The 144,179-nt window shown below is 38.0% G+C and overlaps 5 protein-coding genes and 2 non-coding genes across 10 annotated transcripts; 4 read left to right on the forward strand and 3 right to left on the reverse strand.

Moving 5' to 3' along the window:
* Window positions 1-9,121: 9,121 nt before the first annotated feature.
* Window positions 9,122-11,248, reverse strand: LOC149829190 (protein NUCLEAR FUSION DEFECTIVE 4-like). The gene is made up of 2 exons (XM_090017219.1): window positions 10,640-11,248; window positions 9,122-10,315 (listed from the first exon to the last, which is right to left on the reverse strand). The coding sequence occupies exons 1-2, from the start codon at window positions 11,246-11,248 to the stop codon at window positions 9,122-9,124; spliced, it is 1,803 nt and encodes a 600-aa protein (XP_089873345.1).
* Window positions 11,249-24,739: 13,491 nt separating this feature from the next.
* Window positions 24,740-43,486, reverse strand: LOC149829191 (SEC12-like protein 1). 2 transcript variants are annotated; one of them, XM_090017958.1, is made up of 11 exons: window positions 43,270-43,486; window positions 43,068-43,159; window positions 28,582-28,714; window positions 28,238-28,329; window positions 27,891-27,990; window positions 27,726-27,798; window positions 27,460-27,580; window positions 26,998-27,117; window positions 25,414-25,484; window positions 25,136-25,308; window positions 24,761-24,981 (listed from the first exon to the last, which is right to left on the reverse strand). In XM_090017958.1, the coding sequence occupies exons 1-10, from the start codon at window positions 43,429-43,431 to the stop codon at window positions 25,136-25,138; spliced, it is 1,137 nt and encodes a 378-aa protein (XP_089874084.1). In that variant the 5' UTR covers window positions 43,432-43,486; the 3' UTR covers window positions 24,761-24,981. The 2 variants fall into 2 exon arrangements, with proteins under 2 accessions (XP_089874083.1, XP_089874084.1); XM_090017957.1 differs by having other exon boundaries at window positions 24,740-25,308.
* A 2,753-nt stretch (window positions 43,487-46,239) lies between these two features.
* On the reverse strand, window positions 46,240-58,306 carry LOC149829192 (ATPase complex subunit). Its single transcript, XM_090017305.1, has 7 exons — window positions 58,162-58,306; window positions 58,023-58,063; window positions 57,701-57,764; window positions 49,379-49,549; window positions 48,740-48,811; window positions 46,762-46,940; window positions 46,240-46,665 (listed from the first exon to the last, which is right to left on the reverse strand). The coding sequence occupies exons 1-7, from the start codon at window positions 58,288-58,290 to the stop codon at window positions 46,548-46,550; spliced, it is 774 nt and encodes a 257-aa protein (XP_089873431.1). The 5' UTR covers window positions 58,291-58,306; the 3' UTR covers window positions 46,240-46,547.
* A 2,475-nt stretch (window positions 58,307-60,781) lies between these two features.
* On the forward strand, window positions 60,782-67,692 carry LOC149829193 (glycine-rich RNA-binding protein RZ1C-like). 3 transcript variants are annotated; one of them, XM_090017959.1, is made up of 3 exons: window positions 60,782-60,882; window positions 61,060-61,178; window positions 66,734-67,692. In XM_090017959.1, the coding sequence occupies exons 2-3, from the start codon at window positions 61,068-61,070 to the stop codon at window positions 67,439-67,441; spliced, it is 819 nt and encodes a 272-aa protein (XP_089874085.1). In that variant the 5' UTR covers window positions 60,782-60,882; window positions 61,060-61,067; the 3' UTR covers window positions 67,442-67,692. The 3 variants fall into 3 exon arrangements, with proteins under 3 accessions (XP_089874085.1, XP_089874087.1, XP_089874086.1); XM_090017961.1 differs by lacking the exons at window positions 60,782-60,882; window positions 61,060-61,178 and adding exons at window positions 61,186-62,745; window positions 62,835-63,556; XM_090017960.1 differs by lacking the exons at window positions 60,782-60,882; window positions 61,060-61,178 and adding an exon at window positions 61,186-63,556.
* Window positions 67,693-87,763: 20,071 nt separating this feature from the next.
* On the forward strand, window positions 87,764-98,568 carry LOC149829194 (aspartic proteinase 36-like). The gene is made up of 10 exons (XM_090017949.1): window positions 87,764-88,117; window positions 89,019-89,148; window positions 89,699-89,943; window positions 90,069-90,296; window positions 93,390-93,552; window positions 93,653-93,726; window positions 93,893-93,986; window positions 94,110-94,173; window positions 98,107-98,178; window positions 98,272-98,568. The coding sequence occupies exons 1-10, from the start codon at window positions 87,885-87,887 to the stop codon at window positions 98,454-98,456; spliced, it is 1,488 nt and encodes a 495-aa protein (XP_089874075.1). The 5' UTR covers window positions 87,764-87,884; the 3' UTR covers window positions 98,457-98,568.
* An 18,472-nt stretch (window positions 98,569-117,040) lies between these two features.
* Window positions 117,041-117,143, forward strand: LOC149829195 (U6 spliceosomal RNA). Its single transcript, XR_016434506.1, has one exon. It is a non-coding gene; the product is annotated as a U6 spliceosomal RNA (small nuclear RNA).
* A 3,443-nt stretch (window positions 117,144-120,586) lies between these two features.
* On the forward strand, window positions 120,587-120,689 carry LOC149829196 (U6 spliceosomal RNA). The gene has a single exon (XR_016434518.1). It is a non-coding gene; the product is annotated as a U6 spliceosomal RNA (small nuclear RNA).
* The last annotated feature ends 23,490 nt before the right edge of the window (window positions 120,690-144,179 follow it).

Below are 144,179 nucleotides of genomic sequence, written 5' to 3' on the forward strand. Positions count from 1 at the left end.
TAGTGTCAGATGCACTAGTTTATCCAAGTGGCATTCAAATATCCAACAAGTAACGGTTAGATCGTCGGACCCCTTCAAGATTATTGCTCACTGTGGCAGACAATGATGGTACAACCGCGAGTGACATGTATTTTATTATGAACCAAAGAGTTCAAGGGACCTTCCGTCACTCAGGAGGTTTGGAGGTTGAGGTTATTCTTAAGATCTGAGGATTAAACCCAACTACTACAGTAAAGGATGCATTTGAACCGGCCTGGTAAGGTTATTCAGGTATGAGTTCTACCGCTCTACCATAGACAAGTTCAACAGGCCTCTGGGGTATCTAAAATACATAGAATAATAAACCCTTAAAAGATTGTGTTGATGCCGAAGTTCAAGCTTCTCTCGTGTACCAGGGGGTGAACAGTTAATATCGAAATAATGCATTAGTTCTAGGTTTAGCGATGTATGAATGTATGAATCAATATGCATTATTTTGACAAGTCTTGCATAACCTTGAGAAATGTGTCAAGATCGATATATTATTAGAATGATAGGGCAAAGATCCGTATTGTATCCGTACTACTAAGTTAAGCTCGCGCTTGGCTTCGAGGGATACAAATATGCCAAGTCTTAAAAACTTGAGCTCGATGTTCCAATTGAGGCCCAAAAGAGGCTCATATGATATATACCAAGTCTTGGAGACTTAAGCGAAATGTTCAACTCGTGGCCCTGAGGAGGCTTTCACGATATATGCTAAGTCGTGGCGACTTGAGCGTCGTTGTTGCGAACTGTGACCCTTAGTAGTTTGTGCATTGTCATGAGTTTATACTTAATGTGATTGAATATTTTCTCACCAGACCAACAATGGTTCTGACCCCGTTTAATGGAGAATACAAGTGTTGAACCTGTGATGTGATATGCAGAGCAAAGCAGTGCGGTATCGAGTTACAGGGTTTCTCCAGACAGTGTTGTATTGCTTCTTTTATAAAACTAATATTGTTTTTCCAAGCAGAGATGTTTGTAATAAACAACTTGTTTTGATAAATAAAACACCTTGGTGGTCAATGAGTGCTTGACCACATATCTGTGACTTGCCCGATGTTTTCTAAAACTGATGACTCATTATCATTCATTTTTGCTGTTAAAACTTTTTCTAAGTTTCGCTACAAAGAAAAAAAAAAACAAATCTACGATTTTTTGACTTAGTAATGTTTTAAAAAAATGAGACGCTACACTTATCCTATATGCATGAACCATATTAATATTTTTTAAATTAAATTATTTTTGTATTAAATGGCATGCTAGCAAATATTTTACAGAATTAAGTGACTATCCTGATTCAATAACTCGAGGCACCACTAGCTCAGTCAAAACCACATGCATTCAAACTTTCAAGGGATGTTTATTCAAACATTTCATCTTCATATTTTACCCCTCTTTCTGTACCAAGTGTCCATAATTTCTTCATTAAGAAATCACTTCACTGGTAAATCGCAGTGCAATTATTAGGATGCATATACATGATTGGATTGTCTAGCTCTATCAAGTGAGTCTGTCCCTTAATCAGCCGTGGTTGATAGACAAAGGTCTATTTTAACCTTTAAGTGTTCAGATTATTGGGTATTGAGAATTATCCTTCACAGAGATTACTGAAAATTCTACGGGATTGATGCTGATGTCGGTTCACATTTGACTGACTCGCTTGTCCACAATCTTTCACATATGATGAGCTTCCAATCATTTGTGCAACTTTTCTTATCCTTTTGAGATCATATTCTCAATACATGTTATTTTTAAAATAAATATAGCATGCTAAAAAATTCACAATAGTTGCACTTTTGAGTAATACCCATAAAACTTTTTATGCTATTAAAAATGCATCAATATGCAATTATAATATTTACTACAATTATAATTAAACACAAATAACAAGAATTATCAATATAAGACATGCATTCAATCATGAATGAATCTCTGGACAATTCCATAATCTTAGGTTAGCACTCATGGCTCAACCATAATCTTACATATATATGCTGATTTTATCATACATATTACATACAAGTCTCATAAAATTATTTAACTAAATTAGGGCTCTAAACCCATAATCCCTGTAAATAAGAGTGTTGAATGTTTTTAATTATCTTAGAAAAAATTGTGTCAAAACCTTAGAGCTTACGATTTTATTTTGTATCTTCTATAATATGTCAAATTAAATCCTTAAATAGATGACATATAGTTAAATTTCTCTAAAAATAGTAATAGTTCCTTTTAAATCAACTTGAGACCTTCAGAATCAGAATCAAATAAGATAGAACTACTTATTATGTCTTGCATACTAGGTATTACTTACCCTATCTTAGATCATGGTATTCAAAACTTACAAAAATTCAAATAGCACCTGTCATATTTTAATATAAAAATCTAAAAGTTATTCTAAAAATTCTAACAAAACCACCCCTATATAGGAGTGTAAATGGACAAAAATTTTGACATAGTCATTGCATTTCAGTCTATAAAAGAAATCATAAGGATTTAGAAGAGAGCTAGGAGATCCTATAAATCCATATGAGGGTCCAGATGAGTTCTACGGGTATATACCTTGTTTATTTGTTTTGAGAGTAAAAATTTGGGCAGCGCTTCTGCAGTGCAATCTTAAGTCCGCCTTTGAATATGGCGATTTTAGCAGTGCTTCCATTGCACGTTCTCAAAACCTTTGATGGTAAACGATGACTTTGGCAACGCTTAAGTATTTGTGCATGTTTCAAAAGTTAACTTTATATTTTTCAGTATTTCATATTAAATATCTAAAAATTTACCATTTTACCCATGGTCAATTTTATTAATAACTTAATACCCTTGGTAAATTTATTGTTTTACCCTCTTATATTTTTTTTATTTACTAATATATACCCTTGGATCATAAAATTATCATTTTTTTACTAGGCAATTTAAATATTTATAAGTATATCCTTAAAATATGAATCTAGATAAATATCCAAGTCTGCTAAAAATATTCATTTGGATAATATCCAAATCTATTAAAGGATCTATTTTATTTTTGGATATAGATTTAGATCAGTATCCAAATTTGGTAAAAGATCCAGATCTTAATATTATTTGGATCGATCTTCGAGACTTTGGATCATGTCCAGAACGTTTCTAAAATAGAAGATGAATAGATGCAGTTGCGCCTATCCCGGTGATAATAAGCTATTTTCTAGCTACTTGTGCCAAGAATTCAGGGAAATAAAAAAAATAAAAGAGGAAGATTAAGACGTTAACTTTCCAACAACATCATATTGATCTGATGAATGGTTAAAAAGAAATACCTTCTGGAACATAGACTATTCTGTTGTAATAGTTTATAGAACAGTTTTATTCCCGTTTTGGATCTTAGAAATGAAAAACTTAGAAGGGTTTTTGGTTCTGACTCAAAATAGGAAAGTTTGAGATATGTATATCAGCTTTCCAACGACTATAAAAATATGGGTTTTAATGTCAGATGACTGAGATATAGATCTGAGAATATAGATTGTTCTACAGATTTTTGAGAATATTTACATGGGGGTTGCAAAATTCATGAGGTTCGCACATAAGAAGGGTAAAAAAATCCTAAAAAAATGAAAACCTATAGAATTGTCTATTTGACAAATTTGATAAATTGTAAAGCATTTTTTAAAATACATTTTTTTGTCATACAATACAATCATTCTCCTGTTCTTAATTATATATTGTGCATCCGTGGTAATCGATGGCACTATGAGATATTCATCCCTACTCATGAATCACAAGTTGATGTACTATTTTACTTTCATTTTTGACAAATGAAATGAACAATATAATAGATACCGAAGTCATGGGTGGACCTAGTGTTCGGCCCAACCAAGGGAGAAACGTAGTCATTGTTTCCTATAAAAAGAAGAGGCTTGGTGTATTGCCCTTCTATTAAAAGGGCGAATACTCATAAGAGTGTTTTTGGCTCTAAACACACAATGGCATCCCAAAGTTGTACTCTTGTATATAGAAAGAGTACTACGAAAGGCCCCCGTGGGTTGAGCACACATGGCTAGCAAAGGTTGTGCAAAGTCACTTAAGATGAAGGATGCCAGATCAAATCTCATTGCTTACAAGTTGTACCCCCATTGCTTTCACTAGTCAGTCCTAGTAAGACATGAATGTTGGTGGACTACCCAAGGTTCTCTTCATAGAGAGGTGGGCCCGTTAAGTGATCCATGCCCCTAAGAAGTTTCCTCATCTTAAAAAAACAAAAGTACTAAAAACGGCATTACTTTTTTTAAGATCTTATAAAAACTCCAAAATAAAATATTAATAATAAAGATAATAGAAATTATAGAATCATTAGGATCACCATCACCAGAAAAGTTGTTTAATACGAAGGATGTCCAATCAAATCCCATTGTTTTCACTAGTCAGTCCTTCGTAAGACAAGAATGATGGTAGATTGCATAGGGTTTACTTCATAGAGAGGTGGGTTCATTAAGTGACCCATGTCCCTAAGATCGTTCCTCATCATAAAAAAGCAAAAGTAGCAAAAAAGGGCATTACTTTCTTTTTTAAGATCTTAGAAAAACTTAAAAACAAAATATTAATAATAAAGATTATAGAAATCATAGAATCATTACTACCACCATCATTAATATTAGTAAAATAAATTATATAAAGTCTTTCAACTTATTAGTTTTTTTATAAAGAACTACAACCCATTACATTAACCACGTGATTTTTCATCTTTGTGTCATAAGATACGCTAGGAAGTAAATTCACTTAATTGATTCACTAAAACACCCGGTGACCAAACCCCAAAAAGTTAAGAGATGTTCAAGCTAGCAACATCCCCTCAAATGTTCACAACTACTAACCGATGCTGGCCCAGAGTTACCAAAAGCTTCTTAGGTAGGTGGGAAGCTCGTTTTTTGGAAACTCACTTACGAAACTTCATAGGAAGTTTGATTCCCTCACGCTTTTCTATGCTTCTCATACACATGATCTATGCATACTATATACTTTTCTCACATTTTTTTTATGTATTTCCTCTTCTGCTTTCACTCACTTTTCATGTATTTTCTTTAAATTGGTAACCATCATTGTTAAATTTTAACAAAAATTTAACTCTTTTATAGAAAAATCATGAAATATAAGAATGATCAATTTTATCTTAGTTTTTATTTGTTTCTTGTTTGATTCCATATTGCTTCATTTTTTATTCATATTTCACTTTTAAATTGAAACTTCGCTTCCCGCTTCATATAAATTTTTAAATGCCTCGCTTCTCGCTTCCACTTGGCGTATCGTTTCCCGCTTCCGCTTTCTAGTTTGGCAACCTTGTGCTGGCCTCCATCTCAATGTAACGCTACTTCAAGATGGTGTACAAGATCACGTTACAGTGGGCCAGATCCAAAGCCTTCTCTGCAAAATCAGAATGGTTGGTGGTTCGTGTCAAACGGCCTAAATACCCCCTTGCTGGATTGATATGGTGTAAAATACACTTCTCGAGGGCAGCCTTAACCCTCTTATTTGCATATGAAGGCAGCTTGTTGTGCCAAGATCGATTGAAAAAAACTTGGATTCTACATGGCTAGCAGCTGTTATTTTTGCAGCAAAATGGAAGAGACAATGGACCATCTGTTCATCCCATGTCCAGTTGCTCAAAAAACATGGAACCTGATTGATTGTATGTTTGGACTGTGGCACCGCTCATACGGGTCTGTTCCAAATGCTTTATAACGGTGGGGACGCTGCCATCAACCTTCCAAAATCCTGTATCAGCCCTGGGTGGTGGCCTTTCAAGTGAATATATATTTGGAAATTTTGGGGCATTCGTAACCAAATAATTTTTAAATAGCAGATTCAGCAAATGTATTTTGTAGCTGTTAGAGAGCATGTGCTAAGAATCTGCAAAGGAGTGGACCATCCAATTGTCTGGACATGGTGTAATGCAGGTAGGGTGTCAACGGGTCGGGTTTGGTTTGAACCCAGATGGAACCAGACTTAGACCAGATTTTCGGCTATGGTATCGGGTCCGGTCCAGTGTCTAATGGGGTTCACTATAAGAAAACCATACCCGAACCCAATAAGAATTACATGAACCAAACTCGGACCATACCTGGTAAAGTCATATTTTTTATTGTTTTTACATTGAAAATTTGCAGGTCTTAATAGGAACTTGGGTCGGGACTGGGTCTGGTATAAAATTTTACAAACTATACCCGTGTCCATGTATTAATCAAACCTTCGGGTCTGGACCCAGGTCTTCTTATTTATCACCATACCTGGACCCTATAGGGTTTGGTTCAGATCCGGGTAAACCAGGCCTGCTGACACCCCTAAATGCAAGTCAATGGTCCCGGTCCCCTTCCTGCGCAGTAGACCAAGATTAACATTTTCAGTATAGATCGCACTCGGTGCCAAACCCGATAAGCACAACGGAACTTAGTACAGCCAATAGAAAAAAAGAGAAGGTGATGTGAGGAAGGGAATCAAGTGCATACACTTAAGAACAATGTTTGAGGAGATAGTCATGCTATTTTGGTACGGGGCACAATATCCCAAGAGACCCCTGTTGGGAATCAAACAGCTCTCATCCAATTTGAGAATAAGGATAAGCAATATGATAAGCCCCATTTGCCGACTTCTCTATTTTTGCCATATGAACCGCCGACTTGCATGACCCTGTTGATTTAGATTCTGGACCCAAAACAAGGTCCAGATCCAATTATAAATTACCCTATTTAACAACAATATGCTTAGAGGGGGCTGCGTGAACATTTGTGTTATGTGCAGTAGGTGCGAGGAAAAATGGGGTTCATCTGTTTTGGAGTTGTGAATTTGTTCAACATATTTTTCTGTCATCATGGCTCTTCTCCCCACCAGATGTGTTGATGATCACGCGTGGGCGAAAACTTTACTAGTTGGTCCCATTCCAGTAAGAGTAGGGATGGCAGTGGGGCGGGGCGGGGCGGGGTGGGGGACAAGGTCTCCACCCCTGCCCCGCCTCAAGATTTTATCCTCCACCCCCGCCTCCATTCCCGGCGGAGATGGATTTTATCCTCCACCCCCACCTTCATCCCCGTTTCATGTCCTCCATCCCCGGTTCAAACGAGGCTGAGGCTGGGTGGGGCGGGGATATTGCGGGGAAAAGTGGTCGGGGCGGGGATCGTGGCGGGGATGGGGTGGGGCGGGGAAAAGTTTACCCGCCTCCACTCCCGGACGGGGATGGATTTTAACCTTCGTCCCCGCCTCCATCCCCGTTTCATGCCCTTCATCCTCTGTTCAAACGGGGCGAGGGCGCCCCGCTTTCCCCTGGTCCACTGCCATCCCTAAGTAAGAGAAAGCAAAAGGTGTTCTTCGACGTATGAAGATGTTGGTTGATAACGGGCGTGCATGGTGTGAGAGGAATTCTCGCATCTTTGACGGGAAGGCAGCTCTGGCTTCTTATATTTTACAGCATCTTCTTGCTGATCTTTATCACAAGGCAGCTCTTAAAAAGGGGTCACGAAAATCCGCATTGGCTACAGTCTATTTTTAAGTGTAATGAGAAGCTTGTATCTTCACTAAGGCCGATTTCCTATCGGCTTAGAGGTTGTGTGATTTGATTGTACGTAGCATCCTGTGGCATACGATGAAACGTTTTCATATATATATATATATATATATATATATATATATATATATATATATATATATATATATATATATATATATATATGTGAAAATGGGTAGGTGCTAAACCGCATGCTAAATGGGTTTTCAGTTTCTTTGGTGCTTTTTAGGTGGTTTCGGCCCTATAAATGTGTTGGGCATGCTCGATTTACTAAGAAACCGCACTGGATCATGTGTTTTAAATGAAAAAAATGATGTTTGGAGCCTCAAAAAATTTTAAAGATTTTGAATTGTTGATTTTTTAGGACTTTATAAAAACCCATCCATGTGTTGGAATCAAATGCTTCAAGAGCTGATCCCTATAAAATCAGTACATAGATCACATCTATACGGTCAGAATTTAAAAATAAAATGAAAAAGCTTTAAAAACCCATTTAACACGTGGTTTAACACCAAATGGATTTAGCATAGATCTCTCTCTCTCTCTCTCTCTCTCTCTCTCTCTATATATATATATATATATATATATATAAAGTTGGCTTGGCATCCTAAATAACTCAGTAATATCTGGCCAACCTGACCATCCAGGGTTGGAAATTACAGGAGCAAGCCGTGGCAGAGCCACATACTCGCAAAGGTGGAACCAATAAAGGCGGTTAGGATCAGGGTGGACAGTGTCCACACTGACTTGAATGTTGTTCCTCTTGGACCCCCCTCTCACCCTCTCTCTCTCCCATCTATTGTTAAATATAAGTAGTTTAATATTAGATTAACCCTCTCTCTCTCTGTATATGTACACATGCCCACCTTAACTTGAATTTCTGGCCGCGTCATTGAGATCAAGCAATATCAACCCAATCCAACCTCACTGATTTGTTCAGTATGATCCGTTTGGAATGTGCCTTTGTTTTTTTTTTCAAAGTTTAAACACAATATATCGAGCAGCGAAAATTTTGGGCATTGTGGGCTGTTGATATTTTGGACCATAAAAAAGTCACTTGCACGTCATAAACCTGAGCAAACATTAAACAATATAACTCTTATGATTTTTTTAAGACTATCATATGATTGAAGCAACTGAATACGTATATATCAGCAGTGCCAGATAAACTTTTCCAATAACTCATTATTGCATATTATCATGTGACTGAAGCAACTAATTCCATATATCTACAGTATCAGATAAGCCTTCCCCAGTGAGGTCCACCATTTAGGGCTGTCCGGTCCCACAAAAGGGAAATAAGTACTCACCATTCTAAATCATAAGTAATCTGGGTCTTGTAACAGAAGAACATCCACCGTGATGTTCAAGACTAGATGAGACAAGATGCTACTCTATGCAACTTGGTCCATGTCATTTCCAAGACACCAAAGGCATATAATAATTATTCATTGGCTCTTCAGCACCACAATTAAACTATACATTTTAAGTGTTTCTTTTCTCTTTTCTTGAGTAATAAACTATATCATAATTTGTAAAAACTAATAAAAAAATATGCAGCACTAATTTTCAAGGCTACCCCTCATGAGAGTTCGTTTTGACCTTCTGATCTTCACCTGCAGCAGGTACAGAACCACCTTGTTTCTCCCCAACCTCACTGTGAGTGGGACCCACCATCTCGGGATTATTGGTCACTCTGAACCTAGCATAAATGTCTCCTCTATAGAACTTCCTAGTCCTCGTCACCAAAATCAAAGAGATCAAGAACCCTAAGAAGGTTGCTGCTGTGATGATAATAAAGGATAGCCTATAGCATTGCACCCCAATACATGTCAACTCCCCAGTCTTGGACAACCCAGTTGCTGCCCTTTGCTTTAGGGCCTCTTTGTCATAGAGGTGCCCTGCAACCCTGACATTCAAAATGTAGGACCCTACTGGTGAGGCCGCTGCCCCAAAATTGTATAAGGTAGAGTAGTATTTCAGCCCAAAGATTTCAGAGATTATGGCAAATAACAGAGGCCATTGAGCCCCAAAACATAGGCCAATTATTATGGAGGCAACATAGAGGGACCCTGGAACTGCAAAGGCAATGAGAAGGTGGCCTAAACAAGAGAGTAGTAGGACACCACTTAGCATTAGGGGGCGTGGTACCTTGTACTTTGTTAGGAATATTTCCGACGTGAATCCGGCTATGACCCGGCCAAGGAAGTTCCAAATGCTTATCAACGAGACGAACGTACCAATACTCTGGGACGGATATCCGAGCGACTCGCCAATCTGGCCCATGTTGTCTATGGCTGTTAAGGTACCCCCTACACCACATATGGTTGCTGAGAATAGGATTAGCATGTCAATGCTCACTAGTGCTTGCAGTATGGTGTAGTCTTCCCCTCTATCAGGGGACTTGAACATGTTTTTGATGCAAGCAACTGCACCATTTGAAGTTGTTGGACTATCAGATGCTGCTGTTAGTGGAGCTACTGCTGGTACCTGTTGCTGCACTTCTTGTTGCTTTTCTGGTTCTTTGAATTCGTTTGTTGTGTAAGAGGGGATTGGGGATTGCTTGATTTTGGAGATCTCTTGGTTAATGACAACAGCCAAGGGGAGGAAGAGCAACAAGAGAACAACAGCAGCAGCACATTTGTAAGCAGGAGCCGTGAAGCCAACCCTTCGCTGGACGATGATGACTACCATGAGGTAGCCTGCGAGTGCAAGCGCGATGTAGAGGAATGAGTAGAAGATCTTCAACTCATTTTTTTCGCGTTCCACCTGTAAAAAATGGTGTTAGGTTGCCGGGTATGATTGATTGAGACTACTTTCATCCAAGCAGGCTTAATTCTTGAAGTCATTTGATTTCCTATGTGATTAGTACTGTCGTAGCCTTAGACGTCATTTGATTTGCTATGTGACTAGTGTTGTAGCCTTAGACAGGAAGGAATGGAGAAACAGGACTCATAAAGGGGAACCAAGTATATACTCATAAATTAATGATCTTTTTAGGAAAAAGAAACATTAACAGTACTCTCATCCAAGCACGCTTACGCTTAACTTTATAAATAATTGATGGGGACATATTGCAGAAATGATTATTACCTTCATAATCCTAATAGTTGGGAGGAACACCATTGAGACAACAGCAGGGAGCCACGCAATAAGAAGAATGAGACCCTCTGGATTGTGGCCATAGATGGCATAATAGAGCTGGGTGAAGATAGCTCCACTCAACCCCACAAAGCCCTTGAGCAAGCCAAGCACTACGCCCCGGCTCTCCGGGAAGTTCTTGACGCAGGTGATGAGTGATCCCGTGTTTGCGAACGACTGTGAGTTCGCACCGATGCATATGTAAAGGCACATCTGCCACAACTTGGGCTGAGAGATGCGCTTGGTGACTGCAAGCCATATCATGAGGTAGCCAACAAGGTTCATGGCAGCTCCCATGGCGAGGACAACCCACGGGGGAGTGACCTCATTGATAAGGCCGGAGAGCACGCCGACGTTCGAGCCGAGGTCCTTGAAGAAGCTCAGAGTGTTGAGTGATTGTTGGTTATAGCCAAGAGATGACTTGATGCTTGGTGAGTAGATACCAAAGATGTAGGTAGCACCTGCTGCGGACATGATAAGGAAAGAAGCAAAGACCATGAACCATCTCCCCTTGATCACCACTATGGCCAGCTTAGCCTTGCCCATGGCCGAGCTTGCCATCGCTGCAACCATCCTCTCTCTCTCTCTCTCTCTCTCTCTCTCTCTCTCTCTCTCTCTCTATCTATGTGGGTTTGTGTATCTCTTCTATTTTGGTGTTATATAGGCACAAAGAAGGATGTGAAGAAGATCAATGAAGTGTTATTGATTGATTTTGACTCAAGAGGGCGTGCAGTGTAGGACCCAAAGATGGGAGTGGATCCGTTTCGAGCATTCTGTCATATAGAAAAAGCAAAGAGTTGTGCCCACAATCCCATAGTAACAAAATATCAGCGATATTTTCAAAATATTGCAGAAAAAAGAAATTTTCTGGTCGTGGTTTTAAACAGCCAAGATATCGCAACGTTTACATTTATATCAAAATATTGATATTTGCCATTATATCGGCTATTTAACCAAAACAAAGGCAGTCTTTATATTCAATGTACTTTGTTTATAATTTCTTATTTTTAATTAACTTATATTTCAGTATTTTGCTGATGAAAGCACGAGAAAAATGAGAAAATTGCAATTTCTTTCTGTTTTAAACTTTTATCACTTCAATACTCATGTCCCATTTATTATCCCCCTTTGTGCCAATAATGTAGGTTATGGGCCTTGTTAAGGGATGACCGCTTTGTAGTTTATGTGCACTTTGTTGGGGTTTACCAATTATGGTATTCTGGATAACCATAAGCATTTGTCATGTTGTTGAGCACTATGACAAGCAAAATGGACCAGCTTCTTGGGGAGAAAATGGTGCCACGTTTTCAAATTTATTAGTGGTAGTATGACTTTGATCAAATGAAGGAGACCCAAGTTTATGGTCTGAAAGGCAACCCAGCTTTTGACCTAAACATAGAATTCCACTTGCATCAAACAGTCTAAAGGCAAATGACCCACTCCATATGGTAAACTGTATCATGATTGAACCATTTTTCTTTTCTGTTTTTTCAAAGGCAAGCTGGGGTTAGGCAGACTCCCACTGGGTTTTGAACCTGCAACTTACCACCACAAGGAGACGTACACTGACATCTCCTACCAACCACGCGGTTGGTATCATGATTGAACCCTCTTCATATGCTTCACAGCTAGTTATGATTTTGCGGGAACCATCCTCAGATATAAGTAGTTCTTAAGTAGGTGTTTGATTGTTCGAATCAGTTGTCAGTATCGGTATCGACCCTGAATCGATGAGCTGCCCAATCAGCTGTAACGGGCCGATACCGATACTCAGCTGAATCGTTCTGTATCAGCTAAAAAATAATAATAAACTATTACATGTCAATCATAATGTGACATGTGTTAAAACTATTAAAAATAAGATTAAAAAATCTGTATTTTTTACATTTATTAAAAATTAGCTGAATCGGCCCCGGAATCGTATCGAAATTATGCGGATACGAACCGATACTGATAACATTGGTTCGAACACCTCGCGTCCTCCGCTTGCAAGGAGAAGTGGATCTGGATGTACTCGTCCTGACAGACAAGTGTGTCCCGAGCTCAAACGCCCCCTAAAATCACATCAAAGCCCACTAACTGCAGCCTACAATGACATTTGTGGGGGCTCAGCAAGATGCTTGGAGTTCACTAACAAAACATGGGCTTAAATGTGGGGCCACCCATCATAACTAAGATAGCCATTCTCATTTCTGCACCGTCCATCTTTAAGATGGCTGGTACCAATAAGGTTGCAACTTGCAAGTAGGGATGCAAACCAATGTTGTAAGTATCGGTGAGAATGGGCCGATTCGTATCGTCGGCAGAAAATCAGCACTTTTAATAAATATAAAAATACTTAAAATTAAAATTTTATATTATTTTAATGGTTTTAACATGTGTCACATTCTGATTGACAGGGAATATTTTTTTAATTATTTTCGGCCGATTCAGAACGATTCATTTGAGAATCAGTATCGACCGATTCACATGAATCATTAGCCGATACGAATTTTGACATCATTGATGCAAACGGATTGGATCCGAAACAGCTAAATAAAGGAGGATTCTGTTCTAAATTGAATTCAGAACAGTAAAAAAATCGCAAAACTTTCATCTTGGATCCAACCCACTTGCATCTCTAGATGCATGTTTACCAACGGGGGCTCCGCTTGTCTGGTAAGAGCAGCTAGTGCAGGTCTCCTTGTGTTGAGACGTTGCATGTTCAAAACTCAATGGTATAGTTGACTGCTAAGGGTCTGCCTAACCCCAGTGGGGCCACCCAACCTGCTATGGCCTCCAACCAACAACAACGATCCACCGTCCATCTTTTTTTTAATGGACGGTGCAAATGTTGCCTGAAAAGTATGGAAGAAAGAGAAAGCGAAGGCGTGGGGTTTATGAATAGGAAAGATTAGAGGATTCCGAGAAGACAAGTTGAGCACGTGTGTTGAACACGAGACGTGTGAGACAAACAACGCGTTTCCATTGGCCACCGTGTCGATGCCTCACGTGCCCACTCATGATGGTGAGTTTCAGTAATCGATGTGTGGAGGGTCTTAAGGAAAAATGGGTCAAAAAAATACATTAGAGTAAAAAGCAAAAATAAGGGTATTAACTAAGGGTGTTAACGGTTCGGGTTTGGTTCGGACACAAGTGAAACCAGACTTGGCTTCGATTTTTGGGTATGGTATCAAGTCCGGACTCAGGTCTAATCGGACTCACCATAAGAGAAACCATACCTAGACCCGATAAAAACTATATGAACCAGACCCGAGCCATACCCGATAAAATAATATTTTTATCATTTTTACATTGAAAAATTGTGGGTCTTAATTGCCAGTTGGACCCTGGTATAAAATTTCACAAACTATACCCAGCTCCATGTAGTAATCGAACCTTCGAATCCAAATCAAAGTCTTAATCGGGTCTTCTTATTTATCACCATACCCGGACCCTATAGGGTTTGGTACGAGTCAGGTCAGGGTAAACCCGACCCGTTGACACCCCTAGTCTCACCCAAATGGGTAAAGACGTCGTCTTTGCATGAATGAAGTGGTGGGTTTGAATCCCACCCCCTCTACCGTTTCTTTTCAGTATCTTTTTTTTAATGAAATCGACTCAACTTGAGCTTGACTCGAGTCGAGTCTGTACAAAGATGTTCAAGATCGGCGAGCTTTTTCAGCCTCAACTCAACTCACATTGCAGCCTTATTCTAAGGGATGCATTTCATTATAAGTGGGGTTGCAAACGGTTAGGATCCATGATGAAGATTTTGTAAATTTTGACTGTTCTGGATAAACTTTTACATATCCATAAACTACTCCAAATATAATTATATAAGCATAATAAATATATATAATTAATCCAGAAAACACTAAACCGAATATATATATATATATATATATATATATAATGTGCATGATGTGATCAAATAAATAATAAAAAAAAGCATCAACGATGATACCTTTCCTGAGACTAAAAAATAGAGACGTCTCTTTTCGGCAGTGAGATTCGAACACGTGACCTTCAGCGAAGAATGCGCCAACGTAGACCCAGCATTGCTGACCCTTTTTTAGTGGACTTCCCATTGACTAGGCCAACCGGGCATGACCCGAACAGCCCGTCCGACCCATTCTGGCCAATAAATCAGGATATGGACCCGCCCAGGCGGGTCCAATGGGTTCAATTATTTGCACAAGTGGAATATGATGTCTTACTCAGACTTAGACGTGGATATGGGTTGATTGGTATTAACCTGGAACCGCCTCTGTCATGGGTCGGGTTTCAGGTCCAAATTGGTTTTGTTCAATAAATTTGCATTAGATTAATGTAGGAAAATGGTCAATTGGTTTGTTCTTTATTTTACTTAAATGACAACCAAGAGGACTAGAAATTTAATAATATGTTAATCTTTGCATGATCACAGTGCATGCAAGCTATATGACTGGTTATTTAAATTGAATTTACAGGTCCTGTTAGTTTACTGACAGCTACTGTATTAATTAAATTAATTGAAAGTATCAACCTGATTGACTAGTTAAGCCACTCATGGTGCTTTAGTAACCTCGAATCTCAAGATTTAAAAGGATTTGCTCCGATCCAAGATTCAAGGATGTAAGGTCAGAGCACCCCAAATCAGATCTCAGATCCTCCCCCTTCTCCCTTTGCCTCACAAAAGAAAGGATCTTAGATTTGAGGTAGACTCGGATCTAAGATCTAGCATTTGACAGACTTTGGATCTTGGCATGGGGCCTGCACCACATTGCATAGTGACAAAAGTTTAGAACGACCAGCAAGATATAGGAAGCCAAAAACTAACGAGAAATTGAAGATTTTTTGAAAATGTTATACTTTTTCAGCAAAGTCTTGGCAATAAAAAATAAATTTAAAATATAAAAATATAAAAATATTTTTATAAAAGAAAATGTAAATACAAATATTAAAAAATAAAAATCACATGGTTTTTTTTCACGATAAATATCGCGTTATGTTTTTTTACGAAAAACTTACGAGAAATTACCGTTTTAACTTTTGGGTAATTTCTTGCGAGATTTGTCACTATGTCACATTGTCATTTCCCACGCCACTTCAAATTGGAGCATCGAAGGTCCGACAATGTGATGCAATAGTGGAGCAACATGCAATCCGGGCCCAAGGGATCTATTGGGATCTTGTTTTAGTTTAGGTTTTTATTTAAATTTGGACATTTCTAATATAATGAATCCATCTCGGATCTAGATTATAATTGGGCTTTCTTTTGTTTCCTATAAATGCTCTGATTGACAATTTGATTACTTTTTTTTTTTGTATTTCTGAGTTAATTTACTTTCTATTTTCTGTTGTTTTCTTGCTATCCTTTGATTTTCTACGGTAAGAATAGGGCAACGTGGTTTTCTTCGATCCCAGGCTTCCGAGGTTGCATCAGAATATCAAACTCTCAAGTGACATGCTTCTTCATCACTGCCAATAGGGCTGGACAACGAGCCAGGCCGCCCATGGCTTGGCCCTAATGGGTCGGTCCTAGGCCTAGTTTTTTGAGAGACAACCTGATCTGAATAGGGCTTCAACCCAACCCAACAAAATTTTGGGTCGGGCTGGGTCAGCCCATTATATATATATATATATATATATATATATATATATATATATATATATATATATATATATATATATATATATATATATATATATATATATAGAGAGAGAGAGAGAGAGAGAGAGAGAGAGAGAGAGTAATGGGTTCGTGCTAAACCCATTTGGTGTTAAACGGCTAAATAGGTTTTTCAGCTTCTCCAATGCTTTTTATGCAGTTTGGGCCTTATAAATGTGTTGGGCATGGTCAATTTACTAAGAATTTGGATCGTTGATTTTTCAAACTTTATAAAACCTACTCATTGTTGGAATAAAACTCTTCAAGAGCTGATTAGGTGGGTCAGCATAAGACATTCAAGTTGAAGGATATTATGAGTTTGATGCTCTTGGGTATGCATCTCGTGCTACAAGGTCGTATCCAATGGAAAACTATCCTCAGTGGACAAGGGAGGAGTGCTCGTATAGAGTTTTACACCACAATACACAAAAGCAAGGTCACTTCTTTTTTTCTTCTTTTATACGCAAGCTGGGGTTAAGCATGCCCCTACAAGTTATACAACGGTACCATTGGGATTCTAACTTGCAACATCCCAACACAAGGTGACGCGCACTATCTGCTCTTACCAGACAAGTCCACAGTTAATGCAGCACCTCTGGATCCTTAATGGGATGAGTGAACCATAATGCTGGTTTCTCCTCGTTATAAAATTAAAAAAGAAAGGTTAGAGGGATGGGGCCTAGACTGTTAGCCAGGCAGTCTAGGCTCAAATCCCATGGGTGTCACCTGTAATGAAATGGTGGTCTTCAACAAATGCATGAATAACTCACAAACAAGTGTCTATTGGAGACACTACAAGCATGACCCTTGAAAGGGTATAAAAGGAAGAACACTTGAAAAATAAATAATACTTTATTCATGAACAAAATGCTTAAGAAGCATAGTAGTTTACATTAAAGGGGTTCACCCCTATATATACAAAAAAGTGGAAGAGAGAGGAGAGCTCATTTTGAGCTCTCCAAAAGAGACGTTGGAAGTCCAACGTCTCTTAATATAGCTGTTGGACTACAGTCCAACAACATTTATTATTATAGCTGTTGGACTATAGTCCAACAGCATTTATTATAGCTGTTGGACTACAGTCCAACAGCTATTTGCACAGTCAAGTTCCAACAAGAACTTGACTGGATCAAATATCTAGTTTCTATTGAACTAGATGCTAAAAAGAAAATAAAGAAAAATAGAAAAAGAAAATAATAAAAGAAAATATAATAATATTAAATAATATATATATATATATATATATATATATATATATATATATATATATATATATATATATTACAGTTTACATTTTAACACTCCCCCTCAAACTTACGGTACAATGAGCGAAAGTTTGTCTAAGAGGAAGTGAAATCTGGGAGCAGCAAGAGGCTTGGTGAAGAAGTCTGCTAATTGATATTTTGATGTAACATATGGCAGATCAATGGTTCCATGTAAGTATTCCTCTCTGACATAGTGACAGTCCATCTCAATGTGTTTAGTGCGCTCATGGAATGTCCGGTTGCTTGCAATGTAGATCACACTTTTGTTGTCACAACACATCTTTGAAGCTTGCATTGCTTTAGCTCCCATATCTGCTAGCAATCGTCTGAGCCAAACAACCTCCATAGTGGTGGTTGCCATGGCTCTGTATTCAGCTTCGGTGGAGGAAAGAGAGACTTTCTGCTGCTTCTTGCACCTCCACGAAATTAAGGTTTCACCTAAGAACACACAAAAATCAGTAGTTGAGTGTCTATTATTGGGATCACCTCCCCAGTCAGCATCAGTATATGCAATTAAATTTAATGAAGATGAAGCAGACAAGAAGAGTCCTCGTGAAAGAGAGGATTTTAAGTATCTAATAATACGCAAAATTGCTCCCATGTGCACGGAGGTGGGAGCATGCTGAAACTGACTGACTGTATGAACCGCATGAGTTATATTTGGCCTAATAATGGAAAGATAAGAAAGAGCTCCAACAAGCTGTCTATAAGGAGTAGGATCATCAAGAAGTTCTCCATCATCAATTTTCATTTTAACATTGACAACTTCTGGAGTGTCTACTTTCTTATCATCTGTAATTCCAGACCTGGAAACGATATCAAGAATAAATTTAGATTGAGATATCAAATACCTCCGAGGGGAATAAGCAACTTCAATGCGTAAAAAATATCTTAATAAACCTAAGTCAGTCATTTCAAAGTGAGTTTTAAGAAGAGATTTGATATTTGCAACTCCCTGTTTGTCACCTCCGGTGATGATCATATCGTCCACATAGAGAAGAAGAATAATGATGCCTGCATCAGATTTCTTAACAAACAAAGCAGTGTCAGTTAAACAAGGTTGAAAACCAATATCAAGCATAACATGACTAAATCGGTCATACCAGGCTTTTGGAGCCTGTTTAAGACCATAAAGAGCTTTTTCTAGATGAAGAGCTTTACCCTTAGGGATACTAATACCAGGTGGGGCTTCCATGTATACTTCTTCAATGAGATTCTCATTCAAGAAAGCATTTTTGACATCTAATTGAAAGATAGGCCATGTTCTAATGGAGGCAAAGGCTATTAAAGTTCTAACAGTGGTCATACGGGCCACAGGAGCAAATGTTTCTTCATAATCGATGCCATACTCTTGGGCATATCCTTTTGCTACTAAACGGGCCTTATATCTTTCTAGGGTCCCATCACTTTTGGTTTTGACTTTGTATACCCACCTACAACCTATAGGCTTCTTACCCGGAGGGATATCTTGTATCGTCCAAGTATTGGCCTTTTCTAGTGCATCCAATTCTATTTTCATGGCTTCTATCCATTCTATATGATTTTTGGCTTGAGAATAGGATGATGGTTCAACATATGATTGTATTAATGTAATGACGGCCCTATACGTGGGTGAAAAAGATTCATAAGACAAATTTTTTTGGAGGTTTAGAGATTCTAGACGTTCTTCTAGGTGAGACTTCAGAGTATTTTTGTAATGCACATGGAAAATTTTGCTCTCTACGTCTTGAATATTGTAGACTAACATCCCTATGGATTTGCTCTTCATTATCATCATTTTCAACAACAATAGGACTTTGATCATTGTCAAGGTCACATCCAACATCACATTCATTGGATTTTGAAGTTGGATCAATTAAAAACGAGTATTCAGTGACATCCTTGGATTTTTCAAATTCAAAGAAGCTTTCTTTTTCCAAAAAAGATACATTTCTTGACACATATAATTTGTCATTTTGAAAATCAAAACACCTGTAGCCTTTTTGATTATCAGCATATCCTAAAAAGGCACATGGGATTGCACGAGGAGAGAGTTTGTCATTTCTGTTGGTGAAAACAAAACATTTGCATCCAAAGACTCTTAATCTAGAATAATCTGGAGTTAAATTACCAAGTTTTTCTATTGGAGTTGTATTCTTTAATGAGGAAGATGGCATCCTATTAATGAGGTAGGTGGCAGTTAGGACCGCTTCAGCCCAAAAACTTTTTGGAACTTGATTTGCAATTAGCAATGTCCTAGTAGTTTCCATAATGCACCGATGTTTGCGTTAGTCTAGGCCATTCTGTTGTGGAGTGTGTGGACATGATCTTTGATGTGTAATACCATGTAAATTGAGATAGTCTTTGAATTCGTTGGACATAAATTCTCCCCCTGAATCAGTGCGAAAAACAGAAATATCATTTTGAAACTTATTTTTAACCATTTTATGAAATATTTAGAAGTTAGCAAAGACATCAGATTTATGTTTAAGAAAATAAATCCAAGTATGTCTAGAAAAGTCATCAATAAAAATGACATAATATGTATAACCACCTTTGGAAATAACTGGTGTGGGGCCCCAAACATCCGAATGTATTAACTCAAGTGGTCGTGAGGAAACAAAAGTTCTACTAAGAAATGATAACCTTTTTATTTTGCCAAGAATGCAGTCTTTACAAGAAAAATTTTCAGAATTACAAAATTTTTCCAAACTTGAAAAATATTGAATTTTAGACATATGAGGATGGCCAAGCCTTTTGTGCCATAAATCCAATTCTAATTTCTGAATATTATAACAAAATGCATTCTTGGGTAATTCCAAAAAGTCCATGTAATAAAGTCCTCCTTCTCTATGACCTTCCCCAATCAGCTTCCCTGACTGGCGATCCTGTACCCAACAACCATGAGAAGAGAAGAAGATATTACATCCATAATCAGATATTTGCGAGACAGATAAGAGATTCAAATTAAGTTTAGGGATATATCTAACTTCTGGGATAAAAAAATCTTTTGGATTTTTGAAGATTTTCAAAACATCCTATTCCTTTTACTTCAAGAGATGTGCCATCGGCTGTAAAAACCTTTGACACACTTGAGTTATTTTTAAGACATTCGGATAAACTATTAACATTTGGGGTCATATGAAAAGAAGCACCAGAATCTAAAAGCCAAGGAAAGTTACCTGGACCGAAGAAAGATGCAACTGCCGCTCCAGTTGAGGCTTCGGTTGAGGAGGATACCCCTTTGAGAAAAGGTTGAAGGATTTCCATCAGTTGAGCCATAGACACAGGTGCATCTTGATCTTTTGACTCAGATTCAACAAATGCAACTCTTTTTTCTTCTCTTCTTTTTAACTTTGGACATTGAGGTCTATAGTGCCCCGGTTTATGACAATGATGACAAATAACTTTTCTTTTATCAAAGTCGTCGTTTTGCCTTCCAAAATGAGGCGGCTTGTAAGTACGAGTATGATTCCCTGGTCTAGATACAACTAAAACGGATTCATCATCAACTTTTGGAGTACTTTTTCTAAGTCTATTTTCCTCCATAGTGAGCTCTTCTATAGTATCAACAATAGAAGGAATTTTTCCATGATGTAAAAGGGCCGATTTGGTGGATTCAAACTCCGGCCTTAGGCCATTCACAAATTGATAGAAATGTTCCATATCGAGTTGCTTTTGGCGAAGCTCAATATCTTCGGCACAATTCCATTTGGGCTCAAGAAGAGCCAACTCTTCCCAAAGTTCGGACAACTCATTATAATATTCTCGAATAGTTTTATCTTTTTGAGTCATTGTCCAAACTTTATCTTGTAAATTGCATACATGTGCAATATCTTTAAGGGAATACATGTTTTTGAGGTATTCCCAAGCCTTATCGGCATGCTCAAACTTAGTTAGACTAGAGCATTTTTTAATGTCTATGCTATTGATGAGCCATGACATAATTTTTGCATGCCCTATCCTCCATTCTTTCCATTTCTTTTCATAAGTGGCTAACGCCTTACTCTTCTCTTCTTCCGTTAGAGGAACCTCTTTATCACCCTCTTTCTTGGTAAGAGATAGTTTAGGTTCCAAATCGGAACCATCCAATATACCCCATAAACCTTTTCCCCAAATGTGGTGCTTCATAATCGAAGCCCACATTACATAGTTAGTATCATTTAGCTTCATAGGAATGATGGTGATCTTATCATTGTCATCCATCTTTTACAAGGGTAAGAGAGGAATAAATAGGAGGAGAGAGAGAGAAAAATAAAAAGAAAAGAAAAAGAGTATACAAAGGAATAAGAGAGAATACAAAACCAATTTTTTTTTGTAGCACAAGTTCGCCTTTCTTCAAACAAATCTTCTTGAGCCAAGAACAAGGTGATGAAACACCTTTTGTAAATGTGGCACGAAAATCGAGGCGGAAGCACTTCAAGATCTAAGGATTTCGTAGCTCTGATACCATGTAATGAAATGGTGGTCTTCGACAAATGCATGAATAACTCACAAACAAGTGTCTATTGGAGACACTACAAGCATGACCCTTGAAAGGGTATAAAAGGAAGAACACTTGAAAAATAAATAATACTTTATTCATGAACAAAATGCTTAAGAAGCATAGTAGTTTACATTGAAGGGGTTCACCCCTATATATACAAAAAAGTGGAAGAGAGAGGAGAGCTCATTTTGAGCTCTCCAAAAGAGACGTTGGAAGTCCAACGTCTCTTAATATAGCTGTTGGACTACAGTCCAACAACATTTATTATTATAGTTGTTGGACTATAGTCCAACAACATTTATTATAGCTGTTGGACTACATTCCAACAACTATTTGTACAGTCAAGTTCCAACAGGAACTTGACTGGATCAAATATCTAGTTTCTATTGAACTAGATGCTAAAAAGAAAATAAAGAAAAATAGAAAAAGAAAATAATAAAAGAAAATATAATAATATTAAATAATATATATATATATATATATATATTACAGTTTACATTTTAACAGTCACCCCCTGCGCAAGCCAAAACTTGGCGACTCCCTGGGGTCAAGGGGTAAGCTCTCGGAGTTTTACACCAACATGGACAGAGACTGTAGTATTGCAGGCTGAGCCAGCGCGACTAGGTCTCTGCGCCTGGGGCGGTTTCTCTGAGTAAATCACAAAACGAAAGTCATTTATCAAGTAAAAGCCCACCAATTTCAATGACTCAAGCTTCCTAGTGTTCGCCCAAAAGATATGTCTTGAACACTATTTTTAAGATTAGTTTTGAAAGAATCATTGGACCTATTGAATCATTATGTGCACGTTTTGATAAACAAGAATTTAATGCATAGTTGGTGATCCCACTTCTCTATAAAACATGGTTTGTTTTCAAATAATAGCAGATTAACTCCAAGGTGGCCAAGGGCTTTTAACCGTTTGGGGGTGGACCATACAGCAGAGCATCAATCTCTTCCGGACCCCACCACCTGAACCAGGTTTCCCCTCAAAAAAAAAAAACTTCAAAAGCACTAAGGATGGTTAGACAGTCATGCACCACCAGTCCAAAAGTTGGACAGCCTCTTTATACATAAAGTGGCCAGACTACTCTTCTACACTCATTTCCTAAATCAATGGCTGTTGAATTCTACACTTGTAGGATTGTAACTTTTCTCTGCTCTAAACTGATTTTTTTTTTTCATTTATTACACTGAGAAACTATGTTTGGGATCGGAGACCTCGTCGTGCTGGTCTTAGTCTGCCATACTCACGAGGCAACATAAAACTCCATTGGCATTCCCCTCAACTCCCAGGGAGCCTCCTGCTTTACTTTGTGGACTCGAGCTTGGGTACCCCCCTGTAGTCTTCTTTTCTAGGCAAGTAGAATATGTTCTTGTGGACAAAGACATCTCCAATTGTTGAAATGTGATTTTGTGGAGCACAAAAGCTCAAATAGGACCATGCCATTCAAGTGAAACCATAATTTACATGGTTTTCATCACCAATTCCTTTTTTATACAACCAACTGAATACATTTTAGCTACCCTGAGTTTAGCTGGTGTTTTTGTTTGTTGCATTCTGCAGCAAGGAAGCAACATGCCCTCCTTTACATCATGTTTATGAACCTTCTATGGTTTGCAAATTATAGGTGTGGATGAATGTCTATGTTGGTTTGCCAGTGAAGAGGAATGTGTTTGTTGGGACCCCATGTCATTATGTTTCTTCACTCTAGTTAGGACCCTTCAGAAGTCATAGTCACAAGTATGTTTTGTGTGATTTGAACTGGTAAATGCGTTTATCATAATTTTCTGAGCAAAAAACATGCATTACATTAGGCATTTTTCATGCCCAAAATGCGTTTCTTAAAAGAGATAAAAAATCAACAGCCGATATCACACTAAAAAATTGTGATAAAATATATTTTTTCAATAAATCAATTTGAGTATAAATCACCTTATCTTCATATTCTTAGGGTTTTTCTTTTTTCTTTTTGTAAATCAGACCTTATCGATGTGATCTACAAGGTTTCTTTAGTAGAAAATGATATTTGAATCATGTGATTGAGATATATAAACAGGCTTTTTAAAGGCTTCAAAAATCAACAGCCCATACTGCACTAAAATTTCACTCCTCAAAAATTCACATTTTTAGTTTGAAATATGAAACCAAATGAAGGAAACCTAACTAAAATAGGAAACCAGTTGAAAATAAGAAACCCATGGTTTGAGCCGGTTCTATTGGTGGTTGGGTCTCAATGGATTTGGGTTCGGGTTCAGATCAATTCAAGTAGGAAACGGGTTTGGGTATATAATCGGTTCAGGTTTGGGTCAGTTCAGGTATGAAACGGGTTTGGATATATATATATATATATGAGGTTTGGGTTTAGGTCGGTTTGGTTTTACATTATGTGCCATTTGGGTCGGGTTTGAAAAAATGCCAGGTCTAAATGGGTTTGGGTCTACATCATTATACTCAAGACCCGACCCATTTTCTCTATGAGTCTAGATTTTAGATCTGACCCGAACCCATGGGTCTATTAAAAATGGGTCGGGTCAGGTATATCCAACCCAGTTACACCCTAAATGTCAATCCAATATATTAGCAGGTATGAAAGATGTTCCACTCACTGTATGTTTAGAATTATGGTCCTTTTATGTATCAACCAAAATAAAAGCAACTAATACAAGAGATACTGAACTACAAAACTCTGTGCTAGGGTAAGACCCATATATCAATAAGCAAATTCACTTCAGAGTTAGTCAATCGAATCTCAAAGAAACAACAATACATTAAACGCCGTGGCTGTCACACGGGATCAATCTAACAACCATTGTTTTCTATCATAACCAAAAACTGATATTTTCTGAGGAAAAACTGTTACTGGTCGACCTTTCACTTCATAATCAAATGCCAGTTAACAGACTGATGTTTCACTTTCAGCCAGTTCATTACCTAGACACACTTGCACAAACAAATTTCATTAAATTTAAGAGAATTTATGGAAATGAAGACAAATCTTACGCCCATTAATGAAGTCATTCACACAAGAATGAAAGGGAAAATATTCTGCTTGCTAGCAACTACACCCGGAAAGCACACTACTTGCCTATAGATCATCTACTGATTGTGAATCCCCAATAATAGCTTCGACTGGTGGCCTAGAAGGCTGATTTCTTCCAAGAGGGAAGTTCCAAAATGAATCAGAATTCTCGAAAAACACATAAAACGCCAAAGCAGAAGCCAGGAAGAGTCCCAACAGCAGTAAATATATCTGCCATTCTGCAGAAATACACAAGTTTTGCACCAGAAATTACTCAATTAAGAACACAACTAAATCCACATGCATGTGTGCCTGCATGAGAAAGAGAGAGAGAGAGTGAGCACCTTTCCAGTCTGCTGGAACATTAAGCCTAGTGACAACTGCTTCCGATTCGTTTGACGTGGAAAGTATCACCCTGCAACCCAACAATCTCTACTTGGTTAATTACATCCCAGTGAAGACCCTTCTAAATGGATAATATCTGCATGCATATACACAAGCACGGACTGAAAATGCACATTCACCCTTTTCTAGCCTGTTTTGTCATCGGCAATGCCAGAAATCAAAGGAACTAGCATCTTTCAAGCTTCAACAAAGATAAACATGTTCCTACCATTTGACTGCACTGCCATGGCAAGAATTGGAACAACTCCTTCCCCAAGTTCCATTATAAATAGAAGGGGTTTATGCTTTGGACTAAATTTTGGTACTTCTTTGGCATCAGTGAACTGGAATTCGTCATGGATCATATCATCCAACACAGATCATGCAACCCATGACAGAAACCATCCAAAAAGCTTTAGAAATTGAGAGAGATTCATACAAACTCCAAAATATGCACATTACATATGTATAAGTCTAGATTCGGTTAGAGTTGAATGCAAGCCTCAAAAAACCTGCCCAATTGGTAATATTTTGAAGAAATTTTTATGTTGAAACAAGGGACAATTGTCACTTCATAAAAGTGACTGTCCCACATGAGTGCGCACGCACGCACACACACATATGCACACACTGACATGAAAAATAGCAAAAGCGCTAAGCACTTACCCAATCTAAAATTTTGTCCCTTCTGAATACATGCAGAATCTTTCCCTCCAAAGTAAATTTCACTTGAAATAAATTTTAAATTACGCTTTTGCAAACAAAAAAAATCTTAGGAGCAAAGGTGCTATGTTGGGCCCACTTCCTATTCAGAGCAACCAGTTTAGCAGAAAAAATAGAATACAAAACAGAAAAGAAATAAAAGGACTTATGTGTAGAATGCTTCCATCTTCTATTCCTCATGGACTTCTAAGCTTACTCTTTCCACTAGCCTATCTTCATCTCCATGCCGAATTCATTTTTCAGTTTTTGCTTACTTAGATAGGAATACCTTCGCTGTATCCAACTTATCACTTACTAGAAGGTAGATGTTATAGAAAACTTTATTTGTATGACAAACCAGGGACTATTCAGCTTGTCTAAAAAACTTTTCTTTTATAGGCAAGCAGGGGAATAACCCATGGGATTCAAAACTGAGACCGCTTGGTTATGGTGTGACCTGACCATACAGCTACCTCCTTTGATCCTTTGTCTACAAGAAACTACAAAATATCTTGTAGAATGTCCTATGAGTGGGTCCTGGTTGCTTATGGGTGTTCAAATATCATCATATGATAAGTTTTCACTGCTATAGATAGGAAGTTCCACAAGTTCTTTATATGGAAAGACAGAGATCTCAAGAAATATGCATCAGGAAGGCATCCAATCCAATAAGCAAGCAACATACTGAGAGGGAGAAGGAAACAGTGCAACTGGTGCTATGTGTCCCTTCATAATGTATTATTATCAAGAACATTACTATCAAACAAATTAAAAAATAATAGCATTAAAGAGATAAGCATGAATGTATTGTTATTCAAAAAGTTCACTGAAATTATATTTACCTTTCAGTTGGACAAAACTCTAGGGATGATACGTGCCTTCCAAGATAAACCCTTTTAACCCATTGGCAGAGCTCCATCTTCTTCACATCAATGATACCAATATCTCCGTCATGGCTTCCCCTGTAAAACAGTAGAAGTTAATAATATGGAATATGCCAAGAATAAAGAAAACTGTAGAATCAAATATCTCTTATAACAACAAATCATCTCAGCTTCAAGCGATGCCAGTCTAATCACAACAGCATTGATATTTTTTGGACTTACTAAAAGCAAATATGCACTCATCTCAATCAAAGAGCTTATGACTACAATAAGTTGCACTAGAAAGGATATGCTTAAGTTAGACCTTTTAAGATCTTTCAGTAGCTGAATTCACAAATGAGTACCAAAAATCTTCTTTGAATAATTCAAAGTGCAATATTAAATAACCAGACAACATGATTTAAAGGTTCTATTCCTCACAATGCAAGATATTTTCCATCATGACGGATAGAAAATGCAGAGATGGGCTTCCTAGATAGACTTTTCTGCCCAAGCTTATTCCATGTACTGATATCCCATACTGCAATGAACACTTTGCCACCTGCATTTTTTTAGATCAAAAGAATATAAATTCAAGATCTGCAAAATGCACACAAGGAGATGGAAGCATTGACAATGTTTATATATTTGCCAAATCATCACAGTATATTCTCAAAAGTAAGATAGGATACGAATTATTACAGTACCACGTAGCACAGTGCAAAAGAGGAATGGTTTAGTTCCATCCTTGGAAAATCGACAAAATTCAATCTTCTCACCCTTCATTAAAGACATGAAAATATGAAAATTAAATCAATGCAAATTACGAGAAAAAACCAGCTAAAATAGCTGTAAAGAAAATTGATCTTTACTGAGTCACGAGTCAAGGAATGCAACGGAATGCCATCAGTTGCCTTCCAAATTCGAGCAGAGCCATCAATGGATGTTGAAGCTAGAAACTCAGAGTCCAAACTGGAGGGCCACAAGAATAAAACAAAGAAATATCTGTGTCAATCGAAGTCAATTTTTCACACATGAATGTATCTTAATTCTTAGGACAGGGCAATGTACCAGAATATTTATTGCACTGGAGAATAATGTAATACATAAATGTGTATGCATAATCATGATTTGCATTATCATAGCATCACTATATGTATGAATTATCTAGGTACATATAGCATGTTATGTAATTCAACATGGTGTCTCATGGAATTACCTAAAATCCATATCTCTGAAGGATTTATGAGCTTGTGGTTCATCCAAAAGAATTCGAAGAGTTGGCCACTCGAATATCCTAAGATGCCCATCCTGTAGATATACACATACACCCAAAAAATTACAAGGAATCAAGTCACATAGTTTATGCTGGCCAAATGCAGAAGTCACAACCAATTGGAACCAAGATAGCCTTGTTCCACAAAGAAAGATACCCTGATTATTCACTTGAGAAATTTAACTGACATGATATACATCACATGTAATGGAGACAAGTTACAGTGGCAAGTTGTTTGAAACTATTAAAATTTTTGAGATTTAAGTCAAGTGCATCCAAAACCATACCTCCCCGCCAGTGGCAAATTTAGATCCATCAGTACTAAATGCAAGGCATTTCTGAGGGCCCACACCTTGAAGAGCTGGGAGGTCTTTTGCAACAAATTTTATACTCGGCTCCCTAGAAGACATGTCAAGCAATCTGTTTTCCAAGAAGAGGATGGCTTCAATGCAATCACATTCATATAACATTTTACCTAGTAATAATAACTCAAGATAGAATGTTGATGTTTTTATAAGAAAATCATCTCCAAGCCAGCAAGATAAAAGAAATCATCATTAACATCCACTACCAAACACACATTAGCAACACATAACCAAAAAACCCATGCTTGCTAGCATCTAATAATGCAATATTGGTGGCATTATTACTCATGATAATTCAAGAAAATTCCTAAAGACCCCTGAACTTTTCTATTTAACTCAGAAAGTTCTCTTTATTACTTTTAAGGGTTCTATCTTTTATATTTTTCACAGAATTGCCACTAACTTTTCTGAAATTACAGAAAAGTAGTCAGTTTGTGCAATTTGCCTCATAAACCTCTAATATGATTGGAATAAGCAAGAATTTAATACTCTTTCATATTTTTTGATATTTGCATGATAAAATATGTCTTATATCATATATTTCATGATTATGAACATGATATTTTGGGTATTCATGCCTAATGTTATGTTGTTTATCATTTTGTTGGATGTTAGATATATTTTTATCATATTTTGCCAATATATAATAACAAATATCAGAAAAATGACTAGTAGGGTGTGTGCTATAGAACTAGCAAAAACAGCTAAATTGAATGGCACAAATTTTCAAACTTGGAAGAGGAGGATTCCTTTTTGACCCTTGAGGGCATTGAGAATATCCTGCAAGTAAAAATGCAAGACCTTGGAGAAGCTGCTACAGAGGTAGAAAAGAATAAATATAAAAAATACAAAAAGAAAGGCAAAATGGCTAGAACTATTATGCTCACCTATATGAATGGTGACCTCATTAGGGTATTTGAGAATTTTTCCATATCTAAATCTATGTTTGAAGTCATAGCTGCTAAGTATGACACTACCTTGAAAACTCATATTCAGTTACTTTTAGAGCAATACAACTCATGCAAAATGCAAGAGAAAGATGATGTAGTTGATCACGTGAACAACATGCTTGTAATGGCTAAAGACTTAGCCATTATTGGAAATATAATCTCATATCATATGCAGATATCAACTATCCTGCACAGCCTACATCCTTCACGGAGGACAGTCGCCATTGCTCCTAGGTTGAACTCTAAGAACTTGATACTTGATGAGCTGTCCAGTCAATTAAAAATTGAGCAACACATGTTGCAAGATAAGAAGAACGCGTTACATTTTGCTCGAGATGCTCCTAACAACAGTCATGGACCCAATAGACACCTACTATTTAAAAAAACCATTTAAATTTTTTAACAAAATTCATAAGAAAAGGAGTCCAACATTCTATAAGCCGCAGGGAACTGCCTTCTAGGAGAAGTGTTTAAAGTGTGAAAAACCTAAACACTTCAAGAGAGATTATCGGAGTCGCCATAACCAAAATAATAACAACAGAGATAACAGATTTGGTGGGCAAGAGGGAAGGCGTTACATAGTGTGCATGATATTAGAGTGTTCATATGCGAACCAGGAGCTTTTTAGATGGTGGGTGGATTCTGGAGCAGAGTTACCAGTCGAGGAAGCGAGAGCGGGAAGCGATACGGGAAGCGGGAGCGGGAAGCGAAGCACTTTCAAAAATTTAGGAAGCAGGGAAGTGTGGGACCACTTAGAAGAAAATTCCGAACCGTCTCGGAAGCGACCTAGGAAGCGAACCGAAAGCGACCTAGGAAGCGAGGAGGAAGCAAAAAAAATGAAAAAAATGGGGGAAGCGTGCTTCCCATAAAAGGGAAGCGCGCTTCCCAAAAAAGGGGGACGCTTTCCCTCACACTTCGGAAACACGACGTTTCGTGCTTCGGAGAAGCGCGCTTCCCCCTTTACTTAGGCGCTTCCAGTAACTCTGTTCTGGAGCAATATGACATATAGCCAAGACCAAGGAAGGCATGGTGCACATAACTAAGTATAAACGTGGGAAGCATCAAGTGCATATGAGCAACAACACCTATTCTGATGTTATGGGTATTGTAACTTACCGCATAGAAACACCTGAAAATAATGTTTTATTGGCTGATGTTCTTTATATACCATCAATGCGACAAAATTTGGTATATGTTCCAGCCCTGAGCAATAAGGACTTTAAAGTTAGGTTTTTTGCGAGAAAGGTCACTGTAGGAAAACATGATCGAGATATGTTTGGTGGGGTCTTCGACAAAGACCATGGGTTGTTTAAAGTGAATGTTTCTTATTTAAATAAAATTGCATTTTCTTCTGCTTATATTGATAATGTCTTTAATGTGAATGTAAATGTCTGGCACCGAAGATTATGACATATTAATTTAAATAAAATGAAGAAACTTGTCAAATTAAATTTAATGCCTAATTTTGAAACGTCCTTTTATAGATGTGAATCATATATTTATAAAAAAATGATAAGAAAATCATTTCTAACTAAAGTAATTAGAGCATCTAAATTGTTAAAAATTATCCATACAGATATATGTGGTTCATTTATGACCAAAACTCACAAAGGAATGCAATATTTCATATCTTTTATTGATGATTATTCAAGATATAGTTATATATATCTTATAACATATAAATTTAAGGCATTAGAGGAATTTAAAGAATATCGTCAAGAAGTTAAAAACCAACTGAAAAGAAGGATTAAGGTCTTGAGGTCTGATCGACGAAGAGGATACACTTCAAATGAATTTTATGAATATTGTAAAGCAAGCGAAATCAAACCTCAAACAACAACACTTGTAACACTACACCAAAATGGTGTAACTGAAATATAGAATAGGACTCTTCTTGACATGGTTAGATGCATGTTGTCTCATGCTTCATTACCCAAGGTATTTTAGGGAGAAACTATTTATACGACAACATATATTTTGAATAGGATTTCATGTAAAGCCATAGACTCTACACCTTATGAGTTATGGACTGAGAGAAAATCATACTTAAGTCATCTTCGAAGATAGGGTTCAGTAGCCCATATAAAAGTTATAGATCGATCTAGAGATAAACTAGATAGCATATCCAAAAGATGTACCTTTATTAGATATCCAAAAGTATCCAAAGGTTACAAATTATTTCTGTTAAAAGCAATATTCACACATTTGAGGTGGTCATACGTAATTTAGAACAATTATGTATGCCTACGTGTAATTCTTCTCTTTACTAATCACCTATTTAAATAGGTGATTAGGGTTAATGAAAGACATGCTCTCTCTCTCTTCTTTTCTTCTTTTGTTAACTCTCTTGTTGCTCTAAAATAGAGAAACATTTGGTAACGTCAACATGGCATCAGAGCGGGTCTCCCTTCTGGGATGACGATGTTGCTGCTGTTGCTCAAGGATGCTGCTGGGCGTGAAGGGTGAAGAAGAAGTGGGTGATCGGCTCGTGGACAAAAAAAAATCTGATCGTGGATGGTGATCAGGCTGCTGGTCGTGAAGGGTGAAGAAGAAGTGGGTGATCGTGGATCGTGATCAGATTGCTGCTTAGTGGAATGGGGCCTTGGCTGCTTAACGTGATCAGGCTACTGCCAGTCGTGAAGGGTGAAGTAGAAGTGGGTGTCGTTGATCATCGTGATTTGCTCGTGGATTAAAAAATGGTATTTTTTTTCAGATTGCGTTTGATCATTGTGACGCATAATGAGAAGCATGCATATCTGAAGACTGCGATTGGATCTGAAATAAAGAGAAGATCTCGATTCAGATATGAGTGGTATCGTCTTGAAAATTTTTTAAGGAGAGACTATCAACTTCACGACTGGAATGTTCAGCAAGACTACCAACTTCAAGGCCGAGATCCTTACCATTTAATTTCCACGGTAATGATCTGATTGCTATTCAGATCTAGAAGCAAACTGCGCAGGAGTCTCTTTGTTGCGCAGATATCTGGGTTGTTGGATTTTTCTTTGTCTAGTTGTTGTTCTTAGTGAGCAAGCTTTTTTTATTATCATGGCTCAGTCACATGCTCAAGATAATGACCAAAAAGCAGAGATCGTTGGTGAATATAAAGCCTTTGCGAATCTATTTTCGTATGGATCTTCAGTTAAGCTAGATGATACTAATTATGCACGGTGGTCTCACACTTTCATGATGTCGGTTTCTGGTCATCGAAAAAAACATGTCCTGTTGGAATTGGAGCCCACTGAAAGAACTGGAGTTAAGCTAGATGATACTAATTATGCACGGTGGTCTCGCACCTTCATGATGTCAGTTTCTAGTCATTGAAAAAAACATGTCCTGTTGGAATTGGAGTCCACTGAAAGAACCGGAAAATATGTCACCTGGGATGAAGACAATGACATTGTGATGTCATGGATAATGAATAGTGTACAACCTCATATAGCTAATGGACTGATTTATTATACCTCAGCTAAACAAATGTGGGATAATCTTCGTGATATGTATTCTTATGAAACCAATGTGAGTCGTATTCTACAAGTTGAGCAGGAAATTTACCAGTTGCAGCAAGGAGAACAACCTTTGGCCCAATACTATGCCTCTATTAAATCTGTCTTTAAGAGGCTAAATGCACACAAACCCTTATGTTGCACCAAACAGAAGACCCATCAAGAGCAAACAATGGTTGCCTGGTTCCTTACAGGGTTATCATCTGTTTTTTCTGTTGCCAAAGTTCAAATGTTAACCGGTTCTGATGTTCCTACTCTTGCAGAAGCCTACAATCGTCTGAGTAGGCTTGCCATCACTCTTCCTCAGACCCAATCAGAATCACAGGCATCAGCTCTAGCTATCTCCTCAGGTCGTGAAGGAGGTACTTTCTTGAATTTTTGATGGAGAGGTCGCGGTCGCAGTATAGGAGGAAGAGGAAGGCTTCAATGTACATATTGTGGTAAACTCGATCATCTTGAAGATAGGTGCTGGGATAAGACTGGTCGACCTCCTATTCCATCGCCCAAACCAAATGTGTCCAAGGCTCAAGTTGCTAAACTCGAGGCAGAGACTCCCACTACATCCTCCAGCGATCCAGTTATCCTCAGTCGTGCAGAGTACGATGAATTGTTGTATCACCGGCTTCCTAGTTCGAGTGCTCCTATACCTGTTGCTGATGTTGCATGCTCTACAGGTGATAGCCTGAGTTATCAAGGTAGTAGAGATATTCTCCTGTTATAAGCCAAGGAAACATCTCTATATCCCCCACACTTCAATTGACTAATGTCCTTCATGCTCCCTCATTTCCTCAGAATTTACTGTCTGTCAGTCGTATTGCTAAGGAGCATAACTGTAGGGTGATATTTGATCCTGTGTGTTGTATTTTTCAGGACTTGTTGACGGAGAAGAGGATTGGTGGAGGCCATGAGGAGAGTGGTGTCTATTATCTAGATCAGTCAGTTGGATCTATGAATTATGTGTCTGAGCCATCTTCTAATACCTATCAATGGCATCTCCGTCTTAGTCATGTTCCTTTGCCAAAGCTTCGTAGATTTATTCCTCAGATTTCTCCGTCTGACTCATTCCAGTGTGACGCTTGTCAATTGGGCAAACATCACAGAAGCTCCTTTCCATCTAGTCAGAGTCCATCGAGTCAAGGATTGTTTGAGATTTTGCATGCTAGTGTATAGGGACCTAGTAGATCTCAGTGTCGTTATTACTTAGTTATTGTTGATGATTTTTCTAGATTGTCATGGGTTTTCTTAATAAAAGAAAGGTCAGAGGTTGCCTCCATTCTTATGTCTTTTGTCATTGAAATAAAGACTCAGTTTCATTCTCATGTCAAGATTATCCGTACTGATAATGCTCTTGAGTTCAAGTCAAATGAATTGTTACAATTTTATCGAAATCGTGACATCAGTCCCCAAACCACTTGTGCTCATACATCCCAGCAAAATGGAGTCGCTGAGAGGAAACATAAACATCTTCTAGATGTTGCTCGCACCCTTATATTGCAATCAAATATGCCACCTTCATACTGGGGGGATGTCATTCTCACTTCTTGCTATCTTATTAATCGTATGCCTTCTTCATCATTGGAAGAGCAAATTCCTTTTCAAATTCTCTATCCTAATGTTCCTCTTTTCCTGATTTCTCCCAAAGTGTTTGGATGTGTCTCCTTTGTTCATAAACTTGGACCTAACCGTGATAAATTATCTGCCCAAGCCATTAAGTGTGTCTTTATTGGATATCCAAAGAATAAAAAAGGATACCGGTGTTATGATCCCATCTCCCGTCGAGAGTATGTTAGTGTTGATGTATCCTTCTTTGAATTTATTCCTTACTTTTCTACTACTGCATCCAGACTACATGTTGAACAAGGTGATGCCATGCCTCTTCCAGTTCCTCCCGTTCCCTTGGAGTCATTTTCAGAGACTATTCCCCATTCTCAGACTCCCATATCTGCTCGGTATCATAATCCTCCGTTGGTGTACACTCGTAGATCAGCACCTGAATCAGATCCTACATCACTGCCTTCTTCAGAAGTAAGTTCTCCTGAAAATATTGAGATGTCTAATGTTGAGGATGACAAACCTATAGCCCTCAGAAAAGGTACAAGACAATGCACATTACATCCTATTTCCAAGTTTGTTACTGAAGCAAGGCTTGGGGTTCACATGAAGAATTTTATCTCTGCTTTATCTGCCACATCTGTTCCACTTAATCATCATCAGGCATTGTTAGACCCTAAGTGGAAGCAAGCGATGCAAGTTGAGATGGATGCCTTGCTCTCATGTGACACATGGGACTCGGTTGTTCCACCTACTGATGCAGATATCGTCGGATGTAAGTGGGTCTACACCATTAAGTATAACTCGGATGACTCCATTGAAAGATACAAAGCTCGATTGGTGGCTAAAGGGTATACACAAACATATGGAGTTGACTTTTTTGAGACTTTTTCCCCAGTCGCCCGTCCTGGGACTATTTGTTTGGTCATATCTATCGTTGTTCATTGTAGGTGGAGTTTATGCCAGTTAGATGTGAAAAACGCCTTCTTGTATGGGGATCTATCTGAAACTGTGTACATGCAGCAACCTCCCGGGTTTGAGGTTCAGGGGGAGTGTAGCAAGGTGTGCAAACTAAAGAAGGCCATATATGGCCTTAAACAGAGCCCCCTGCATGGTTTCAGAAGTTATTTGAAATTATGTCTGCATTGGCTTCAACAGGTCAACATCAGATCATTCCTTGTTTATCAAGAAAACCTCCGCTGATATTATGGTTATGGTTGTGTATGTGGATGATATTATTCATATAGGGAGTAGTGAAAATGACATCTCAGACACCAAAATTCATCTTCAGAAGCACTTTGTCACAAAAGATCTCGGTTCTCTTAGATACTTTTTGGGCATAGAGGTGGCTAGAAACAGTGAGGGGTTAGTTTTATCATAGAGAAAGTATGTACTTGACCTACTGCAGGAAACATGGATGTTAGGTGTCAAACCAACCAATATACCAATGGATCCTAAACTTCATATGTATGATGAACAAGCAGAACCAATTGAAAGTAGTAGTTTTAGATCCCTGGTTGGTAAACTTTTATATGTTACTGTAACAAGGCCATATACTATGTCACATGGACTCGGCTCCAAGGTCGCCGGACCCGCGTCGACACGCACCGACACGGGTGCGGACACGGGTGCGGCTCGGACTCGGTCAACCCGACCCTGGGTGTGGTCAACGCACCCAGGGTCATTTTGGTCCATTTTTTGGAATTTTTTTTTTGAAATTTTTTTTTTGAAATTTTCTGGGCTACAGCTGTAAGGAAAAAAACCCATCACAACTAAAAAACCTGTACACTTTCAAGTTTTAAGTACAGAATGGGCACAACTCAAGTTTTTGTGGTTTTTTCCTGTATGAAGAATGAATTATTACAGTGTATGAAGAAAGTGCCCAAAAGTGAATTATTCCTGTATGAAGAAAGTGTACAGAATGCCTTCACAACTCATCACCTGTCCCCTAATGGGCACAACTTTGACCGAGTCTTATATATATATATATATATATATATATATATATATATATATATATATATATATATATATATATTTTAATATATATATATAGCCGAGTCCCCGTGTCCAAAATTTTTGAAATTGCGCCGCACCCGTGTCGCACCCGCACCCGCACCCGCACCCATGTGACATAGGCCATATATCTCCTTGGCTGTGAGCAAAATAAGCCAATTCATGGACAGACCAACCTGAGTGCACTGGCAGGCAGCTATGATGATTCCCAGGTATTTGAAATCTTCTCCTGGAAAGGGATTGCTATATAAACAAAGCTCTAACCTTGATATACTTGCGTACTCAGATGCAGATTGTGCAGGGGCCATTGATGATAGAAAGTCCACCATAGGGTTCTGCGTGTTCGTAGGAGGAAACTTAATTACTTGGAGAAGTAAAAAACAAACTGTGGTAGCTCATTCGAGTGCTGAATCAGAATATAGAGCTATGGCTCAAACAACTGCTGAAATGATGTGGGTTAGGTGCATTCTAAGAGATCTATAAGTGATGATTTCATCACCAATGTTGATGATGTGTGATAATAGAGCAGCCACCCATATAGCCAACAATCCAGTTTTTCATGAGAGAACAAAACACATTGAAGTTGATTGCCACTATATACATGACTTAGTGCAGTCGGGGCATATTTTGTTGGGAAGCCCCGACTCCACTAAGTCATGCTGATCAAGTCATGTTGAACATGAGTGTTTTTGCTCATGCCGACATCGTGGCCGTCTGTTTGTATTTTGGATGAATGCCACGTGGTTTTGTTGACTTTGAGCTTTTTAAAATGCAAATCGGATAGCCACGATGTCGGCATGAGCAAAAACACTCATGTTCAGCATAACCTGATCTACTTCCAATTTGTTGTGGGGTGTGTCGGCAAGATATTCGACATCATATCCCATTATTTTGGAGGAATTCAGTAAATTCCTTCGACAGATACTCTCCCCCTCCATCATACTGGAAATGTTGCATTCTAGATGAAAATTGACTGGAGACTAAAGCATGAAATAAACGAAAGAATTTGAATACCTCAGATTTATGTTTCATAAAATAAATCCAAGTATATCTGGAATAACTATCAATAAATATAACATAATAACGACTGTCAGATAAAGAAGATTGTGGGGCAATTCCCCAAACATCAGAATAAACAATTTCAAATGGAAAAGAAGCTCTTTGATTTATTGAATTAAACGAAAGTGCATGGCTCTTACACAATTGACAGCTTGAACAAAGGGAATCAAGACTAGATATAGGAATAAGACCACCTGACACAAGTTTTCCAAAGGATGAACGGTTACAATGACCCAAATGCTGATGCCAAACATCTGGCTTATTACATCGAGACAGACTTAAACATTCTTTGGATGACTCTAACTTGACTGACTGAATAGTGGATGGATTTGACGAAGTCTCACGAACAGAAGAAGAAGCCTCCTTGAGGACATACATGTTACTCTATCGTTCTCCTTCAACGAGCATCTTCTTCATAAGAAGATCCTTGACACAGACAGAAGAAAAGTATCGTCAACAAGTTTAGAAACAAAAACAATGTTTTTAATGATATCAGGAGAATGATAGAGATTGGACAATTTTAAGGAAGAATTGGGAAGTGGAATATTGACATTTTTGGTGTAAGATATAGGATGGAAAGTTATGTCTCCAGTCTTAATACTGATTTTTCCATGATAAGGGATAGGTTTTAGAATCTTACCTACACCACCTGTCACATGTGTTGCAGCACCGAAATCAATATACCAAGTCCTTTAGTCGTTCTGCTTGAAATTCAACCCTGAAAGAGCAGATATCAAAAGATTTTTAACATTGTCCTTTTTGTCATCCTTTGAGCTTTCACTTGCCTTTCCTTTATTTGAAGATCCTGCGCCATTTGTCTTCCCTTTATTCTGTGGATTATACCAACAATTTTCTTTAATGTGTTCCTTTCTATTACATAAGAAACATGTTGGTATATTTCTGGAATTCTCATTTCCTGAGAGTAAATTAGGTGGTGTGTTGGGCATGGGAAACAATCCACAACCCCCTTGATTATTCCTTCCCTGTCCACGTCTACCTCAAAAACTTCCTCGCCCTCTCCCTGAGGTCATCCCTGTGAGTAACACCTCTTGACTGCCGATTGCCAGGGTTGTGTGCCATGTCCTCCCCTTTAATATTGTTTTCATATTGTAGTAATTTTGCCCGAAGATCTTCAAAGTTGGGAAGTGAAGGGAGACATAAAAGAGAAGTTACCAGCATATGATAATCAAGTCCAAAACCATTTAGTGTTTGTTGCACCTTGTCTTTCCATAGCTAGTTGATCAGTAATGGTCTTCACTTTATTCATGTATTTTGCAATTGTCATACTCTCCTTCAAAAGATGAAACTCTCTTTTTAAATGCAAAATTCTAGCCTCTGAGATTTGTGAATAGGTCTTCGCCAACTGCTGTCATAGTTCAATAGTTGAGCACTCATCTGGGATGCCTACTAGTACCTCTTGAGAAAGTGTAGAGGTAATATAAGCAACAACAACCTGATCCTTTCTCCTCCACACTACATATTCTAGGTTTCGAATCAATTGGTTAGAAACCTCCCCTTTATCATTCTTCACCTCCTGCACTACAAACTCTGGTGGTGCATGAATTGTTCCATCGAGGTGTTCATAGAGATCAAGGCTCTTGATAAAGGGCAAGATTTGCCTCTTCTAGGTCAAATAATTTGAATTATTCAATTTTTCAGAAATAAGTTGACCAAGGAAACTTGATGGTAGAGTAAGGGAATCCATGACAAAGAAAAGAGGAAAGAGGGGAGATAAAACAAAGTGAAGGAATAAAAATAGACAAAGGCAACAATCAACAGTACGGGTCTTAACTGGAGTAGCAACAATCGACTCAAGCTTGCTCCTTTTTTTTTTAAAGTTCACGGCTAATCAGACCCTTAAGACTTGCTTGAACCTAAAAGAGTCTTGCTGCTTTCACCAAGATAGAATAAATTTCAGATTTCAATTGCTGCCAACATCCAAGGAACAAGTTTCAGATTTCAGATTATCTGATGGAGAAATCAAATTTCAGATTTTCAGATTTTCAGATTATCGTGAATCTGATTTTAGACCTGATGAAACCAAACAAAATGGATTTTTGTTATAGCAGTCGTCGTTTTCCCTCTTCTTTTTTTTGTTATCAGATCAGACAATATAAAGCACATCGGATCTGATGTTTAGACCGGATCAGACGTCAGAAGTGTGTAATCTGATCTGAGAATTACAACAACAGAAAACGACCAAGGACAGTCAAAGAATATAATAACAAAAGGAAAGAAATTTATCCAGACGATGAGACAGATCTGTTGATCAGGTCTAGGGCAAAATAGAATATTACCCCTATTGAGATCTGAATACAGAAAAAGAGATATAGAAGGGAGAGATAGAAGGAAGAGAAGGAAGGAAAACTCAGAGAAGGAAGGACAGAAAAGAAAATAACCTGTCAAGGCCTGATTCTCACAAGACACACCTTCTGGAATCAATTCTTTGCACTTTGAACCACGATCAGAATCTTGCCTGCTCTGATACCATGATAGAATTCATTCACCACAGTTTAGTTGATGCAGAAGGAGAAGAACGCAGAGAAAAAGGGTGGCTGCAACAAGAGGGGCGTCTTCCACTTCCTTGGAAGTCATGCCCTACTTAATTATATATAATAAGTTTGGGTCGGGTCTGTTACATGAGATCCAGACCTGAAATAATAAACATAAAGAAACGTACATACAGAGATCCAGATCTGAATACAATAAGACCAATACTAAACTACAGAAGTAAATACAAAATAAATGCAATCTCAATATAAATACAATCTCAATAAATCTTGGTTGGCCTCATTGGCAAGCAGTGAAGAGAATATTTCGATATTTGAAAGGGACTAAGAACTTGCAATTATGTTTTCAAAAGGATCCTTTGGAACTGACTGGATATTGTAATGTTGATTTTGCATGCAACAGAGATGATACTAAATTCACTTCTGGATATATTTTTCTCCTTTTGAGGAGGTGTAGTTTCTTGGTCTTGCAAGTAACAAAGTTGTGTAGTTCAGCACACGCAAGAAACTGAGTATGTTGCCTGCAATGCTGTTGCCACTTTTGTCGTTTTGATAAGTCGCTTCCTATGTCACATGGGTGCAGGTGCGGGCGCGGGTGCGAGGATTCGGCACTTCCAAAAAACCCGGGTGCGGGGGTGCGACAGGGGAAAAAATGTAATATATATATATATATATAAAGGGGAGAGAGAAAATCCTTTACGAAAAAAAGGATTTGAAAAGGCAGGAGCTGTCAGCAGAGAAAAACCTTTACGAAAAAAAGGATTTGAAAAGGCAGGAGCTGTCAGCAGCTGACAGCAGATTTTTTTTTTTTTTAAATTTCACAGCCCATCAGCAGCTGACAGCAAATTTTTTTTTTAAAAAAAAATCGCAGCCCATCAGCAACTGTCAGCAGAATTTTTTTAAAAAAAATTTCGCAGCCCATTTCATAGGGCAAATTTAAAAAAAAAAATCAAAAAAAAAAAAAATGGACCTAAATGATCCTGGGTGCGGGCAACGCACCCAAGATCGGGTTGACCGCACCCGGTGCCGCATCCGCACCTGCGTCGAGTCGCGTCGACGCGGGTGCGGCACCCTGCTAGCCGAATCCCTGTGACATAGGTCGCTTCATAAGTGATTTAAAGCAGAATATAACTAACGGGCCAGTATAAATTTACTGTGATAATCAAGCAGTGATCACTCTTATGAAGAGGGGTATAGCTCTAAAAGTAAACACATAATGATCAAATATCATTATATTCATGACATGATTGAAATGAATGAAATTACAATCAGTTACTTACCTACCTCTAATATGATTGTTGATCCCTTGACAAAAGGCATATCAGAAGAAATATTTTTAAAACATGTATCCTGTATGGGATTGAGGTATGTCTAAGTAAGGCATCTAGATGGATGGTTACTAGAAAACTACTTGTTGCTATATTATTGATGTTTGTGTAAAACTCTTATAGTAGGAAGAGAAATCCAGCATCATGACTTGGTATGCATGGCCAAGTGGGAGATGTTGGATCCGGATAAAATCCGAATCTAGGTGGCCATGCAAATTTCAAATAGGTCCCATGCGATAAGATCAGAGGTGGGCCCACTCTCACCTTATCGCATAGGATCCCCATCAAATGCAGTTCAAAAACTGCTTGCACATCAAGATTATCTCCAAGACGCGTTTTTCCTCTATGAGGAAAATCGTGAAGCATGGTGAGACTGCTGGGCAATGGCTACCCAGGGGAGAAGGAGAACCCAGCAACTGCCCTCTCTATAAGAGGGCTTTTCACATCAATAACGGATTCCCTTTGTGCATAGCAAACCACCCTGAAGCAGGCCGTATACCGACAAAACCCTCTATGTTCTCTCTCCCTCAACTACTGCGCACCTCGGTGCAATCCTAGAGAGTCCCTTTGCTTCAACATAGTCTCCTATTGGATATTAAATAACAATAACATTCAAAGAATACTCATCTACCCTAGGTCATTTTGTTAATCCGATTAAACATTAACCCTTCATTATTTCACTTACAACAGCCAATTAAAACAAAAAACATGATAAAGTTCTTACCGGGTTTTGATTAAGCTTGACTGCACGTTCTAGTTTGTGCCTAAAACCTAGCTCACTATTAGGAAAAATTACCTAAATGACTCTCTCCCGGTTAAAATAGATCTATCCTCGGTTCACTACCATGGTGCTTGAACAGATATGTCCCCTATTATGGCATTCTCCATTTTTGCCTTGATGACAAAAATTCATCCTGCATCAAGCATCACCACATGATAACTTCAATCCCTGTGGTTTGAGAATAGTTTTCCTCCCTCATTGCGTCTCGCTACTTTCTCACAGGGTGTCAGTTTTGGACTGCTTCCATAACCAGGATTCTTTCTTTGCACGTCTTCTGAGTGGTAGCCATAGTTTCCAATAGAGATAGGCTAGAACTAGGGAACTAGGGTCTCTAGGCCTCACTGTGGTTTGAACACAAATCTTTTCTAATTAGCTATTTGTGACTCCAAAATACAGGCTCAGCTACTTATCGCTCGTAAATAGATTAGAAATCACAAAAACATCTTCACAACAATGCACATAGGTCACTCCAAGCTAAAGACATATCCAACTCTCACGGCATAAGCCATTAGTCAACAAAAATCTATCTAAAATCCCCTCAAAACATTTATTCACAAACTGATACTACCACCAAGGCACCAACGTCGCAAATCATAATATTTAGGACAGCCAGCATCACTAAAACCACCATAAATGATGAAAAACACAAATCAACAAGAGACCATTGAACGATTTATGCAATTAAAACAAGAAGAGTTTCCTCTTACCTCACACCATTCCGCATCGAGCAAACGATCTCGTCTCCGCTGGGATGGACAGAGACGCAAATGGGGTCTCCATCCTCGCACACATACTCAGCCTACATAAGCAAAGAAACATGACCACCATCATCTTCTTGTTTCTACTCTGTTTCTCTCATCGAAAAACTGGGATTGAAGCAATGGAGAAGAGAACCAAATCAAAGGGTACCTTGGGAGAGAGGGAGAGAGCATTAGGATCGAAGGAAGAGATTTGCAGGATTGGCGGCAACGACCCATGTCCAGACTTGCAAAGGAGAGCGTAAATCTCGTCCCCGCGGCGAATCCATGCCGTACACTTGACGGCACCTCGATGAACCCGATCACCGTCCATCGAAAACCCACCTCTTTCCTCCCTTTATCCTTCCTCCCCAACGATCGATCGCTCTGAATTCCTAGAGAGAGAAAGAGCGGTCTTATTGAACTGGTTTGATTGAGGAACCAGGCTGTGTCGTGGTTGACATGAACAGAGTCAACTCTAGGTGTGAAGGATATTCTCCCAAGGTCTCTTCAACGTGTTGAATACCCACATCACAAAGATACGGACACGTACGTAGAGGACTCGATACGGGTACGAGAGGCTAATTGGCAAAATAAAATTTTATGAAAAATAGGACACAATGAAATGGGATTTTCTAGTCATCCATTGATTAAAACTAAATTTTTTAGGTTTTAAAAGTGTACGTCATTAAAAATATTATTAAAGTATTAAAAATTAAAAATAATAGAATTTTGTTCATATGTGTTATGATTTGTTATCCGGTGTCTTCCTTCACGGGTCAAGTTATAGCTCCTAAACACAGAACCCTAATTGGAGTGTCCCTGTGAAAATAGGAATAGTCTGAACTCGGATCAGGTCTTGATGAGATCCACGTGCCTGTCCCTTTGACGGGTCCAGGTCTAGTGAGAATCAAGAGCTCATATATGAATCCGTTTAATCAAATTAGGCAGAAATACATGGCATCCAATTGATAATTGGATTCAGATTTGATTTACAATTTTACATCTGAATCTGAGTCTGAACGAATCCATGTCCGATGGGTAATCCAAATCCAAATCCATATAATATGTATCCAAATAGCAGTTTTTTTTTAAAGCTAGGACATGGTTAAAATCTTGGAATTTAAATGATGTTCGAGTTTGAACACGATCTACGAATCATGACCCACACTGTCCTGCTGCCAGCTAAATAAGTTTGGGGCATTTTGATACTTGACAAAAACAATAGGAGACAAAAACAGTATGCCTTCCTACTAGCGATAACAATGAATCGGATTTTTTCTGATATCTGACCGAATTCGATTCCATTTAGTTTCATTTGGTAAGCCAAAACTATATCCGGTTATAATTGGATGCAGATATGGTTTTGATTTTTCCTATTGAATCTAGTATCTGAATTCGTTTACACGCGTAAAAAAGCAGATTTGGTATTTATGAGCTTTTCACGATCTGAATCCGATTCTGTTTAGCCAACATCCAATTAATCAAATATGGCATTGGCCACATCCAATCCGGATTCCAATAGTTTACATCCCTACTTCATATGGATACACATTCTTTTGTGCCGGTTGTTGATGCAGGGACACTGTCATTTGTATATGACTAGTTTATTAAAAGATATAGAGTAAACACCAAGACAGAGTATCTGTAAGTATATAGTCAACCACTGTTGCCATGATAATTGCTATTTCAGGGGGCGTTTGAAATGAAGGATAAAACCTGCCCGCAGACAATACAGTCCCTGCAGGTTGGTTGTCTCGTGTTTGTGATGCCCCACCTCAAGGACAAAGCAGCCCCAATGGTGGCTGTTTTGTTTCGAAAAACAAGGACACAAGGGTCGGACTCACCCACCGGTGTTGACTCTTGTGTCCTGGGCATCAAACTTACCCTCAATGACAGGAACTTAGGAACCCTCAAGAATGGCGCTCAAATAGGTGCAATCATGCATACACCATCAAGGCCTATGTTTACCTTTTCAGTATTGTCTTTGTAAAACTCCCTTGATGTTAGTACATTTTGAAAAGATTTCCAAAAATGGGTTGCAAAGGTCATACTATATTTGCGAATGTCCTCTTGCCTGTGCCCCTTACGCGATTTTTTTCAACATTTTGGAGACATTTGCGAAGTCGTGTCATATTTGCAAAAGGGTAAAAATGTCTTAAAAAACCGAGAATCAAAATTTTGGACATGGAGTGGATTTTGGCAAATTGTGAGGCTTTTTAAAAAGCACGCTACTTTACAAGGACAGTCAGGTCATTTTCTGTTTTAATAAATCATCAATGTGCTTGAGGTAACCTTCCCATGCACCTTGCTGCAGTCAAATTTAAACTGGAAATTAAAAGAATTCATTACCAAACCTCCCAGATACCAAAGGTCACACTGACTTCAGAAAATCCCCCGGATCATGAATCAGGTTGCAAGTGTTGCAATCACAACACATCAAGGCAAAATAACGAAGAATAATGAAGTCAGAATAAAATTTCATTTTCCCTTTAACTAATAATTGTAGTGGTTAATGGCAGAGAAATATCAGTATCCAGTTTTATCACATTCTTAGCGTGTCATAAAAGCTTTAATGCAATTATAATTTTCAGAAAATCCTTTAAATAAGTTCATATAAAGCCAGAGCTGTAAACAATCAGAAAACCACTGACACTGCTAATATAATGCACACGGACCCTGAACCACGGATACAAATCAAGCAGATGGAATGCAATTGGTATGGTCCATCACTTTATGTTATCTGGGTTGGAGCAAATCAGAAAAAATATGTGATCTTGAAGGGTTACTATAACCATGAAAATACGGCTATTATAGCCAAACCTTGTTTCATCCCTTTTATCCCGTCCAATAAAGCAGGATTGTAAAATATCTTTGGAAACAATTTTTGCTCAATCAACTATTTTAAATTAATCAATGCATAACAGAAACATAAAGAAGATTCAACAACCCAGAGAGAGAGAGAGAGAGAGAGAGAGAGAGAGAGAGAGAGAGAGAGAGAGAGAGAGAGAGTTTGCATGCTATACAAGCAACAACCAATGTGTCAGCCCAAATTTGACATGAACCATAACCCTTTGAGCTGGAAGCAGTTTAAATTTTAAATAGATCAATCTATTTTCTTTAGATTTAATAAAAGCAACAGTTTATTTTCTTGTATTCACTAAGTATTACATATCAAGAAAATCAGTTCACATTCACATTCGTTGGAACGGTGACCAAATAAAAAGCAATAAGAAAGTTTTACATGAGGATTGCCCATGATCCTTTACTTCTAATCTAATCAGAAAATTTTACATGATCAAGAAACTAAAGGGATTCCCCATAAGCAACTCCAGCATAGAAAAAGAAAAAAAGTAAACAAAAAGAAATGGATGAAAAGGGAAAATAAATTCAAAAAGCTGTTAGGTGGGCATGACCTGTATGTCTCTTGCCTGTTGCATAAAATTCACCTCATTTTTCTTCTAACAGTTGGAAAGTGCATGACAAAAGTGAAGACAGCTCTTCTTTTGTGGCCAATCCAAAGCCTTGCCATCTAATCTTGCCAAACCTGTCTAACAAAAATATATACCTGCAAAGCAGTGATGTATGTTTAACTTAATCGAACCAAATAGTTGCATTTACAGGGGAAGAATACACACTTGGGAGAAGAGCAGAATAGTGATACCCGGTGAGAAGGTTCAATATTTGGAGCTCTTTTCTGAAGTAATAGTGATCTCCAAAAGAATAAACAATCTGCCTCTGAAGAGTTTGGTTCCCCTCAACACTGCTGGATTTCCTCATTACACGAAGTAGCAGACGTTTAATAGGATTCAATGATAAAAGCCATGAGTCTATGAAAGAGACCTGCTTGCATGTGGAAGTTCCAATGAAGAATGATAAACTAGATGAGAAACAAACATAAAAATTCAGATGAGGAAATATAAAACTCAAAGAACCACAAAGTATGTACAGAGTGATCAAAGTCATAATCATTTTGAGTATTCATGTTGCTTAATCAGTTCAATAATTTGAAATCAGACCACAAGCAGGTAAGTCAAAGGCATCTATAGTCCCATTTCTAAAGAAACAAGGAAATAGCAAAGTGTAAAGAGAATTAAGATGATCAATGACATATAACACAGCTTTTGACATGATAGCCTAATGGAAGAGTTAAACATAGATCTCCATTTGGCACATCAAGAAACAAATCTAAAATTAAGATAAACAATGACATAGAACATAAAGCTTTGAACAAAATAGCTAAAATAGAAAAGCTAACATAGGCTCTTCATTTGCCACCACCAATGAATTCATTAATTTTGCATCTTTTGGACATTTTCTGATATTTTTCACAGATTCTTCCAGATGTAGATGAATCAGAACTCCAGTGCCATGTGCAAGATTGAATTACATCTATGAACACGATTAGCTTGATCATAGCTGGACAAATACGATAAATCCGGAGGTTCAATCCCTTTTGAAAATTTGGAGCAGAATACGTTTTATTTGTTTCATCGATAAACCAAGCAAGCCTTCTATTCTACCAGAAATTCCAAGGATTGTTTTTGAAGTGAAAACAAAGTGTCTTCCATTAAAAATGTGTAAATTTGCTCCATTGATCCATGTTCACACTCAACCTTCAAAACCCCTTTACTGCACCCCATTCTCACCTAGCAGCACAATCAACCAACTTCAATAGATTTTGGCCTCAATTGATGAACTAAAGCGGCAACTGCTTCCATGGTTTAGTTTCTTCCAGCATCAAGTCCTATCCCATCATTTAATCTCATATTGATGAGCCTACATTCCCCACATATCATACCATAGCCACAAGTATCCTTCATATTTGGAGGAAGTAGTGACATTATCACGAGTTTTATAAGATGATATTAGAGGCATTCCATCATGATTTTTCACAATGTTATTGTGAATCCTTTTCAAATTTAAATGAAATCTTTTATGGATATCTTATAGTTTCTAACCAGTAAATATTTTTGCTTTTTTCAATATTATTGCAGAAAACATCAATTACAACAGTATCTCTATAATCAGGTAAATGCATCAAAACAAGTGGCATTTTACTGAAAGTGTGCTTCTAACAAATAATGTTCCATAGATCGAATCAGAAACAGTACTGAGATCCACAGCAGTATTGCAAAGATTTTGCTCAATGTACAAATTATCCGCTTGATCAGGTTTATGTTAAATCTTGATTGACTTAATGTGATATTAACAAGAACTTGATTTGAAAAAGATACTCAGGTAAATTGCCTGGTAAGTATTTGTGAATTGCAAGGATTCTCGTAAAAGGTTCAAGCAAGAAAATAACAATGATAACGAGACCAAGAACACAGTAATCATGACCTAAGTGGAAGCATGACATGCATGGATGAATCTACCATTCTTATGCCACTGAATCATACCCACTAACAATGAACTAAAATTGCAAAAAGAAGCAGAATCCAATTAAATCCAACTCAATATGTTAAAGATAAAAGGGAGAGGAAACAGAGATAGATCACCATTGTCCACATGTTTTCAAGTTCAAGAAGAAGAGCTGAAACAAAAATAACGAAAAAAAGGGGAAAAGGTTGCCCATGCAAGAAATTTGGTTGTTAACATGGAAGTTGTTTTTTTTCTCCCCTTGGATACTTGTTCATTACCTCATAAAGATGAATATCTTTGGGAGCATTAAAAGCACTAAGAAAAGGTGCACACCATGTCTCAGCCATTGCCTGCCAAGGAATTCCACAAGGTCCAAATGATAACAAGTATTATTAAAGTCATTAAACAATAATATAAAATAACTTCTCTTAAACAGTTATATGATTACAGTACAATTGAAATTTCCACAGTACATAAACATAGAGCTTCTGTTTTCTGGTATTATAAAAAAAAGGACAAATGTCATTTCATGCATGGAGTGTAGTTCTTAAATAGCTAAAGATAAGAGTAGGCATTCGGCATGGTTTTGAATCTGAAGGAGTTCAAGTAACCAGGGCAGGCTTGCCCACAATTTAGGCCCAGCGTAGTACTTGATTAGGTTGGTACCATTGGGCAGAAATATGGTTGTTGGCAATTTCTCCGCTAGGCTTTGCTTGGGATTTTTTTTCAAGCAGTGGTTTTTCCCCGGAGATAGTCACAGTTACAGTCATGAAAGAATATTGTAAATGGCAAAAAATGTTTTTTTCCTTAATTGAAGAATATGTAGAAAATATTTATTTTGCAAGCATTACAAATAAAATTGAAATCAGAATGATTATAGTATCAAGGGAAAAAAGAATGAGTAATTCTTTTCAAACCTGAGAGCTAGCTCGAAAAGAGAGACAAAGTAAGGATGCCTTAGGGCCTTCCACTCTGCCTTCAAAGACGAATGGAATCTTAAGTCTTCTACCATCTGAGAACTCCACTTCCAGTGAGGGAAACTTTTTAGCCACCATTGATGGAACTATAGTTTTATTGGCCATTGCAATCTACAAAAAGAAGTTAAAAAAAAAAGATTCAAACAAAGATGCATAGAATTAGTACAAGGATCCTCTCAAATATTGAAATCCTTGAGGTGCAGCAAACAGATGATTTTTTAAATTTTAATGATTTCAAGGTGCAGACAGAATAAGTCCAAAGTGAGAATTACAAGAATCCAGAATTTTACTAAATTCCGGGATTCCAAAATCCTACAACTTCAAAATCCTATAATCAATCAAGCACATATCAGTCTCATCAACCAAATCCAAATATCAGAATTTTCAAAATTCAGATTACATTGTCATCTTCAAATACAACTAGGAAACTATTGGGATGTGATATATCTTGGAATCAGATTTGGATCCATATCCGAGATCCAGATCCATTGTAAATCACGTTGTAATTATTGTATTTTATCGATCCATTTTACCCCCCCATTATATGACATATTGTATATTAGAGGTTGGGGCAATATTGTACATTTGCATTGTAATCAGATCTTAATGATAAAAGATAGAAACCCTAGACGTCCCTGTTATTGATGTTTTTGGGTATTCTGCAGTAGCCTCTCTTCTCTCTAATATTCTCTTCCTCTTGTATTCTTGGTGAATGATCTCTGATTTACATGGAATCCGAGCAATTGATTCTGAAATATATTCTCCTTATTTAAATCACGCGAAATACTTCCTATTTTCTTCTTAAATCATGTGATCTGCTGCTGCATATTTCATGTGAAAGCTTAAAATCATCATGTGATCTATTGCTGCATATTCACGTGAAAACTCAAATAACGTGATCTGTGTATTTCTTATTTCTTCATTTAAATCATATGTAATATTGCTTATTCTCCGATTGAAAAGTTAGTCTTGGACATTTGATGGGTTCCAACCTACCGATCTTTCTGGTTTCTGAAAAAAAAAAAAATAGACCAGCTCATTGCTGAAACTGATTCTATTGTTGAAATGGATTCTTCCACATCTTCTTCTCTTTCTGCTAGCTTCTTGAATCAACTTGTCTCTGAAAAACTTACCAACACCAATTTTCATACCTGGAAGAGACAAATCATTTCATTTATCTGCAGCCAAGATCTTTCAGGTCACCTGGATGGATCAGTCCTGATTCCACTATAATTTATAATGCAGAAAAAGAATAATGATAAAGGGGATGCTTTGACTACTGTTCTAAATCCACATTTTGTCTCTTGGATTAAGCGAGATCAGGCACTCATTGCCTACATCACACCTACTCTATCCCAGGAAGTTCTGATTAGTATTCCTGATGATTGAACTACTATGGAACTCTGGGGTAAGCTAGTTCAAACATATTATCAGGTTTCAGATTATGTTTTTAAAAAGAGAATTTCAGAATCTCAAAAAGGTCTTCATGACCATAATGGAATACCTAAACAAAATGAAGCATATTACTCTGTCACACGGACTCGGCTAGGGAGGTGCTGCACCCGAGTCGACACGCCCCGACACGGGTGCGGCTTCGAACTCGGCCTGGACTGGGTCAACGCCGAGTCGGACTCGGTCAACGAGTCGAGGCCGAGTCCGTCCACATTTTGGACTTGGTCAACTTTGACCGAGTCCAAAAATGTCTATTGAAAAAACTAAAACAATTGATTTTTTTTATATAAAAAGAGACAGTGAACAGTGTTGTGCCTGTTTACAGTGTTGTGCACAGTGCGCACAGTGCTGTGCACAGTGCGCACAGTGCCTGTGCTTGTGCACAGTGCACAGTGCTGTGACTGTGCACTTTTTAAATAAAATAAAATAAAATAATATCTTTTAAATAAAATAAAATAAAATAAAATAATATATATATATATATATATATATATATATATATATAAATATATATATATATATAGCCGAGTCCCCGTGTCCAAAAATTTTAAAATTGCGCCGCACCCGTGTCGCACCCGCACCCGCACCCGCACCCATGTGACATAGATATTACTTATCAACTTGTGATGGTCGGCTATGAAGTCTCAGAAAAAGATAAGGTGCAGAAGGCACTTAATGGGTTGGGGTCGGAATATAGTGTTGTCTACACTACCTTGTCATGTTTTCCTAAGTTGCCCAACTTTAAAGTGTTGCAATCTAAGTTACTCCTTTTTTAAATGAATATGCCTGGAGCATCATGAGGGAATTTATCCACGCGGGGACAGCCATAATGTATTCCTATCTGATTCACAGTTTGTAAGAGGGCATGGTGGAATGCGAGGAGGAAGAGGTAGTGGATGTGTAGGGAATCAGGGAGGCCGAGGCCTTCTTCCGCTCCCAAATATTCCACTTTTAGCAAATCAGAACAGAAGAATTCCAACATGCTATGTGTGTAAAAAGCCAGGTCATGTGAAAAAAGATTGTTGGTTTAAGGATGATCCTAGATATAATTCATAAGCTAAAGTTCAAGGAAAATCATTCGACTGATCAACTGGATCAAGATCAGGTTCAGAGGCTCAGGCACTTGTAGACAAACAACTTTTGTTGGCAGCCCTTGTAGGACTCAATCAGAAGCAGAATGATCAAGGTGTTTGGTATGAAGATTCAGATGCAACCAATCACATCACTGGGAATGAAGGTAAATTTCGAAACTTGGCCCCTTATTTTGGAAAAGACAGAGTCATTATCGGAGATGGTACTCGACACCCCATCATTGGCACTGAAAAAGTCTTTGTTCACATGTCTAATTATAATTTTCAACAAACATATTCTTTGTTCCCAACATTAAAAAGAATCTTGTTTCCGTTTCTAAATTAGTTGATGATACCAACTCATGTGTTATTTTTACTCCTTTTGTTTATGTGAAAGATCTTTACATGAAGAGGATGTACGTTGAAGGTCAAAGACAATAAAATATGTACCTCTTCAAAGAAGACCCATATGTCGAAATCAAGAATAAATTTGTCGAGAAGTCTAAGAGTCATTCTTTGTCTTTATGTCTTGTCAATGAGTCTGAGTTGAATAAGTCAAATATTTGGCATAGTCGTCTTGCACATTGTAGTAAAGCTTTCACTAGAAAGCTCAATTATAGTAACTTAATTTATTTTTTCAATGTAAACCAAGAGTTGAAGAGTCATGTTTGTCCTAGCTGTCAAGTGTCTAAGAGTCATGTATTGCCCTTTACTTATAGCAATAAAAGAGCTTCAAAATTGTTTTAAATCATTCATTCTGATATGTGGGGATTTGCTCTCAATTCCTCTTCTTCTGGAAGGCAATTCTATGTGATCTTTGTTGATAATTATTCCAGGTAGACTTTGATATATTTTATGAAACATAAGCATGAGGTTTTTAATATTTTTAAAAAATTTCCATGTCTATCATAAATTTTTAGTGTGATGGTGGGGGTGAATACTCTTCGATTAGCTTTATTGAATATCTCAAGATAAATGGGATCAATCGAAGAGTGTATTGTCCCCAAACACCTCAACAAAATGGACTTGTTGAGAGGAAGCAAAGACACATAGTTGAGAGTGCCTTAGATATGATGCATGAGGGATGCGTTCTCACACATTTATGGATAGAAGCTTTCCATATTGTTATTCATGTCATTAATATACTGCCCATGAAAGTGATTCAAAATAAGTCACTGTATTATGACCTTTTGGAAAACATCCTTATTATAATTTTCTGAAAATTTATGGATGTGTTTGTTATGTTCATATTGATGCATCATTGAGAAATAAGTTTGACAAGAAAGTATACCTTTGTAAATTTGTTGGTTATGTTGATGATTATAAGGGATACCAATGCTATGACATTGAGAACAGGTGTGTTCGAATATCAAAAAATGTAGTCTTTGATGAAAAGAAATTTGAGTATAAGGAGAACACACAGGGAGAAACACAAACACTTGAAACTTATCAAACCTGGATGAGTGAGGAATTATTTTCAGTTGAAGATGATGATTTAGCTCAAGAACGGGTGATTGAGAATATATGTGAAGATGAGATTCATGAGTAGTTGGAGCGTGATGGCTTAAATGATTGGCAGCATACACCACCAACTACAAATACAGCCCCATAACCTGACAGATTTAAAGTTATGATATACAGTCGCAGAAATAAATATGTACCTAACGTAAATTCATTGCAGCAAGGTGCAGCCAGCCAAATTGATTAGGTACAACAAGATACAACCAGCCATATTGATCATGTGACTCCAAATATTAAGGTCTAGACGAGTCAGATACCCAGTTGAAAAAGGAGTAAGTTATGAAAATTTTAGCACAGATCATCAATTACTTTTTACCGTTGTCTCAAAACAAGAACCCAAAACTTACAACCATGCATTGAAGTCAAATCGATGGATTTAAACTATTAATGAAAAGATGAAGGCACTTTATGAGTATCAAACATAAAAGATTATTCTGAGGCCTTTTGATAAGAATGTTGTGGCATCAAAGTCAATGTACACAATTAAATATAAACCAAATAGCAACGTAGAGAGATATAAGGCTCGGCTTGTAGAAAAGGGGGTTTACCCATAAACATGGGTTGGATTATAATAAAGACTTTTAGTCTCGTAGTAAAAATGAGAACAATACATATTATTTTGTTTCTCGCTATAGATGACAGTTGGATGCTAAGTCAATTGGATGTCAAGAATGTGTTTTTGCATGAAGATCTAAAGGAAGAAGTTTACATGGAACAACCTAAGAGATATAGTGAGAATGATCTAAGCCAATACGTGTGTAAGCTAAACAAGGTTATATATGGGCTTAATAAAGCCTCTAAATCATGGTTCAAAAGTTTCTCCATTGAAATTCAAAAACATAGATTTACTAGATCGCATCTCGATCAATCATTTTTTATGTACAAAGGTAAAAAGTGGTTAACTGTATTACTCATTTATGTCGATGATATCATAGTTACGGGTAACTCGGAGAAACACATAATTGAAATTAAAGAAGTTTTGAGTCGCATATTAGGTGAGTCTAAAGGCGGTGGCACCGCTAGGTAAGGATACATCGTGGTGGAACGAGGATGTCAATTTAGCTATTAAGGTTAAAAGAGAGGGTTATAGAAATCTAAGTAAGAGTCGTGATAATGAGAATTTGGAGAAGTATATGATAGCAAAAAAGGAAGCTAAAAAAGTAGTTCGGAACGCGAGGGATAAGGTATATAAGGAGGTTTATGATAAGTTGGATACCAAAGAGGGCGAGAAGGATATTTATAGGCTTGCAAAGATGAGAGATAGGAAATCGAGAGATCTGAGTATGGTTAGATGTATCAAAGATGAAATACAAAGGGTTTTAGTCAAAGATGAGGAGATTAAGGAGAGATGGAAAGATTATTTTGATAAGCTATTTAATGAAAGGCATGCTCCGGATCTTGGAGACTTGTCCATTCCTTTTCATGGGATGAATCGTGACTTCATGCACAAAATTCAAAAGAAAGAAATTGCAGAGGCTTTGAAGAAAATGAAATCAAGAAGGACAGTTGGCCCAGATGGTATACCTATCGAGGCTTGGAAATGTTTGGGAGAGAAAGGTTTAGAATGGTTGACAAATCTTTTTAACAAGATTTGGCGGACAAATAAGATGCCTACTGAGTGGAGGAAGAGTACTTTGATGCCTCTATATAAGAATAAAGGTGATATACAAGATTGCACAAACTACCGTGGTATAAAACTCATGAGTCATACTATGAAACTTTGGGAGAGGGTGATTGAGTCTAGGTTGAGAAAGGTTGTCATGATATCAGAGAATCAATTTGGTTTTATGCCTGGAAGATCAAGTATGGAAGCTATACATCTTCTTAGACAACTTATTAAGAGAAATAGAGAGAGGAACAAAGATTTGCATATGGTTTTTATTGATTTGGAGAAGGCATACGATAGAGTACCTAGGGACGTTCTCTGGTGGACAATGATGAAGAAATGTGTTTCTCTTAAGTACATTAGTATAATTAAAGATATGTATGAAGGAGTAGTAACCAATGTCCGCACTTGTGGAGGGGTAACAACCAGTTTTCCTATAACGGTTGAGTTACATCAAGGATCTGCTTTAAGCCCTTTCCTATTTGCTATAGTGATGGATGAGCTTACGAGATCAATTCAAGAAAATGTGTCGTGGTGTATGTTGTTTGCTGATGATATTGTTTTGATTGATGAGTCTAGAGCTGGGGTTAATGCTAAGATAGAATTATGGAGACAGACATTGGAAGCAAGAGCTTTTAAGTTAAGTAAGAGTAAGACAGAATACATGGAATGTCAGTTTAGTAAGCAACGAAATAGTGATGGGAGCAGAGTTACCAGTCGAGGAAGCGGGAGCGGGAAGCGATACGGGAAGCGGGAGCGGGAAGCGAGGCACTTTCAAAAATTTAGGAAGCGGGGAAGCGTGGGACCACTTAGAAGAAAATTCCGAACCATCTCGGAAACGACCTAGGAAGCGAACCGGAAGCGAAAAAATGAAAAAAATGGGGGAAGCGAGGGGGAAGCGAGGGGGAAGCGTGGGGGAAGCGTGCTTCCCATTTATGGGAAGCGCGTTTCCCATAAAAGGGGGACGCGCTTCCCATAAAAGGGAAGCGCGCTTCCCAAAAAAGGGGGACGCTTCCCCTCACGCTTCGGAAGCGTGACGTTTCGCGCTTCCGAAGCGCGCTTCCCCTTTTGCCTAGGCGCTTCCGGTAACTCTAGATGGGAGTGTAGTGAAGTTTGGTGAGCAAGAAATATCGGTGGATGATTGTTTCAAATATTTGGGATCTATCATTCAAAAGTATGGAGAAATTGATGGAGATGTAAATCATAGGATAAAAGTTGGGTGGATGAAATGGAAAAGTGCAACTGGAGTGTTGTGCGATCGTAGAATGTCAGTGCGGTTGAAGGGAAAGTTTTATAGGACGACTATTAGGCCCACTTTATTATATGGTACGGAATGTTGGGCTGCCAAGAGACATCATATTCAAAAAATGAGTGTAGCTGAGATGTGTATGCTGAGATGGATGTGTGGAAATACAATAAAAGATAAGATTCGGAACGAAGAGATACGTAAGAAGGTAGGTGTTGCACCCATTGAAAATAAGATGAGAGAGAATCGTTTACGGTGGTTTGGACATATTCGACGAAGGCCTAATGATGCTCCAGTTAGAAGGATGGAGAAATGGGATAATATATTAGTTAAAAGAGGTCAGGGTAGGCCTAGGAAGACATGGATGGAGGTGATAGGAAAGGATATGAATGCTTTGAACCTCACTGAGGACATGGCATTGGATAGAAATGATTGGAGGAGAAGGATTCATGTGGAAGACCCAAAATGATTTTCTTTTTTTGTTCATATCGCCGACCCCAATTGTTTTGGAATGAAGGCGTAGTTGTTGTTGTTGTTGTTGTTGTTGTTGTTGTTGTTGTTGTTTGAGTCGCATATTCAAAATAAAGGACTTGGAAAGGCTCAAATATTTTTTGAGAGTAGAGGTCAATAGAGGAAAAAAAATATTATACTGCTGACGCAATACAAATACACTATCGAGCATGAGAGATTGCAAACCTTTATTGACTCTTAGTCCTCTAAATCAAAAGCTTTGTTGTGATAAAGGAGAAGTATATGAAGACCCTACTAAATACAAGAGTATTGTAAGTATGCTTCAGTACCTCATATTTACTTGGCCAGATGTAGTATATGCAATAAATCAAGTATCCCAATATATGCATTGTTCCAGAACCAGTCATGTAGAGGCTCTCAAGAGAATCCTTAAGTATCTCAAAGGTACACTTGAGGATGGTCTTTCCTATAAGAAAAGAAACGAGGATGAAAGCCTTCTCTGATGCAGATTGGGCAGGTGATCCTGATGAACGAAGGTCAATTTCAAGGTATAATATTTTTGTTGGAAGAAACTTAGTCTCATAGAGCAGTAAGAAACAAAAAGCAGTTGCTTGCTCTACCACATAGGCCGAATATAGAGCCATGGTTGCAGCATCTTCCGAAGTGACATGAATTAGATATTTTATGGGTGAATTGGATTAGAAAAATATCATATTCAGTGTTGTTCTGTGACAACCAAAGTGCAATCAAAATTTCTCTCAATCCAATTAAGCACCGAAGAACAAATCATATTAAAATAGATCAAGACTTTATCAGAAACAAAATAGAGAATAGTGAAATTACAGCAGCCAACTTCCCCTCATAGAGATCTTAACAAAGAAAGATTCAACATGTACCTTACCCCCATGTTTCTTTAGCTCAGAAATGTCAGCAAAGTAACCCCTGTTCATCTCATCAGTACTGCACCAATCCAACAACACCACTCTCATCAAACATCCCATTTCATTAATCATGTCATAAAAAATCAGAAACACCCCATCAAAAACGCAAACCAATCATGACACGAGTTCAATAATTTCAAAGCCAGGAAGCGTAATGACGCATCAACCAAATCACGAAAAAACCAAAAATTGATTCACTTTATGATACCCATTTCTTCAAAACCTTGATCATGAACGAATCAATAAAAGAGAAATCTAAGAGAGAGAGAGAGAGTACATCCTCTCGCGCTCCTTCTGAATGGCTTCTTTGCTAGCAAACTGCAGAGGGAAGACAAGAAATGGGATCCAAGAATGAGAGATACGATCATGGTTTGTGGTTGGTGCGTTGGTGGTTCTTCGTTGGGGAGGAGCATTACCTTGTAGATATCAAAGAAGCGACTTTGGGAGCCCACAGAGGAAGAGGTACAAGGGAGGAGGAATCCGTGAGGACTCTTCCTCGATCTGAGAATCGTCCTAGACGTCCTTAGCAGAGCGCGTGCTGCCATTCTCTCTCTCTCTCTCTCTCTCCCTACAGGAGGAAGACTGGAGGAGCAAAGAGCAAACTCCGTGACAGGGATGCTCCAATTCCTATCGTGTCGTGTCTCGTTAAAATCTAATAAAACGCGTGTCGTCTTTTCCGTGTCCTTGCGATACATGTAGCGAGGGAGAGCGCAACCGGAGTCAGTTTCATATTCGAATTGGAAAGGTTTGATTTAATGGTGTCAACGGGTCGGACTTGGTTGGGACCCAAGTGAATCCGAAACTTGGTTTTAATTTTTAGGAATTGGTATCGAGTTCAGACATGAGTCTTACCAGACCCACAATAAGAAAACCCAGAACTCAGGTCCTATAACGATTACGTAGCCAGATTCGAACCATAGTCTATAAAATAATATTTTTATTTTTTATACTGAAAAATTATGGATCCTATTTTGAAACACGAGTCTATTATGAAATTTCATAAATCATTGCTGGCTCCATATACTAATCAGAATCTTCGAGATTCCAATTAGGCATCATTTATCACCAAAACCTGAAGCCATAGAGTTTGGTACGGATCGGGTATACGTCAAACCCGACCCATTAACAGTCTTACCCATGAACAGTAAGTCAGCCCCAAACGTGCAGGGGATCAAGTGGGAAATTGGGCAAGGTATTCAACTATGATGCGTAAATTGCAAAAAACTGCAAAGAAAAATAGTCTTAACTTTTTTCTTCCTTATGATGAACTTTGTTTTTTAATATGAGAAATTGGGACATGCATAGGAATGATAAAAGGATCAATTTCTCTAATTCAGATTATTATTTTTTTCTTTATATATATATATATATAGAGAGAGAGAGAGAGAGAGAGAGAGGGTATGGATTGTGCTAAAGGCCCGTTTGAACTTGTGAAATAGGCTCAACAAGCTGATTATGAACAACTAGAATATGAGAATTAGAATATGATAATTAGAAATATAGGCATTTTCAAGACTTTTTTTGCAAATTCAACCATGTGGATGTGCTTGGCATGGTGAATTTGCTAGGAATCAATCTCTGAATTGTATATTTTTGATGAAAAAATGTGATTTTTGAATGCTTGAATATTTATGAAGATTATGAGTGATTAATTTTAAAGCTTTGAAAAAATCTCATTTATACATCAAAATCAGATGATTCAAGAGCGAGTTCTTGTATAATCAAACATGGAAATCACATCCCTATGGTTAGATTCAAGAGAAAAAGAAACAAAAAAATCATGAAAATCACTGTTCACACATTAGTTCTCTGATTTTCAGTTCTCATATTCTAGTAATTCATATCAATATAAATATGTTTCATGTCATATGCATTGTAGCTTTGAAACAATGTATTATCACGTATAGACTTGTAACAAGGTCGGGTATACCTGGTACACTTTTAGTAGACCCATGTGTTCAAGTTGGATCCAAAATATCATGGGTATTATAAATGAAGACTCGAATCCGCTTGAACTGGGCACGTGTTTTTATACTTTGCCCAAATAGTTTCACATAATGTAAAACCTAGATTGATTATGCACCCGAATCCGTTTTATAATTGAACTTGACCGAACCCAAATCCACTTTGTATCCAAACCAGCCCGAACGCCAACTGATTGTATAGTCAAACCTGTTTTATACTTGAACTAGCCCGAACTGTACTTGTTAAAACCCGACCCGCTATTGTTTAGAATACCTAACGTTTGTTAACATATAATCTTCTTAACGAATAGTTGATTCCACTAGTTTAAGTATGTTTTGATTGGTGAGTAATTAAGTATAGAATATCAATCATATCTAGACTCCAGTTAAAACCCAAACTGATGATACTTGAACCTGTTCACTTGTATGGATCTATAATTTTCATCCATACCCAAACCTGAACCTATAACCAAACAAACAATGGGGCGGGTCTGGATCTAATTCTGGTACACGATTAAAAAATAGGTCTATTGAAGACCCAACCAGATATACACCCGATCATGATGGGTCCACAATTTTCAGCAATACTGGAACCCTAACCCGAAATAGATTGGGTCCGGTTTGGGTCTAATTTTAAACCCGTTTCAGAATCTAGTCTGATAAGGCCCGATGTGAACCGACCAGTAAACCAAGCTTAGGCAAACCTCGGCCAGGGTCCCAAACCTTAGCGAGGGCGCTTTTGGCTGTCACAGTGACACGCTATTTAAAGATCTGCATCTAGGGGGACACAGTTGACAGCACGACACGGTCACGCACACACTACTTTATTAAATTTTAATAGTTTCATATTTTGAATAATATTTAAATACAAAATATATTTTTATATTAAAATATGAGAAAATTGTTATTCGATTACAAATTAAAAAAATCCGTGTGTTCGTGTTTTTTTTTATTTTTGAAGCTTACGTGGCGAACTAGAGTAGGTGTCGCGTCGTACCCGTGCCATTGTGACACAATGTCCCCCCAAGCATTCCTAGGGTTTAAAATGCGTTGCCGAAAGCCAGTGAGAGTCTTATCTTTCATACGGAAAGCGGAGAGACGACCTCTCTGTAGAGAGAGAGAGAGAGAGAGAGATTGAGGGTTTTGAAGGCTTCTTCCTTTGATTCAGATACTGTAAGTGTGCGGTCCATCGTATCGTTCTCATTTTTCCCCGTTCGTCCTCGATCTGCAATCCTTCGTTTCTAGGGTTTTTTTGATTTCTTCGAGCTCTTTGGGGGTTTGCTTTTTGTTTTCTCATTCCACCTAAAAGCCTAGTTTTGACCTTTTACCACTTTATCTTGTTTTCTTCAGGGAAGAAGATGGCGGGGAAAGAAGATATGCGCGTCTTCGTGGGGGGGTTGGCGTGGGAGACCACCGATCGGCAGCTTGCCGACACGTTCAGTCGTTACGGCAAGGTTCTCGATGCCCAGGTACGGTCGGGTTTAGGGTTAGTTTTTTTTATCGTTCGTCAACGTTTATTATCTCATAGGGTTTGTCGGATTCTTTCAGTTTCCTTGTTCGTTTTAGTCTGAATATGCCCTCTTTGAGTTGCCATTTTTAGTAGCACCTTTTTTTTCCAAAGATTTTTCCTTTTCGTTTTGAAATTCTAGCATTTATTTATAGGGCTAAGTTTTGGAATTGAAGTCTTTTTAATTTCCTCTTTCTTTCGGATCAATTAACTTTTTTCTTTCTTTTTTTGCCTGTTTGGGGTTGGAAATCTGGAACGGTCTGGTGAGGTTGGTTAATTTGGTATTGTGCTGGCGAGAACGCTACTGTTGGGTTGCTTGCGTTGACCTTTTTTTTGCACTGGGGGCTGCTCTGTTTGTAGATCTTCTCTGTGGATCTGCCTGCTCTTGGTATCTGGAAGAGGATCAGAACGGAACTGAGAGTGCGGAGGATGTGTGCTCAGATTGTGTAATCTTTAGCTTTTGCATTCTGTTGACCTGGATGCATCTCACGGAGAGAGGGGTTGTCCTGAGGGCTTTCTTAATGATTTGCGCACGTTCTCTCAGAGATTCCTTAGGTTGGTTTCTGTGTTAGATGTTCTTCGAGTTGCGGAACCGTTGTTTGTGTTGGCAGAGACAGTCATCGTCTAGCTGATGTGATCATGTTTAGTTGTATCAGAGATCGGCATGCAGAGGAGATCAGCATCTGATGTTCCTGCCATAGGGTTTTGTTTTTCCTTTTGGTGGTGTAGATTTAAAAGGGTTTGATTATGACCACCACCATCAATCTGAACTAGAAATCGAACACACATCGAACTGAACCTATAGACCAGATACACGTGTCAGATGTTTTATTTTTGTTTCTTTGGTTTTATATGGAAGCGGCTGTAAGTAATCTTTCAGAGGATGTGCAGCCGATAGTACTTTCAATATTTCAGAACTTACAAGAACTTTCAGTGTGGCTTCACTGTGATGTTCTTGTCATGGATAGTGTAAATTTGATTCCAAAACTTTTGGGTCATGCCACTGTTATCCTGTCTTGCAGCTAGCCTTACCGAAAAGTTTTATTGTCTTGGCTTTTTCGGTTCATAAAGATAGAACGGTACTGTGACTACAGATGCGACAGTGAAGGTAATTTGTTGAATGTTGCGTTGTTCACATGACAAGAAAGTCTTGTTTCACGGTCTAGAGCGTAGTTTGCCTTTTTCCGAGAGTCTCAGATCCGAGCATGATGATGCTATTACTGTTCCACCATACTACAGTTTTGTGAGCATATGTTGTAAAAAGCGTGATCAATCATTGCTTTTATGCCTATGGAATCCTTTGGAAGATTCTATTTGTACCTTGAAAGTTGAAACCATCTTGAGTTTTTGCTTAAAGTTCTATTGATAAAAGTGTTGCATTGTGTACAATTGTGAAGCATTTCCAAGCTACAGACACCTTGTCACCATGACCAATCTAAGTTCTTTCTCTTCCTATTGAAGCATATTGATGACAATGTGGTCAAAGAATCAAATACCGATCAGTATTCTCAGTGCTGCTTCTATCTTTGGTATGTTGCAGAAGCATGTGGTGGCTCATTCTACTGCATAATGTTACACATCATATGTAATCAGTTTGAGAGAATGTTATCTGTTGCAGTTATCGAGGAAATGATGGGTGAGAACAACATTTGGATAAAAAACTGTAGTATCAAAAGCCCTCAGTATCGTGTTCACTTTTGTGGAGGTACTGGTTTTGTGTAATGTAGTGCTGTATGGAATGTCCTTGTTAGTGACAGAAAATCCTCATAGCTTGTGTTTAGCCATTTACTTTGCATAGAGTCCCTTTCCTTTTCTATCTTCATTGGGAAGGAAATAATATTATATTTTCCCCTGGACACCAGCTGCAGTTAGAGTCTGAAAGTGGAACATGAGTGCGGCATAACTCATAAGAGAGGGGAGAATCTTTTATAGTTTTGCCAAAGTTTGACAGTGCTTGTCTGTGGAAGTTGATGTTGTACTTGACCTGCTATTGTTGTTTCACCTTGAATGATTGTGCGTCGTTGTTGGCTTTTGCCAGAAGGTTCTGTCTATACTTGCAGTTTGATGATGGGAAAAAATGTTACATAGAGGAAGAAAGCCATTTGCTTCAGTAGAAAACTCATCTTCCACAACATTTTCAGCTTACTCATGTTAATTTTAGTCAGTCCTGTGAAAATTTGAAGATGTTATATTTGAAAGATGAACTTGCTGGAGAATCTGCATCATATGAGGTTGGCAAAATGCTCTTTTGTTCTTTCTGTTGTTTGTGTTGTGATTTGGGGATGACACTGAATTGAATTGAAACGAGATTTCCCACAAGTTCAGCAGCTGCTGCCTTGAGTAAGAACTCTTACTGATGATTAATAAACTCTGTCAAGCATGATTTTTGTTTACTCAAGCGGTTTCTATAATTGAACTTATTGATTAGATTGGATACTCTTTATTCAAGTTGCTGGTGGACTCATAATAGATATCTCTTTTGGAGGCTTTGCCTGATTATTATTGGACATCATAATCCAATAGTTGTCTTGTCATGTAACTAAGGCAGCAAGCTCTTTCTATTTCATATTTTAGCTGTGCTTCATGTGCTATTAAATTCACAATTAGTTGCTGCAATGTTTTCCTATAATGCTTTCACTGCATAGTTGCTAGAAATGTTTGGTTATCTATGATGTTTTTAGAGAATAGTTGCATTTGTGTAGATGATTGGTTGAATATTTCTTGTTAGGATATATGGTAACCATGTGCATGCATGTGTATTCCATCCCTGCATGCATGGTTGCATGTGTGTGCGCCTGTTTATTTGAGCATGAGAAGAAAAGAAAGTTGTCAAGGTGTCTCCCACAAATATTTAGAACAAATAGTCTAATGTTAGTGAGTGTAGTAGTGATAAGATCTTCACAATGCAAAAGAAACAATCCAGTTGTTATTTTAGTCATCAGCATGTTAGTTGTTTATATTGGGGTGTTGTCTATGATAATATATAATTTTTTCACAGTTCAACTGGTGAGTTAGTTTCTTACTTTCCTTTGGTCTCAAACATCGTGTGGTATCAGAGCACAGTTATTATAATTCTTGCAACATTTTATGTTAAAGACATTGTGATTGTGGTGTTTGGTCTGAATGAATCTGGGAGCTCTCTCTTCTCTGTTTGGTGATGCTAAAGTTTGGATGGTCTTGCATTGGTCTGGATCTTGATAATCTATCATATTCATAAGGATTTTTTTCCTTAATTACGGTGGTGGTCTTTAATGACCGATTATCCTCTCTGTCCTGTAACTATAGCAGTAACACAATGAAAGTCAACTGCAGGTCCAAGGATAACCTCAATAACATGCATTTCCTGTAAGGGGATGAGAATGAATTTTATATAAAGTTGATCATTTTGATTTGGTTAATGACGACTGTTTTGATCATCATTATGTTATCCTTGTTTTGCATATGAGACTTTATTCATTCTGTCTTGATTCTTTTTCTTCTGCCTTCATTAAGAATGATTGGTGAAATTGTGTTCTATCCTCTATCCTCACATTTTTAGAGAATTTCAGCAAAACACAGTTCTGAAATGTAAGGGAGAATTTGTATTCTATTGCACCCATAGCAAATGTCTCTTTAAAAATCTGTCTTTTAAGCTTTCTGTGCTTCAAATGCTTTGGTTACTACTTTCAGATGATGAATTTTTATTTTGCTGTCCAGCTAGCTATCTCGGGCTTCACCAGCTCAGCAGGTTAAAGTTCAGCATCACTGAAAAATTCATAAAAGAAATAGTAATTCTCAGGAAGCTATGCATATGCTACACGATAAGGAATGTGAGAGCATAATGTCTAGTAGGATTATACCTGAATCGAAGAATTGTAAAATCGGTGGCATAATGTCTAGTAGTAATTCTCAGGAAGCTATGCATATGCTACACGATAAAGAGTGGGAGAGCATAATGTTGATGGCTCCAACAATGACAAATAGACTTGAATGACCAGGCCAACTTGAATTTTTATCTGTTCTTCAGAACAAGAGGTCTTTAAATTCTCCCAGTCACATTAAGGGCATTTGGCATGTTTGTATTGCCCTGTGATTCTTGGATTTGCTCATGACCTGTGATTGTAAATCACAATCTCAACACTTTCTCAAGGTTAGTGAAACATGAAAAAGTACAAGTTGTGATTGTGATTGCCAGCTATGATTGCTTTTGCCTTGAATCTTGTGAAAGTTGGTCACAGGATTGACCTTGTGACCAACATTCACAGCTTCTACTTTCTCAGCTGTGTTCATCCCCACCTGTGACCAAAGCATAAGATCTGGTCCTTTCTAGAATGTGGTATTATTGTCTGTTTCCTTTCAATGATTGGTACATATATTCAAAAGTATAAGATTAGATCCTTATTAACTACCCTAAGGAAATTGAATAATAGTTGCATTGTCTGGTGAATAGGTCTTCCAATGAATAGGGCATCAATTTTCAGTAAGATTACCATTAGTGTACTACCATTTTGCGAAGTTCTAATACCATTTCTAATCTCTAATAAAATAGGTTTTTCCTTAGGTGGACATTTCAACAAAGGTGTCTAATTTAAAATCTTGCGTTGGTTTATTGGTTATTACTTATTAGCGATCAAATCATTCTCTTTTTAAATCTTCAGCACCATGTGCTAGACATATGTTATGTTGATGTGGTTCCTTTTAAATCTTCAGTACCTTGTGGGACCAACGGGGCCTTTGCTTGTCTGGTAGGAGCAGTTAGTGCACGTCAACTTGTGTTGGGATGTTGAAGGTTCAAAACCCAATGGTATAGTTGTATAACTGCTAGAGGTCTGCCTAACCCCAGCTTGCCTTTTGAAAAAAAAAATCTTGGCAAATCTGTGTAGCTTCCAATGGCTTCAAGGTATTGCTGAACATCAAGCTATCACAGCATATAGGTAAACGCCAATTAGCGTGTACTGTCTTTCTGAATCAAGGCATGATTTTGTTGCTGCTTTTTTTTGGTTTTGTAGCGTAGGTTCTAATGCTGCTAAAGAATAGAGCATGCTGTTAAACCATGAGTTCCATATGTTTTTTCGGTCTTAACTGAATTCCTTTTCTCTTCATGCGTGAAGAGTAGAGCAAAGAAATTAGTTGTTTGCTTGTTTCCCACTACTAATCATCATCCTTTGAATTCTAGTCTTTTCCCATTGGTTGCTGAGTAGTTGTCCTGTAAGATTTTTCTTTTCTTTCCTTTCTCCTTGATGCTATTACTTGTTGCATGATCACTTGGACACTCGTTTGGAATCTAAAAAAATTGATTGGCAGCTGTGGACAAGCGTCTTTAGTGCACTTGTCAGTTAAGAGTTCAGATAAGCTATGGAGAAGGTGAAAAAAACAGCATTAAGTGGAGGAAACATTTGGTGTGTTGTAATCACAGAATTTATTTTAATAATGTATGGATATTGCAACGGTTGAGATTGTAGATCTTGTGGATGGGATGATACTATGTTCATCATTCTCTTTGTGTGGATTGGTATCTAAACATGATCTACTTTGTAGGTCATGCTGGAAAGGGGTACAAATCGCCCTCGTGGATTTGGGTTCGTGACGTTTGCCGACCGGCGGGGGATGGAAGCAGCCATCGATGAGCTGCATGGCAGGGAACTGAATGGGAGAACTATCTCTGTGAATCGGGCTGAGCCCAAGCTTGGGGATAATGGCCCAGGATATGGTGGTGGGGGGCGTGCAAGCTATGGAGGGGGAGATAGGGGCGATAGGGGCCCTGTTGGACGTTCTGAGTGCTTCAAGTGTGGTCGCTCTGGCCATTGGGCCCGTGAATGCCCCTCTGCTGTTGGCGGTGACGATGGACGCTTCTCATCCAGATCAAGGTATTCTGGAGGCCGTGGTGACCGCTTTGGAGGCGACCGCTATGGTGATGATCGCTATGATGGTGGCCGCTATGGTGATAGAGACCGTGTGGACGGTAGGGATAGCAGATATGGAGGTCGTGAGGCCCGTGACCGCTATCCAAGTGACAGATACCCAACTGGCGGGGACCGTCTTGGTGGTGATCGCTATGGTGGTTCGGATAGATATCCACAAAATGGATATAATAAGGACAGGAGCTACGAAAGGGATGGTGTGAGAGGCTCAGATCGTTTTGGTGGTGGTGGCCCTGCACGTTATGAAGGAAATTATAGAGACAGGTCAGGTCCCTATGACCGCCCTGCACGTGTGCGACCACCATCCTTTGAGGATCGTTACTGAAGATGATGGCCTTCTCTGCGGGGAGGCCCAGAATTCTCTTTGATTTGCAGTTACTTAATGCTAGTCTATATGCATACCAGAAGCTTGACTATTTCTCTGGTCATAATTAGAAGGATAGTGACTGGTAGTTGAGGGTTAGTGTGGTTGTTTCTGTGTTATATTTACAGAACCTTTCTGTTTGCTAGTTTTCCTGACTACAACTTTGTTACCTTGCTGCACTGTTGAAGTAACCATGTCTTTGTTTCTTTTAACTCGTGTCACCGTTTAGGACCTGGAAGTAAGACGTTCAATGTTTTGAACTATTCAGCATTGGAAATTGTATCATGAGAAACTGTGGTGGTAAGTAGCATGCCATTAGTCATGTAAAATATACCCATATAAAGATGATGGATGGCCAGAAAGGGCTCCACCTTTCTAGTTATAGTTAGGGGCCACCCTGGTTTGTCACCTGACATAGGACAATGTGTACTTGAGAGCCGAGGGGACTTTTAATGGTTTTGTCAATTAAGGCCTGCCAATTTGTGGGTTGATGATTGAGAGGTTTTCCCTTGTTCAAGCCATAAAAAGATTAGAATACATGTTTTAGGATCAAGAACACTGAAACACTGGTGGTGATGGTAGAGAATGACACGGAATTTAGGCTCTGTTTGGAATCCTGTGTTGGAGTGGGGTTGTCAACTACATCCATGTGAGGATGTTGAGAATATGGCCAATCTCCACCCCTATTTCCATTGGAACACCAATTTCCCAAAACAGTATTCCCAAACTCCAGTGGGAGTAGCCAAACAGAGCCTTAAAGAATTTGCAGTGGGCCAGGGGCAGGGGCGGGAGACAAGGTCTCCACTCCCGCCCCATCTCAAATCCTACCCTCCATTCCTGGGTTTTGATTTTAACCTTCATCTTCGTTTCATGTCTTTCATTCCCTGTTCAAACAGGGTGAGGTGAGGTGGGGCCTTGTTTTCCCTCGGTTCACTGCCATCTCTAAAGAAGGATCAGGGACCTGGCGGGGCAAGGCAAGGATGGAGATCGGGTTGGAGAAGACAGAGATTGAAAACGGGGATGGGGGGGGGACGGGAAAACCGTAAATCCATCCCCACATGGGTTTTGATTTTAACCTCCATCCTCGGTCCAAATGGGGCGAGGTGGGGCTCCATTTCCCCGGTCCACTGCCATCCCTATCAAAGGGGCCATAACTCATGGCTTTCAAATCACTGTAACAGCTAATGCATGCATTAAGCAACCTGAAGCTATCTCCTCGCATTGGTTTATAAATATGGAGTTCCCATATCCATGTAGACCTGAACTCAAAGGTACCAAAGGAATTCATAGATCCTCAAAGAGTAGATATTCGTGGATTTCCCATTTTGATCTCCCTTTCCTACCAAAGCGCACCAATCAAGTCTTTTTCATGTACTAATTTGATTGGTTTATTTACAAAATAAACTTTTTATAAACAACAGTGGTGAAGAAAAGGTTGTTTGGATGGAAAATGGTTTATAACTTAAAATAAAAATCATTTTTGGATGTTCAGATTGATCGATGTTCAGCAGATCTAAACATACTTAAGACGGTCCAAAACTGTTCCAAAGTGTTCTTGGTTCTAAACTTGCTTAGAGTTGAGCTTATAGTTTGGAACCTTTTTTGGGTTCAATTGCTTTAGCTTTACCCACATCAGTACCACGGTTTGAAGCAGCCCTTGCTAAAAAGTGATTGTTTTATTTCACTAAACTCGTCCAACTAACTCCGATACTTTTATCGATTTCACAAAATCTTTATCATTTAAATTTTGACTTTTAGATCTAGATCTGGGTGCAAGTTCAAATCCAACCAGACTATAGGTATATCAACCTTGGTTTGGTTTAGAGATAGAGATCAACCATGAAAGAAAAGCAGTTGGATCTCGGGAATCTGACATAGACTTCAAAATGGTGTTGTTCTCAGATGTCAAATCTAAAGAATAAATCTTTTTAAAAAGCATCTCTGCTAAAGAGAAAAAGGACTGAGGAGAACCTGAAGGAACAAAACACTAGCACAAACATCTCCTACAGACACGCAGGATAAGGGGTGTGGAGCCGGCCACCACTTTTACCAGACATGGGTCCGGACAACCCAAAAACCCGCCATTAAGGGGCTAAAGTCCAAAGGGCATACCACTAAAACAGTATCCTTACCCCTGCTTTCACATAAAGCATAACCATGCTTCAATAACTAGAGAAACCACACACACAATGAAAATATACCTAAAGTAGTTTCTTTGGAAAAACAACTATTAACTTCGCAAGGGAAAAACTAGGGTGGAGATTAAGTTAAGCACAGAAACAACATAGCAGGACGGTTAGCTCTTTCCTGCATGAAGCAAAGCATTTTGTTCACCAAGACAAGAATTTGGAAGAAACAAACCTGAAAAGCCAGTTTTCTTTCAGTAGAGGACATTATTCTGTGTGTGTGCATGCATACATGTGTGTAAGATTCATTGTCAAGTTCAATTACTTCTCTTTGAAGTTCTAAGAGAGCCCCACACATTCCACAGAGGGTATTTGTTCTTTTTCTCCTTGGTGCTTTCTTGAGGTTGCAGCAGTATCTCATTCTCTTGTTTACAAGATACTTCCCCTGCAATTTGAAGGCTTTGCATGAACACCATAATGAAATAGGACAAAAGATGCTGTTATATCACTCATTCCAATGCCTGTACCAACCTGCACGTCCCACGTGTGTTGCCTTGCACGGGACCCACTTGAGCCCTATAATGTGCAAAGCAGGTTATATGTTCCCCCCCCCCCCCCCCCCCCCCCCGAACAGGGCAGTTAGCTACATCTCATGTTCGGGGGTCCCAAAGAGCACCACGTATGTAAGCATGTGCGTCTCGTATCCCCATGTTTGTCAGCATTAATTAGCGTTGGAGTTTTTTGCGATTGCAAAGAATTAAGTACCCTCTCCGCCATTGGTGTAAAAAAAATGACGATTCTTGAAAAGGAGTGGTTGTAAAGACTTAAGTGCCCCGAAGATGATTATTTAAGACCCAGTCTCTGCACTGCAGGATTATCCGAGAAAGAAATCTCTCATGGAGGAGGCCATAAACATCAACCCTCTTACTCTTACTCTCCCTTCTATTTCTGCTTCTGTGCACATCCATTAGAAAATCATACATTGCTCCATCAAGCACCGACTGACCTGCACATTGACTGTTGTGGAGCCTGATTCAGAGTTTTTACCTTTACAAAAGGAGGGTTTGGGGGCTCATCTCAGCGTGGGTAGCATCATTCAACTAAATGAGTTGTAGATCCTGATTCAGAGTTTTTACCCTTACAGGAGAGGGGTCTGGGGGCTCCTCCCAGCGTGGGTAGCATCATTCAACTTGAAGAGTTGTGGAGTCTGATTTAGAGTTTTTACCCTTACAGAAATGGGGGTCTGAGAACTCCTCCCAGTGTGGGTAGCATCATTCAACTTGAAGAGTTATGGAGTCTGATTCAGAGTTTTTACCCTTACAGAAGGGGGTCCGAAGGCTCATCAACCCTCTCACTCTCTCTCTCCCTTCTATTTATGCTTCTGTGCACATCCATCAGAAGATCCTACATTGCTCCATCAAACACCGACTGACCTGCACATTGACTCTTGTGGGTCCTTACTGATGAGCTGCCTCTAAATTTATTCGACTCTGGGTCCTTACTGCACTTGAAGTTGAGTCATTGTATTTTTTGTTGTTCGGTGGGTGGTGAGGCCCTCCTCTACTCTCTCAAGACTCTTAGCTTGGGCAATCTTTCTTTTGATGATTGTGGTTGTAATGTATCGTTGAAGTTAAAATGGGGAATGAAATGACAATAGAAATCGCTGAAAATTTACAGAAATAAACTAGACTCAATAACGAAGACACCACTTTTTATGGGTTTGGAATATGACCTCCGGTTAGGGAGATATGGCCCTAATAAGTTGGTCCTAATTCAGGTTGCGATTTACAGTGATTTACTTACTGAATAACACTACAAATCGCTATAGCGATTTGCGGAAGACACTACAAATCGCTATAGCGATTTACGGAAGACACTACAAATCGCTATAGCGATTTGCGATTTGTAGTGTCTTCCGCAAATCGCTATAGCGATTTGTAGTGTCTTCCGCAAATCACTATAGCGTTTCGTTGGAAACCCGAAAATACTACAAATTGTTGTAGGAAAGCCCGATAATACTACAAATCATTGTTGGAAGGCCCAAAAAAACTCTAAATCAGGCACATAAGTAGAGAGAGAAGGGAGAGAGAGTGAGAGGGTAGGTTTTCATGGCCTTCTCCAGGAGGAACTTTTTACCTCCATTGATTTCTTCTCTAAAGAGAGAGGGTTTTACAATGTTTTACGAAGAAGGAAGAAGAAGAAGATGGCGATGGAGCAATGTAGGATCGTCTGTTGGATGTGCACAGAAGTAGAGAGAGAAGGGAGAGAGAGTGAGAGGGTTGATGTTCATGGCCTTCTCCAGGAAGAACTCTTTGCCTCCCTTGATTTCTTCTCTAGAGAGAGAGAGGGTTTTACAGTGTTTTACGGAGAAAGAAGAAGAAGACTTTGAAGAGTCAACATCATCCTCAACTTTCTGGATGGAGGACATGTCTGTCCTTTTTTTGAACAGAGAAAGAAGAAGAAGACTTTGAAGAGTCAACATCATCCTCGACTTTCTGGATGGAGGACATGTTTGTCCTTTTTTTGAACTGTTTGTTTTTTCTTTTTTGAATGAAGGGCATTTTTGTCATTTTCTCAAACCGTCACTTTATGAGAAGAATAGCAAGAAAGGGTACTTAAGTCTTTGCAACAACACCAGAGTTCGATGCAAATTTATGTCAACATACACGGGAATACGAGCTCCATGTGCTTGTATACGTGGTGCTCATTCAAAGCCCCGAACACAGACGTGGGATTCAGTGAATCATCGGGGGCGAACATACACCACCCTCTCATGTGCAAGTGGGACCTGACCTCACTTTGGATTAGGGATGGTCGAGGACCGGTGGGGGGGTCCGCCTCGCCCTGTTTGGACTGGGGATGAAGGACATGAAAAGAGGTTGAAGGCTGGGATGAAGGTTAAAATCAAAACCCGTGCGAGAATAGAGGCAGAGATGGACTTACGCTTTCCCCTGCCCCACCCCGTTTCCAACAATCCTTCTAAGGGATGGCAAAGTATCAAGGGGAAATGGGCCCCGCCCCGCCTCGCCCCCATTTGGACCGGGGATGGAGGCAGGGGTGGAGGTTAAATTTCAAACCCGTGTGCGGATGAAGGCGGGGATGGAGGTCCAGATTTTGAGACGGGTGGGAGTAGAGACCTTGTCCCCCGCCCCCGCCCGGGTCCATTGCCATTCCTACTTTGGATGTCACTCAAATTCAATGATCAGGCCTAATTTTGAATCGGATCTAAAAGTGAGACTCAAACCCAAACCAGCATAATTGGTTTTACTTTATGCAGCGCTAGCACGCAGCTTCACATCTGCTGACCATCCATCTTAGCATTTCTCCACGTGAATACCCAACACATCTCAAATCATGTTGAGATGGACGGCTGTCAGGAAGGTCGCCGCTGGCGACGTTGCATATAATGTGTGCATCAACTAAAACATTTTATGTAAAATGCCTAACGTAGAAGCGACATCTGTCTTGTGGTGTGGGATTGGTGGCTAATTTGGAGTGCCATACAAGATACGTGTCATGTCTTGTGTTGGCATTTTACATTAACCTTGTAAATCACCGTTTTACCTGATCCGCTGCGGGTCAGGAAAGCCTAGTGAAGTGGATCGGAAGCGGTAAGAAGTCTTTATTGGCTATTGTAAGTGGTTCTCCCACCCTGGTCATGAGAAAGATGGAAAGTAAGTCCTACAAAAAAAAGGTGTGTCCTGTGTCCTTTTAGACGTGTCCTTGTGACATAGATCTTCCAGCATGTCAGTATGAAGGAAGGGATGTATTATCCTTTCATAGGCATCCCTAGCATCTTCTCCTCCAAAGGGTCAAGTATAAACAGGTTGGTTAGATACCTAGTAGAGCCTTAAACAAGACAAATTAGGTTCAGTCTGAAAATAAACCGGGCTATGACTATACAGTTTGGGCTCGGCTAGGTTCGGCTCTATAAGCAATTTGTGTTTGGTTTAGCATGCATAAACCAAGTAAGTTGGAAATTGAGTTGGGCTTGAACTGGGTTAAGAAGGTTGAACTTAAATTCAAGTGCAACTAGCAACTAACCTAGAATAAAACATATCCCTCCAAGGTTTAAATAAGTTTTGGTGCAAATTTGTTTAGTTTTTGATCCATTATGGTTTAAATCAGTTTGTGTTCTAGCTGGTTCAGGCTGTTATGTGAATGAGTATCTATTGGATCAGGTACAAACTGAGCTTGACTATACATTTGGTTCAGGTTCAAACTCAGGTCAGTTGGAATGCATATTGTGCAAAACTAATGGATCGGGTATAGAAATGGATTTTTTCCATGAAGAACGGGGAAACCACTCCCCGGGATCAGAGACATAGTAGTTACAAATGAGTTCAAGTTGTAGATTTTCATCCCCAAGAAGCATCTCTCTTTTGAAATGGATCCAAGTTTTGAACCCAACTCGACCCATGAATCTCTTAAGATTGATTGGGTTTAGTCTATGACAACAAAGAGGCTTGAACTTGAAACAATAAGGTAAAAAGATACTTTCCAACCAACCCATAGTAAACACATGCCCCTTGACACACTCGAGAGTTAATGGCAGTTTGATATAGTAATAATATCAGGGTGAGCACTATCCACCCTAACTCAAAACCCTGCATTGAAGATTTTTGGGTCAGGGTGGGCACATGCCTTGCACACTGCTTATGTTTAGCTCCACTTTAATCCCCAATGTTGTTAGAATCTATGGAGAATATGGAAATTATTCTAATCAAATTCGAAGCAAGAGTTTCATTTATTGTCTTTTCAAGATTAGATAAATTAGATGAGTGTTCTTGTATTTGTTATAGATAAAATCGTCTCATTTCAATCATAAACCTATATAAATATGTGACTTGAGAGATTGAATAAAATGAAAAAGAAAGGAGTGTGAGCTTGTAGGCATTTGGCCGAACCACATAAATGTTGTTATTTCTTTCTTTTTCTTTCTCAACTTCTTTTCTAAATTTAATTCAGTCAATTCTATAGTTTTCTTAGACATAGGTAATGAGACCTTTATCTTCTTAGCATGGTTTCATAGGCAGTTTTATTTCATTAATATAACTATCTGATTAAGTTCTTTTTAAACTATGACAAGAGTTAGATGCAGACACATAATATGAGCAATTCCTAATCCTTCCCTAACATCACCTTTAAGTATGAATAACAATTGACCTCAAAGAAGGGAACTGCAACAAAAAAACTGGCCACATTTCTGCAATTGTATGGAGACAAGGAGTAAGATAATCTCTTAGATGAGTTGAAGTCTCAAGAATCTGTAAGAGAATGAATTGTGAGGGAGAAGAGGTGTTCCTCCCTAGGCCGGCGACACGTGGAGAAGAAGGTGTGAGGGAGAAGTACGTTCTCTTGGGTCAGGCATTGTCTGATCCACAATGAAGAATAGAGAATAATCTCGGTAAACTTCATTGCAAAAAAGACTTAAGCTAAGTACACTTATTTATAGATTACAAAGTAGGCAATTAGGTAAAAATACAATGGAGGTCTATCTCCCAGCCTAGTTGGGACTCTAGGTTAGTCCAGTCCTGCTGGGCGTCTCCCACAGTTTCAACCTAGATGGGTTTCTCTTGGCCGGACGTCTCTCACATGCAATCCCAGCCGAGATGAGATTCTAGGTCGTGCTGGATCCTTCGGATCAGATCCGGGATTCGAACACACCACTTGTATCAAACTCTCTACCTAGACTGACATGCAATTAATGAGTCTAGTTTATGACATTGTTATATTTAATAAGGTAACAAGATATCTAGCTTAGTGAAAGAACTTTTGTTGGGCTTGTGTTGAGTCAAAATGAACCAAGCTTGGACAAGGGAAGCTTAGTCATTCCACATTTCCACTTGTTTAATTCTTTTTTATTTAATTGGTCATTATAATTAATTCACTTGATTACACTGATAGAAAGAGGACCATTAACATCTCAGCTTCCTATCTCCACTTTGTGTGTTATCTTGTCGGTACAAATGTGAAGCACGCAAAAGCTTTGACTGAATAAAAAAATAAGATTCAATATATTAGTACAATGTGTATATCCATGCTGATTCTTATTGCCACCTACTTTGTCCGGTATATTTTAAATGATATCAATACTTCTGTCCATCTAGATAACTTAAAAGAGTGGATTTATTGTATGCTAAAATGACAAATATATCCTTAGAATCAATGGAAAAAATCATCACTTAGCAGCTAGCTACTTATGCATATGCATAGGGGTGGCAAAATCTGACCCGACCCGCCAACCCACTTCTTAAGCAGGTTCGTGTCGTAAATGGGTTGACCCGCTTAACCCGTTTATTAAACGGGTTGGGTTCGTGTTATGGGTATGCCAACCCGCCAACCCGGCTGACTTGTTTAATAAACGGGTTAGGCGGGCGGGTCAACCCGTTTACCTGGCCTGCCAACCTGTTTACCCGACCTCGACCTGCCCGCCAACCCGTTTACCTGTTTACCCAAACTTGACCCGTCAACCCGCCCACCAACCCGTTTACCCGAACCTGACCCGCCAACCTGTTTACCCGACTTGACCCGTTTATTAAACGGGTTAACCGTGTCGTGTTGAGTTACCCGTTTAATAAATGGGTCGGGTTCGTGTTTGCCACAACCGACCTATTTAATAAACGGGTCGGGTTCGTGTTGAGGTATGCTGACCCGCCAACACGACCCGATTGCCACCCCTACTTATGAGCTCCCCTAGTATTCTTCTATTATTATTAGCTAAGGTATATTTTTAGGTTAGATGAAACATTTTCCTTATGTTAAAATGGTGATGAGAAGTGAGCAGTCGCACAGTGATAAAACAGTAGAGCAAAGAGATTTGCCTTGGTTAATCGTAGTATTAGCTATAGTTGGGTAGATTTTCCTACCAATCCGTTTTCTAGTTTTGCATCACACAATCACTAATCATCAATTATGGTTAGAGGCACTAAGGTGGTACAAATCAATCTAAAATTGGTGGCCCCCAATTTGACTAGGCAAAGAATATCAAACCCCCAATTTGGAAAAGGTGTTGCCAACAATGGCTTTTGACTTGATTCCTTTAGGCTAAATATGATCAGGGGTACATAGCTTTTACTTTTATGATTCTTGGCCCGATAGCAGTGGGGCCCAGTGGGGAAGGTGGTGAACTTTTCATTCCAAGTTCGTCTCTCACTCGATGTGTGAGGACTTTTAACTGATGGGATCTATAAGGACAGGAGCGGAGTGATGCATATCCAGCTTGACTTTTTTATTGGATTATTTGAGATTCATATTATTTAGTTTGGATATTTTTTAGTATTTAAATTATTTTGTAATAAATCTTAAATCTAATATCTAAATTTAATTAGATTAGGATAATTAAGAAGATTTGTATTTTTTTAACAGTTTATCCAATTTACTTGGATTGAGATTTGGGAGAAAACCTTATGTAGAATTCAGATAGTTGCATGTGAAGAACAGCTTATTTTTATTTCCTTTAATTCTTTAGTTATATTAATTTTTGTTATTTTTTATTTTTTTTAGCTTTTCTTAAGTATAATCGTAGTTGGTAGATTTTCTCACATCAAAGTGCTATCAAAACAAGACATCAATCTTGTCACGACACTGCAAAGTTGTTCGTAGTGTGACTTTGTAGAAGCCCTAAAAGTTTGTATGATAATTTTTTTTATGAGATAGTTCAGGAGCTTGATGTGACAACAAAGATGATCAATAGAATGATTCAAAGATGTGACGCCGTCCGATGGGTTTTTGCCAGACGGAGCAAGCTGATGGGGGCAACCCACCTGCGGACAGCCACCCACCTCCGCCTTCATGGCCTGGTTGAGGAACCCCTCACGTGGGTTCCTGACTCAGTTAGGGCACCTCATGGATCAGTTTCTAACTAAATCGGTTCTCAAAATCAGTTTGTATTATGAATTGGGTTTCTGCTCAGTTCTAACACTCAGAACCCGATTAAGGGCATTTTGGGTCCGGATCCAGGCAGGTTTTCACCAATTCCACCCTCTAAAGTCTCGATTCTGGGTACTTTGGGTCATGTCCCAGGTGTTCAAGTTTCAGAGTGGACCCAACCCTTTGATTGTGGTATGAATTCTTGTAGTCTAAACCCAAATTCGATTGACCCAGCCTCAAAATAACAAGTCCATTAATTACATCTTATTATTTTCAGTTTTTTTCTTAGATATAATCGTAGTTGGTAGATTTTCTAGTAAATTGAGCCCACCCACTTTACATCAGACGGTGACCCCACTTGGGATTTACCTTGTAGCTGGACAGACCCATTAGGTGACCTGGTTCTGGGTCAGATTTCCTCATCATAAAAAACCATCAGCCTTGAGGCATAGGACACCGCGTGGTTAGGCGTGGACAACAGCCCTTTGAGCCTACAAATGAAGAAAACTTGCTACTTTATTTTTACGTTTCAATAGGAGACTGGAAATGAAATTGTGAATTCCAAAGAAATTCAAAATTTCATGACTTGCTGGGGAAACACTTGTAGCATATGGGATTTGATGTCTGAAATCCTAGGGATTTGACCTTGACCAGAGTTGGCAAAAAGTTAACCGGGATCACCAAGTGCCTATAAAGCAGGGATATGAGGGATTGTTTGATCCCCTGTCCCAACGTGATTTTGGACAAAAATCACGTTGGGAACAGGTTGATGAAACAAACCTTGGCCGCAGCGAAAGCATCTGTCACGTCCTTATTTGTGTATAATTTTCGTTTCACCCCCTATTACGGTGAGAACGGGGACACAGGGCGTGATGTTGAAAAAAAAATATGGAGGGAGAGTGTACCCCCTCTCTTTCTCTCTCCCCTGTGTAGGCCGAGTGAGGCCACTGGTTATCGACCATGCCATCAACAACCTGCCACTGTTCTCTCTCTCTCTTCTTCATTTTTTTTCTTCTTCTTCGTTCTTTGTTTCTTTGATTTTCATTATTTAGGTTTTTTTTATTAATTAGTTTTTTTTTCATTGATTAGTTAGAGCTCTGAATAAATTTCTTAAATTAGAGCTTTTTGTAGTTAATTTGATTAAGGTTTTTTCTTTGATTTTAATTGATTGAGGTTTTGAATCAAATTTCTTAAATTAGAGCCTTTTGTAGTTAATTTTATTTTCTTTGGTTAGGGTTTGAATTAGAGTTTTTTTATTTAATTTTAGGATATTTTCTAACAGTTTAGGGTGTTTTGGTTTATTTAGGATTTACTTTATTGTATTTTAAGGTATTATAATTTGATTAGGGCTTTTCTTGTATTTGATTAGGGTTTTTTTTTCTTTGGTTAGGATTTGAATTAGGTGTTTGTATTTAATTTATTGTTTTTTCTTATATTTTAGAGTTTTTTGGTTTATTCATGATTTATTTTATTATATTTTTAAGTTTTATAATTTGATTGAGGTTTTTCTTGTATTTGATTAGAGATTTTTTTATTTTCTTTGGTTAGAGTTTGAATTAAGGGTTTTGTTTTATTTTATAAATTTTTTATTTATGATTTATTTTATTGTATTTTAAGATTTTATAATTTAATTATGGATTTTCTTGTATTTGATTAAAGATTTTATAACTTTTTTTATCTAATTGTCCATAAAACAACGACCTTCATATTGAAATTTTGTTTTTTGTGGGTATCATACGTAGTATCACCGTCATACCACCGTATTTTAAGTTCAGCAATCAATGGCTTTAAATATACATCAAAATTTTGGCCAGGTGAGGTTGGACCAATTAAGTCAAATTCAGTAGAGCCTACATTCAAACCAAATATGATCCATTACATCCCTGACCAAGTTTCCTACGAGCATGTTTGATGGTTTGTCCACGATTTGACAAAATGAATAAAAAAAAGAAACTGGACATAGTTCTATTCATTACATAAGTCCAACTTTTGTTTGAACCATACTCAGATGTTGTGTTCAAAATATCCGTTGTTTGATGACGATGTGCGGACAACTTGGACAATCATGAATAATGGGTTTGATTACTTCATTTTGCATAATATGAATCCAATTACAAAAGTATGTTCATTATTTTCTATGCAACAATTTTTTCCATATCAATTTTTCTTTTAATTCTTCATTATTTTCTTCATCATATTCACAGCTTCCTCCTCCTCTTCATACTGTTCATCATCTTCGTATTTGTCCAGATCTATCACTCTACCACATTATTACATATCAAATTTGTGAAAAAAAGGGAATCAATATCAGCTACAATACGTAATACACAACAACAATAAAATTTCCAAAAAAATGAGAAAAATAGAGACAGTCTAAAATATAATCATATTCTAAAAATTTTGAAAAGAGAAAAATCATATATCGATATTCCATAATCATCACCTTCTATCAAACCATTCGTTTCATCCACCCTTCTTGAACCCCTTGGCCGCCTCGACGGCGATCTTGAACCGAGTGTCCCTGTGGAGGTGCCCACCCATCTTGCTGTGAAGTGTGAACCCCAGCAGTCGGATGATGTGACGGTGCCGGATGCGACCGAGCGTCTGGATCTCGACTTTGAAATCGTGGTTGTGGGAGGAGTTTCGGCTCTTCACTGAAAGCCGCTACACGATCACTTCATCATAGTTGGGCATAACCCCCTTGTACATAATCTTGACACCTCTCTTCCCGATTGTATTTTCCCCTTTTAGGCAGTTGAGGATGTCATCGCAGGAGAAATCCAGTCGCTGGAATGTGGAAAGCTTCCACGAGCGGGTGACCATAGATTTTCTGAGGGATCACACCTCGTTGGCCAGAACCAGCCCCTCCTCTTCTCCATCTGAAACCCTAGTTGTCGCTTCGAGAGAGAGAGAGAGAGAGAGAGAGAGAGAGAGAGAGAGAGAGAGAGAGAGAGAGAGAGAGAGAGAGAGAGCATTCATCATTCAACATTACCAAAATACATCCAACAGAATATTGGATGGGAGAGAAACATAAGAGCAAAATAGCCACAATCTAGATGGTGAGTGTGCATAGTTCCCCTCCCCCCCTACTATGTAATTTAAAAGCCAGATACACATCAGACATGACCCGTTGTCGAAGCCTTTCGAAATCGAATTTGATGCCTCTGAAGAAGATGTCGTTTCTTTCAGTCCATATCACCCACCATGCTGAAAGCAACCAAACCCGTCACAATAATCTCCATTTTTTTTGTCGTACAATCCTAAGACCAAGCAAGAGGTCCCGAATAACGGAACAAAGACGAATTTGAATAGGTGGTGCACCCCAAGTTTGAAAAAATAAGTCTAGTATGATCGGGTAGAGCCAACATAGGTGAGTCGTGTCCTCTACATCCTTCTCGCAAAGAACACACATGCTTGAAAATTGAATCTCCCGTTTCTTGACATTAATTTGGGTTTGAACACGATCCAGAGCCACAAGCCACGCCAAAGCTTTTGCCCTTGGAGCTGACCCCTTACCCCACATACAATCACTGAAAAACCAATCCATCCCAGATGGCAACAAGGAGAGAGAGAGAGATGGGCATTCCCGTCAATGCATTTTTTTGGGTTTCCACCGTTCGTCTTATTTTCGTAACAAGGGGGTGGAACGAAAATTCCACCTTAATATGAACATGGTGGACGATGTTCTGCGCGTCCGCTGCATCCAACGTTTGTTGAAGCCAACGTTCTTTTTTGATTTTTTGTCCTGTGGAACGTGCGGGACGGTCCATCAAACAAGCCCTAAGGTACGGGCCTCATGACACCACTAACCATTTCAATAGGAGGTTGTGGGAAGCAGATCAGGTCATGCTGAAAATGAGCATTTTTGCTCATGCGGATATCGTGGCCGTCCGTTTGCATTTTGGATGAATGCCACGTGGTTTTGTTGACTTTTGAACTTTTTAAAAATGCAAATCGGATGGCCACGATGTCAGCATGAGCCAAAACGCTCATGTTCAGCATGACCTGATCTGCTTCCGTGGTTGTGGGCATTAGGTTTTTATTAGGTGGGGAAGACCAAGGTACTCCACCAAAATCAAGGGTATTTTTGATATATTTTCAAAATAAATTAACATTACTTTTGTTGTTGAACTTGACTTAGATGGATATGTGAAGGAGAAGGAAAAGCGTGCTCACCAAATAGGCAACAGCACGCATGCACCTTGCTTAGGCAATCTTTGAAATCTTCAAACTTAGGAAGAAATAAATTGGAGTTAGTCTCCACACATTGCTTAGGCAATCTTTGTGACCTTCAAACTTATTAAGAAAAAAAATATATGGGAATTAAGTTAAAGGGGGTCCAAACAAAGAAAAAGAGTAATTAACGGTCAAATACCACATGAAAAAACTGGGTTTTCAGTGTTTCCAAAGTCAAAATTAGGTGGAATATGACGCATTATGCTTGCAACCATCCTTTCTCAAAGTATAGTTTACTTCTCCAACATCTATGCTTGGCGATGCAAGTTAAGCCGTTTTTTGTAATTATCTTTTTATAATAATAATAATAATCACCCACAAGGACTTGATTTTATCTGGGAGAGGCAACTTGTGAATGTCACCAAATTGACTAAATGTCAGTAGTTTGCAATCTATGGAGGACATTCCTTACTGCAAGTCTACTCCTCAATGAGGGACCCAAGGGTTGTGCATAACGAGGTTTTAACCTAACCTCACTAATAATAATAATAATAATAATAATAATAATAATAATGGTGGTGATAACTAATTAATTATGAATATTGGAGCCAATCAAGATCATTATAAGGTTAGGGGGGGCGGCGGCACTCCCTTTGTTTGGTAGGAGCAGCTAGTGCAAGTCACCTTGTGTTGGGAGGATGTAGCAAGTTCAAAACCCAATGGTATAGTTGTATAACTGGTAGGGGTCTGCCTAACCCCAGCTTGCTTTTGAGAAAAATATTGATGACAATGACTGATTAATTATAAGTATTGGAGCCAATCAAGATCAGGATACCAACGGGGCTTGGTTTGTTTGGTAGCTAGGAGCAGCTAGTGCAAGTGATCACCTTGTGTTGGGATGATGTAGCAGGTTCAAAACCCAATGGTATAGTTGTATAACTGGTAGTGGTCTGACTAACCTCAACTTGCCTTAAAAAAAAAAGATCATTATAAGGTCCTTTGCTAAGTAACACGTTGATAGAGTTGTAAATGAGACCCACTTCACACTTAAGACACTTATATTATAATAACTAAAAGAAGCAGGATTTGTGACACAAAAGTTAGAGAGATAATTGCATGCTTTTCAGATGAGCTGGTTCATTGCAGGATTTATGGCCTTAAAAGCCTAGTTTTATGCCAAGTGGTAAGCAACTAGACTTGTCCATATATATCCCTGCAAAACGTGCGGAACTGTCCATCAAACAAGCCCTATGGTTCCGGCCTCATGACACCACTAACCATTTCAATAGGTTGGCGTGGGCATTAGGTTTTTTTAGGTGGGGAAGACCAAGGTACTCCACCAAAATCAAGGGTATTTTTTATATATTTTCAAAATAAATTAACATTTCTTTTGTTGTTGAACTTGACTTAGATGGATTTGTGAAGGAAAAGCGTGTTCACCAAATAGGCAACGGCACGCATGCCAAACCATGCTTAGGCAATCTTTGAAACCTTCAAACTTAGGAAGAAATAAATTGGAGCTAGGCTCCGCACATTGCTTAGGCAATCTCAATAAGAAAAAAATATATGGGAATTAAGTTAAAGGGGTCCAAACAAAGTGAAAGAGTAGTTAACGGTCAAATATCACATGGAAAAACGGGGTTTTCAGTGTTCCCAAAGTCATAATTAGGTGGAATATGACTCATTATGCTTGTAACTATCCTTTCTCAAAGTATAGTTTACTTCTCCAACATCATCTATACTTGGCGATGTCAAGCCGTTTTTGGAATTATCTTTTCATCATCATCATAATCATCATCATCATCATAATAATAATAATAATAATAATAATAATAATAATAATAATAATAATAATAATAATAATAATAATCACCCGCAAGGACTTGATTTATCTGGGAGAGGCAACTTGTGAATGTCACCAAATTGACTAAATGTCAGTAGTTTGCAACCTATGGAGGACATTCCTTACTGAAAGTCTACTCCCCAATGAGGAACCCAAGGGTTTCACTTTTACCAACTAGAGGCTTCTCAATGTGTGCATAACGAGGTTTTAACCTAACCTCGATAATAATAATAATAATAATAATAATAATAATAATAATAATAATAATAACGACGATAATTGATTAATTATGAGTATTGGAGCCAATCAAGATCATTACAAGGTTACCAACACTGGGGGCTCAGTTTGTTTGGTAGGACGAGCTAGTGCAAGTCACCTTGTGTTGAGAGTGTGCAGCAGGTTTCAAAACCCAATGGTAGTGGTATGAGTGGTAGGGGTCTGCCTAACCTCATCTTGCCTTTTAAAAAAAAAAATGACGGTGACTCATTAATTATGAGTATTGGAGTCAATCAAGATCATTATAAGGTTAGGGGGGGAGGGGGGGCTCCATTTGTTTGGTAGGAGCAGCTAGTGCAAGTCACCTTGTGTTGGGATGATGTAGCAGGTTCAAAACCCAATGGTATAGTTGTATAACTGGTAGGGTCTGCCTAACCCCAGCTTGACTTAAAAAAAAAAGATCATTATAAGGTTCTTTGCTAAGGAACACGTTGATAGAGTTGTAAATGAGACCCCCTTCACACTTAAGACACTTATATTATAATAACTAAAAGAAGCAGGATTTGTGACACAAAAGTTAGGGAGATAATTGCATGCTTTTCTGATGAGCTGGTTCATTGCAGAATTTATGGCCTCAAAAGCCTAGTTTTATGCTTATCAACTAGACTGGTCCATATCCTTGTTATTTATTTATTTTCTTCTCTCTTACCTTTGAATCGTACCCACAACGTGAGAAGTTTAAATTATATATATATATATATATATATAGGAAAAAAAGGTTGGCAATAGGCAGTATTATCTCAGGACGAGCCCATATAGATTTACACGCATATGTTGATTTTATATATTATTTATTTTTGCATATACCTATATTATATTTTTTTAAGCTTATAAAATCTTTCAATTATTTGAAAGTTGGAACTACATTTGGGGGAGTCCGGATCAGGTGCAATCACATATTACAAAATTTGTGCATTAATCACCTGAATGCCCTCCATCAGGCCTTGTGCCCCACAACTGATAGGCCTGTCCTCAAGATGGAGGGTGATCAGGTGCTTAATGTACAAATATTTATGCAATCATATTGCACCTGATTTTTTCACTGAGTGGGGGAGTGGCGACCCAGCATAGTTGCAGTGTAGGCGATCATGCACGGCACAAGCACCCCCCAATTCCTCACATATATATAGAGTATAGTTGGTATCCCATGTGGTAAGCGGGGTCCTGTGTCAAAGGCTCAAGATCGAATCCCTCTGCCACATGTGGTGGCTGTTGTTCTGGTAAGGGATCCATCTAACCCCAGCTTGCCTTTAAAAAAAAAAAAACCTATAAAATAATAAATTGATTTAATTATTAAACAAAGTTTAACCTTTCTTAACCTAGTTTCAGCCATTAGTGACAAGTAAAAAAAGGCAAAATCTCTGCCACAAAACACTTACAAAAAATATTTTTTTTATAAAGCGCTTGTTTTTCGGCAAAATCTCAGCAATAAAAAATAATATTTATAAAAAACAAAAACACATACGGTTTTTTATGATAAATAGCTGATAGAAACATAAATATCACGTCTAAAATGTGATATTTATGTTTTTGACACAAAATCATGCGAAATTGAAAATATTACGAGAAATTGCTGTTTTTAACTTTCAGGTAATTTCTCGTGATATTTTCACAAGATTTTTTCATTAATCTCGCTGTATTTGTCACTACGTTTCAACCAAACCCATATTTGTCACTGTTTCAACCAAACCCGTTACCCATAAGTTTGTTCAATTCCAACCAAAGCTTAACATTTTCATGGCCTACTTTCAACCGAATCCAAATCCCGACCCACTTGGTTCCTTCTGAAACTAAACTAAATGAAACCAAACTGTTTATGGAGACATATTTGTCCTTGGACTGACTTTATCCAGATCAATAAAGACCAACCCAATGGAACACTCGAGCACATACGACTGGACTCAATTCACATCTAAGGTTCAAACTGAACGAGATCCGCCAACAAAGCATTTGACTCAATGCAGCCCTATATGTACTTGAACATATAAGTGAAAGTAGGGGTGGCAAAACCTGACACGACCCGCCAACCCGCCTCTTAGGCGGGTTCGGATTTGGAAAAAATGAACCCGTTTAATAAACGGGTCGACCCGCCTAACCCATTTATTAAACAGGTCGGATTCATGTTAGGGGTATGCCAACCCACCAACCTGGCTGACCCGTTTAATAAACGGGTTAGGTGGGGTGGGTCAACCCGCCAACCTGCGAACCCGTTTACCCGACCCAACCCATTTATTAAATGGGTTGGCAGGTCGTGTTGGGTTACCCGTTTATTAAACAGGCCGGGTTCGTGTTTGCCACAGCCGACCCGTTTAATAAATGGGTCGGGTTCGGGTTGAGGTATGCTGACCCGCCAACCCGTCGGGTCGACCCGCCAACCCGACACGATTGCCACCCCTAAGTGGCAGTGGGACTAGGTTTGGCGTAGTGGGATGGGTCCTACTTTGTTTGACTGGCAGCCTAGGTTCAAATCCCATGGATGTCACCCCCGGCGTAAGCTAAAGCTTGGTGACTCCTTAGGGTCGAGAGATAAGCCCTCAAAGTTTTATGCTGACAGGATAGCAACTGCAAGTATGGCAAGCTGAGCCAGCACGGCTAGGTCTCTGAGTATGGGGAGTTTTTTCCGAGTAAAAAAAAAGTGGCAGTGGGACAAATTTGTCCCAAGTTTGATTCCCATGCGGGTCCCTATATGGGCTTCGTAAGGGATCGGATTCGTCAGAGTCCAATTTTTTTTTTGAAAAACAAGTCATGGTTTTTAAGAGTTTTTAATTTACAAAAAAAACTATTTTCTCATATTTTAATATACAAAAAAAAAATACTTTCATTAAAATTCTATTTAAAACGGCGTGTCAAACCCGTGTCAGGATATGCAAATCCAAAATGGCACGTCTTTGTAACATGGTCCCACACAAAACCATGTTAGGTGGAAGGAGGTAGGCATGTCAACAAGTTGGACCTGCACCGAACCTAGATCCGACTTTGGTTTGACAGGGCCTAACATAAGCGGAGCAAGACCTGGGTCCGGATATGGGGCAACATATGTCAGACCAAGTAAAACATTAAATTTTGGATGGCTTAGTGGGATGGGGCTAGACTGTTTGACGGGCAGCCTAGGTTCCAATTCCATGGGCGTCACCTCTATGTGTAAGCCAAACTTGGTGACTCCCTGCGATTGAGAGGTATTTGGTAAGCCAAAACCATATCCAATTATAATCAGATGTGGATATGGTTTTGATTTTTGCTACAAATGTGACAAATATCCTAATTTCAAGGATATGAAATCCTTTTACACGTAAAAAACTGGATCTGGTATGAGCTTTTCAACAGCTAAATCCGAATCTGAATTTGAATCCATTTGGCCCAACTCCAATTAGTCAGATATGGTATTAGCCACATCAGATCTGAATCAGAAATTCTGAATCGTTTACATATCTACCCGTTAAAAAATCGGGTCAAACCAAATCCATTAACTCCAGGAGCACCCCTACCAAAACAACAGCCGCCCCATGTGGCAGAGGGATTCGATCATGAGCTTGACACAGGACCCCATGTGGTATGGGTGACTTTTGAATGTCACCAAGTTGACAGGACATCACAGGTTCGAAACCCATGGGTGGTGTTCCTTTCTGCAAGGTCGATGCTGGGTGTACACAGGGCGGGAGGACCTCAAGGGTTTTGCTCAATGTTGTCAATATCGTATGGGGGCCTTGAATCGTTTTGAAAACGATTCGGGTCAATCTGCCAATTTGGATTTGGAGCTTAATTGAACTGAATTGGCCAACTTTCAAAAAACAGACGTCAAAAAAAAAAATTAAAAACATTAAAAAATATTGACACGTCTCCTAGAGAGAGAGAGAGAGAGAGAGATCTCGTTTTTAAACGGAGTCGGCCGTTGCTGTCGCCATGTCCAATGTCATCATTGGCCGTTGCTGTCGCCATGTCCGATGTCAGCATCCCCTTCCCTCCTTCTTTTCTCTCTCTCTCCCCGCTAACCTAACCCCTCTCTAATCAGGAGCACCTTCCTGCGGATTCTCCCGTTTGTTTCCCCTTCTTCCTCGTTCGTTTGTTTTCCCTTCTCCTCCGTCTCCTGCTTTGGTCGGCGTTAGGGAGGAGGATGATGTCGCCGACGCGCGGATTCCTCGCCGCCGGCCTTCTCCTCGCCGGATTCCTCGCCGTTGCCGGAGAGTTGGCGTTTCCGATGGTGCTGACGCTGCAACGGGCTTTTCCGGTGCATGGAGGCGAGCGGTTGGCGGCGACCAAGGCGAGGGACATGGCAAGGCACCGCCGGATTCTGCAGAACGTCGTCGATTTCCAACTCGAGGGCTCTGCCGATCCGTTCTCCGTCGGGTACGAAAGGGGTCTGACTCCTCGGTTTGGTTTTAGGGGAATTGGATGGCGAAATATGTGTTTTTTGTTGTTTTGAGGGGAATCAGGGTTGGGATGAGGGGAATTAGCGGGTTTGTTGATTTCTCGGTTTGCGTTTGCAGTTCCTGAATTCAACTCTCATTTTGAGCTTTTGTTTCCACTTTTTTTTTTTACTTTTTGTTTTTTTTTTCTTGTTTCTGAGGGACAATTGGATGTGCTATCTTATTCAGAAAAGTTGGATAAGGTGGGAAATTGCGTTTCCGGAATGCACTTCAATTACCCAACTTTTCCTGGTTGTTCTGGACAAGTGGGTGAATCCAAACACACGGTAATTTACGGGAATTGGATTGCAAGGGACGTTCATGGTTCACTTTGGGTCCTTTTTTTCTTTTGTTTTGGGATTCCAGTTTCACAATTGGATAAATATCCTTTTTGGTGTAAAGATTTTCTTTCAGGAAAATTAGGCAGGGAGGAAGGCAACTAAGTTTTCCTTTTGGTTTCGATATTGTTTTTGAGTTTTCTGCGCTGATTGAATTGGTGGTCTTCTGGTTTTCTTCTTTTAACAATGAAAAACTGCGAAGCCACGTTGGGAATTTGTTTTTAGATTTGGTTCCTTCATCTTTTGAATCCTTTCAAGGAATTTCTATGATTTCGTTTGGATTTTTTTCCTGATTGGCTTGAATTGGATTCATTATGTTTTGTTATTTAAGTACAAATGATGGAGAAAGAAAATCTGAACATTATTTTTTACATGTTCTGTTCCTTCATGACTTAAATTGTTCTGAATTCTGTGATAACTTTTTAGAGTTTTTTTTTCTCTTTATCTTGAATCGACTTCGTTTGATTTTTTGTAAAGGTGAACATTTTTTTATTCCCCATATAGGCTTTATTATACGATTGTGAAGCTGGGTACTCCTCCGAAGGATTACTATGTACAGATAGACACCGGAAGTGATATACTGTGGGTTAGCTGTGGTACGTGCAGCAGTTGCCCCAGTTCGAGTGGATTAAGCGTAAGTATTCTTCTCCTCCCTCCTCATCACCGTCATCATATGTAATCAAATATTATTGTTCATCCATTGTTTTCCAACTTGTTATTCTTCATTTTATCACAAGTTTGCTAAATTTAAAGATGGAGTTTGTTTTGTTTTTATCAGTGTGAAGAATCTTCCACACATGTCAATCTCATATCTTTATTATGTGATTTTGATTTAAGTTACAGTATACTATGAATGGTAAATTCAAATTATTTGGTCTTCAAAAGGTAAGTGATATAATTTCTCGCTAATACTGATTATTATGCATAAAACTCTAAATTGTGTTTTTTAAGGAAAGTAAATCATGGCGGTCTCCTAGGATCATAAATCAAATGGTAAGAACAAACTTTTTTATAATGGAAAAGTGGTAAAAAATATCATGTCATCTAATGCAGAGAATTTTCAATAGAACGAGGAGAAAAGATAGTGAAGCATAGACTCTTTACTTTTTTCTGAGTCTTAATTTGATTTCCATTTGAATTATGTATCTTATTTTTGAGAAATTATTTCACATTGTTCATTGTAGATTACGCTTAGGTTGTATGACCCACAAAAATCATCAACCTCATCTACACTGTCGTGTTCAGACACAAGATGTGTTTCGGCTCTAGAGACTCAAGAGGCAAAGTGTGATACTCAGGGCTGTGGTTACATGTTTCAATATGGTGATGGCAGTGCGACAACTGGTTATTATGTGTCAGATGCTTTGACCTTCGAAACGGTGGTGGCAAATGATGCCACTTCAAATTCTTCAGCAAAAGTGCTATTTGGGTTAGATTGATGAAATAGATTTGCATGATACCTCTAGTTTCCTTTTTTATTCTGCTACTTTCTTTTTTTCTGGTAATTGGAACACAACGGATGTTGTTGGTGACATGGTGTTGTTTGAAAAACAGATGCAGTACTACTGTTTCTGGTGATTTGACAAAGCCGGACAGGGCAGTTGATGGAATAATTGGTTTTGGTCAAAATAATCTATCCATAATTTCTCAACTTGTATCGCAAAAATTAGCTCCCAATGCTTTCTCTCATTGCCTGAGAGGCTCGGATAATGGTGGTGGCATATTTGTTCTTGGAAAGATCATAGATCCAGGGCTTGTTTATACTCCTCTTGTGCAATCAATGTAAGACATCTTTACTATCTTGACTCTTCATGATGAGTGTCACTGACTCACTGTTTTTATTTTTTGTGTCGGCAAAGTTTGTATTTGTGTTTCTATTTTAGAGCCCATTTATTAGTAAGTATCCAAGGTGTACATCATTCTCAGCCTTAAAAGAGAGGCAGGAGATTTAGATAATAGCAGCATGTTTTCTGTTTCCTGGCATGCTTGTTATTTTTCAAAAGTTTTAGAGCATCTGGCTTCTTTATATATCACATGGATACTGCAACTTAGTATGAGTGCCTTGCATCCATATAACACGACATTGGACAATATTTGACAAGCCACAACACTTCAGGGACACATTTAAACTCGCCATAATCCTATCTTTGCCATTTTTGTTCTTTCAAATTGAAAAGGAGGTCATTCTATTAATTGATAATCTGATTTGATTTTTTAGCATCTGGTTAGGATGACAATAACTAGAAGTCTAGAAAATATCACTGTGCCTGCCTTGCACACTTGACTAAGATTGACAGTCTACCATAGGTATCCTAGAATGTGATGTTTCTGATCAGTTCTTGAGGTATTTATTTGTTCAAAGTTGTAAGTAACAGTTCACTTGAAACAGTACCAAAATTCAAATACAATTTCAGCCTTCTCACAGAGTGCAACATTATTGAATGACAAAGTGGAGCATGGTTTTCTTAGGTATTTGCAACAGAATCTACTTTGAAAAGCTCAAAATTTCAATTGTTATAAATGGAACAGGAAATTAATTTGTGAAATTCAAGGACATTTGTCTTTAGCGGTCAGTCTAAGTCTGCATGCTAAGCATGGTAGCAGATGGATTCGGTTCAATAAACATTTACAAACTCAAAGTATTTGGAACAGAATAAAGTAAGAAAGATAATTGATTTGGATTTGGGCAAATGTCAACAAGGTATATGCCAATGCTAAATACTCAAATTCTTTTGAGAAAGCGTTAACAAAAAGAAAAGATTTAGTAAATTTTATGACTAATGTGGGTGCTTTGAAATGCCAATCACGCCTGCTGGTACTTCTGGGTATGGGCGCTGACATAGATACAAATATGAATATGCCACACAGCATATGTTACATCTTCTTATATTTATGTGCACACATGCACAAACAGCCATCATGCACACCCCCACAATTATGTACCCTCTCCCCTTTAAAAACACCTTTTTTTTTGTTTCAAACACACGTGTGAGTGTTCATGTGACATTTATAACAAAGGCTTCCATTTAGAGTCTTTAGATTTCACGTGCATATTGGCACTTCTTATGTTTGTGGTTCACTCTCTATAGGTGTTTTTTTGGTGATTTCATTGATTGAATTTGGGTAAAAGCATTCCATTGTGTTTTTATACCAGCAAAGGATGCAATATGGCTGGCAAAAACCATGCTGTATTGGCTTCATCAGTAATTTGTGATTTATCTAATGTACTTGAATTTCGTATTTGCATGTTTTTATATTTTCTGAGTTTTTTATTTTTCTGCTTCAGATTTTGGATTAAAGTCTCAAAACCTTCTTTTGACTTATTCATAAGCACTTTTTCATGTTCTCATGCTGTGTTTTTTTGCTTGCTTATATGATTTTTGCAGATCACCAAACCTGGCTCTAATTACATGTTTCTGTACAAAAATTATTCTATGATAGAAGAAAGTTGCGGGTCCTGATAAGATGTCTGGACAATTGATATTTTTTCAAGTAATTCGACTGAGAATCAAACAATCAAACAATCAAACATCATAAGTATCTCAAAGAGAAAAAAATAAATAAATTACTAAACCATATAACAAACCATGTTGAATTTCTTTTTTTGGCAGATCGTAAAATTCTGTGCATAAATTCATGTATAGATGTCCTAGAATCCTTATCTAGTTGTGGTATAAATTGATTATATTATTAGAATCTCCAGCTTTGAGTTATAGTACTAGGATGAAATTTCACTCAATTGAGCAATTCTTAGTTTCATGAGTAGGGGCAAGGGTGGGCAAGGATTGTGTCAATTCCGTGCTTGTGATGGACCCCTGAGAGTGTAAGTATGCGGAAAGGTATAACAAGAATGCTTAATGCATTCACACGGTCCAATGAATGGACAAACCCAAACCCACAATGGGGAATATAGAAATAGTCCACTAAGGGACAACACAAGAAGCCTTCAAAGAGGCAACACATAAAAAATATGAACTTTATTGAATGAGGGCTTGAAAAGCCATAAGTTACATAGGGGATTACCCCTCTATTTATAAGCAAAGGAGAGAGAAAAGAGTGAGAGAGAGAGGGCATTGGGAGGCCCAACAAGGACTCGTTGGCCCCCCAACGGTCACATTTGTGACCGTTGGGGGTCCAACGACTCTTAGTTGGGACCCCCAATGCAATGCATTTAATGCATTTACAATCAAGAAAAAGAAAAATAAAAATAAGAAAAGAAAAAAGAAAATAAAAGAAAAGTAAAAAGGTTAAAATGCCCCTATTGGGCAGAATTACAGAAATACCCTTTATCGGGTATGATATATATATATATATATATATATATATTTATATACATATACATGATTACATATATTTTAACAGAGAGCTCATCAAGCCTGGGGAAAGGCCAAGCCTAACCAAGACCAGCCTGTTTCTAGTCAAGCGACTCAAGCTCAGGCCAAGCCCATTCCCAATGTGGCCTTGGCCCCAGAAATGGCTTGATTGCATCTCTGATCAGATTAGTCTGGAAAAGGCCAGGCCTTATTTATTCAAAAAGAGTTCCACCCAAGGGCGCTGAGTCCAGTAGATTGTTTACATGGTCATGCCTGGGGCCAGGTAAGATGGTCTTGGGGACAAAATTAGTTCCCTATCCATGTCCATATTTGGCCGTTTTTTCAGTCTTGTTGGGCCACATGTCCCAATAGCCACATACTTTTGAGCATATTTCTTCCTGTAGCATGCATGAATTGATTTTACATCTTTCTTTAGATCTTTATGAACTATTCAGTGGCCCATATGAGCTACATCGGTGTCCTCTTATTAAAAAATATTTCTATTTTTACAAAAATATAATTGCTGAAGTTGCCTTATAAATTTACAATTCTAAATTTTCAGGCCTCACTACAACTTGAATCTAGAAAGTATTTCTGTGAATGGGAAAACATTGTCCATTGACCCAACAGTTTTTGCAACAGCAAGTAGTAGTGGAACCATAATCGATTCTGGAACAACACTGGCATACCTTGCAGAACAAGCTTATGATCCTTTTGTTAATGCTGTAAGTTAACATTTTATGCTTTTCTATGAGCTTATAAGTTAGCATTTTATCGGCAATTTGTATGCTACGTTACCCACACTTGATGGATGTGTTTTTACAGATCATTTCTTACGTTTCGGGAAGCATTCAGTCGGTTAATATAAGGGGGAGCCAGTGCTTCTTGATTGTGACCAGGTTTTGATCTCTGCTCTTTACACACACACACACACACACACACACACGCACACACACACACACACACACACGTGTGCACATGCACATGTTCATTCTTGCAGTTACCTGAGAAACTTTCATTTGAATGGGCAGTTTGACTTATTTTTGCTTATTCTTATGTATTCAGTGTCGAGCAGGTTTTCCCGTCTGTCTCATTAAACTTCAAGGGTGCTTCCATGGTATTGAAACCTCAAGATTACCTTCTTCAGCAAGGATCAATGGTAAGCCTTATATTCACCTATTTATCAGAAAACGTGCCTTTGAAGATGGAATAGATACATCTTTCTTTTTTACTACGAGATGCTATAAATAATCCCTAAGAAAGAGTATACTCATTTGAACAGGGTGGTTCTCCAGTTTGGTGCATCGGGTGGCAGAAAATGCAGGGATCAATGACCATCTTAGGAGGTATGGTTGTTGGACTACAATAGTTAGTTATTTTCATGTGAGAACATGCCTGTGCTTGCATGCATATGAATTGTGTGTGTGTGTGTGTGTGTGGGTGTCCCACTAAGCTTTCTTATACTTGTGGGCTGCATGAGCCATAAATGTCATATTGGTTGAAGCTATCATAGAGGTATGTAATAACTTTGTGGAATAGAGAGGAAGAAGTGAAGGACAGATAGATTGGTGGCATACTCGGGGAATCTGATCACCACTACGGAGCGGGAGGAGTAGGGAAGGAATTCAGTGTAGCCCCTAATTGCCTCATGTGTGGGGAATCCCTTAACAGATTTACATTTCAATGCAATCACGAATATGCCACTGCAGATGGTGTGAGGATAAATATTACAGAAATTCTGTCACCACTCTGGGCATGTTTAACGCTGCCAGAAATTTCTCCATTTCTCCATTGAGGAGAAATTTTTGGCTTTTGGTGGGCCCCATGCATCTCCATCAAATACATGATAACTTCCTCCACTTTTACTGCTGTTTTGGGGAATGGGGGCTAAAAAGTCGCTGGGTACCCCCAGCAACTTTTTATCTCTCGGCGAACACACCCTCTAATGTGAAATATTGCAGAGTTGTCACTAATGGGTGGCCCTGGTAAAATCTGATAAAATTATAAGTATGCTGCTGCCATCCTTGCATGAACATTACATGACTGCCACTAACAGGCAACAGCAAATAGTAACTAGGAGTCTATGACGGTACATGAGCTGAGCGTCACACTTGGCTGGCTTGTTCAAAGTTTCAAACTTATCTTCAGGAAGCTTCATTATGTATTGAGTTTGGATAACAGGACTTATGGTTTTCTTGCTTCTGCTTAAGCACAGCTGAATATTACATGGCTACCACAAATAGGCAGCAACTATTATTAATTAGGACAATACATGAGTCGAGCATTTACTTGACTGGCCTATTCAAGCTTAACTTGACAAAGTTGGAGCTTCAGTTGACCTTGGACAACAGTCCTGAAGCTTGGTTTCATTCTGCTTGACTGGAGCTCAAGCTAGGCTAAGCTTGGGTGAACCATTTCAGTTTTTCCCTATGTTTTCCTTAAAGGTGATATAAAAAGGAGTAGGTTTTGAATTTATGACATCTTCTATGAGAGGGAGAAGGGTTTCAACTTTCAACTATGTTAACAGCAATTTTGTAGTAAAATGTGCGTGCATGCACATGAATGGATTCATTATTGCTTTTAGATTCTAACCATAGTCACCAATATCGTTCTCAGGAGTTTTCTTTCAAAAAGTTGTTTTTCTTGGAAAAATCTTGGGAAATTATCAGAAATTTTAAAATTTGAAAATATATTATGAACAATAAAAAAGGAAAGAAATATTAGGTTTATAATATTTTCTAGCAAAAATATAAAGAAACAATTAGAAAAGTTTTAAAATATGAAAAAAAGATACTTAAATTATATAAAAAAGATGTTTTTGCAAAGCTCAGAAATATCTCCAGAAAATCTTGGAAAAATATCACAATAAATGTCACAGTATTTTAGGTTCTGGTGATATTTTGAAAATCTTGGGAAAATATTGGCTGACTTTGAAATACTGATAATGTCGCGATATTTTCAAAATATCGGCGATATCAGTCACTATGATTCTAACCAAACTAGCAGCTAGAGTTCTCTATCTGTGTGTGTATGTTTGTATGTACACATGTATACACATTACACACACACACACACACAAGTATATCCAGACTGCTCCCCTAAGAGAGGGTTTAGGTCAAACCGTGAAGATAATTAAAAGAAAGAACATAATTATTTTTAAACAAAACTAAGTTATTATTTTGCCTAGTAGTGAATTCAGATAAGTCAATCTATCAAACTTTAGAAGGATCCCACTATTTTAATCGCTGAAAAATTGGGATAAGAGTAAGAGGTAGATGTTTCTTAATATAAAGGAAAATAAAAAAACAATGACATTATATCTTTAAGGATCTCAATTTCTTATATCATTTTTTGTACCTTTTATAGGCCAAACTGTTTTGTACCAAAGTATCCTTGCACCAGTTGTTACAAGTGTTAAAGACACACACACTCACAAAACTATACACTGGTAACGAGTTTACTGAGCTGTTAGTGTGTATAGACTTGTTCTTGAGCTTGAGCTTGTGTACTAAGTGAACTTTAATGAAGTCTCATGCTCAGCTCCTTTCTTAAATGAGCACGCTTGTGCCAAGCTTTTACTCAGCTGCACTAAACGTCTCAAGTGGATTGGCTTGTTGCCACTCCTATGGGTAATTGACATGATTACGTGTTATGCTGGTTGCCCTTGGACATTAAAGCTCTCTTCTGTGGGTCAGTATGATCCTCTTCCATCTATTTCCAGGTTTTCATACATTTTTATCATTACTTGTACTATTTTCCCAAGAGGCCCAGAAAGGAAAAATCCAACGGCTATGGATTTTTATTTTTCTGGGGCACATTACGATTCTAATTGCTTCCTCAAGAGTGATATCAGAGATGAACTTTGGACTCCGTGGGGAGTTTGCTAAGCCAAATATTATCAGCCACTACAATTTGAGGCTCCAGTTAACTGGGCTATGTGATGCATGATTAGTACTATCTTCTATTGTCAGTCTCCTGTCTAACCAATATTGCAAGTACATTCCATAGCCTCAAGTCAGTATCTAGTTTCTTCTATTCAGGTGAGGCATCTCTGACTTGATTGCCAAGTCCTGTGCACTGGAGGCAATTCATGGTGCCAAAAACCTGCCTATGTAATGTACATGATGCACTTTTTGTTACCAATAAGCACCTTTTTTAAAATTTAACACTTAGAGAAATGAAAGTACTAAAAGCGTGAAAAGTACACTTGCTTATGTTCATTAATACAAAAGGAAACTTTACGCTTATATGCACATTCATAGATGATTCTATTATTTCATATGTTTAGATGCTTGTTAGGTGATTCAATTATACATTGAGCTTTTGCAAGTCTGTTCAATCATCTATCTCTCTTCCTCATTCCACCCCTTGCTACGATGGGATCAAGTTCTCCCTTGTCCTTCACGTGCTGGAAGATCTTTAGCAGTTGCTGCCTCCTTCGGCCGACAGTCTTTTTTCAGTCGTGTTTCCTTCATTGATAACTGCAGTGGTATGTTAAAAAAAAGTTCTCTTTCCAGACATGTATTTCAATGAATCATCTCTATCTCATTTTCCTCCTGATTGATTGTAAGCTGTCATTTTTTCATTCCAGGAGCCCTTAGGAGTCCTGTAGTTTCTTTTATGTTTAGCTAGATGGCAACTATAGCAAATCTCTCTTTTGTCATGAGAACACTGTAGGTATCTAATACATTTTCTTGTTAGCTTGACAATGGACATATATTCAATTTTTAACTTGTAAATTTCATTGGAAAAATAAGGAACTATTTCTGCTTATGCGATTAAACCAAATTGCACTGCGCAGGTATTTCATATTGGTGTAGTTGACATACATTAAACGTCTTCACTGCTGCAATCTTCAAACACTATCCTTCCTGATCTTGCTGAATGTTGTCCTATTCATGAAAGTGTGATTTGCAAAATACCTACTATCCCATTCATATCTGTTTCTTCATTTCATCGTCGTCAGTAATGTAATTATATTTTGATAGCATATACAAGTCTTCAGCGATGTGGAATTTGAAGTTGCATGGAAGCTTTTTCCAGGAGAAAGCAGTTGGTATATTAGATGTAGTAAGAGAACATATCACTCGTCCTTCAAAATTTTGAGTAGTGTTCTGATCACTGATGTTATTTTAAATGTTAATGCATGTTAGCAAAAGCTAGAATAAATTGATCTGCTATTTCACACTAAGCAATTGGGCATGTATGTTTTGCATATATAAAATAATACTGGAATTCCAATATCTTGGGAACAAAAATAATGTTAATGTCTTTTGCAGATATTGTCTTAAAGGACAAGATATTTGTTTATGATCTAGATGGACAACAATTAGGGTGGACCAACTATGACTGTAAGTTTTTGTATGCAAGGCAAGCTTTGTGTTTTCTGAACTCGTGAAAAAAAAATTATGTGAATGACTACTTGGCTTTTGTTTCCTTTTCAGGCTCCAAGGCTGTCAATGTCTCTTCATCACCTGGAAAGAGTGCATTTGTTCAAGATAATTCTCAAGCAAGCAGTGGAAGTTCACCACGTTTGGTATTTGATAATCTTATTCTGTGTATCATTCTGGCCTTTATTCTGCACACTTTTTTCGATTTCCAATTTGTATTTTTTTGCACAAAATATTAAAATTCATTCTTTATTGGGATCAGTGTGATAATTTTTTTATTTACCTCCCTGCTGATCCAATTTATTTATCAGTGATCTGTATATCTAAATAAAATTTCATTGTTTAGCACTCTTTCTGAATCTTGAGCTTGATTTCTGCTGAGGAATTCAATCACTGTATATGGCGTTTTGTATCTTTAATTTGATTGATCAAAGGCATCCCATTATGGCTGTTACCATTCACGACCTACATTGTTACTCTGTACTGGTCTTTTTTGATGACGAGGAACCCTCCTAGGGGCGCAGGTTACTTAATGGGCCTGCCTCCCTATGAACTAAACCCTCGGTAGTCCACTGGCCCCACATGCCTTACGGGGACCTACTGGTGAAAGCATTGGGGTACTCTGCACTGGATGAGGGAAACTTCAGCAGTTGGGTCTATCAAGTCTGTGAAGTTAAGGGGGTCCCGATGAGATAGTTGGATGGCTAAGTCACACTATTGTAACCAAGGGGTCTCAGGTTCTAATCCCACGGGGTTATCCCCCAGCTTGCCTATCAAGAAAAAAGTCCTGTAAAGTTGAGAGTATGAGGATAAAACTTATACTTTCTGTAAAGTTGCTTCCTACCTTGCTCGAGCAGTATGTTGCCTTTGTTAGTTCAATATGCTTCTTGCCTTTCCTTGAGCAGAATGGTTCCCCTTTGGCCAAGGTATACTGCTTCTTATTCCAATTGTCGGTCATTGAAGCAATGTGTTGTGACAGAACACACACACACACACACACACACACACACAGAGAGAGAGAGAGAGAGAGAGAGAGAGGTTATCTGACCAAACTTTGAGATTGAGGTTATCTGACCAATCAAAAGTTTGGTGTGCACATGAATTACACTAAAAACTTTGGGGGTATTTGAAAAATTCTCTTTTATTTTGTTAATTTTCTAGAAGCATTTGACAATGCTGCAAGACACGTGACAACCAGTCGATAGGATTCCTTGACTTCTAAGAATATTTGGAAGTCACTATATACCACTGCCCTCAGTAATAAATGTATATGAAGGTTGCAGGACTTCGGTCCATCAATGTGGGTCTGGGACAGTGCCCAATCTAAAGTAAACAGTACATTGCCAAGATCCCACCAGATCCAAAATTTCTTTACTAAAGCCTGATGACAAATTGGAACTGGATCATTGATACTTGCAAAAGACCTGCTGAACTCACATAAGCTTTGCCAACTCCTATCGAACAATCTGGATCTAACCAAATACTTCTTGGTCTGGGCTGGAACTGCCATCACTATGGTCACAGTGGATCAAACTGCATCCTTGATGAATCAATCCAAATTGAACCTGTACATACATTGGCTCGACCTGGATCCACTTGGGCCCAAATATGAACAGACCTGTTCGGACAGAAGCCAGCTTCATTGAATATCTACTTAACCATGGGATGCAAGTAAATAGTATTTATTGGATAGATCAACCAGTGGTTATGGTTAAGTATTCACATTATATGCAGCATCGCTGCATGCAGCGACCTGCCCGACAGCCATCCAACTTGGCATTTCTCGAGATGGGTGCAGTGTTCATCTGGAGAAATACCAAGATGCATGAATGATCAGTATATTTGTTGCTACATCACAGGGACACTTTATTTTAACTCTAGTTCCATATCTCATTATGAGTACTAGAATATGAGAGCTGTAAATATGAGAACTAATGTGTGAACCACTGTTTTTATAGAGTTTTTGTTCTTTTCTTTTGTATCTAAACGTATGGATGTGATCTACATGCTTGGTTTTATAAGAACCCGCTCTTGAATCATCCGATTTTGATGCATAAATGAGAACTTTTAAGTTTTTAAAATCAATGACTCATAAACTTAATAAATATTCAAACATTTAAAAATCACATTTTTCATCCAATGGTTGATTCCTGCCAAATTCATCATGCTATGGTTGGATTTGGAACAAAAAAGTGTTGAAAATGCCCATATTTCTAGTTCTTATATTTCAGTTCTCATCATATCCATGTCATATTGAAAACTTTACGAAAATGATAGTATCCTTGTATCTGCAGAAGTATCCATGTATTATAGATTTATTATAGTTTTTTTTAAACGCCCTCAACCATTGTCAGGGTTTTGGATCCAAAAGTTTGGGGTCCGGAGTTTGAGGGCTTTAAGTAGAAATTGAACCAAGTCTGTTTTCAATGGCCAAAGCCGTTATGATTCAGACATCCCATTATGGGCTGAGAGGTGCAACATTATCCATGGCCCTATTTCCGTGTCCACCATCTAAAACTCTACAAGACTCATCTCTGCTCTAGGTATTGAACCAGCGGCGTCTTTTGACTTGAGTGCCTTAAACCTACTCACCTAGCCATGTGCATGGAGCCCTTGTCAGCGCCAACTAATTGATTATTTTCTTTTATGACAAAAGAAAACCCTCATTGAGAACCAGGTCACTTAATGGATTGAAGACACGACCACCCAGCCTAAAGTGCCCTAACCGTGATAAAGCAACAGCAAACCCCATGCACCAGCAGAATTCGATCTTGGGCTTTCATCTTGACACAGGACTCCACTGACTACATGGTGAACCACCGCGGTGGTGAGAGCCAACTAGTTGATTGTTAATCACCAACTGGGGGCTTCGCTTGTCTGGTAGGAGCATCTAGTGCATGTCACCTTGTGTTGGGACGTTGCAGGTTCAAAACCCATTGGTATAGTTGTATAATTGGTAGGGGTCTGCCTAACCCCGGCTTGCCTTTCAAAAAAAACTAGTTGACTGTTAATCTTTGTTGACACAAAGAAGTAATAAATATTGTTAACTTCTACAACTAGCCCAATCTAAAGCCTTGGACTCCTCCCTTTAAGGAACTCAGGAAGGTTGTTTGCCTATAACCCATGGTTTCAAATACCAGCCAATAGATACTGACTGAATCATGTTTTATTTTTCACATTTAAATGATACTTTAATAGTCATTGAAATACAAAAATATCTCAAGAACCAGATCACCAACCTCCTTTCTCACGTCTAAGGATAACTTAGTTGCCAACGAAATACAAAAAATATCCCAAGAACTTGATTGCCAAGCAAAGTTGACACTACAACTGCTCTTAATTTTTATTTTTAAGATCTCTTAATCTAAACAAGTAGCAAGTGCCAAATAGTTTTTTTAGGGTTTATCCTCAAGAAACACGTATCAGAGTTAATTTAGGATGATACACATTCATATTTAGATATAATTAGACACTACAAGAAAACTGGGTTTTACTGGTGCACGTTGGCGGTAGCGCCATTGTAAAACTCATTTTTCTGGTGCAGCAAGGGATTGCGCCAAAGAAAACTTTCAGTTGCGCCGGACCCGGCTGCGCCATTGTAAAGACCTCTTTTCTGACGCAGCAATGGTCTGCGCCATAGAACCGTTCTAGAGCATGCATAAATCTGTTTAATTATATTGTGATGTTTGGAATCATATGCTTGTATAAAGACACTGATACCTGTGAACATGGTTTAAAAGTTGGTGAAATGCAAGAAAATAAACTTAATTAAGTTGGACAGAATAATATATTTCAGATACAACATCAAGCTGTGACATTCTAAATCCGAAAATCAGTTTTCTTTCAAAAAGGAAAAAGAAAAAAAGAAAATCTAAAAGAGAAACTCAAATTTAAAACTTACATCGATCGAGGAACCTTTCTAAATCATTGTCCATTTAAATGCAAACTCTAGATAAAACCCAAAAAATTGCATGGTCATTTTGACTCGAAACCTTTTTAACCAATGATTTCAATGAATTAACATGTTTTGTATTGAATTCTTCTTTACTTCTTTTTTTTTTGGCTAGGCCAAGGGAAACCCCTCATCTCCAACTGGACATTGACTTGGGGCAAGGGACATCCTCCATGGGTTAGGAACTCGAGTCAACTTAGTGACATTCACAAGTTGCCTCTACCAAACGAGTAGAGCCCTTTTGGCCTTTTCTCCCTATTGGGCTACTTTCTTTTTATAGGCAAGCTGGGGTTAGGCAGACCCCCACCAGTTATACATCATACCATTGGGATTTGAACTTGCAACGTCCCAACACAAGGTGACATGCACTAGCAGCTCCTACCAAACAAATGCAGCCTCCGTTGGTAGGCCCAAGTTCTACTTGCTGTCACTATTTTTCATTCTTCATGCTAATGGTGAGTTCAACTGGGGGCGAACCTTCTTGCTATTTTTTATAAGCAAATTGCTGATAACTTTGGCTAACTAAACCTTTTTTTTTTTTTGACAGAGAGCTGGGATTAGGCAGACCCCTACCAGTTATGCAACCATACCATGGGGTTCGAACTTGCATAGTCTCAATACAAGGTGACGTGCACTAACTCCTCCTGCCAGTCAAGCGGAGCCCCCGTTGTTTTTGGCCAACTAAACCTTACGAAGAAGTCAATGTGTTTGTTTTAGTGATTACAAACAGGCCAATGTTAGTTTTGTTAGCCTTTTCTTTAGTCCTATGGAAAAAACAAAAATGGATTTAGGGTTTAAACATAGGCATTTTTCCAATAAACTTTTATATTTCGATTCAGCCCCTAGTGTTCAATAATTCCTGATTCTTAGAGGTTGTTTCTTAGGGTTCTTTTATTGCTTCTTGGTAGTTTATATCAAGGTGGTCTTGGCTGAGGTCTAATTAACATGCCAATTACTAAATGTGTCTCTGATTAACTAAACTGAAACATCGTATGCAGGGGTGTCAACACGTGGGGTTTGGTTCGGACCCAGATGAAACCAGACTTGGACTAGATTTTTGGGTATGGTATCGGATCCAGACCCAAGTCTAATCAAGTCCACAATAAAAAAACCATATCCGGACCCGATAAAAACTACATGAACCAAACCCGGCAAAACCATATTTTGTCATTTTTACACTATAAAATTGCAGGTCTTAATCGGAACTTAGATCGGGTCTGGGTTTGGTATAAAATTTCACATGGGTTCATGTATTAATCGGACCTTCGAGTTCGGACTCAGGTCTTCTTATTTATCACCATACCCGAACCCTATAGGATTTGATTCAGGTCCGGTCTAGAAACCAGGCTGTAATATATTTAGTTAGGTTTCCATGTTGTCAACATCCAAGAGAGCACGGTATGGTTGTAAGTATCGTATCGTAACACGTATCAGTGATGCCTAAACTAAGATACTTATAGTAAAAAATTATAATTTTGATGGTGCATTTGAATGCCATGGATCTCTAATCTATGTACCATAATGAGGTCCGAGCTAGGTAAACAAACATGGTATCTGAATTCACATCAAAATGTAGATTTTAAGATGACACATTAAAAGCAGCTTTATGTTTTAACTGACTCAATCCTGCTTGCAATTAATGCTAACAAGCCATCCTTTGTGTGTAGAATTGTGCTCCATGTTTTGAAGTGTAGGAGACCAAGTGTGAACGAGCTTCCTAAGTGGAATCTTTATGACCAAAAAAAAAAAAAAGGACAAAAACAAAAACATATCCTCACCATGTTAATCTTTATCCAAATGAAAGCTATGAAAAGTCAGCCAACAATGGGAAGCCTTGGTACCAATATTTATGATTTACTATTGAAAAAATGGTATTTGGATCCTAAAAAAAATTTATGAAAATTATACACCGTTGATTTTGAAACTTATAAAAACATATTCATTCATCAGAATCAAATGCTCCAAGAATTGATTCCTATAAAAACAAACATATAGATCACATCTGTATGATCGAAAGTTAAAAAAAATACCAAAAATCCAATAAAACGTTCATTGAGAAGGTTTTTATTTCCCTATACACATATATATAAGAGAGAGTAATGGGTAAAGCGCCTGATGTTTTTTGTGCTTACTGTGTATCTACCAAGCTTTTGAAATATTGTTTCTTTTTTTTCTAAAATCTGACCATACAGATGTGATCTATGTGCTTGATTTTATGGGAATGGGCTTTTGGATCGTCTGTTTTCAACACGTTTCTATAAGGTTCAAAAACCATCGGTCTACAATTTTAAAAATATTCAATGCTTAAAAAATGATTTTTTTTTTCTAAAAAATATGATCCGAATGTGATTTCCAAGCAAATCGACCCTGTAGTGATTTTTGAAAAACAACCTGAAAAGGCATGCCGTAGGCGCAAAAAAACGTCAGTCACCTACTCATTTCTCTCTCTCTATATATACATTAATGTAATAAAAACATGATTAAGTCTGACCTTGAGTAGTGCCAAATGTTTGAGGAAATTTTGATTGTTAGGCTAGTGGTGGGGGCTCTCAAGTAGGGGTGGCAAAACCTGACAGGACCCACCAACCTGCCTCTTAGGCGGGTTCGGGTTGGGCTCAAACTAACCCGTTTAATAAACCTGTCGACCCGCCTAACCCTACCCGTTTATTAAACGGGTTGGGTTCATGTTAGGGGTATGCCAACCCGCCAACCCGGCTGACCCGTTTAATAAACGGGCTAGGCAGGTGGGTCAACCCGCCAACCCGCCTGCTAACCTGCCAACCCGTTTATTAAACGGGTTGGAGGGTCGTGTCGGGTTACTCGTTTAATAAACGGGTAGGGTTCAGGTTGAGGTATGCTGACCCACCAACCCGATTGCCACCCCTACTCTCAAGGCTGTGACCTTGATGAAATATGATTAAGTCTGACCTTGAGTGCTTTCATTTGGTCGAAAAAAAATTAGGCTAATGAAAAAATCTTAATCATCGACAGTCCAAATGGCACAGTGAAAAGCACTAACAATAAGCCAATTTTTTATTTGTCTGCTTTTGCAGATTTTTTTAGGGTTAATCTTTCCAAATGATTTGTGCATTTGAGTTTTTTTTTTTTTCATTTTTGTAAAGTTAACAATGAGGATGACAAGTTACCTAACATCTCTAGACCGATGTGCCACGCACACGGATTGCTTTTGCCTTTTGGTTAGGTCTCAAACTCAACAGAAGCAAATATTTTATCCTAGTTTGTTATGCACTCTCATATAGGGGTTAAAAATTATTGACAGAGATGTGATACCTATTTCTATCTGTATCTGCTGTTGCTGTTCTTGTTGATCAAGTTGATGATGTTATTATCATGATCATCATCATTATTTTCATTATTATCGTTATTCTTATTATCGATATTATTATTTTTTCTTTTGGTGAGTAAAAACTGGAAAGTTGGTATCCAACTCAAGCAAGAAAGACCCTCAAATGTCAACGCCTCCCTAAGGGTCTAGACAGCCAAAAAAAAAAAGGTCTAAGGTTTAATTGCTTCCAGTTGTAGGCTTTAAACCGTCAAAATGAACATTTAAAACGCTTGAATTCCTGTCACCGAAGCTTCTCAGCACGTTGCATTTCCTGCTTGAATTCTCTGTTTCTTCCAACCCTTTTCTCTCATGTGAATATAAGATAAGCTTTTTATATATATATATATATATATATATATATATATATATATATATATATATATATATATATATATATATATAGAGAGAGAGAGAGAGAGAGAGAGAGAGAGAGGTTCCTCCTACCCAATCAGGCGGGAATGGTTGTTATGATTTTCCAAATTTCTCATTTTTTAATTATTTTTTCTAAATGTTAGATTAACCCATATATATATATATCATTTGCTTTGAATAGAAACCAAATACATGCTAAAGTTTGTCTTATTGTCTATGAAGTACTGAATAATATAAATGATTCATCATGAGGGCATTTTTTCAATTCAAAATCTCAAAATATGTTCCAATAAAATCTATCTCTGTTTCAAAATCAACAACTTACAATTTTCATTTTTTTATTTGTTTCCAAATGTTAGATTAGCCTCCCCCCCCCACACATATATATATATATATATATATATATATATATATATATATATATATATATATATATATATATATATAGAGAGAGAGAGAGAGAGAGAGAGAGAGAGAGAGAGAGAGAGAGAGAGAGGTTCCTCTATCCAATAAGGGGGAATGGTTATGATTTTCCAAAATTTCCATTTTTTAATTATTTTTCTAAATGTTAGATTAACCCATATATATATCATTTGCTTTGAATAGAAACTTATGCTCTATGAACTACTGAATAATATCAATGATTCATCATGAGGGTAATTTTGCAATTCAAAATCCCAAAATATGTTCCAATAAAATCTACACTTGGTTATCAAAATCATGAACTTTGTTTGTTGTAGAGATCTTAATGGTTTTCTCGACTTGGATGATGTAATCCAACAAAGAATTATTTATTTGAGAACACCAACTATTGGAATACAATCTAACAAAATAATAATTAAAAGAGATAAGAGAAAAAGAATGTGATTTGGTAACAGGATAAGGGTGGGAGCTTCCATCAATCGCCTTATGATGAGATCATACTGCGTTGAATTCTGTGGATCTCATAAAGCTGCTCAACCCACAAATATTCAAATTCTTTTACTATATATACGGCCTCCTCACCCCCCCCCCACACCCCCCCACACCTTAGCATCCATAACCAAGCCTAGAGTTACATACCAAATTCAAGACTCTCTCTACCCAATTTCATACATGGAAGGGCTCATTCCTTACATCTACAAAGCCATTGTCCAGTCAAAGAATGTCAATTATGCTGGCACTCTTGGTGCATCATGGTTGGGTGAGTCTCCTTCAGCCTCTTACATGATACTCCCTGGTGATTCTGGCAGGTTCCAATCAGAAATCCCACTCCGTCGACCTGATCTTGCCTTCTCAACCTCCTCTGCCCCTACTGCTACTGCCACAGCTGTGCAGTCCCCTGTTCGTCGCTCTGCTCCTCGTCGGACGGTCTCGGGTTACTAGGTGAGGTACACATGGTGGCTAAACTAGTCCTTTGTGTGGCTCACTTCAAAGAAGGAGATAATAATTCTATGGGTTTCCAAAGGGGTGCCCTGATCTACGCTAAGCGTAAATTGTCCTCTGTTGCAGAAGTGCAATTTGTACATTTGCTTTGTCAGAGTCATAGAAATAGGAAGAAATTTCTATTATGTTTTGTGTTACCATGTTGAGCTCTAGAGATTGAAGAAGTTCTTATTCTAGAGCATGCTATGTGTTATTTGGTAGCATTTGCCTTGCAATTTTCATTTGGTTCCTTGTTGCACATGAAAGCCAGGGGCGTCCTCTTTCTTTCTTCTGGATTTGGTGTTTTTTGCCATGAGTCTATGATCATGAACATTGGAAAAACTGTGACTGAAATTTTTTTAGTGACAGGAACCCATTAGGATTGAACCCTAATTAGCACCACCTTGCCAGCACGACGACCATAGGTATGACAGGCTGAGTCAGATATCAGGTCTTCGTGCTGGGTGCGGTTTCTTCGGGTTATAAATTCAAAAAAAAAAAGGGATGCAAATGGGTCAGATGGAGGATGAAAGTTTTGCAATTTGTTGATGTTCAGGATCTGCACAGTTTGCATCCGTAGTATTAAACATTGGGAGAGTGAAATGCCCTATGGTGCTGCTGTTCTATACCTGTCACGAGTTTGATCTTAGAGGAAATCCGGTGATGTCTGAGACTTTGGACATCCTGCTACTCTCACCCAAGCACACTTAACTTCATAGTTTTTAAGAGATCCTACACATATGATTACACACAAAGTTTGTTAAGAAATTTGTTAAAGATCAGGTGCAATATGATTGGACAAATATTTGTGCATTAAGCATCTGATCACCCTCCATCTTGGGGACATGGCCTATCAGGTGTGAGGCCCAAGGCCTGATGAAAGGCAATCAGGTGCTTAATGCACAATTTTGTGCCATGTGATTGCACCCGATCCCGAGTATGTGGCTTGAATTCAAGTCGGCATCTATAATTAGAGCAGGGTTCGATCGGTTAGGCTCTTGGGAGTTCGGTCAAATTGGTGCTCAATCCAAGCAAATGCATAATGCTCAACATCCTAATTAGGGTCTTTCCCTACCAACTCTGTTAGCTACATGTCTCGCTCTTGCAAAAATATCGACAATGAATATGATGATATTATAAGAAATCAAGTTTTTCTCCAGGAAAAACTTGAGAAAATGTTGGTATATATATATATAAATATATAAAATAAGAATAATATGAAGAACTCTGCATAAATGTTTTTATCACATTAATGTAAGATGTAATAAATTTCAAAATAGATGATGCTCAAAAGCTATCGTGCATTTTTTTATATAATTGAAAATATCATGGTATTTTCAAAACCCCAACGATAACTGTGACTAAGAGAGAGAGAGAGAATCTTTTCGTCCTATGAATCCCTTTGGGCTGGGCCTGCTCGATAAGTAAGGGTGTCAACGGGTCAGGTTTGGTTTGGACCCAAGTAAAACCAGACCCAAACCTGATTTCAGATGACAGTACCAGGTGGGTCCGGACTTGGGTCTAATTATACCCACCATAAGAGAAGCCATACCCGGATCTTATACGGATTACATAACCTGAACCATACCAGATAAAATGATCTATATATATAATCATTTTAACATTAAAAATTAAAGATTTTAATTGGAACTCGGGTCGGGCCTGGGTATGGTATGAAATTTCACAAACCATACCTGGTTCCATATACTAATCGGGTCGAAACCATAAAATGCTACTAAGTTTGTGATTCTCCTACTTTCCTATTAGGCCCTGTCCAGTCGGTGGCAGCTAATGATGCAGTTGTGGAATCCCTCAAAATTGTGGTTTTAGCAAATCCACATGGTTGCTTGAGATAAGCAGAGCAATTCAACTGAGGATTTACCTGTTGGATTTAGGAAGAGATGAGGAGGTAATTCAAATAAAGAAAACAAATGGAGACCACTCTTTTATGGAGTGCTTTTGGATTTTGATGATGTGGAATGGTCCCATATTGAAGAATCTCAAAAAGGTTGTGGGCTTTATAACCTACATGAAGATTCTAACACTTGTTCTAAAGAACAAGGGGATTGGATGACTACCACACACACGCGTGCCCGCCGTGTCGTGCCAAGCCAGGCCGGTTCGGGTAATTGGCCATTTAGGGCCATATTCATTCTAAGTCCAATGTTCTTTTTGTCTCGCATTATTGTTTTTATTTGGATTAAATAATAGGATAAGAAAAATGGATAACAGATCATTTCGTTATCGGGTCACGTTACTTCGTAATTTATAATGGGTCTCTTCCACGTTTTGTAATCGTTCAAGGGTTATAAAATGTGGTTAGAGGGCTGGGGTTTCAGACATGAAGACGCCTGTGACTCTCGCGTTTTTTATTTTCTCTCTCCCTGCTATATCTCTCTCTCAGTTTTCCCTGTGGGTGTTTCCCTGAAAGGGAAGTTCTGCATCATTCGTTCGCTGAGGTTGTCTTCGAAGGATGATCTACCAATGGAGTGCACCGATTCAGATCATCGAGGCTACTATATCCTGGGGAAGGACGCCGGGCCTTTTTGCACCGTATGTGGGGACAAATCTTCTCTAAGGAGAGTATTTTTATACGCCTTAGCCTTTTGCAGAATAATAACATGCTTTCTTTGTTGTTTTTATTCTGTTCAATGCATATGTTTAATCTTTTGATCTTGTCTGGATTTTGGTTTAAAACCGTATATGACATGCTTGAACCCTGTTACAACTTGAATCAAATATTTTATTTCTATATCATGTTATATTAAAATTCGATTTACAACATGATTTTGGTTTTGAGTCTAACAGTCTTAGAGAAGATTCTAAGCATGTCGATTGCATCGGGTTTTATACCGAAAGTAGACATGTCCGGTATGCCTAAAAAATTTGTCAGTCAGAATTTCAAGCGCTGACAACAACGCATAAAAATCTGGTTCACGACTATAGGCTTGTTATCTATTCTAGAACTCGAATGCCCTTAAGTTTCTGAGACTGATCCTTATCCTGCTGCTATTAATGCGACTATAGAGTGGAAAGAGAAGGATGATATATGTCGTGGTTGCATTTTGTTGGATTTGTCCAACACTTTGTTTGATGTATATTGTTTCTCATCTACCACTGCTAAACCCTTATGAGATCAACTTGACAAAAAGTATAATACCGAAGATGAAGGTCTTGAGAAGTACTCGGTTGCCAAGTTTCTGAAATATCAGATGGTTGAGGGTAAGTCGGTCACTGAACAAACACACGAGTTTCTGTTGTTGCTTCATAGTTTGGTTGAGGCTGATATGAAACTTCCTGAGAAGTTTCAAGTTATGACCATCGTGAAAAAATTTCTTAAGTCTTGGGTAGACTTTGAAATATCTCTCAAGCACCATAGAGAAAAGATCTCCCTGGATGATCTTATGGTAGCCATAGCCATTGAGGAAGAGCATAGGAGTCAAAAACATGTGGTGATGCCAACTGAACAGCCTAAAGTGAATATGATGACTGGATCTTTTAAAGACAAGGGTCAAAAAGCAAAACCTGCAATGAAAAACCAATTTAAACCTAAGGCTAAAATCCAGAAGAAGGCAAAGAACAAACCGTGCTGGAACTGTGGACAGGTTGGGCACTGGGCTAAAGAATGTCCTTCCAAGAAGGTCAAGGCTCATGGGACCATAGATGGTACGCCTCAAGTCAATATGGTGACTGAGGTCGTTGCGACCAGTACTAGGTATGTTTATGTTAACCCACAAATCTATCATGTTTATGAGCCAACTGAGTGGTTGGTTGACACTGGGACTAATGTGCACGTTTGTGCTGATAAGTATATCTTTGTCTCATACTAGGCTGCTGCAGGCAGATCCGTGATTACGGGCAATTCTACGGCTGCAAAGGTGTTGGGGATTGGGCGTGTGGACATGAAGTTTCCTTCAAAATGAGTTCTATCTTTACACAGAGTGCACCATGTGCCTATAGTTAGAAGGAATATTTTAAGTGGTTCATATCTAGTTAGAGAGGGTTATGAATTTAATTTTAAATGTAATAAAGTTGTTATTTTACATTCTAAAATATTTATTGGCAAGGAGTATTTAGATGATGGTTTGTTTAAACTTCATGTTAAACATGTTTGTAGTAATAAATTAGAAAATGATGTTTTTTTTATTCACTGTCTAATGTTGCTTATAATATAAAATCATCTGATTTGTGGCATAATAGATTGAGTCATGTGAATTTTAATTCTGTAAAATGCATGATGAACTTAAAGATGATTCTTGAATATTTCATAGATAAAACAAAAAAATGTGAAATCTGTGTGCAAGCAAAACAATGTAGGAAACCATTCCATACGATTGTTAGAGATTCTGAAATGTTGGAGCTGGTGCACATAGATATCTGTGAGTTTAGTGGAGTGTTAACTAGAAATCATAAAAAATACTTTATCACTTTTTTAGATGATGACACTAAATATTGTTATGTGTATCTGCTAAAATCAAAAGATGAAGCTTTTGATAAGTTTCTTATTTTTAAGAATGAAGCAGAAATACAAACTGGTAGAAAACTTAAAAGATTGAGGTCTGATAGAGTGAGAGAATATACGTCTAACAAACTTGATGAATATTGCAAATCCCGTTGGCATAGTTTATGAGTTTACTGCTTCATATTCTCCTCAATCTAATGAGATTGCAGAAAGAAAGGATAGAACCCTAACTGACATGACAAATGCTCTACTTGAGAGTTCTAGATTATCTACCTATATGTGAGGAGATGCTCTGAATACAACTTGTCATATTCTGAATAGAGTTTCTCATAAGTATAAGGATATTAGCCTATTTGAACTATGGAGAAATAGGAAATCTAGCTTAAAATACCTCAAAGTGTGAGGGTGCCTTACAAAGGTACTTGTCCCAGAGTACAACAAAAAGAAGTTGGGTCCTAAAACTGTAGATGTTGTCTTTTTGGGTTATATAGAGAACAACTATGCCTATAAGTTCTTAGTAATTAAGTCTGAGATATCTGACATAGATGTAAACTCTATTGTTGAGCTACGAGAAGCTACATTCTTTAAGAATGTATTTCTCATGAAAGTTGGTATACCTTAGAATCTTTCTTCTTTAGATATACCTTCAACTTCTGGTTTCATTCCCGAACATGTGGAAAGGATAACAAATGTGAGGGTTAAGCCATCTTGTTTCCACTCTAGACCAATTGAGTCCGAAGAAGTGGTTGAACTAAGAAAAAGCAAGAGACCACGGATTACCAAAGATTCAGAAAGTGACTATATCACTTACCTGATCGAGGATAATCCTCCCACTTTCTGAGATGCAATGGCTTCACCTGAAGCAAGACATTGAAAAGAAGCCATAAAGAGTCAAATATAATCCATTGTCTCTAATGACACTTGGGAACTGATTGACCTCTCTTGTGGTAGCTCCACTATTGGGTGCAAATAGATATTTAAGAAGAAGTTAAAACTAAATAGAACCATTGATAAGTACAAGGCTAGACTGGTTGTCAAGGGGTTCAAACAAAAGGAAGGAATAAATTATTTTGACACCTATTCTCTGGTTACTCGGATGACCATAATTAGGGTGTTTATTGCACTGACCTCCATTTATGATCTCTCAATCCATCAAATGAATGTGAAAACTATTTTTTTGCATGACGATCTTGAAGAAGAGATCTATATGGATCAACCTAAGGGTTTTGTAGCTTTTGGTAATGAAAATAAAGTTTGTAGACTTGTTAAGTCATTATATGGACTAAAACAAGTCTCTAAACAATGACATGAGAAGTTTGATAAAGTTATTTTATCATTTGGCTTTGTTGTCAATGAATCTGATAAATGTGTTTATTGCAAAGTTAAAAGTGATGTATGTATCATTTTATGCTTGTACGTAGCTGATATTTTATTGTTTGGTTTCAATATGAGAATTGTAAATGAGACGAAGTTGATTTTTAGTAATAAATTTGATATGAAGGATATGGGTATTGCAAATGTGATCTTAGGCTTAAAGCTGACTCGTTCAGCTGAGGGGATAACTATTTTTCAATCTCACTTTGTTGAGAAAGTACTTGAGAAATTTAGTTATAACCAAAGGAGATCTGTAGCAACTCCATATGACCCTTCTACTCCTCTTTATAAGATTATGACTGATGTCCCTATGTCTCAATTAAAGTATTCCCAGATTATTGAAAGTTTAATGTATCTTGCAAACTGCATGAGACCAGATATTTCGTTCTCGGTGACAAAATTAAGTAGATACACAAGTTATCCAAATCACACTCATTGAAAGGCATTAGACAAGGTGCTTAGGTACCTAAAAGGAACTATTTCCTTGAGTTTGCATTACAAGAGATTTCCTGCTGTTTTTGAAGGATATAGTGATGCGAGCTGGATAGCCATGAACTCTTGGAGTTATGGCGTAACAGGGTATATATTTACCTTTGGTGGTGGCGCAGTCGCTTGGAGATCAGTAAAGCGACCATCTTGTCACAGTCTACTTTTGAGGTTGGGCTCTGTACTTTAGATATCACAGAAACAGAAGTTGAATGGTTAAAGGAACTTTTAGAGGAACTTTCTTTAATAAGCAAACCAATTCCTGCAATATCTGTGCATTGTGACAATATGGCCATAATTGCAAAGATAAAAAACACAAAATATAATCAAAAGTAGAGAAGACACATCCAAGTCAGAATAAAATTTGTAAGGGAACTGATGTCTCAATTAGTTGTTGTTGTGGACTATGTTGGATCTAAAGAGAAAACAACTGATCCATTAACGAAAGGACTAGATAAGTCATTAGTCTTGAAATCTAGAGAGAGGATGAGACTAAAACTCATCAGTAGTTCATCTACAGTGGCAACCTAACCTATCTAAGTGAAGATCCCACAAAGTAAGTTCAATGTGGTAATAACAAGCTGTAGGGTGAATTGGATATCACATTCTTAATGTGATACTATGTATCTCTGTCTTTTCCTCTGATTACTCTGGAAAGGTGTTGTAGCTGCAAGTTAAGGAAGAGTTAAAACTATGAATGAGTTCAAAGCCTTTTTGGTGAGATGTTAGCAGTGCATCTCTGAAGAAGCTCACCTATGTGAGTGTGACTGTGTGACCGCAGTTTAAGGAATTGAGTTATTCCTGAAGTCACTCATGAAGCAAGATTCAGGCGCATGTCCATTAACGCGTCGCCCCTAAAGATTACAACTAGAACCTTTATCGTGTTGTTGCTAATGGACACTCCTACATCAAATGTTCAAATTCAAGACTTTAGTTCACTTCGTTCCTGTGGGGGTAAAGTTAGTCAACTAAGGTAGTGGTTCAAATCGAAAAGTACTATTACTGAAAGCATGATATGTCCAGCTGCAGAATACTCTATCTTGCATCTTTGTTTCCTCCTATTTTCATTCTTTGAATTTGTGGGGGAATATTGAATGTAGGAAGAGATGAGGAGGTAATTCAAATAAAGAAAACAAATGGAGACCACTCCTTTATGGAGTATTTTTGGACTTTGATGATGTGAAATAGTCTTATATTAAAGAATCTCAAAAAGGTTGTGGGCTTTATAACCTACATGGAGATTCTAACACTTGTTTCAAAGAACAGGGGGATGGGATGACTACCACACACACACGCGCCCGCTCGCCGTGCCGAGCCGGGCCAGTTCGGGTAATTGGCTCTTTAGGGCCATATTCATTCTAAATCCAATGTTCTTTTTGTCTCACATTATTGTTTTTATTTGGATTAAATAATAGGATAAGAAAAATGGATAACTGATCATTTTGTTATCGGGTCACGTTACTTCGTAATTTATAATGGGTCTCTTTCACGTTTTGTAACCGTTCAAGGGTTATAAAATGTGGTTAGAGGGCTGGGGTTTCAGACATGAAGACGTCTGTGACTCTCGCATTTTTTATTTTCTCTCTCCCTGCTATATCTCTCTCTCAGTTTTCCCTGTGGGTGTTTCCCTGAAAGGGAAGTTCTGCATCATTCGTTCGCTGAGGTTGTCTTCGAAGGATGATCTACCAATGGAGTGCACCGATTCAGATCATCGAGGCTACTATATCCTGGGGAAGGACGCCGGACCTTTTTGCACCGTATGTGGGGACAAATCTTCTCTAAGGAGAGTATTTTTATACGCCTTAGCCTTTTGCAGAATAATAACATGCTTTTTTTGTTGTTTTTATTTTGTTCAATGCATATGTTTAATCTTTTGATCTTGTCTGGATTTTGGTTTAAAACCTGTTATAACTTGAATCAAATATTTTATTTCTATATCATGTTATATTAAAATTGTATTTACAACATGATTCTGGTTTTGAATCTAACATTACCACCTTCAATTGTTCTGATTTTTTTAATGCAGCTGAAAACCTGAAATTAGTGCTGGAAGAGCATTGGGGAGGTCGTTTGAGCAATCATCCGTGTGGGGAACTGGTGTAGTATTTCAAATGTAAAACTGGAAGTGTCAAATATCATCCCAGTTCCATCATTTCCTATAACTCCAACTATCTCAGGTGACTTTGCTGCTGGGTATTCTCCACTTTCCACTCTGTCAACCTTCGATAACTAGTTTCTAAACAGAGCCTTAGTCTTTTGCACATGGAACTATAAGGTGGGGCTTACTCCTATTGGACGTTGAGAAGCTCTTAGGCCATGGACAATACCTTAACCTAGTATGACCATATTCGTATTAACAAATATTGGTGCCCACAAGTAGGGATGGCAGTGAACCGACGCAGGGGACAAGGTCTCTACTCTCGCCCCATCTCAAAATCTTGCCTTCCATCTCTGCCTCGATATCCGCATGGGTTTTAATTTTAAAATCTGTCCCCGCCTCCATCCCCATTCCATGTCTTCCATTCCTAGTCCAAATGGAGCGAGGCGGGGCGGGACCCCATTTTCCCTCGCTCCATTGCCATCTCTAAAGAAGGATCAGGGAGGGGATTGGAACAGGGATGGGGTGGGGCAGGAAAAAGCGTAAGTTCATTCCCCCTCCATCCTGGCACGAGTTTTGCTTTTAACCTCCATCTCTGCCTCCATCCTTGTTTCATGTCCTCGATCCCCGTTTCATGTCCAAACGGGGCGAGGCAGGGTGGGGCCTGTTTCTCCCAAGTCCACTGTCATCCCTACCCACAACCAAAGGGGGCTCCACTTGTCTGGTAGGCGCAGTTATTCACATCACTTTGTGTTGGGAGGTTGCAGGTTCAAAACCCAATGGTATAGTTGTATAAGTGGTAGGGGTCTGCCTAACCCCAGCTTGCCTTTAAGATAAAATAAAATATTGATGCCCATTCATGGTCAGTGCAACCATAGTTTTTCACATGACTTTACTTTTTGTCAGACATACATTCAGGTCTGGATCGAATTGATCCATTTTCACTTTTTTACATGTAACATGTTTTTTTTCAACAATTTCCTAATGGATCCACTACTACTATTTAAAATTGGAACAAGATGGATCTGTGGTGCACAATATACAATTTCAGAATCGGATCTATGCGATCTGGACCATATATAACCCGTTTGCACTTATGAAGACAACTTATGCTTTAGTCTATTAACATCCCAAGAGCCCGAGCTAAAACCGGGCCGGGCAAGCTGGGCTCGAACCAATCTCGGCCCAAGAGGAGCTCACGCGACCGATGGCTCTCAATACTTTTAATATAATACATCCGAATTGCGTAGAGCCAAAAGGTTTTAATCCTATATCGCTTGGTTTTAAATATTTCAATCCTTTATATTAAGAAAGTCGACAGCATTTATCGTCCCTTCGGGGACATCTGATAAAATTGGAACGATACAGAGAAGATTAGCATGGCCCCTGCGCAAGGATGACACGCACAAATCGAGAAATGGTCCAAATTTTTTTACCTTCCTCTGCAACTGTTATTTTTTCTTTTTTTTCCTTTCTTTTCCAAATGATGTGTGTTTGAATTCGGGTTTGCTCTTTGGGAATCCTTATGAGGATCTTCGATTTCATGGTATTCTCTTTTCTGTCCTATTTCAGAATGAATCTTCAGTTCGTTTCTTGCTTCTGTTGGTGGTGAGCAAATCTTCGATGTTGGTGGATGTTTCTGGGGTTATGGACGTATGGTGGTTCAGAATCTTCAGATTGTAGGTTTTAAGCCCCCATGGGCCATGGTTGTGAAATCTTCTATTAGTCTTGGGATTTATTTAGTTCCCTAAGGAGTACTCAGTTGGGTCTTCTCATTGTTTTTCATGTGTTTTTTGGTTTCTCGGTTCTTTTTTTGATAGGCAGCTTCTCAGTTGTTAACTGAGGATAAATATTCAAGCTCTGAGGGATTTCTCAGTTCTTTGTTTGTGCAAATTTAAATAATTTTTTAGATGTTTCTGATTCATGTTTTTAAAATTAATCTCAATGCATTCATTCTGGTGGTTGTTAAGGGAGATGGGTATATGTAGTGTCGAATATGGTGCATTTTGGATTGCAAAATAGGGATCTTATTGCTCATTGTTCCTCTGTACTGAGTGTTTTGGACTTGCTCATTGTTCCTCTGTTGTGGGTGTTTGCACACTTCAATCAGATTTAATGAAAAAAGCATGTGTAGAGTAAGGTGCATTTTTGGTTGCAATGGGAACCCCACTTCTCCCAATATGGTGGTCAAGCTTCTTTGATATTAGAAGTATTCTTCTTGTGCTAAAGGGATCATACCATAGTTGGCAAACCGGGAGAGTCGACTCGGTACAGATCGGACTCCAACTATTCAGGGCTGCCGTCCACATGCCTCTTATGTATTTTTTTCATGCATTTTGTAATTTTAATGCATAATTCCCGTAAAAGAATACTTGTTATAAAAAAAAATATTTTTAAATCATAAATATTAATAATTATGTTTTGTTGAATATTTATATAGTGTAGTCATTGATGTAATATGTTAAATTTAGTCATTATACAATATAAATTTTGATTTTTTCATATCTTAACACTAGAAAATGCATAGTTCTAACTAGTCCGAGTGAGTGGACCCACTGACTCGTGAGTCAAGGGTTGGGCGATCGGACTCCCAGTCAGGAGTTTGCCAACTATGAATCATATTTCTGTTTTGTAAACCATTTTTCACTCTGTAAAACTTTGCACAGGTAAAAAAAAAAAAAATGACGAGACACACTGCTTCTATGTCACTTCTTTGCTTGCTTCCAATACGCCTTCTATTCATATATATCACCACCATCATTTTTCTGTCATTTCCCATTGTTTGCTAATGCTTATAGATTTGCAGAAGTTGAAGCCATCAATTCCTGGAATTGGCAGCTACCACCTTGATGCTGCGTCTAAAATCATCTCTTAAACAATTGCTTCTCATCTCCTACTTCACTAATCAGTTCTGACACCCGCTTCTTGCGTTGACAACCATAAGCTGGAATGTTTACTGAGGAAGCTCTTTTTAATATTGCTGGAGAATGGATTGAAAAGAGTTATTGGCTTGTAGAGACAGATGAATCATGAGCGTCAAGAAGTTCATAAGTTTCAGTGATGCCTCTTTTTAAGGTCTATATCCATGTGACAGAGATACAGAGTTGTACATTTTTCTCTTCTTAATGCCTTCTTTTTCTTTTTAATGTGTCTGTATTTCTTGTATTCCTGTATCTGACCATATATGTAGCTTAGGTTTGAGCAATTTCCTTGTGTATGCAACTCATCTAACCATAAGAATAGGCATGAACGGTTGTTTCTTTGTATTTCTGTACCTTGAGCACATCTGCACTAACTACCAAGTTTATCTAAGCTTAAAATGGTGGGAGAAAGGCCAAAAACAAAGCATCATGAACCAGCTCAAGCTTCCCATTAGAGAGGTGACATGTTGCATATCCAAGTATTGAGATTGAACTTTTTTCTGGGACAGGGGCATGTTATACAGGTTCATTTATATGTTCATTTGTAAAATATTCTATGGTATCCCTGTTGTGTTGGTGCAAGATATTTCCGGTTCCAATGCTATAAAAACATGATTCAAAATATCAATTCGGTCCTAAAAGTTCATTTCACTTTTTCCTTTTCTGGTTGTGTGGTTATTGATTTTTTTTGTATGAATCAACAGATTATCATGATAATTTCTGTAACAAATATTGGTGATATTTTGAAAATATCATGAAAATGTGTGATACTTTGGGTCGCAGTGTTAAACCACCAAAAGGTCTTGTGATATTTTTAAAATGTTGTGATGTTGTGTTATTGTTTTAATGGAAATATCATCATCTTGTTGCAACATTTATGAATTTATCAGCTATTTATTGAGAAAAGGAGTTAATTCATAATGTATATTTACTCCCTTTTGCATTTTTTCTGAGTTTTTAACTTATTTGTTTTTGCTAATATTTAATTAATAAAAACTTGAAAACAATTTCAATTTCTCACGAAAATTTGGTTGTCATTTTCTTTTTTCCAATTTAAACTTCTGTCACTATAGGTAGGGGTGTCAACGGGTCGGGTTTGACCCGTACCAAACCCTATAGGGTTAGGGTTTGGTGATAAATAAGAAAGCCAACTAGAATTCAGGTCGGACCCAAAGGGTCCAATTAATATATGGAGCCAGGTATGGTTTGTGCAATTTCATGCCAGACTTGATCCCGACCCAAGTTCCGGATAAGATCCACAATTTTTCAATGTAAAAATGATAAAAAAAAATTAATTTACCAGGTATGATCCGGGTCTGGTTCATGTAATCCTTATAGGGTCCGGGTATGGTTTCTCTTATGATGGCTGCGATTAGACCGGGTACCATCATCTCACTTCTGGTTTGGGTTTGGTTCCACCTGAGTACAAACAAAACCGGATCCGTTGACACCCCTAACTATAGGACTTGCTTACTTGCTTATGAGAGGGTTCCTCATTATAAAAAAAATGTTATTCTCGGATACACAAACCATCAAATAATACTAACTTTTCCATATCAAGATTTGGAGTCGGACTAGCACTTTTTTCTCAGATCTACAATATCACATCTGGATCAAATCTGATCCACACATTTTCACTTTTTATGTACCACAAGCCTCTTTTTCAGCATTTCCCTGAAAGATCCAGCACTACTATTTTAATCGGGTCAAGACGGATCTCTGATGGACAATATCCAAATTCAGATTCGGAACTGCGTGATCTGGATCAAAGATCTTGTGGGTGGGCATATTATTAGTATGCTCTATTGACATCATCCCAAGTGTCCGGGCTGAGCCCGGGCAAGCTGGGCTTGAACAATTCAAATCTCGACCCACTAGAAGCCAGTTTAGTCCCATATCGGTCGATTTTAAAATACTTTCGTACTTTATATTAAGAAATCAATCAATTATTGGTGTCTCTTCGGAGACATCTGATAAAATTGGAACGATACAGAGAAGATTAGCATGGCCCCTGCGCAAGGATGACACGCACAAATCGAGAAATGGTCCAAATTTTTTTGCCCTCCTCTGCAAACTTTTTTTTCTCTTTCCTACCCTCTTTGATGCACACATTTTTTTTCTCTTTCCTACCCTCTTTGAAAGAAGACGGGGAACCGATCGATGTGAATTCGATTTCGAGTTTGTTCTTTGGGGGGGTAATTATGGCTATCTTCGATTTGATGGTATTCTCTTTTCTATCTTTTTTAGAGTGAATCTTCATGTTGTTTCTTGCTTCTGTTCTTGGTGGCGATCAATCTTCGATTTTGATGGATATTTCTGTGGCTAAAGTTGGATTTGGTTTGTTCAGATTGTAGGTTTTAAGCCCCCTTGGCTGTGGAAGCTCTTAGAAATTTTGGGATTTATTTATTTTTTGTAAGGAGTACTCAGTTGGGTATTCTGATTCTTTTTCACGACTTTTTGGCTTCTGAGATCCTAAATGAGGATAAATATCCAAGTTTCTGAGTTGTCTTTCTTTTGTTTGGTATGTTACTGACATGCCCTTGTCTGTAAAATTCAGGAGAATCAGATTTGTGGGAATTGACGTCATTTATTAGATGTTTGTGATCCATGTTTTTAAAAATAACGTCAATATGTTCATTCAGGTGGTTGTTAAGGGAATATGGTGTATTTTGGTTTGCAAAATAGGGATGTAAGTGCTCATTGTTCCTCTGTATTGAGTGTTTGGGACCTACTCATTGTTCCTCTGTAGTGGGTATTTGCGTACTTCATAGTACGAACTTGCCAATCAATTTCAAAGAAATCATGTCTAGAGTAAGGTGTATCTTTGGTTGTAATGTGTACCCTACTTCTCCCAATACAGGGGTCAAGCTTCCTTGATATTGGAAGTGTTCTTCCCGTGCAAGAGGAATCATGCTTCTTTTTAGAAATTAGAAAAGCATTCTTCTCTCCATAAAACTTTGAACATGAAAAAAGTTCATGTAAGAACGGCGCATTGCTTCTATGTGACTTCTTTGCTCGCTTCCACCATTGCCTTCTATCCATAGCCACCATCATTTTCTAATGCTTATGAACCTCAATTCTGTTTTTTAATGCTTATGGATTTGGAAATGTGGAAGCCATGAATTCCTGGAATTGGCTGTTACCACCTTGATGAATTTTGTGTCAAAGCATGTCAAACACTTGCTTCCCACCTCCTGCTTCACTCTTCAGTCGTCACGCCCATTTCTTGCTTTGTCAACCATAAGTTGGTATGTTGCATGAGGAAGCTCTTTTTTATTGTGCTGGAGGATGGCCTGAAAAGAGGTATTTGCTTGTAGAGACAGATAAATCTTTAGCATCAAGAACATAAGTTTCAATTGAGGCCCTTTTATCTAAATTACATGGAGAATGGAGATTGCCTAATGAGAATTCTATGCCGACTTTCATTATTTGTGAAAATTATCATATTTGATTGTGTGAATGCTACTGTAGCAGACCTTGTGTAGTTTCTTTGGCCCGAATGACCTATAAAAGGCCCTGAAAAGTTTACAATGGGTTTCTAGTGGTGTTTAGTTTTAGCTTTTCTTGTGAAGGCAAATGTTCAAGGTTATGCTTATGTGGAAGATATCAACTCAATGTTGGTCCAGTCTAGTCCGCACAAGTTCCATAAACTAAGTTGCCGATGGATCTGGTGATTGATTGTCGTGTGACATTAAGCAAACATTGTTCTTTTTCCATCGTCATTTTCAATTTCTACATTGCTCAGGGTTCAAATGTGTATGTAAAGAATATTGATGATGCAGTTAATGATGATGAGTATTGAGAATGTTTTGGAAAATGTGGCATGTGTTAATATATATATATATATATATATATATATATATATATATATATATATATATATATATATTTCTTTCTTTCTCATTGTACATCCAAAAAGTTGATAGGGGTATTTTGGTAATTTTTTGTACCTTTTTTCTTTTAAGTTTTTCTTTTCCTTTTTATCTTTTCCTTTTTCTTTTTTCTTTTTTATTTTTAACTTGTAATAGGACCACTAGGGGCCCCACCATCTAGTCGTTGGGGCCCCAACGGCTAGAAGGGAGCCCCAAGTGGTCCCTCTATCCTCCTTTTTTCTCTATAAAAAGAGGGCTCTCCCTCTTGTGCTGTATGGCTTTTGAGCCTTCTCTTTTCTCTTCTTGAATAAATATTCTCTTTGTCTTTTAGGCACTTTGCCCCTTAGTGGGTTATTTGTGCACTTTACGTGTTTGTGTTCTTGGCTTTTTACTTAACTCTTTTGAAGAGTTCTTTGCATCTTTTGTGCTTCTGCTATTTTCATTACATGGTATCAAAGCCATTGGTTTTTTGCTAATCTTGGAAGATTTCTTGGAGCTCTTCGTATTCTATCTTCTCTTCATTATCAATGGAGCATGAATCAAGAGTTGAGCTCTCCTTCAAACTCAATGGTGCAAACTATCTTTATGTGGGCATCCGCTATGAAAAATCATCTAAGAGATAAGAAATTATGAGATTTCGTTATGGGGACCACTCTTGAACCTACCCTAAAGCTCACGAAAATTAAAGGAGGAGTTGAAAAAGCTCTAGATGGAGAAGACCACATCAAAGCCATTAATGAGCACCAATCCAAAGTAGAAGATTGTGGAAGTAACCATGCCAAAATTTTGGCATGGTTCATGAACAATGGTGACATTAAAAATTGTGCCAACATTGCAAAATTTAGGAGAGCCAATGAAGCATGGTTCTTCCTTAAGGGTATGTATACTAAAAAAGATCTACCTAGACAATTTTTTTGTCAAGAAAAATTAGATCTAATAGACAAGCGGACATGAGTGTTCGTGATTATTTTAGTGCTCTAACCCTTCTTTGGGATGAGCTTGCTCTTCTTGAGCCCAAATGGGTGGCTCCAGAAGACATTGAATTAAGAAGAAAACAAATTGAAAAAAAGCATTTCTTTCAATTCCTACATGGCTTTAGGCCAAAATTTGAGCAAGTTCGGGCATCTCTTCTTCATAGAAGCAAATCTTTACCTATTGAAGATGCTCTTGCCGAAGTATGTCAAGAGAAAACTCGTCTTGTCATAAGTCTCAACAATGATAACATTTTGGCCATTACTAGGCCGGGAACAAATGTCAAAGTATATAGACCTCCCCATTTTGCTAAAAATAATAGGTATAGAAAGGGTGTGATTTGTCACTATTGTAATGAACCAGGGCATATTAAGTCGGTTTGTCCAAAGCTTAAAGAAAAGGTAGCCGCTGTTGTTGAAAATACTCCAAAGAAAGAAGAAGAAAATGTCAATGAAGGAGATATTAAAGAAACTCTTACCCATATTTCAGAAGTCCTCCAACATTTTTTCAAGAATTCTTCAACATCTACTTCTGGAGCCAATATAGCCTGCTCATCATCACCTCCAGGTATATGGATATTAGACTTCGGTGCCTCTTTTCAAATGACATCTCATAAAAACACTCTTTCAAAGGTTTTTTCTGACCCCATATATTCTTATATCTCAACAGCGGATGTGACATCGTTAAAAATTGATAGTATTGGGACACTTGATTTAAAATCTTCTCAAAATTTTTTTGTTTCAAAAGTAAGAGTTCCAAAAGTTAACTTAAATCTTTTCTCGGTTTCTCAAATTACCGATCATGGTTGTCAAGTCTCTTTCTCACCTAAAAATTGCACAGTGCAGAATCTCCAGTCTAGGAAGCTAATTGGGCAAGGCCATAGAAGGGGTGATCTTTATTTTATGGACTTTTTGACTCTTCCATCCAAGTTATTTTGTAATTTTGTAAATTTCAAAAGTATTGAAGTTTGACATAAAAGACTTGGTCATCTAAATTTTTTTCTTCCCTTTTTTGGACAATACTTGTAAAGACAAACACATGACTTGTAAAGATTGCATTTTTGAGAAGTCTAAAGTTATTCCATTTCCTCAAAGAAATTATGTTCCCACTCGACCATTTGAATTAGTTCATTCTGATGTATAGGGTCCCTCTCTTGTTGTATCTAAAGGAGGTTTTTCATATTATGTGCTCTTTGTTGACAATTTTACTAGATTCACATGGATTTATTTCTTAAACCGCAAAACTGAGGTATTCACTTTTTTTTAAAGAGTTTCATGCAATGGTTAAAAATCATTTTTTAGGAAATCTATCCATTCTTAGATCCGATTCGGGAGGTGAATTTATATCAAATGATTTTCAGAATTATTTAAAAGAAAACGGAATTTGTCATCAACGTTCTTATCTAAACACTCCGCAACAAAACGGTCTTGCGAAAAGAAAGCACATACACATAATAGAGACTACAAGAACTCTATTAATTTCAAAAAACAATCCAAAATCTTTTTGGGCAGAAACAGTTTTAACTTCGACATACCTAATTAATCGAACACCCTCATCATCTTTGAAAAATATTTCTCCGTTTGAAAAACTTTACAATATGTCTTCCGACTACAAAAGACTAAGAAATTTTCGATGTAAGTGTTTTGTTCTAACTCACAAAAATTATAAACTTTCCTCAAGGGCAATTGAATGTATTTTCTTAGGATATGGTGAAAAACAAAAAGGCTACAAATGTTTTGACTCATCAAATAACAAACTTTATATCTCAAAAGATGTCACTTTTTTAGAAAAAGAAAATGGTTTTTCACATAACCTAAATGAAAATATCGATTATTCTTTCTTATTTGATTTGTTACCTTAAGAAAAATGCATAAAAGATCATAGTGAATCTCTTGAAGCTCCCGTTGAGGATCATATTGGTCCCTCAAATAATGAGCAACATGTCCTACAAGAGAACATGAATGAAAATATAACAAGTCAAACTCAAGTTTATAGTAGAAGAAATGAAAATAATCATCCTTGTGCTCTTGAAAAATTCTCTCAAAATGAATCAATAGAGGAATCCTCTCAAAGAAGATCAAATCATATTTCTAAAATACCTAATAGATTTGTATCTTATGATTCTTTTTTTTTTTAATTTTTTGAGCTTGTTTATTAGCTCTTCATTCTTTTCATGAACCATCTCATTACAATGATGCCAAACAATATGTCTATTATAATGAAACAATGAAACTTGAACTTAATACAGTTAAGAAAGTACAAATTTGGGAAATCATTGATCCTCCTAATGACAAAAAACCTATTGGTTGTAGATGGATTTTTAAATGAAAAACTAAAAGTGATGGTTCTTTCGAAAGATATAAGGCTCGATTGGTAGCTAAAGGATTTGCTTAAGAGTATGAGATAGATTTTGATGAGACTTTTGCCCCGGTTGCTCGAATGACTAGTGTTCGAGCTCTTATTACAATAGCTTCTATTAAAAAATGACCCATTTATCAACTTTCTGGCATGAATTTAAATGAAAAAATTTTAAAACTAAAAAAAGCATTGTATGGTCTTAAGCAAGCCCCTAAAGCTTGGTATGACAAATTTATTAATGTATTAATCAATTTAGGTTTCATCTTTTGCTATACTGACACTGCTCTCTTTGTTAAGAAAACAAATGACTTTATTGATGTGTCATAGGGATTCGGTTAGCAGGGTGCCTCACCCGCGTCGACGCGGGTGCGACACCGGGTGCGGTCAACCCGACCCTGGGTGCGTTGACCACACTCAGGATCATTTCGGTCCATTTTTTTTAGATTTTTTTTTTAAAAAATTTGCCCTATGAAATGAGACCTGCGCTGGGGGGAATTCTTGGACCCCCCTTATATATATATATATATATATATATATATATATATATATATATATATATATATATATATATATATTTTACACTTTTGCCCCTACCGCACCCCCTCCCCCACACCCGCACACGCACCCACACTCATGTGACATAGCTTTATTGTAATTCTACTTCTATATGTTGATATGATCATTACTGAAAGTGACAAAAAGGGAGTAGACAAAGTTAAGATTATGTTAAAGAAAACTTTTGATATGTTTGACTTGGGTTTTTTGAGATATTTTTTTGGTACTGAAGTAGTGTATTCTTCTCGAGGCTACATTTTATCTTAAATGAAATTAGCATCAGACATCTGTACTAAGTCGAGGGTTTCAGATGAAAAAATAGTTGAAACTCCTGAAATTATAAATGCAAAATTGAGACTTGAGGATAGTGTTGTACTTGAGGATCCTACACCTTATCGGCAGTTGATTGAATCCCTCACTTACTTATCCATCACCTGTCCGGATATAGCTCATGTTGTTCATGCTGCAAGTCAGTTTCAGCATGCTCCTACCACAATACATATGGCAACCGTGATAAGAATTGCGCGTTATATAAAGAACACCATCTCCAAAGGGCTTTTCTTATTCTCTTCTTCATCTCCTGAATTAACTGCTTATACTGATGCAGACTGAGGAGGAAATTCCAGTGATCGGATCTCAACTACTGTTTTTTGTATTTTCTTAGGTGAATCACTTATTTCTTGGAGATGTAAGAAGTAGCAAAAAGTTTCTCTCTCTTCCACTGAAGTAGAATATTGTGCAATGACAATGACAACTATGAACATTGTGTGGCTTAGAAGTCTCCTCAGTGACATGGGCGTCTCCGTTACTACTTCCATCAAAATGTGTTGTGATAACAAGAGCGCAATTTAAATTGCAAGCAACCATACCTTCCATGAACGTACAAAGCATATTGAAATGGATTGCCACTGTGTTCGGGATGAATGCCTCAGAGGAACCATCACATTACCATATGTCATTTCAGAATATCAACTAGCCGACTTCTTCACCAAAGTGCTTCCAACTCCACATTTTTTGTTTCTTCTTGGCAAACTTTCGGTCTTCTCCCCATAAAGTTTGAGGCAACGTGTTAATATATATATATATATATATATATATATATATATATATATATATATATATATATATATATATATATATATATATATATATATATATATATATATATATTTCTTTCTTTCTTATTGTACATCCAAAAACCCGATAGAGGTATTTTGGTAATTTTTTGTACATTTTTTCTTTTTTATTTTTCTTTTATTTTTTTAACTTGTAATAGGACCACTAGGGGTCCCACCATCTAGTCGTTGGGGCTCCCAATGACTAGAAGGGAGCCCTAAGTGGTCTCTCTCTCCTCTTTTTTTCTCCTCTATAAAAAGAGGGCTCTCCCTCTTGTGTTGTATGGCTTTGAGCCTTCTCTTTTCTCTTCTTGAATAAATATTCTCTTTGCCTTTTAGGCACTTTGCCCCTTAGTGAGTTATTTGTGCACTTTACGTGCTTGTGTTCTTAGCTCTTTGCTTAACTCTTTGGAAGAGTTCTTTGCATCTTTTGTGCTTCCGCTATTTTCATTACAGCATGTACCTGTGTGTGCGTGTCTGGGCACGCACACCCATGCATGTGTGAAAATTGATTCTACATGATGAAGAAATCAGCAAGGGATCGGGGTTCATATGCTTTTACTCTCATGAGCAAGCCAACAAATCCGTTGGTACCTGTCATGCTAGTTATGGATTTCTGATTCCACTAATTCATCTCTTACCTTTGTTTGCAAACTGAATTTTTCTGGTGATCAAGGTTACATGTATCATGGGAAGCCACTATATGTTGCTATTGATATTCCATAGGTAAAGCTGCAACTTTAATGTGCTGGACAAATGGGAGGGTTATCAGGACCATCATTTTTGCTGGATATCCTCCATTGAACTACTATACACCTTCTGGTGTTTTTTAAAATTCCTCCATGGCTAGGACTTATATATATATATATATATATATATATATATATATATATATATATATATATATATATATATATATATATATATATATATATATATATATATATATATATATGAGACCAGGATGGAGGCCTAGTGGCTTTTGAGCTGCCCAATCAGGATTCAAACTGGCGCTTTCATCCTCATCTTCTACCACTTCTTATCATATTCCTTTACCTACTGTCTGATTCATATTTGAAAAACAGGGTCTTAATGACCAAAGTTATTATAGACAGAACATGGAGGTGATAATGGGCATTGGCTTCCAAAGACTAATCAGCCTGTGATGTTTATGCCACACATGAACGACACTGGAAAACAGCAGGTAAACAACACTTTATTCCTTGCTGATGTCTGGTTTATCTGAAATGTTGCCTTTAAAATTATTATGTCAACCTTATGAATATTTTCTTCCTCTACACCTGCTCAGGTCGCCCGAGTGGTAGCAGGCCTGGAGAGAAGGTGCTGACCCCTTCGTTCCAGGTTCAACTCGCACCAGCCTTTTACTGGTGGGTTCCATATGGGATTGGGTGTCGGTGACCCCACTCGGTGATTACCCACTTCTTGGTCATCAAAATATGAATATTTTCTTCCTCTAGAAAAGGTCTATATAAGTTGCACACTTCAACTTGTAGTGCAACACATCCTTTTATTGAGGGGAATTGGACCTGCAGCATGTGGTTGCACTAGGAACTTGATTGTTTCACCTATGGCGCTATGTGGCCAAGAGAATCCCGACTGTCTCCAAGTCATGGACATGCTTAGAAATATCTGCCTTTGTTTGGTAATGTTGTGAGAATTGTTATTGGAGATTGCTTCACATGAAGGGTTGGATGGAGATTCTTGTCCTAAAATGAAACATCTTCTGTGAAAAATGGTCTTAATATTTTTATAGCTTAATGTCTACAGCATGCATATCATACTGTGGATCGTGTTTTCATAATTTTACTTCCCCTTATGTTACATTTTGCAATATATCTCTGCTCATATCTTGTTGAAATCAGTCAAATTTAGCGGTGCTTCTGCCTCCTCTGTTTCTGCCAAAAAATGATCTGGTGTCATCTACGACACATTTGAAACCTCACAAACCCCATATATGCCTGTCACTTCTATCAGGGGAACACATTTCACTTCCAGAAATCCAGTCCATTCTACTGTGTAAGAGGGTTTCCAATACTGGATTTAAAGTGTGCTTTCTTTTGTAGATTGCCAATCCTGTGCATGAAACAACATCAAGTTTCATTAAGTAGATAAAATTGCCTTGCACAACTAGGATTACCAATCCTGCCCATGATAGAACATCAAAAGTTTCATTAAATACATAAAATTGCATTGGACACACTAATCCATATGTTGGTGATATGAACATTGAGAAAACACAGTTGTCTTCAAGCTTTTATTTGGAACTCTCTTGGGACTAATATTGGTAGTTGTAGAATTAGTGGCTCGGTGAGTGTGTCTAGCTTGGAAAGAGCTTGTTCAAACTTGTGAAGTAGGTTTGGCGTGCCAACATGAACAACAAGTGTTCTGCTCATATAGGCTCGTTATTTAGTAATGAATATATTTTATATGTATTTATATCATTGAGGCTCTGTTTGGGAGTCTGTGTCGGAAACAGAGATGGGGATTTCTGTGATCCCTGCCTTGGCCCCGCTGCTTGTTTTGGCGTAGTTGAGAGGAGAGCGGAGTTCGGAGGAGAGATCGGAGCAGAGTTGGGACATTATTTTTTGGCAGAGTTCAACAACACCCTTTTGAGGATCTTGTTGTGGACCTTGCTTCCATCTCAGACCCATCTCCCTCTCAACTCTGGCTCCCAAACATAGCATGAGTGTAGATGGTTGAAGTGTTTGGCTTGCAAGCAATAAATTTTAGAGTTTAAATCCCATTGCTTGCAACTTTGAAATAATTTATTTATTTCATAAATTAGCAAGATTGAGCTTGGCTAGGATTAGAATCCAAATTCTATTAATTTTAAATTTTAAATCTCTCTCTCTCTCATTTATAAATTAGTAAATGATACAGTGCTCCCAGAGTCCTTACTCTTAATAGAAGTTTTAGATTGTCAAATTTCTTAAACTTTTTTAGTTGATCAAACCCTATGATCTATAAGCATTATTTAGTAGAAAACAAGTTTTGGATCATGTGATTATTATAGCATATACGCATGCTTTTTAATACATTTAAAAAACAACAGCTGACAATGTATCAAAATTTCATGACTTAAAAAATCATACTTTTATGTCCAAAAAAACATGATCCAAAGCATGATTCCTATCAAATAAATTATGTTGATTACATCCATAAGGTTTAATTGAGAAGATACAACTTACAACCATAGTTCATAGTATGTGAGAGTAGGTACTCCCCGGGCACCTTAACATCTCTTTTTATATATATAAATATAAATATAAAAATCTTAGGCTTGTCATGAGCTCGAGCTCGGCCTGCCCACCACAATAATGAGCCGAGGTTGAACATCATTTTTTCGATTATCCTGATTAAGGCATTTTATTTAATGACTTGGGATGAAAGGGGAGTTTATATTCATCGACAACATACTATGCACATAGGTGTGCATGCACTTTTTTTTTATTTTATGAAAAAGAGGATACAATATGGTAACCAATTAGTAGAGAAAGAGGATATAATAAGATTAGTAGAGTACCAGTATCTTAGTCAAGGGGGTTCTCAAGCAGAATCTAACAAGGGGTTATCTCCAGGGCGGGTCAGGTGATATGCCTCATGCTCCTTATCACCATCCATTGGTAATAAGGCATCAGCACCGTCGAGCACCTTAGGAATCCTTGGACAGATGATGATGTCACTAAGCACCAATAGAGCGGCCCCACTGATTATTACAGTGGAAGGTGGTGATGATAGTAAAGGTGGGTGATGATGTCTACCAAGAATGGATGGTGATAAGACTTATTAACTAATCTGGCTTCTATCTTATCATTGTCAAATATCTTTCAAGAAGACACATGGATGCGGATATCTGGGTTTGGATGTGCTGGTAGAAATGAGGTCCACTCATCACAATGTTCATACCCTAATGTCATACCCATGTGGGATTTTGTTATTGTAAGTTGTTTTCAACCAACATGCGGATGAGCTCAGCTTGTCTGGCAAGAGCAGCTAGTGCACTTCACCTTGTGTTGGGACGTTGCAGTTTCAAATCCCAATGGTATAGTTGTATAACTGATAAAGGTCTGCCTAATCCCAGATAGACTTTCAAAAAACAAGATTTCATCAAATCTGACTCTTTAGATGTGATTTGAATCCAACAGGTGTGCTTGAATTTCCCTCGATTCAGAAATCAACAGATGTAAGAACCAACATTTTGTAATTTAAAAAGAAATTAACTTTTTAGTTAAAAAACATGATCCAAAGGTTGATTTCCATCAAATGGATGATACTGAATTCATCTACGGTGTCAGATTAGATGAAAACAACTTAATTGGTGAACCACTAGGTAAAATTGTGTGTAAACCATAGCAATGGGAGCATAACATCACCGAGACAAAATGGCTGTTTGGACCAATGTTGTCAGCATCGGTGCCTATCGGCAGATACTAATTATAGTATCTGCAGAAAATAGATATGCTTCACTTATGAATCGGCTATTTTTTAATAAATGTAATAAATTACTTAAAATTATTATTTTAGTAGCTTTAACATGTGTCATGTTCTGATTGACACATAATATTTTCTAATTATTTTTTGGCTAATTCAGAACGATTCACTTGAGTATGGGTATAGGCTGATTCACCTGAATCGTTAGCCAAATGATACCGATACTGACAACATTGATTTGGACTATGCAAAACCAATTTCTGGACTTTTAAACTTTTTTTTTCGTATGACTGACCTGCAATGAGAGGAGTGTGATTTGTCCGGCAACCTCCATTGTTCAAGCATTTTGTTTTTCCTGCATAGACAAAAACAGTATGTTTACTTTCGAAGAAAATATCCTAACCTTAGTTTGGTATCATGGAAAAAAATTAAAAACAAGCACAAAAATATTGTCATGCATGTTGAATTAGGCCACCCACCCAGTTCTTTTTAATCAAACCCTGACCCCATAGGATCAGGTACGGGTTGGGACTGGGTCATACCCGATCAGTTGACAGCCCAACTGACAGGGACATCCCTTTCAAATGTTTTCTTTTTGTTTGTTTTTTTTTAGTCCAAAGGACAGAGCTAAGTCCCCTTCTTTTATCCAATACCAAACTTTCCTCCAAAACATACAGTTAGGTTCCACTCATCTCCTATGTCATCCCCTATCTTCATACCCCTCTTAAATCTTATATATTATGCAAGTTGTTTTGATAAAATTTGACCCTATAGATGGATTCAGCAAGGTAAATGTAATAATAATCGACCCTTGGATTTTATATTTTTTTTTATCAAAAAATGATTTTTTAAATCACAAAATACTGTGTTTTGTCAACCGTTGATTTTTGAATCGCCAAATCGGATTTTGGCAATTTAAATGTCAATATTCACTAAATGATGATGTAAATCACATTTGTGGAGTTCAATTTAATCAAAACAACTTGCATAAATGAAATCTCGAGGAAGGGTATGAAGATATGGGTGACATGGGGATGAGTGGAACTGATTTGCCAAAACTCCCTTGCCTCCCAAATGAAGCCTAATGTTTGGCATCTGTTTGGTGTAATTACTTACTATAATTTAGTTTGTGAACACCATAAATCATATTAGGTTAGTGGGTGGAGTCTAATATATACATCTCATTCCCAACAATTTATCACATTCATTCTTCAACAAATAACCATTTGTTGCTCTAGTATTTTAGGGAACCCTCAATTTCACAGGTAGGTAATGAATCAAAGGCACCTATAGTATATACAAAAAAACTCCAACCCCTCGACTAGGGATGGGGCCTAGACTGTTTGACTGTCAGTCTAGGTTCCAATCCCATGGGCTACCTTCTGTGTAAGCTTAAGCTTGGCAACTCCTTGGGGTCGAGGGGTTGGAGTTTTAGGACATGAACAGAGACCGTAAGTACAGCAGGCTGAGCCAATGCGACTAGGTCTCTGCATGGATGAGGGGACAATGGGGCCCACCTCGCCCCATTTAGACGAGGGATGAAGGGCATAAAACAGGGATGAAAGCGGGGATAAAGGTTAAAATCTATCCCTGTGCAGGGATGAAGGAGAGGATGGACTTACGCTTTTTCCCACCCTGTCCCATCCCTATCCCAATCCCCGCCTTGCATCCCCGCCTTGCTTTCCCCCGGTCCACTGCCATCCCTAGTCGAGGGGTAATCCTTTAGAGTTTTACGCTGAAGTGAATGTAAGTATGGTAGGCTGAGCCAGAATGACTAGGTTGATGCTTTCTCCGAGTAAAAATAAAAAAAATTAAAGGCATATCTTGCGGAAGGTTGAAACTTCGTGAATGGGTAAGGGGACCTCAAAATGTTGAGTATTATTGAAATCTCTTTCTGCTTAGCTTGTTATGTTCTCTTCTCTTGGTCTTACCTGTTCCACCAACACTATAGACAAAAAGTATCTTATCCTCTGAGGTATGTTTCAGAGGATTCTGTGTTGATGCGCCTGGATGGCTTGGATAAAGTTCACATCTAGGTGAGAATGTGGACTAAGTCTATCCATTGATTGGTTGGCTAGGATGGAATGTAAGATGTATGATGATGGAATCTGTAATCCACTATAGATCAAAGCTAAAATTAAACGAAGAACTTATTGTCTATACAGTTTCCGGTCGAAGGGTTCCAACGGAAGCCAGCATCGTAATAGCACCTCCTCTTCACACCCACCTGCACCAAAGGGTCAGCCAAGCACCTGGAATTGGGCACTGCAGCCGCACAGTCAGTCTTGTTGCTGCACTCCAGCTCCAGTGGCAACCTCCACTGCAACTCCAGCCCCTGTGGCGGCCACCGCTCGTCCGGCAAAAACCAGTCGATGTCGACGAAACTCCGGTATGCATTGCACCCAGTCACATTCGACAACCATATGCCGGATGCCGTCGCAGACCCCCTGGCAGTGAACGTGCAGCAGATGCTCATGTTCAGGCAATTCGCAGCCTCGGGCACCTGCTGGACGTAGCTCTTGCCTGAACATGAGCATGTGCGTGTAGGATGTTGTCAACTTGCAAGAGTTATAGCAGATCTTTTACCAACTTTAATTAATGTAAGAAAATTATAGAGCTTCATTTTCAATTGCACCAAGGGTATTTTTTAGTGTTAAATAAAGTATGATTGGACTTAAACAGTTTGTACTTCTCCAAAACAAGGAATCATAACAAAAAACCATAGTTGCATGCCTACAAATTTATAAACATAGATCAGGTTGTGATATCCAAGACAAAGCATTACATCAGAATTTTGAATTTGTTGCCAGTATAAAAATTTGGTGATCGTGTTGGTGCCCGATATATGTTGGTTCGGGTCCAGCCTCAAGAGAGGACCCAACTTTCACTAACTTAAGTGAGGCGAGAAAAGGAGGTCAGGGGTGTGCCCCATTTTTAGTTCTTTTTGTTTCAGAGAAATGGGGCTTCACGATGAGGTCGAACGGGGAGAAGAAAAGAGAGTCCGCAAGGGGTAGCATGCTGCAGCGTTGTGGTGTGGAAGGTCATTAGCAGGAGAAGAGACCAAGCAAGAGAGTAGAAAGAAAGACGGAGAGAGGGATGCTTACTTGAGTGATCTCTTTTCTACTTTTCTTTGGGGGTTTTCTTTCAAATGGATAGAGGTGGTGTTTTTCACCTCTTGTGATCATCCTTTTCGGCACAAAACAGCAAGAAAAGTGTTATTGATGTATTGACCTTGATTTAATACATAATATAATCTTGCCTGTGGGTTATTACCCCAAGATTGGGGGTTTTTCCACATAAACCTGTGTTCATTCATTTTCTGCTATATTCCTGCAATATCTTTGTTTTTATGAGATTATAGCTTGTTAAAAGAGCTAGCAGTTGGGGTTGTCTGTGTTTAGCAGCACTATGCAAGTTTCCTCACCAAATTGGTTTGTTTAAGTTATTCCTTTGATGCTCTATGTTGTCTTGTATACATAATTTCCTCTGCATATATTTGTGAAGTTATGGAACATTAATATGCAGCTGTAAGTGGGAACATAATGAATTTTATAGACTTTGCAATTTTCTGTTGAAGTTGATAAACTTGATTTGGTGAGTATTTCATACCTGGGTTGTGTATTGTTAATGCCTTATCAATATAAGCCAACTAGATTATCATTAAAATAATATTTTCAATCTGTTACCCTCATGTTATTTGCAATAGTCTGAAGCTCACAATCTGGTACAGCCTTTCGACACAAAAGCTTTTCAAAATAAGGATATGACACTTAAATCAAGTTAAGCATGCCAAAATGAAATCAATATAAAGAAATCATAAAAGATGAATATGCCATTGCATAACAGAAGGTCCTACAAATAATAACCTGGTGTACTTCCATTAATTCTTGAAGGCAATTACTATGAAGAATCTTCTTGATGCATGCTTTCCCTGGAAAAGTAGTAATTATAACAACAATTATCTCCATATTTCATGGTTATTGAGTTATGAGATTTTCACATAAAAGACAAAGTACGAAATCCATAAAAAAAAAAACCATCATCACCACAGGAAATGGTGTACCTTGGTCCATGCTATGATGTTGGAAAAAGAAGGAAACGAGAAAAGGAAGAAGCAACAGAAATCGAAGAATAAAAAGAGGAGGAGGAAGGCGAGAGAGATACCTCAACAACGTCGGAACATAGTTGTCGTCACTGCAAATGCCAAAAAATGGCTGCCAGAGGTGTGGTGGATGTGCAACAGGGGTGAAAGAGGTGGTGGAGAGCGGGTTTAGGGTTTGGTGGCAGAGAGAGAGAGAGAGAGAGAGAGAGAGAGAGAGAGAGAGAGAGAGAGAGAGAGAGAGAGAGATGGGGCAAATCGGGGTCCTGTGCTAACAACAAACATGAAAAGAAAAAAACCATGAAAACGCTCGCACCAAAAGGACAAAATCGTAGGCATCCAATTCAATGTAGCTCATTATTAAAACAAGAAATGCAAAGAGAAACAAGAAAAAAATGCAGATGAAGAAGAGCTCACAGCTAAAACATACCATGAAAGAAAACAACGGAGCCCTAAATCCTAATTTCGACGACAGACACTCCGATGGTCGAGGAAGAACGCCGATAGACGATTAGATGATCGATCCATCGTCGGGAAGAAGGAATAGCTCATTAAGCCTAGTCTGGGAGTGGAAAGAAGCTTCATTGAGGGGGAGAGAGCTCAAAGAGGGAGGGGCAGAGAGCTCAAAGAGGGAGGGGGCAGAGAAAGAGAGGGTGCGATGGAAAAAGGGAAAAACGCAGGAAGAGGAAAAAAAAGGAGATTCCCGCCCGTGGATTTTCACTGGTGTGTGCCAATTTTCACTGACGCAAGAGAAGACTGCGATAGTCAAAGTCTTGAATCATGAAACGCTACGTGCGCCACTAAAACCCTAATGCACTTACATCTTTCGGTGCCTCGTTGAAACTCATTTTCTCTAATATTTCTGATGCTTATTTAGGCATGTACACTACAAGAAAAATGCGGATTAGCGATGGATGCTATTTGCCGCTAAATGTATTTTGCGATGACTAACCGATAAATAGTGTCCATCGCATATCCCAGGTCGCTAATTAGGGACAAAACTAATCTGTCACTACTTTCGTCGCTAATTTGTAATGGATTAGTGACTGGCATGATCCGTTGCGAGTCCACTAATTTTGGGTTTGCGACAGATAAATATCCATCCCTAATTCGTTGCTAAATTTATTATGGATATCAGCGACAAATATTATTCGTCGCTAATCCATCACAAAATTAAAAAATAAAAAAGTTCCTTGTTCTTTTCTTTTTCCATTTCAGTAAAATCTTGAATCCGATCGAGCATCTTGGTCTTCTTCTTGTTCACCGCAACAGTTCAAGGCAGAGCTCACCGGGCTTGACGACCTCCCCTGGTTGAGACTTGATCAACAATTGCCTATTGTCCAAGTGGGTCACTATGAATTGGAAACCACAATGTGCTTTTGTTAGAGAAAGAGTATGCTCCACAGAGGTTGTCCCCCTTCCTCTTGAACCTCGGATGCTCCTTTTGTTGCAGAATGAACACTATGTCGCCCCTCACTGTGTCTGACTGTGATCACAGAAGTATCAAATCAGAAAGTTTCAGACAAAATCAGCGAGAACAACCACGAAGATGAAGAGGAAGATGATGAAAATTAACATACTACTACATTTGCCTTGCTCGGGAGTGATCTTCTGGCCATTCTGCATACCCTTCTCGATGATAACCTCAAGCACCTTCTTCTCCTGATCACCTTCTCTCCCCTGCACTGCGAGCACCGATCCTTGTCGCTGATCATCTCGTCGGTCCCTTTACACTCTTTGCAGGGCTGCTGAATTTGCTAGATCATGGAAAATCCCAATTGATGGGCGGTGACCTTCATTCCACTACCTTGGCAATCACGACATTTCATTGAAGCCCCCGATTTTGATCCTTTTTTGCAGAAAAAAAGACGATGGCAATGTTAGAAACTCTCTTAAATCTAGAGAAACACAAGATAGAGGAACCAGTGATGTACTTATATAGGTTTGAGGTGCACGGCGCACTCTGATTGGTAGAACGTTGCCGCACACGGATTGCCAACGTGGCAATCAATATGAATTTTTGAATATAAATTAGCGACGGAAAAATTCTATCGTTACTTAACGACGGATTTTAAGACATAATTTTTTCGTTGCTAATTTCACAATTAATTTTAATTTTAAGGACAACTAGTTTTCTCTAACTAATTCATCGCAAATTTATGACAAAAATAATTCATCGCAAATTTTCATCGCTAATTAACGTTTTTCTTGTAGTGGTATGTTTGTCCTTCAACCCTTGATTGTTTATAAACTTGTCACAAAAAGATGATGCACACATCCCTCGTTGGCATGTTTGCTTATAGGCTAGAGGTAATGACATTGCTTTTGACCCACTTGGTTTGACATCTATGAGATTCATGTTGTGTTAAGAGTATGAGATATACACAATATTGAAATTGCTTTAGCACTCTCTAAGGCTTTACGTAGTTAGTTGCCCCCAAAGTTTCTTTGCTTCTTTAAGATGAGTTGTTTGATGATCATGCTGTAAAGAGTCGCCAAATAGTACCTTTACACCGCACGAAAAAAGAGAAATATGTTTTGCCCGTGACAATAAGGCAAATGACACACACTTGGCAATCAAACTAAAAATTCAAAACATGTTAAAAAATTATAATATATTTTGAATTTCATAATTATAGAAACATAAGAAAAACATGTAATTTATTTCAATAAATCGTGATATTAAATCTTGATTATTTATCACAAGTTTTTTCATGCTAAGAATATCCCAAGAATGAGATTTATGACATTGATGTCCATGATTCAATAAGCTAACTGCTTCCAACACCAATAATTTTTAAAGATAGCTGATTGGGTAGGTGAGTTGTTGTGCACTCATTAATAGCAAAAGTCTCAAGTTTGACTTAAACCTTCATAGCTTAAGCCTTATGACAGAGCACATCAACTAAGTTCTCAGCATGCATTCTTGACCACCATTCATTACTTCTCGGATCTTTGGGTTATTAGTTCTCTTGATCAGTCAACCAGAGCTTGAGGCGAGCTCCGGGTAAGCCCGACTATGATTGAACGAGTCCCATGGGTCTTCCCCAGCCCAACCCACAACCAAACCAGGCCATGTGCAACTCAACACAAGATGTCAAACCTGGGCTAAATCACATCATGAACCAAATGAGCCCAAGCGGTCAGACCTCTGAACAAGAAAGCATATTTGACCAATTCACCAATGGTCGAGCCGAGTCAGTCGGTACGGTCAATGTTTAATCCTGTCTGGGTGCTGATGCATTTTTTAGTGCTAAAATCAGAATCAAATGATCCAAGTGCCAATTTCTAATAAATCAATCGGGTTGAACGCATATGTAATGTCAAAATTTTGAAAAAACACCAAAAAATTAATGATCCCAAGAATCTAGTACCATCTGGTAGGGATGCAGTCAAGTAGCTTCCCACTATATATATATATATATATATATATATATATATATATATATATATATATATATATATATATATATATATATATATATATATATATACACTCGCCATCCAAAAGTCGATTCACAGTAAACAAAACCGGCTATCCAAAAAGCGGTTCCCACTAAATAAAACTTACTACGATCTTTGAAGGGGCCTAACAAAAAAGGGGGCCTAAGAAATACAATACTTTGACTGAGAACGGAGCATATTAGGCGCTATTTCTTGTTCTACCCTGTTTTGTCGTATAGGTTAATGTGTTTTATGATAGATCTGAACTGTTAGATGCATTTAGTATGATCATTTGAGTGAGAATAGACTCTTGGATCATATTTTTTGACGAAAAGAATATTTTTATGAGTTGAAAAGATGAGGCACCTTCATAGCCATTGATTTTGGATCACTAAAAAAACTTGTATAAAGGTATTTTTCTGTATTTTGTTTTGATTAGATATGAAGTTTTCGAACTCCAAATCTAATTTTGTAAATTTGAATAGATTTTTGAGCTTGTCTAGTTTCTTGTGTAAAATTTTCACCAAGATCCAATTTGATTTACTGTTTCAATTCTGTCAGAGATCAGAACCGGTCAGAAATCCTGTCAGAAATCTTGACAAAATTTTTTAGGTTTTTGAAATTGTTGTTCATTAGTGAATAAATCGAGCTCTACATTAAATTTTACAACTTTGTAAATTGAATCCTCTTCATTCATGTGTTAAGAACTTATTTGAAAAAATTGAGAAGAATTAAAATCCATTTGCTATATGATTCTATCAAATTACATAAACTTGTTCTAACCGGAATTTCTGTAATAGATAGTGGCAAAATTATAAATTCATGTAGTAATTCAAGGTAGCATAGAATTTCATATTTTTGCAAACCTATAGATCACATCTAAGGTGTTAGACGTTAGAAAAAAACATAAAACTATGATTTTTGAAGGGGCCTGTCGAGACCTAATGAAAAAGGGGTCCTAAGGAACACATTACTCTGTATGATAACTGAACATAATAGGCCCCATTTCTAATTTTAGATATGTTATGCCCCATATGTTTTAAGTGTTTTATGATAGATATGAACTATTAGATGTGTTTAGCATGCTCTTTTCAGTGAGAATTAACTCTAGGATCATGTTTTTTCAAAGAAAAAATATATTTTTATGAGTCTGGAAGAACTGATACCTTCATAACCATTGATTTTGGATGACCGAAAAAGCTTGTGTACAAGTCAGATTTGGGCGACACAAAAGCCAGTTTGCACTAAACAAAACCTATAGATCACATCTATAATGTTAGATGTGAGAACAAAAGCTTAAAACTATGATTTTTTAAGGGGCCTAACGAAAAAGGGGGCCTGAGGAACACATTATAATGTATGAGAACTGAACAAATAAGTCCCCATTTTCCATTCTGCCCCATAGGGTTTAAGAGTTTTATGATAGATCTGAACTGGTAGATGTGTTTAGAATGCTCGTTTCTATGGGAATCAACTCTTGAATCATGTTTTTCGATGAAAAAAATATTTTTTTATGAGCTGGGGAAACTTTCACCTTCATAGCCATTGATTTTTTATCACCTAAAAAACCAGTATATAGGTCAGATTTTTTCAATCAAAAGACTGTTCCCACTAAACAAAACCGACACATCACATCTACGGTGTTAGATGTGAAAAGGAAAACTCAAAACTATGATTTTTAAAGGGGCCTAATGAGACCTAACAAAAAAGGAGGCCTGAGGAACGTATTAGGCTGAACATATTAGGCTCCATTTCTCGCACAGCCCTGTTTTGACCCATAGGATTTAAGTATTTTATGACATATGTGAACCGTTATAAGTGTTTAGCATGCTCCAAAAAAATATATTTTTATCGGTCAGGAAGAGTGGTACCTTCATAGCCATTGATTTTGGATCACTGGAAAAAACTGTAAACAGGTCATATTTCAACTATCCAAAAGTCGGTTCCCACTAACAAAACCTATAGATCACATCCATGGCCTTAGACATGAGAAAAAAAAACCTAAAACTATGATTTCTGAAGGTGCCTAACGAGACCTAACGAAAAAAGCTCCTAAGAACCACATTACTTTGTATGAAAATTGAACATATTATGTCCCATTTCTCGTTTTGCCCCATTCTGCCCACATAAGTTTTATGTTTTTTTATAATAGTTATATGTGTTTAACATGCTCGTTTTAGTGGGAATTGACTCTTGGATCATGGATTTTTGGACGAAAAAAACAAATTTTTATGAGTTAGAAAAAATAGGTACCTTCATAGCCATTGATTTTGTATCACCGAAAAAACCTATATACAGGTCAAATTTCAGAGATCCAAAAGTTGGTACCCACTAAATTTCAGGTCAAATTTCACATCTACGGTGCTAGACATGAGAAAAAAAAAACTTAAAACTATGATTTTTGAAGGGGCCGAATGAGATCTAACGACAAAACGGGACAAAGGAACACATTAGTCTGTATGAGAACTGAACATATTAGGCCCCATTTCTCATTCTGCCCCATTCTGCCCCCTTATGTTTTAAGTATTTTATAATAGATCTGAACCATTAGATATGTTTAGGATGCTCATTTTAGTGGGAATCGATACTTGGATCATGTTTTTTTGATGAAAAAACATATTTTTATGAGTCAAAAAATTGTTACCTTCATAGCCATTGATTTTGGATAGCCGAAAAAACATATATACATGTCAGATTCCGACGATCCAAAAGTCGGTTCCCACTTAACAAAACCTATAGATCACAACTATGATATTAGACTTGAGTAAGAAAACTTAAAACTACAATTTTTGAAGGAGCCTAACGATACCTAACGAAAAAGTGGGCCTAAGGAACACATTGCTCTTTATGAGAACTCAACATATTAGACCCCATCTCTCCTTCTTCTCTATTGTTTTAAAGTGTTTTAAGATAGATAAGAACCGTTAGATGTGTTTCACATGCTCATTTTAGTCGGAATTGACTCTTGGATCATGTTTTTTTGTATAAAAAAAGAGAAAATCTGGTACCTTCATAGCCATTGATTTTTTATCACTGAAAAATCCTATATGCAAGCCAGATTTCGAAAATACAAAAGTTGTTTCCCACTAAGGAAATCTTGTAGATCACATCCACGTTGTTGGTAGTGAAAAAAAAAAAAACATAAAACTTTCATTTTTAAGGGGCCCAATGAGACCTAACGAAAAAGGGGTCCTAAGGAACTCATTACTCTATATGAGAATTGAACAAATTAGGCCGCATTTCTTGTTTAGCCCCATAAGTTTTTAAGTGTTTTATAGTAGAAGTGTTTAGCATGCTCATTTTAGTGAGAATCAACTCTTAGATCATTTTTTTGATGAAAAAAACATATTTTTATGATCCGAGAAAAAGTGGTGACTTCATAGCCATTTATTTTGGATCATCGAAAAACCTGTATACGGGTCATATTCTAGTGATCCAAAAGTCATTTTCCACTAAACAAAACCTATAGATCACATCTACGGTGTTAGATGTGAGAAAAAAACTTAAAACTATGACTGTTAAAGAGGTCTAACGAGACCTAACAAAAAGGGTGCCTAAGGAATGCAATACTCAATATAAGTAAGCATATTAGGCCCTATTTCTGGTTCTGCCCCATTTTGTCCCATAGATTTTAAGTATTTAATGATAGATCTGTGTCGTTAAATATGGTTTACATGTTCATTTTAGTGAGAATCGACTCTTAGATCAATTTTTTGACCAAAAAACATATTTTTATGATCGGAGAGAAAGTTGTGACATCATATCCATTTATTTTGGATCATTGAAAAACCTGTATACAGGTCATATTCTAGTGATCCAAAAGTCGTTTCTCACTAAAAAAAACTTATAGATGACATCTACAGTGTTAGATGCGAGAAAAAAACTCAAAACCATGACTGTTAAAGGGGTCTAACGAGACCTAATGAAAAAGGGTGCCTAAGGAACGCATTACTCAGTATGAGAACTAAGCATATTTGGCCATATTTCTCATTCTACTTCATTTTGTCCTATAGATTTTAAGCGTTTTATGACAGATCTGAATCGTTAAATATGTTTTACATGCTCATTTTAGTGAGAATCGACTCTTGGATTATGTTTTTTTGACCAAAAAACATATTTTTATGAGCTAAAAGAAAGTGATTCTTTCATAGCCATTGATTTTGGATCATCGGAAAAACCTGTATACAGATCATATTTCAGCGATCCAAAAAGCTGGTTCCCGCTAAACAAAAACTATAGTAGATCACATCTAAGGTGTTAAACGTGAAAAAAAAACTTACAACTATGATTTTTGAAGGGGCCTATTGAGACCTAACAAAAAAGAAGGGCCTAAGCAAAGGATTACTGCACATGAGAACTGAACATATTAGGCCTTATTTCTCATTTTGCCTCGTTCTTCATCATAGGTTTTAGGTGCTTTATGACAGATCTGAACCGTTAGATGTGTTTAACCTACGCATTTTAATGGGAATCAACTCTTGGGTCATGTTTTTTTGATAAAAAAAATATTTTTATTGACCCCAAAAAACTGAAACTTTCATATTCATTGATTTTGGATCACCTGAAAAACCTATATACAGGTCAGAGTCCACCGATCCAAAAGCCTGTTCCCACTTAAACTTTCATATTCATTTTGTTTTTTCTGTATTTTTTTTTCATTTTTTCTTGCACTTACGTAAT

Source organism: Nuphar pumila, chromosome 9, assembly GCF_984573655.1.
Source record: "Nuphar pumila chromosome 9, dmNupPumi1.hap1.1, whole genome shotgun sequence".
NCBI lineage: Eukaryota > Viridiplantae > Streptophyta > Magnoliopsida > Nymphaeales > Nymphaeaceae > Nuphar > Nuphar pumila.

Coding starts and splice junctions, on each gene's coding strand:
- LOC149829194 (XM_090017949.1), top strand. CDS start 87,885: ATGATGTCGCCGACGCGCGGATTCCTCGCCGCCGGCCTTCTCCTCGCC. Junction 90,297..93,389: donor ACTCCTCTTGTGCAATCAAT/GTAAGACATCTT, acceptor CTAAATTTTCAG/GCCTCACTACAACTTGAATC. Junction 94,174..98,106: donor ATCAATGACCATCTTAGGAG/GTATGGTTGTTG, acceptor TGTCTTTTGCAG/ATATTGTCTTAAAGGACAAG.
- LOC149829190 (XM_090017219.1), bottom strand. CDS start 11,248: ATGGCAAGCTCGGCCATGGGCAAGGCTAAGCTGGCCATAGTGGTGATC. Junction 10,316..10,639: donor CAACTATTAGGATTATGAAG/GTAATAATCATT, acceptor CATTTTTTACAG/GTGGAACGCGAAAAAAATGA.
- LOC149829193 (XM_090017959.1), top strand. CDS start 61,068: ATGGCGGGGAAAGAAGATATGCGCGTCTTCGTGGGGGGGTTGGCGTGG. Junction 61,179..66,733: donor GCAAGGTTCTCGATGCCCAG/GTACGGTCGGGT, acceptor TCTACTTTGTAG/GTCATGCTGGAAAGGGGTAC.
- LOC149829192 (XM_090017305.1), bottom strand. CDS start 58,290: ATGGCAGCACGCGCTCTGCTAAGGACGTCTAGGACGATTCTCAGATCG. Junction 58,064..58,161: donor GCTTCTTTGATATCTACAAG/GTAATGCTCCTC, acceptor TTCCCTCTGCAG/TTTGCTAGCAAAGAAGCCAT. Junction 46,666..46,761: donor ATATTGAACCTTCTCACCGG/GTATCACTATTC, acceptor ACTGCTTTGCAG/GTATATATTTTTGTTAGACA.
- LOC149829191 (XM_090017957.1), bottom strand. CDS start 43,431: ATGGACGGTGATCGGGTTCATCGAGGTGCCGTCAAGTGTACGGCATGG. Junction 28,330..28,581: donor AATTTGCCACTGGCGGGGAG/GTATGGTTTTGG, acceptor GTATATCTACAG/GATGGGCATCTTAGGATATT. Junction 27,118..27,459: donor GATGGAAAATATCTTGCATT/GTGAGGAATAGA, acceptor ACTGTTTTACAG/GGGAAGCCATGACGGAGATA.